Source organism: Spodoptera frugiperda, chromosome 27 (genome assembly GCF_023101765.2).
Source record: "Spodoptera frugiperda isolate SF20-4 chromosome 27, AGI-APGP_CSIRO_Sfru_2.0, whole genome shotgun sequence".
Taxonomy (NCBI): Eukaryota; Metazoa; Arthropoda; class Insecta; order Lepidoptera; family Noctuidae; genus Spodoptera; species Spodoptera frugiperda.
This window is the reverse complement of record NC_064238.1, coordinates 12,939,028-13,083,206: the sequence shown is the minus strand read 5'-3', so window position 1 is coordinate 13,083,206 and position 144,179 is coordinate 12,939,028. Positions and strand designations below refer to the sequence as shown.

The window sequence follows — 144,179 nt, the reverse complement described above, 5'->3', positions numbered from 1 at the left end:
ACACGACCACATCGGAATCAAATAACCGGAATCGATACCATCTCGATAACGTTTCATACATCTATAAAATACCAATTTAATTCCTGGCTGCTAACCAAATCTTCGACTAAACTCTTGTAAAGAAAATGCACATACGAGTATGAGTAAAAATATGATTCGTTCTTAAAGGGCTTATATTTTTTACCCGACTGCGCCAGAAGGAGGGTTATGTTTTTCGAGTGTATAGTATGTATGTATGTATGTATGTATGTATGTATGTATGTATGTATGTATGTATGTATGTATAATTGTTTGGCACGCTCTGCAGCCTAAACGGCTTGATGGATTTTGACTTGAGAGGTGTCGTTAGATTCGTATTTACTGTGGGAGTGACACTAGATATATCAAAATGAAAAAATAATAAAACTAAAAATAAATAAATAAAAAAAAGTAATTTAAAAAACTAAAAAACCCGACTGCGTTTCTATATAATATTAAAATGAAAAAACCCTATCATCGTAAAATTTAAGCAGTCGGGACCCATTCTAGAAACCCAGCCGTATGTGCCCTCACAAAGTCTTTATATTTAGAATGGGTCCCGACTGCTTAAAGATGAATTTGACGGACGCCACGTTGACATGTGCCAGTACTCAGTACATAATAAGTATAATGTTATGTTAATATCGAATTCAAATCGTCTTATTTGAATTATTTTTATAAGCAAAGATTATGGAAAGTATATTCTGTTAAAAGTTTAAAACAAAAATGAATTTGATGTATATTGATTGGATCAAGCTCCAAGCTTCACTGACGGACAGACAGGCAAACTATTATTTCACAAAAGTAGGTACTTGTTTACGGTTTAAATAGAATAAATTATATGACTTTGTTTTTAATTATTACAACACTGTAAATAGTGGTATTGTTTACTGTTAGTAGTGCTTGGTTACTTACAGCACACACTATAATATTAAAAAATACAATTCGGTAGATCTACATATGTATAACACAGATGTACTTTTCTATCTAACTATACAACTGCATTACTTGAACCGAACAATTGTATTCAACGCCAGTATTTGGCAAAGTTCAAAGTCTTTGTTGAGTTTTTCTATTAAAAGAACAACTCGGGAAGACTGAGAGTTTGTGCACTGTTGTTATTGATTAAAACAAAACACTATCTGTTTGCTATACAAACTAAAACAATGTTAAAGTTCTAACTAGAGATTTGGCACCGATAGAGGATAGTCGTGGTTGGTAGACGAAGAATGAAATGAAACGACATTCAAACCTTCAAGAAAAGAGTATATTCCTTTTTAAAACCGTCAACGCGCCTGTGACTCCTCTGGTGTCATGCGTGTATCCATGGGCGGCGCTGATCGCTTATCATCAGGTGTCCCCTATTCCACAAAAATACATTAAGAATGCTTGCTCAGTCAGTTCGTTTCTCGATATTTAATACTTTAAATGGTGGAACCGAGGTAGAATGCCTTCAATTCTATATTACTAGGGGTCTAAAACAATGCTACTTTTCTTGATACGCAGGAAGAATCTTTAAAAATACCCAGAAACAAAAAAGACAATCAAAGAAATGCATTATTCTTATTCCATCTTCTAGAAAGTTCAAGATAATTATTTCTGTTATTAAAACTATAAGAGAAACGGAAGAAAAATGATCCGAAACTTTACAACGAACGGGTATTAAGTTTCTAAGAATAATTTAAAAAAATTAAACTTGTTCAAAAAGAGATGTAACGTAAGAAATGTAAATTAGAGTAGGTTCCGAAGAAAAACAACATCGTTATGCATTAATGGGACTGTTCCGGGGTTTAGGACCATACTACACAGTTTGAGATAGGCTATAACATATTCACGTCTTTTACCATTTCAATTGAATCCTTTACTTTGAAGAATTTTATTTTCCCCTTTTGAATATTTCGTTTCATATTAGAATATGTTCGTTTAGTTCTTTATTATAATTCTAGAACTCAATTAGGCAGACAAGTTTAATGTAATTATATACAATTTTTATTCCATCAGTTAAATATGATAACATGGGTCAAAATTTAAAATTATTTCTTGATTTTGTTATTTAAATCTGCATTTCATGATCGATATAGTCAGCAGTAATAAATAAATAATAATAAACGTTCTATATTTTCTCAAGTTACTTTACAATTTCAAATTTTTATTGTGCTACAATTATGAGACTGGTGTCTGTTAAGGGTCAAAATTTTTTGGTCGGCACTGCTTGGTATAGCATAGTTTGTAGTGTAATGTGTTCCCATTGCACCTCGCGCACATAAGGAACATCGCAAGTTTAGACATTAAGATAAGACAAATTGTTCGCTTCTTATTACAAATGGATTCTTAATGCGCCAGATATGTTTGCGATCCCTGACTTATTAGGAACATTAAATCATCACCAGTGTTCTTTTGGACATAGGCCACCTCAATGACTTACAGATCGACCGGTTGGAGGCAACTAAGCATTAAATAAATAGTATGTACTGCTAATACTATTTTAGAAAAGCATTTATTACATCGTAACTTTAACGACTAATATTATGTGAAGGCACACATAATATTAGTCGTTAAAGTTCTTGGTTTATGGTGAAGTCAAGTTCATGAACAAAGTCAAGTCAAATTCAAAGTCAAATCATTTATTCCAATTAAACTATAAATATGTACTTTTGAAATATGTCCAGAGTTAGTCAATAAGATGGCATTGATAAAATAACAAGTTAGAGTTTTTTTAAATGTATCGTATGTGCGTTTAAAAACATACAAGCTCACATACACATTAACTTAAGTATATTTACATATAAGCATATGAGTGAAAATACAGAAACGTTTGTTCTGTTATAATTACAACGAGTGCTGCATTAAAGCATTAAACAACAACTACAATAGGTACCAAATATCGTATAACACGATGAAAATTCACGAAAACATAAAGTAAAATGGTGAAGTCATATCAATAAATCTTGTAAGCAGCATACAATAATATTAAAAGGTAGAGCTGAAGCAAGAATTATATGTAACGGAAGCCATGGGCAAAGTTCCAAACTGAAGCTTACTCACCGAGCCGCCGGCTATGTACAGACGACTACACATGAAGCTATACATAACCAGTATAAACTGACTGTCGAATGCACGGAAAGATCGTACAAAGCGAGGTCATGATAAACTGGTTTTGTATAGCTCGGTTGTGTAGCTCTGTGTACTTATGTTATGTACATGAGAATTATGTTTTATCTGCTAAATTATAAGGTTTATAATCGTTGTTAATTATTCTTTGTAGGTAGATAAGGCCGCAAGCTTGTGTGTTAGACTTTATACGATGGTTGGGTTTGTGTTTTTTATTTTTTCTTGTCGTATTATTATTTTTTGTACTAAATATGAAGTGCTTGATAAAAGGCTTTGGATTAAAGTCCCAAACTCATTTTTTATACATTGTAGAACAGTTAAACTAATAGTTCATTGTTATTATTGGCGGATCATGATGTAGTACGTACTTAATCAGATTAAAACGAATGTTACAATACTGCTATGTAAAAAACAATTACATAGTTTCTTAAATATTTCCATGTGAATAATTTTCTCAAATGGTATCGATATTATTTCTCTTCAATTATTTCCTTTGATAGAAACATAATTACCAATTTGTATCGTCGATAACTCAGAAGGGGAGATAGTTCCACTTGAGAGTACAGTCACGTGCGATAGATTGCGCGGTGCACCGCATTTGTTGAATCACTGATTTTTGATATCGACTGTACTAACCCTCGCTTACTGACAATCTTATCTCAGAGCATTCTCTGAATGAAAATCTTCTTGTCATCAAAATATACTACAAAAAGTCGGTGGAAGAAATTTTTAATATTCACTTTGTACTACAAAAATTTGTATCTGTCAGATCATATTCATTCTTCACAGAAAACCAACATTAATCTTCTTTATACCTTTAAAATTTCAGGATTCAATGGTAGCACAGCCGACAGAAGCACTAACAATTCTTGTATAGTGCCGTATAAATATTTAGAAAAACCGAAACGAGTTCGCGCCTTACTACGAGCTGAACTCGAACACTGGAACACTCGACTGCTCGAAAGTGATTAGGGCAGGAGCCAACTGTGTATCCTGCCAACCATCTGATATATGGAATGGGACTAACTTCAAAAACTATTGCAATCCTTGCACTGAATTATGGGATAATTTCTGTTACAATTAGTAGCGAGTCTGCTGATATTAATTTTTGATTTTGTTTGCTACGATGCTACGGCGCTACGACGCTACGGTTGGCTACGAAATTGCTACGCCGAATTTGTAGGCAAGAGATTTCCACTTTTATGAGTTTTATTTCTTTATGTTTCTAATATAAATAAAAATAATCCAAAACAAAAAGAATAATCATTCAAACATAGCAACACGACACAACAATTTACATTAAACTCAAAAACAAATCCAAACAATAGTTTTTACAATCAATCCTGTGTTCAATGTTCATACCTGGCTGTTTACTTGTCCCGACAGCGCAACTTGCCCCGCGATCCATTAGTAACGTGTTTGTAAGAGCATTCTGACTAAAAGCATTAAGGAGTCGGCTGTGACGGCCGCCGTTGAAAACACAATTGTTTATTCAAAATGCTCGGCTGTCTTCAACTTCACTTGACTCTAGAACATAATGCTGAGGTAGTTTGAAATGTGTGATTGTTGTTTTTACGCTGACCTTGTTTGCTATTTGTTTGTTTGTTTAAAGTGCGAATGTGACATAATTGTTTTAGAGTTATGTAACTTTTTGAGGGTTTTCATGACTTAGGATTTTACTATTGTCTGTTTTCAGTAGTTGCGTTTTATAAACATCATTATAGATCTAAGTTGCAGATAATTATGATTCGAAGTAGATTGGTAACAGGGATGATGACGGGGTATGAAAATAATTCGTCGATCAGGTAATGTGTCTTATAAGAAAACAATACTTAGCTAAAACGAATCAAAGTTTAGGAGTGGCAAATACGTCATTTCGACGTTTAAATAAATATACCTAAAAGTGACATCACGCGATATTTTAAATCGATATATCTTCGAAAAAAATGTGTCTAATATTTTAAAATAATCTACCAGAAGGAGTTAGTTAATTAATTAGTTAGTTATCTACCCTACTATAAAACTATAAAATATTTACTGGTAATGGCGTTTCGATGAAATTGAATCTCTAGTGTTTAATGTAGCAGGCGAGTGGTACTAGTATCCAGTAAAGTGGCCAATGCTCACACTACCCACACTCTGCGTTATTGCAGTGTGCGTTGGTTTGCCATCATTTTATTGTTCCTTCGATAAGTAATAACGAATAGACTCAGCTGTGTACATGCATCTGAACTAATATTGCTGGTTTGTTACGTTTCTTTTTTTTTCTTATAGTTGTTTTGAATCTTTGGGATTCTCAACAAAGAAACAAAAGTAACTAATTTATGACATTAAGTAACTAATGATGACACTTGACTTAAGGTCCTATGTCCCCTAGAAGGGGCAGAGAGCGTCCACAGAAGTCGTTCATTTCAATCGGTCTTGACCTTCACGCTTCATCTCGCACCACGTCATCCCGATACCGACCGCTTCCACCACCACCGCAGGTCGTCAGAGTTGCCGAAGACGACCACGCTCCCTTTTCCCCTGGGGATTTTGATGACACACATATTAATAAAATGTTTCAAATGATCGTTATTCAAGAGATACCGAGAAATGTCTAAAGTTTATAGGTACTTTCAGAGTTATAACATTTGATGGAAGAGGATGTTCAAGAAAACAAATTAATTAATTTACATATTTATTAAAACAGTTAAATTGTTATACACTCAAAAGACAAGATGTTTTAATTCGTTGAAAGACAAACGTGATGCTAATCTCTCTATTAGGTAATTTGTATTAGGTACTGTCGACCAAATGTGTTGATGTACAGGTAAGATAGATAAATTTCTTTCTACGTAAATTGGTGCAAGAAATACTCCTGTTGTATTTCGAATTTAATTCACAGATTGAAAAACAAAACTGATTTAAAATTTTATTACCACAATAATTAATCAAAATGAATCTTCATGTATTTGTATATCTGTAAATAAATGTTCATTATTGAAATGAAACGTATACATGACGAAATAAATTGTAATACACGATATGACGAAATGAAAAACGTAATAATTTCATCTCTTGCACAAAAAGAGGCTCCATTAATGAATACACACACATGTTTGCTTGAACATCAATTGTTAAACAAAAAGTGACTTATTAATGGTCACATATTTTTGCCTAAGTATAGAATAGTTTTGTCGATAGTACATGCCAACAAGATGTAACTCTTTCTCGTTAGGAAGTGGTATGAGTGTGCAGATGGCACGTGTGTTCATTCGCTCAAAATGCTAATTTCCATGGCCACATTTGTACCATTAATGACATTTTCGTTTAATTCGACGTCGCTTTGAAAAGCAAATGAGGTTGGTGTACCATGTGCTTGATAAGACGTAGGCAAACGTTTGGTACAATTAAGAATAATGGTTTTTGGAAAATATTTGCTGAGTTTTGTGTTTTGAGATTTTAAAGGGTTGATTAAAGTAATATTGTTTTAAAACAAAATATCTATGAATATCTGATATTCACCGACAAGGTGACGACGACACATGTAGTCTTTGGATGTAGGCCACTTCCAACTGGCTGATTAGTTATTTGGGAATGTCTACGTTCAGCGGTGGACGTCTTCTAGATGATACGATGATGATTCATGCTGACACACTTCAAATAACTTATTATACTACAATAAGTCTCTGAAATATTGCGTTATTTACAAATAATGACTACCCAAAAAGGCTAGAATAATCTCCTAACTCGATTACTATCGAAATTCCCCTAATAACGAGAGCTTCGATCATGTAACTTTAATGTACTAATCAATCATTTCTGTCATAATTATTATATTGTATTAAGTTAATAACTGGAACTAGTTTTCAACGTTATTTGATGGCTGCTAACATTACCTAGATAATGGATTAGTCGAATTATTTAGTTTTAGTTTTCATTGTGTACAGTCATGTGCAAAATGATGAATAGGTTTAAATTTTCAAATTGCTTTTCAATACAATTATTGTTGTTGTTTTGAATTATGCTATGTAAAAAGCGACCTTATTTTATTGATTTTAAAGTTTTTAGTTGAGTGTTTGTGTTGAATTACATGCCATGCCAACTGTACTAGGGAATTTTTAATACGCAGAAAATTACTTCTAACATACTTTAACGGAGTAAAGGATGCATTTAGTAGAGAAAATCAGAGTGTGGGACCGCATGAAAAAATTAATAGTAATAGTAGTCCTTAATATAACAAATATTATAATATTGGTCCTTGACCAGAAAATTGTTGCGAACCCCTGCTATAATTTATGACATATAGGTAATAGGTAATCAATCACTTTCAGAGCTACTACCTCAAACATATAGTAATAGCCAATTTAAATCTCTTTTACATATATTATCCCAGATTAAACACAATCAGACATGATATTCAGTCTTATTTTAAGGTTAATTTTATTTCTAGACTATCCAGTGTGTACTGGTCATTGTCTAGGGGCAGGATGGCGTACTTTTCAGGCTAATTTTAAGTTCAAACTAACCTATTTAGCCTCTCAGCGGACTGGCTGGAATTAGGACGCAGACAGACCAACCTGGGGAATAGTTTTAGTTCGGCGTAAAATGATTTTATTTTCTACAGACAATTTATTTTCTACACCCTTAGTACGAGTTTGCTTAACGTTGTAATGAGAGCTCGTTCGGCGCTCTGATTGGCCGGCGCGAATGAACCAACCAATCAGAGTGCCGAAAGCATTCTCGTTTCGATCTTGATAAACGCAAAACAAACTCGTACTAAGCCCTCTGGTATGGAGCGAAAAGAAAAGTAGTTGCTAGTTAATATTTTGTTAGTAGTGACAGTAATTGAATATAAAAAAGTGAGTATTTTTTATATTATTTGTTTCTTTATATTTCGTATTTTCATAAACTGAACTTAAAATGCTTTTTACTATTTTGTGTGAAATTAATTTATCTTCAGCAATGAGTTGTATATATTGTTAATAAGAAAGAAAATATTATATGCGGTTAACGAAATATGATTTTCATTATCAGTATTTCTAAAGAAAATATATTTAGTTGTATTGAGTGATATATTGAATTTATCTTGATATGTTATGATATCTTGAAAGATCTTAAGAAATCTAATCCATACTATACATACAAATATTATGAATGGGAAAGTATGTTTGTTTGTCTTTTCTTCAAGTCACAACGGAGCGAGTTTATGACACGATTTTTTGTGTAGAGTTAGTTGTGGTATTAGAGAGTAATATAGGCTACTTCTTGTCTCTTTCTAACCCCCAGCTTTCCAAAAATGTAGCATGGAACATTCCGCAATTTTCAAGATAGAAAGCTAAATATTGGTATGTGAACTATTTGTGAATAACAAAAAAACCGTGAATCTTTTTTTTGAAAACCTGCCTTTATAAAAGTATGTGGAAATCCGCGGACGGATAGCTAGTACTATAATAACTTAGCAGCCTTTCATGACGATGTAAGAACTTAAACTTAAGTCAATAAGTGGAGTAAAGTTTTTTTTTTGAGGTGGAAAATCATCCAATGACTTCTCCCGCCCTGGGCGAGGTGAGCTAAGCACTTAAGAGCAGATAATATAATAAAAATTAACAAAAGGTTTCTTCATAAAAATATACATATATATAAAGCCAACATGTACGTTTGTCTTATATCCGCATTCACATATATACGTTCTGGCTTTACATATTAACGCTAAACCTAATAACGGGTCAGCAGAAATAAAAATGCGCCAGCGTTTTCGTGATTAGGTTCGCTTCCCGCTAATTCCGTGGGGAATGCCGCGGGCTATGAATACAAATAAAAGAGTACATTCAGTTCCTGGTATAAGGCACCTACTCACTGGGTTTGGAGTGGAACGAGGAATTTGGTAAAGTGGTTCGAAGAACTAATACATACGAGAGGAACACTTTTTAATTGACTTAGTGTTTGATATGATGAAAACCTTCGGGTGAAAATATTCTGAAGATATAAAATCTAAATATAATGAAGTTAAATTAAATAAATCGGATCATACGATATAAAAATATAAATGACCTGCGGCATAATTCACGTATGCGTAACTGCTGATAACGAAACCATGAGTTCAATTTTATTAGCTTATTACCCCCCCTTCCGAATCTTCTCAAACCCCGATTCCCCATCTACTACTCACCTCCAAAAGGTCGGCAACGCACTTATAACGTCTCTATTCCGGATGTCCATGGGTGGCAGCGATTGTTTACCATCAGGTGACTCATCTGGTCATTTGCCACATATTCCATAAAAATAGGAATAAGTGAATTCATGGTAACGTTATCAGGAGTTATGTTGCACTTAGATAACTGAAACTATTAACTGATGTATCAAAGTGCTAACCATGTAAACTATTCCATCAACGTACATTTTACGATCATTTCACCAGTGCTGTGTAACAATCAGTTTATGGACAGTATGCTGACACTCTTTAGTTGTGATCCAGTGAATATCCATCTTAAGTTTACGATACTAATTCCACGCTCATGACCTGTAGCCATTTTCAACTCTTTTGTAGTGTCAATAAAGTTGCACTAGATTGAGAAGTTTAATAACAAACGTATGAAAGTTTATTACTTTATTACGCAATAGTTGTGTGTGATTGGGATTGGAAGGTTTTCTTTAATTGGTGATTGTGATTGGGTAGATTATTATTTTATAACGGCAATTACTCAGTAGATCAGATTGTTGGTTGGTCCGATTGGTTGTAAGTGCACTTTTTAATCCCGAAGGAACATGTACTCGTTAAGAATTGTGTATTTATACTTGAGCTTTATAATTAGATTATAGACACTAGACAGATACAAATCTAGAACCAATGCCGTTATGGAGAAATTATCGAGAAATTCAATTAATAGTCTTACCCGAAATTGAACCATCTAATCATCTGTTGCACTTGCAACTACTTGATCCACAATAATCAAAGCCAATATTAGAAAATTCTACTAATATTGAAGATAGAAAATGTCTCCAATGTAAACGCGACCTACGTAGCAAAGTTTTAAAATAGATAATCAAATATCAGAAGTAAGTTGTACCGGGACCGGGTCGGAGTGCCGTCTTCACCTGCAACTGTCAACTCACTTTAGTTTTTACATAAATTGTAACGTTGCTATAAGGTTCAATATTGCATGTTTTGATGTTGATTTAGTTATTACATTTACTTATTACATAATTATAACTGTAATTTGAAATGAAACAATTATCATTCATCACCTTACTATTGATAAATATGTATATACATTAAATATTTGTGTGGAAAATTCGTTTTTGTAGCTAAGGCCCTTATCACACTAATATTATATCTAAATGTGAATGTTTGTTTGTTTAGAATCGCGCTGACTCCACTGAATGGATTTTGATAAAATTTGGCATACAGACAGGGTATGGCGGGTGAGCTTACTTGGATGATAGGATACTTTTTCGCACGGGAACCCGGGTGAAGCCGCTGGAAGAAGTTAGTTTATCATATTTTTATACGTTATGTTACATAATATACCTACTATTTCCCTTTGTAAATGAAAAAGTAAGATTAATAAACAGACAAGGCATATTCATTGAAGTAAGAAACGATCTTAAAATCCATACTTACAAATCAATGATCAAGATACGATTTATTCCACACACGACAAACTTCCTGTAACCACACAGTCTCTGTGCAACATATTTATTACAATCAAAGTTAGATAAATCGGTTCGTGTCCCAGGAACAGAGGCTCTGTTAATATTTTATCAGATTGGACAACCATTCACTCGCCCTTAGTCTAATGAACGACCTCTCAATGGAATCATGCCTTGAAAATTTAATAATCACCGCGAGCGTTTCGTGTTTTTTTTTTTTGGAAAAAGACAGGAATTGTGTCGGTTCGGTTAGTAATTTGGTAAAATGCTTTTGTGGACGATGTTATTAGAGGGCGGAGTTGCATGGGATGTCTTCATTATTCATTTACTGATATTTTTATGTAAGCGGTAAGCGAGCAGACGTATCACTTGATGGTAAGCAATCGCCGCCGCCCATGGACACTTGAAACACCAAAGGCGTTACAAGTGCGTTGCCGGCTTTTTGGGGGTTAGGAATTTAAGGGTTATTGTTCGGGAATCGGGGATTGGGAAGATTGGGAAGGGGGGAATTGGGCCTCCGGTAACCTCACTCACACAACGAAACACAACGCAAGCGTTGTTTCACGTCGGTTTTCTGTGTATTGTATGTATGGTTTTATTTTTTTAAACGTTGCCCCACAGTTGTTTTTTCTCGTAAGTCATGGGTATGTTATGAAAATACAAGTTCACATACACATCACACCCAGACCCGAAAACAAAAATTTGTGGATCACACAGAGTTGCACCGTTCGGGAATCGAACCCAACTACACACAACACTTTGCACGGCTATCGGTTGTCCAGCCACCGCACCAACCGCACGCAGTCAATGTTACATCTACGTCAATTAAAAAGTTGTTGTGATGTTATGCTGTATTAGTACTTATTTAATTACCTAACCTCTCTAAGGTCACTATAGGTAGTCCAAATATATAAAACGTTGTTAAAGATATTGCAGAAATTGTTGACAATCTGTTAAATAAACAACTTTAATAGATATAGGTATTTTCATGAGCTGAATATAGATTGCGTACAAAGTGATTAAATACATTATATGTCGTTCACGAACATACGATCATGCACAAAAATTATTATCCAATTTATTAAAAAAATTACAACGTTATAAAAAAAAACGGTAAAAATTAACAGCAAATTAAATTTCGGTGTTACAATTTAGCGTAACATTATTACTTAAAAATGTGTTCGCATAAAATGAGTTTATTACACTCTGCTTTATAGTAAAAACAAGCTTGAATTATATTACTGGTTCGCACTTGACCTTTTTTCATTTCGACCCATAAAATAAAATGAACTTTGAAATATTAATAGTAGGTGGTACCCGCGGGACGGATGAAGTATCTTTTACTGCGCACGATTGTATGTGCCGAGTGTTTTATTGTTTAAACTGTATGTTTTTCTGTTACTTTTTCATATGTGTGAAGTTGTTATTTTGTCAACATTATTTGGTGTTTATCCAATTCCAGTTTTTTGTACCTAAAACATGGTAGTTATTCCTTTGGCTATGTTTATTTTCCTAAACGCATGATGATCATGTAAAGTCAAGTCATGCACTGTGTATAAAATCAGATCATGTAGTAATGATTAAAAAATTAAAGTAGAATAGTATATGAAAGCATTTGAGCTGAATCGGATGTAATTCCTACTAATATTATAAACGCGAAAGTTTGTGAGTATGGATGTTTGTTACTCTTTCACGTCAAACGGTTGAAGGGATCGAGATGAAATTTAGAATAGAGGTAGATGCTGATCTGGAATATTACATAGGCTACTTACTGCTTATAAAAACACGGGCGAATAATAAAGCCTAGTAGACTTAAAAAAAAGCCTGCAAATAATTTAACTGACAAATAATGCTTTTCTAATGAGGAACTTCTAAAAATCAAGCTCAATCTAATAAGTAAAACCTCACTACATTCCGTCCACAGCATGTAATAAACGTTCCATATAAAAGCACCCGTCGACTGCTGCGTCGGGGATCCGGCGGCCAATTCGTATGAATTGTGCGCTCTCGCTTAACGATTGTTGCGAACACAACCGGTCCGGTTGTACGGTTTGTGCCCGGTTAGCGCAGGACTGATAAGACACGTTCTCCGGTTAATTTGTCCGTGTACACGAACCGGTACAACATTTTTAATGTCCAGTTTTAATGTACGTTTCTGGACGGTTTGCGTGCCGTTTCAATTGTTTTTAGTTGTTGTTTGTTTAGGCTAGTTCTTTTGATTCCGTTTTTTGGTGTTTGGCTTTGTGATTAGCGAAGAATCTTATTCTTTTTATGGTTTCTTTTAATTACACGATTGGTATATTCAATAGCTTTTAATGTATTCTTTATAGTGGATTTAACTAAACTAAAAATGTATATGTTGCTTAATTTACGGGTTATGTTTGGTAATATTACTTTACGCTAGTTAAACAAAACAGCATTTTAATGAAATGATTTTCATATTCAGACATTATTTTAATATTTTAAGAAATATTTGCTGTATAATTTGCAAACATAATATGTTTACCGTGCTCTCGTAAATTAAATGGACCATAAAAATTAATTTAAATATGCATATGCATATAACTGAGCATGTTTACACTCAAAATGTAACCACATTTAATTATTATTAAAACAATGCATATGTTTGCCCGCGAAGCACTTGCGTGATTAAAACATTGCATCACGGGTGCGTGAGCACACGCGCAAATATGTGCATTAAAATTATCTACGCGGGTTTTAAATTATAAAATATCTGAGCTTCATTATATTTTCTTTAGTCAGTTTCGTGCCGATTTTGTAAACGATTTTTGAATTGGGTAAATTTAATATGTAATGCAGAAAGCAGGCAATGCAAGCTTGATCTTAACACAAAACTTAAGCAATATAGTCCAATAGTATATCCTTTGTACTTTTTTATTATATAAGCTGGTAAACGACCTGACGCAATGATGGTAAGCAATCGTCGCCGCCCGTGGACACTCGAAACACCAAAAGCGTTACGAAACCTTTACGAAGTTGGGAATTGAGATTGGGAAGATTGGGAAGACGGGTAATAATTGACATGGTTCCCCCACACTTAAATTTTTAATGTTGAATAAATTTGTAATGTGTCTGATGATGCAATATTATTAAAAAATTAAAAGTAATAATCATAACTTGATGTCGATAAGTAATAAAGAAGAGTTGTGTTCATTAAACCTTCATAAGTAGATACTCCATTTCCTTTAAAACGACACCCCCAACAACATTGAAAATAAAAACCGATATCTAAAACCGCATAACACCAAAATCTTTGTTTGGGTCACAAACAAAATCCGTAATCAAGGGTCCTTGCATTATCTAAGCGACGCAGGCGATAATAATTTTGTTTAATAGCCCTTTGAATGTGCTTAACGATCAAATTGGCTTGAGGGTGTAACTTCACACCTGGAGGTACAAACCGCTGGCTCAGTGTGTGTCTAATGTACACATGATTATGAAGTGTTATTGTGTGGGTGACTGTACATGGTGTTTGAACTTAAGTGTTATAATTACTTGTGTGTTTTCGTATGGTTTATTTACTTTGTCTTTGGTTATTATTAGAAATATGCAGCTTTACAGTTTCATGAAGATTTCTTCTATTTGCCCCTCTATCTTTTTTATTTTCCCCTTATAGATGTTATAATGTACTCTCCCTTATTTCTTATTACCACTCCTTTCATCATCCATCTTTATAATAATTTATTTCTCCCCTCTCTTATGAGTATCAACCCTTCTTATTACGTGTCCGTGTATCAATGGTATAACTTCATAAATATTAAGGGTATATTTCTGTGCATTTCGCTAAAAATATTATACCACAAGTGAAACTCACAAGAACTTATAACACAAGTAGTGAAAAGTGGGTGTACATTGCACAGTGGTATTACGTGATGCAATGTGCACCTCTGCCTACCTCTTCGGGGATAAAAGGCGTGACGTTGCATATTCACTAAAAAAGTTTTGTGCAGTTTTATTTATAAACATGTTCGATTATTTTCAAGATTTATATCGTATCATTCTAATTCTGAATGAAATTGTTTATGCTATTTTATCGATTCATAAATATAGTATGAATAGTATTTAAAACCACTTTCTTCAAAACATCCACGCCCACTCTTCCTTCGCCCTTGACACATTAAACAAGCATTTAATAAATCGTGTGATCACCTCTACCATTGAATGTTATCAAGCGTTTATAAAATAAGCACCAAATATATCCACATTGTGTGTCAGGAGGCGCGCCATCATTGTCATTTGTCACCGCGTCCATATATCATGCGGATGATATGAAAATATCGGCTGTCACGCGACCCACTGGTACCACTGTTCTCTCGAGCTCTGAAATGATTGGTTTTCGATAGTTGTGGATTAAATTAGGTGTTTGTATATTGTGTGGGTGTTATTTTTGTGTGACATAAGCTATTATTATTTTTCATAAGTTTTTAAACTTACCTGGTCACTAACACTAACATTAGAACTTAACCATGTTTATTTATGTCTATGAGTTGCCGATATTTCGGCACTGTTGCAAGCGCCATGATCACGGATGAACTGGAGTATATGCGGGTGAACCGCATCCCGTCTTAAGTTCTAATGTTATTATTGTTTCAGTTTAACAAAATTGTATATTTATTTTCTTTAAGTCCCACACAGATTTTCTCCTGTGTCGTGGGTGCGTTTACAAACATAAAAGTTCACATGCACATGACACCCAGACCCGAACCCAAATTGAAAGAAATCACCCAAAAATTTGAATTGGCTTCATATCTCCAGAGGTTAGGTGTCTAACGCGCCTAAATCGATCACTATTGTATAATATGACTAAAGAACAAGCATGTTTTTGCCGAGTATTTGGTGGTTGCAAGGTGGTCACATCGATTTTAATAAACAGACCACTAAACTCGGCCGTGGACTGTGCTAATGAATTTCTCTGCGGTAACTGTGCTGTGCATAAATTAGCTTGTATAAATGCTTGTGTGTAAATAAAAACGTTTCACAGTAAACCGATGTGAAACAGCTCTTGCTGAAAATGTACCGAAAAACCGGTAATGCACTTGTGTACCCTTTTTTTTGAGGGGACAAAATCATCCAATGACTTCTCCTGCCTTGGGCGAAGCGAGAGGGAGTGTCAGACTCTTACTGATTAAAAACCACCCCGTTCCTACTCTTGCTTTTCGAGCCGAAGCCCCGGTAACCCCACTATGTAGTCCGCAGCTCCGGATACTTCTGGCCTTTGATATTGCAATTATCCGTTGGCAGCGGTGATTGCTTACTAGCAGATGATGTGTTTCCTTCGTATATGGGTATTTCATAAAATGCCTTAAATTTTCAGCAATAGATATTCAATAACCTTCCTCGATAATAGGAATGTCTAAGTATATCTTTATCAATTTCATTCCTGGAACAAATTAATTAAAGTTTAGTGAATTAGAGCAGTGAAGCTTATCTATATTAATTAGTAATTATAGATTTAGAGTACACGTGCTAACAAAACCGTCGTTCCAGGAATAAATTGTACCTAATTAATTTGATCAATATAATTTATACATTATAAAACGTGTATTACTTACAAAAACTTATTATTTACAAATCCATAAATTACAAATCGTAATGACTACGATACCAACTTATAAAAAGTTATAATAACAAAAAAAAGTTTGCTAACGACTTAAAAAGTATAAAAGTCATTAACACAATCAAGAGCCAATCAATTAAAGATTTCCACTCGATTTATTCGATTCGATTATTAACGATTTCATCAAATTATCGAATCAATTTCCCTGTAGCGAATGATTGATGTCTAAGCGATAGTTAAAGAACACAATTCTCGATATTGATCACTGGCCGTTCTGTTCGCATTGATGAAATCTTCGTATGATAGATTTGAGTTTACGTTCAGCTACGAATCTTAGAGTATGTGATTGGATGTGACATAAAACAGGTGACGTTAGATAGGAATTTGTAGTACTTTTTAAACTTTTTTATACCGTAGGTGTGAGCAATTAAAGACTATAATTTTATGAGTGATGGACATGTATGAAAATACTGATAACTGTTGATGAAGCGAAAGAGGTATGTAAGAGTCGTAGCAATTGGCGGTCCACTGTCTCTTCCTATCCACATGAGAGACAAGCGTGAGGTTATGTATGTATGTAATTTAATATTATACAATGGCTTCTCCACCTTGAGTGAAGCGAGAGGCAGTGTCAGACTCTTACTGACTGAAACCATCCCATTCCTTCTGCAATAACAGAAAACAATGGTAACTTCATCAGTTTTAGAAGAACTATTAGAAGATTAACAATTTCTCTTTTCTCATTTTGTATCTTCGTAGCTCTTTGTTAGAGCGTTGAGCGAACAATGATTTGGTTTTATTAAGGCGACATCTGTTTCCCGCAGCGCTAAACCGACGCGGAATTAATAGCTACGTACCGATTTTATTGCCTGCATTCAAATGTTTACAATGTTATTGTACCATCTCTCCGATATTAGAGGTTTCATTGCAAATACTACGGTAATCAAATATGGATCGTGTTTGCGGATTATGTTGGCTTTATCATGTTATGCTGCCTTGGACGAATCTGTTTAAAACTTTAACCTCCGTACGCAGAGTTATTTAATGGTTAATTAATGCAGTCCTTAGCAATTGTTTTCAATAAAAAAATCGTTACTAAGGAAAAGATTAAGTAATCATTAAATGTCGCTGAGTGCGGCAGTAAGTGCATTAGTAAAGTATTTGTATGCTAGAACGTTTAAAAAACTCTGACAGTTCGAGTAATTTAAATTAAAACTATTTCACAGGAGGGTATCGTTTGTAGAATATTTTTATGAATAAAAAATCTTGAGTAGTTGAGTAGTAAAAAAAAACTATTAACTTGGACATTGCAATTACGAATTATGATAATATGCTCTGAGAGTAAAATACTAAAAAAAATCCCAAACCTAAGTTTAAAATTCCCCGTTTATCCTCTCAACCATTTTAGTGATGAGTGGAGTCATAGGCACGTCTTCGTTCCCCGAGCTAATCCCGCGAACTGTTGGTACTGTGCGTTTTACCGCCTATCGGGTTTCCACCCCATAAACGGCCCGCGGGACGCATTGATTGCCGCCTCAGATTTTCTTCAATTTGCATTTTATAATTAAAGAATTAGATGTCAGTTGGCCGAGTCACGCTTTACTGGGAAATGAGCTAAGATGAGAACAGTAGACTTCTCTTTAAAATTTCTTCTCCCCATCTGGATTAATGGGTGAATAAGTCTAGTTTAATGGGCTAGAAACTCGTTAAAACTAGTAAATATAGTGTACTCATACTCCTTTACACTTAGTAGCTAATGTAATATAATTTACATCCATACTCTTTAAATAAAGGTATTTGAATTTGACGTAATTGTGTAAGATATTTTTAAATTACCATCATAAAGTCAACGTTTATATTTAAATCTTAAACTTACATTACATTATCAATTTACTAAGTAACACTAAGCAAAACTCTCCACGAGTCACTGTTAAGTTTGACGACATAATCTAGCTTCGCTCCGCTCCGTTCATCTCTCGCTCATTTCGTCTTACCGCCTGACGCAGTGTCGTGGGTCGAAGACAGTTTATTTGTATTGCGCGTCGACTTTTACATTTTAATGGCGCGTTTACAAAGGCGCTTTAGTTCAGTACTAAACGATGATTTGGGCCTCGAAATGTACAGTTTATTTTTAAATGTTTATACATAGCTAGCGTTAAATTAGAATGGTTTTTGAATATTTAGAATTAAGTAACCCATTATAATTTGGGTTTAGAATGAAAAGGGTTTTATTTAAAATGAATTAATTTAAACTAAAATAAAGAAAGATAAATAATATAAAAAAATATCTCCTTTAGGCGTCGAAGTACTCGTCCGCATCACTGTCACTGGTGAAAAATATGTTTAGTTAAAATGTAAAAACAAATATTGGGATTGGATCATATAAGTAAGTAGATAGACGACTTCTTTTCCCCCACTAAACTGACAATCCACATCTTCAAAAGCACGGCATGTCATATAATATTTATGGCCATACAATCCAATTCATATAAAATGTTTTATTTAAAACAAAATGCATATGAATAGTTCGGAGGGCTCGAGGGAAGCGTTTCCTCCGCCTAATGTTAAGATATAGCGGTCCTCTTTTAATATTTTATCTTACATTTCATAGCAAATGTCGTGATAAATTCTCTTAACTTGAATTATGTAATAGGGATATATTTATTATCTGTTACTCGAACTGTGACGTGCCTTTTGTTAGGATGATATTTTTAGGCGATTTTAAAAGTTCAACTGTACTAAATATAGTTAGCTTATTTTATCAAATCGTTTCAGGTTTCATTTTAATACTTTCTTATTTTATAAAGACTGCGTAGACTGTAGATGATTCTTCTCAGATAAATTAGTTAATGTTAAATGACACTTATATCACTTTTGGGATTCTTTAAAAAATATGAAACTATAATTTTATGATAACTTTCGTGAGACTCATATTCATGAGTAGCATTCCGCGACACATGACGCGGTGACTGTCGCGCTGTTACTGGCGACTTGAGTTTCATGAATATGAGCCTCTAGCATGGCTTAAAACTAGTCGAGTTCCTCGTCAAGCAGTTACGTGCGTAAGCCGATAACATAGTAATTAATTCGAAGCTACATATTTTTATTATTAAAATGCGTTTGAAGCATGTGACAAGCACCGGGCCTATAATAATATTAGCACTTGTGATCATATCGATTCTTGTCGCAATATCTTATATCATACACATTAACTTACCAACTTATTTTTTCTGTAAGCATTCAATAGCCACTAAATTATTATAGTTTCATCTAAAAAAACGGAAATTGCATCAATAAAGAAAAAATAACAGCACAGGATGTGATCGGGCTTCCGTTCCAAAACGACGAGCAAGGAGTAGTAAGTAAATGGAGTGTGCGTGTCGTTATAATAAAAAAGATCGATTTAAAGTATTTTGAAGTAGTTATTTTTATATTCCAAAATAGATTAGCTAGTGCTTCAAGAGTTCAAGTTACCAGGGTTTTTGTAACATTGATTATTGATATGATTAAACAGATATAATTAAAAGGGTCAGAAAGGGTCAAAAGATAGAATTTGAAGTACTTCTACTAGTTTATAAATTGCTTTATAATGTTATTGTTACCGGAATCATAGTAAAATTGTTCCACAAATCTATAAATAAAAATTTCTTAGAACATATTTAATAACATTTGAACGATCCGCCATAAACTGATTTAGGTAAACCGATTTTCCCGTATTAAAATCCTCCATTTACTATTTCCTCTTTGACTTCATCTATTTTTCCTGTCGACCGTACCGCGCTAAACGTACAGACAGGCGGACAAAACATTTGTATTGTTTTTTACTTTTTTTCTCATCCACCCTCATTCTTGCGTTATTTCCCCAAAGACTTACTGAAACAAATAATGACCTATTCTGCTTATAGAGGAAAAAAGTGGCTGCGAAATGGCAAATTATTGGAGGATTGTACCTGTCTACCACAGACAATAGATGTGTATTACTTTTGTACAACGTTTGCAATAAATAATGAAATTGTTTTTCTACGAGTACATTAACAAACAAACGAACGTTGCTGAAGAATTCCGTCTCGTATGAAAGATGTTCATTTACGAAAAGAAAACTTTTCTTTATAAAAAATCTGTCTTTATCAACGATATAATTTTGATGAAATTGTTACTAATTTGGAAATAAATATGCATATGAAGACAGACTTTCCTTTTACATAGGAGCTAGAACAGTTCGTAAACATTTTTAATCACATTTTTGTCTTCAAAAACACGAAATAAAGCGAGCAACATCAATAAATTATTCATATCTGTAATTACAAAGGGGATCATTTTTAATTCAATAGAAAAATTCATATCATCGCCCCACGCAGCTAATGAGGTGCCAGCAGTAGGGGAAGTTCGGAACACAACCCCATAGATCATAGCTTGCATTAAGGGTGTGATATAGGGGTGCGAAATCTATAGCACTTAACCCCTGTGACATTCCGCGATTTTGAATATAAGGGGGTCTTTTAGAACCCCTAGAGCGTTAAATTTGACGGAGTGTACTAAGGCACCATGTTTATAAAAAGCAGTTAAGTGCATTATCGTCTTTGTGGGGTGGAAGTGGAATTCGTAATGTAATTAAATATTTAAATGACCTATCGCGAATTCTTCATTGTGACGTGGTCGATTAAATTAGTCTTAATCGGTTGAGATAAATGTTATGAGTTATTTGATTGGTCTCAGTTGACTGATGAACTTCATAATGTTGTACGCTAAAGGACCAAAATTAATTTGAAGCAAAGAGAGTTTTAAAATTAAAAGCCACGTACCAACAGTCGTTAACTCCGCCATAGACGGTCCCAAGCCCGGTTGAGAAAGGAGGAGGGTTGGTTGTGAACGGCGTGAGTTCATACCACCCAGGACAATGACAACCGTAAAACACGCCAACGCCGAATAGTAGGCGGCGGTTAATTAACCTACTCAATATCAAAGGCCACGGAAACCTTGGGGACTAAATACCCCCTAAAAAGACCGACGTAGAAGGTAATGGGAACCCACTACGGTTAATCTCCCAAGAGAACTCCATGATAAAAGTCGATGATAGAAATGCTGTTTTGTCGGACGATCCGGCTGACCCCCGGCGCTCACCAATATCCGGGTTGGTGGGTGAGAAATATGCCACCGAAGACTCCTCCATAGTATGTCATCAGGCTAAGGAGGCAGTAAATGCTACTGAAGACAACAAGAGACCAGCGATGCGGTCTAAACATCGGATTGGGACTTGGAATGTGAGAGGACTGCTAAAACCGGGGAAACTCGAAATAGTAGAAAGGGAGATGACAGAACACCAGCTTATTGTACTGGGTCTCTGCGAAACACATATGCAGGGCAAAGGTCACTTCACGACCCAGTGCGGGAATACAATGTTCTTCTCAGGTCATGACACGGAGAGCATCAACGGAGTAGGACTTGTAATACCACGCAAGACATGCAATTTCGTTACTGGCTACAACACCGTCAGCGACAGAATAATGACTATCCGTATAAATTGCACTCCACTTCCTCTAAACATAGTCCAGGTCTATGCACCGACATCCCTGTCATCACAAGAAAACATTGACGTTTTCTATCACGCTCTGCAGACTACGCTAGACGGAATCTCCAAACGCGAAATCACCATCATTCAGGGGGACTGGAATGCGAAGGTAGGCAACACGGAACTTGATGACCACATCCGCCAGACAGTTGGGAAATATGGACTCGGCGCCAGAAATGAAAGGGGCGAAATGTTCCTTGATTTTTGTCTAAATAACAACTTGACAATAACTAACACCTACTTCAAGCACCACAAACGAAGACTCTACACTTGGAAATCCCCTGGCGACCGATACCGGAACCAAATAGACTACATCACAGTCGCAAACCGATGGAAGTCCTCAATTACGAACGCAAGGACGTTTCCGGGAGCAGACTGCGGTTCTGACCACCAACTGCTGGTTGCAGACCTCCAGGTACGCCTAAAATCGTGTCGCCAAAGAGTGAAAGTGGCAAACCGATTGATACCACAAGAGCACGATTACTTTCAGAAGAAGACGGAACCTCAACTGCAAAAACTACTTGCAGAGATCACTGATCTAGATCCAGGTGAACAATGGCGCCATCTCAAATCTGAGGTCCTCTCCACCCTCGACTCCATGGTTAAAAAACCTGAACAAAAGAAGGACTGGATGTCGGATGAGGTTTGGTCAAACATAAGAACCCGTAAAGAACTAAAAAACGGCATAAGAACGGATAACTTTGAAGAAGAATACACTAGACTCTCTGGAGAAATTCAAAGACAATGCAGAAGAGATAAAAACCAACACCTGGAGAATATCTGCATTGAAATCGAACGTCATGCAGAGAAATACCAAACTGCTGATCTCTTCAAAAAAGTTAAACAAATAACACATAAGTTCAAACCGTCATCATGGGTGATTGACGACAAGAATGGAAAGCCCATACATGAAGTAGCAGAAGTAGCCGAAAGATGGCGAGAATATTGTGAAGAGCTCTACCAGGCACAACCAGCTCAGACAGCCGCGCCCGCTGAAGTCGTATCAGAGAAGGAACCAGACATACTCCGCTCAGAAGTGGAAGATGCAATTCGGAAACTAAAAAACAACAAAGCACCTGGACCTGACCTGATCACGACAGAAGCTTTGAAAGGACTAGGGCCAAACGGAGTATCGTGCTTGCACGAAATCTGTAATAAGATATGGCATACTGGACAGTGGCCTGAGGACTGGGTCCATTCTTCAATCCTTCCTCTTCACAAAAAAGGCTCGGTGCGCGACTGCAACAACTATAGGACTATAGCTTTAATATCGCACGCGAGCAAGATTCTCCTCCACATCATCAATGCCAGACTGCGATCTTTCCTCGATTGGCAAATACCTCAAGAGCAAGCAGGCTTTGTTAAAGGACGAGGAACTCGAGAGCAAATTTTAAACATCCGGCTCATCATAGAAAAATGCTACGAGTTTAACATCCCGATCTTCATGTGCTTTGTGGACTACAGAAAGGCATTCGACTGTGTCGACTGGGAAGAACTTTGGAAGGTGCTAGCGGAAACCGGCGTACCCATACACCTCGTTTCGCTGATCCGCAACCTGTATGAGACCGGTTATGGCACGGTCACGATAGGGAATACGACGTCGAGCTGCTTCAAATTCCACAAGGGCGTTCGCCAAGGCTGCGTAATCTCTCCAATCCTCTTCAACATCTACGGGGAATACATCATGCGCAAAACCTTAGAGGATTGGGAAGGTGGCGTTAAAATAAACGGTGTTAAAATATCCAACCTACGGTACGCAGATGACACCACCTTGTTCGCGTCGTCTGAAGCAGAAATGGCGGATCTGCTAAAGCGCCTGGAAACCACCAGTTTGGAAATGGGTCTTGACATAAACAAATCCAAGACCAAACTCATGGTGATAGACCGTTTTGCATCCATCCAGCGCACGAACATCCTGCAAGAATACGAGTCCGTGAACCAATTCCAGTACCTGGGCTCCATGGTAACGAATAAGGGAAACAGCGAGCCGGAGATAAGAAGACGCATTGGCATGGCCAAATCAGCAATGACAGAGCTAAACAAAGTCTGGAGAGACAGAAACATAACAAATCGAACCAAAGTACACCTCGTTCGCACTCTTGTCTTTCCCATTGCCCTCTACGGTGTCGAGACGTGGACAATCAAGGCGGCTGACAGAAAGAGAATCGACGCCTTTGAAATGTGGTGTTGGCGCCGCATGCTGAGAATACCATGGACAGCCCACCGTACAAACGTCTCGATACTAAAACAGCTGAAGCTGGAGAAGACACAGCGTCTGTCTGCGACCTGCCTGCGACGCATAATGCAATACTTTGGCCACGTTGCACGCAGGGATGGTAACAACCTAGAGCGTCTGATAGTAACGGGGAAGGTGGAGGGAAAAAGGCCTAGAGGAAGAAGCCCCAATCGGTGGTCAGACCAAATCTCCAAACAGCTTGAGATGCCTATCAGCGCTGCTCTTCACCAAGCAACGGAACGCAACCGATGGAGGCAGCTGGTCGAAGAAATCAAACGGAGTCACGATCCTCAGCAGTGAGGGAATCGACTACAGAGAGAGACCATCAGTCGGGCCGTGAATTTGTTGCTACTAATAAAAGATAACACTACTTAACAGCACAAAAATATCGTCTAAAGTAAACTTTAAACAAATTAAAAACATGACTTACTAGATACGTCACAAATATCCTAATCAATCCAAGTTACTAAAAAAGATAACACTACTTAACAGCACAAAAATATCGTCTAAAGTAAACTTTAAACAAAATGAAAAGTAACTAACTAGATAAGTCTTACATATCCCAATCAATCCTAGTACAGTTATCAAAACCCCAGTCCTACATAACGCAGTAAAAAAAAAATCGCCGCGAAATACAAACCAGAACCAGGATTGCAAGACATCATCCTCCGCGCACAGATTTCATTCATTAAAACGAACAACAACTTCACTCCGAGCGAGTTCGTTTGGACCGACATGTGGTTCTAAACTTTCTTTAAACGGTTCACGCCGTTTGCATACCTGCATACTTTACTAACGCATTACAAAACACCCTTATCACAGATACATAAGGTCTAAAATTAAGTAAACTACATGTATGTGGTTTTGGTGAGCAGTAAGATGCTCTGAGAGAAGAGTTAGTTGCACCACGCATGCGTACTCCTCACTGCAGCTCCGGCTCCCACGTTGTGTTGACCAGTTGTGACAGTCGATAGCTGACTGCCAGAGGGAACGGCCGCGCGCGACCTTCCCGCGAAATACGTCTTACGTATCGTAATATCGTGTTACATTTTCAGAGTGTACAAATTTTACTTGAAGTGTTTCGAAATAAATTAAAGTAAATGTGTTTCAACGTACGACGTTAAATCATTAAAGGATTTGAAAAGGTAAGTGAGATTATGATAAGATAAGAAAGTAAAGATGAGATAAAAGCTGTATGAATGAGGAAAATTTTGTATAATTAGTTTAAGAGCCTTCACAGATTTCGTTCTTTACAGGCGGAAAATTTTCTTTGGGACCTTGTTTTATGTTTGTTGTGATTTGGCTTCGATTAAAAGATTTCAATTTATCTTCTTGATTGTAAATTTCGTTTTTACGATAAAACGTTTCTTGTTACAAAGAGGAATATTCATGTTACAAACGCTTTGGAAATTTGGTGGATACTCGAAATTCCTGGAAAATATGTCCAGTGAAATTGGGTGGACATTTTGGAATATTTTGTTTATTATTTTGTTAAAAGAACAAAATGTTTGTTAACCTGTTTGATGCATTCTGGGAATTTATAATATTCGACGTTTTTACACCGATCACTTTATTTCAGTTTAAAGTTTTTACAAACAAAGTTTACAAATAATATTAACACAAATTGATGGTCAAGTTAAGTAGCATTTGAATCATGTTACTAGCTTTTCTTCTTATCAAATCATGTTCAAGGGCGAACTATTTACAGTTCAATTGAAACTACGAAAATAAAATAAAAAATGTTTGAACTTGCATTACACCTTCAACATTTTCATGAAGTAACTCACTTGATGTTTATTTTTTACCAACTTCAAAAAAGAAGGACGTACTGTGTTCGTTTTAATAAAGAAAATGGTTTTGTTAATTAATATGATATTTAATATGTAAATACCACACAAGTTAATGTTTTACTATAGAAATACGTTTGTTTGTGTCCAAACATTTTCAAATTATTTTGCAACATGGGATTGAATTTAATTCAATATTATTATTTAATTAATATTGTAAATAGCTTTTAAAAATACTTTGTTAGAATCTCACATAATTATCTAGTAAGCTATATATCGACATATACTAATATTAAGAGGGATTAAATTACCTATATCTAAAAATCCTGATTTTAAATTATACTTATTACAACTGTTCTAATAGTAACAGTACCTTTAAGTAGAATAATTTATTTTATTTACTTATTTATAATTCACGGAGGCTAACAGCTATTAAAAACAGATAAAAATAGCAATGAGCCTAGGTATCGTCCGGCCAATTACAAGTCTCCACGTATATAATTTGTAAAAAAATAATAAATCAATTGCAACGTAGTATAAAATGAAGTTAAGTTATAACAGTTATTCTTGAGTTTAAGTTGAAAATATAGCGTGTGCATATCGAGTCAGCTGTTTGTTACGACTTAAGTAAAACTTAAAGTACCTAATTATGTAAGTTTTCAGTTTATTTTATTACTGAACGTGACTTTTACTTCACTATCGAGTCAGTATTCTTTTGAAAGTTATTGGATTTATTAAATTGGATTCATGTAGGTAAATAATTAAAAAATAAACTAAAATTATGTAACTTAAATATATAGGTATATAAAGTAAATAATAATAAAATTATTTAAAACTTAAAAATACTTAGATATATTATATTTTTAATAAAAGGTTCAAATCATTATTGTACTTAGCAAAGTACATTTTCAGCCATTAAAAATATTTACTTACTCTATTAACCAAGATAAAAATATTTCAAAATTAAATACAACTTTATAAAGTAACTCCATTAGATTAAATTCAACTCTTGGTCCTTCAATCCTAAATAACCGCTATCTAAATGTCCTAGCACATAATATACATATTCAAGGAAAGAGATGATTTACGCAGGACCCGACCAAAACCAATCTGTGAAATCTTCGTAACGATCTTAAGTACTTCTAGGTCTTAGGTCTACGACCTAAATCTGATACTACACGTGCTAACTTCCTAACTTTAGCACTAACTTTAACTTAGAACGTAAATTAATCGTGTTTATATTAGAAACTATTTGTATTGAAACAGATATATAATATTATTATATGTGTACATTGTACATGTTTCTAAAGTTAACAAAAGTTGGTCCTTTCATCCGCAAAAGTCTTCGTTGACGAAAATATCTCGGTACAAAAATAACACTCTCTCTCAGTTACTTAGATATTAAATATTCCTCACTTACTTATTAAAGATAAGTAGGCAAAAATTAAGGAAGAATGTTTAAAGAATGGTGAGCGTAAAAGATTGCGAAATAAGTTAATTACTATTACTCCTCTTGGAGCTCTTTCAAAATTAATGTATTTTTTACTCAAATCTTTATAGACTTGAGCGTAAAAAGAAATCGTTTCGTACAACACTAGATGTTTTCTTTGCAAATAATTAAAATGAATCCGGATTTTTACGAATGCCTAAGGAATAATTAGAATCTTTTATTTAATTATACCGTAGTAGATAGTATTATTAATATCATTTCAAAGCCTAAATAAATATAAATTACAACTAGTTAGTTAATAACAGTTCATTTTTATTTTCCCTTTGAAGTTTACACGGTTTCAGAAAAAAAACTAAATTTAACTTTCTCGAGGAAAATGTTTTTTGATTTATCATTTTAATATTTAATTTATATTTTATTATTCCTTTAACTATAGAGAAATAATATTCACGGAACTGTCTCGTTTTCACGAATATATTGTGGGATGCTTAAATTTAATAGTGTTTGTTTTATCGGTTTAAAGTTATGTCAATTTTCTATGCTTATATTAACTTGCTGATTTGGTTGAAAATTGGTATGTTATTATATAATTACCGCTTTACTTAGAAATATTCTACTCTTAGTTTAAAAATATAACAGTGTTAAAAATTTAAAGTCAGTAAATTTTTAAAAATGTGTCGTAAAAATGCGTCTAAAACATAAAGTTCACACACACATGACACCAAGATCTGAAAAAAAACTTGTAATCCCAAAAAGTATTACTATGATTTTATTGTAACTTTCGTAGACATACTAAATTAATTATTAAAAATTATCGGCTTACTCACGTACTATTTTGAAGGAACTCGACTAGTTTCAAGCCATGCTAAGGCTCATATTCATGAGCAGCATTAAACGACGCGGCGATTGTCGCGCTAAACTATTCGAGGATCGTGCCCATCGCGCCCTAAAATAAAAATAAAATAAAAATAAAATAAAAATAAAATAAAAATAATAAAAATAAAATAAAAATAAAATGGAATCGCGCGCACATATACTGGCGCGCGCGACGATGTTGGCTCGTTAGACTCGTTCGCCGGCGGCTGCGCATGTTAGATTCGATTCTCGGGTCGGCGCAAAAACGGTGCTACATACCGCGCTCACTGTGTCACACTCCAGACCCGAGTATACATTGTAGGTTGACGCAGATTGTAGATCGGCTTCCATGGCAGGTGGTATGCCCAGCCACCGTACTATGTTGAAGTTGGGACGGCGACTTATTTCGATGGTCCTCACGTACTTTCCGCGGTACAAAGTATTTCTCCCTCGCTAGTACGGAGACCTTGTCGAAGCGAAGGAAATGAGCCGTGCCCGCGCTAAAAGCAGTGCTCGGCTACTATAGCCGATGTATAGGTGTCCCTGTTCTTCACACTGCGTAATGTGTTCTTTGAGTCTTAAGTTAGTTTTCATGTTGCGGCGAGTTTCCCCGATGTAAAGCCTGGAAGCCGAGTCTACAATCTGCGTCAACCTAAAATCAAACGCAATGTTGCGGGTCTGGAGTGTGACACAGTGAGCGCGGTATGTAGCACCGTTTTTGCGCCGACCCGAGAATCGAAGTCTAACACCTGCGCAGTATTTTAATATTCGAACGAGTCTAACGAGCCAACATCGTCGCGCGCGCCAGATAGTGCGCGCTATTCCAGACAGAGGGCAGTAAGATGGGCGCGATCCTCGAATCGTTCAGTAGCAGCGCGACAATTTATGTCGTGTGTACAAATGCTGCTCATAATTTCAGGTCTGGGGCTCCCCAGACCTGAAATTATAATTTGTGGGCCGATAACAAATAAGTATTAAAGTATTACTCCATGCGGGAATCGAACCCGCTACAAGTTTGCCCAACCACCGCGCCAACCGTGCAGTCAATCTACGTATGTGTAATTTCTAAACCCCAACTCAAATCCTTAAAATAACGCCACATCTAGGTCTCAAATTAGTTTACCTAAGTTACAAAACTATGTTATTAACATTACATAAGGTTTAGGTCCAACAAATGTGTCCGGTATGTGTTGTTACGGAGGAATTTCATCACAGAGCTGGTTGAGACAAATGTCCGCAGACTATGTTAGTTATTTACAAGATTTAGTGGGACATACGAGTCTAGTATGTGGAGTGGACAATGGGATAATATGATGCGAATTTACACATGTGTGTTGTAGAAAGGAAGGTGCATTCGTGTATGAGAATTGGATAGAGTTATTTTGTTTTGTAATAGTTAAGAACATTATGGCGGTAAGATTTTTAGGGATTATTATGATTGACTGGTTATGATTATGGATTATGATTAATTATTATGTTGTGGTGGCCCGGAGGTTTAAGACGCCTGCTTCTCATGCATGAGGGTGCGGGTTCGAAACCTACCAACTATAACGTCCATTTAACATAAAAAAGGTACCAATGTGACTTTCCGAGTTATTCACATTTTTTAAGATCACACACACACAACATAGTCACGCCGTTTTTTATCCCCGAAGGGGTAGACAGAGACATTAGGGCACGTAATGCCGCTGTACAATTTGCACCCACTTGTCACCATTTACATTATAAGTCCCATGTAATAGGTGGTGAGCCTATTGCCGTAATATACGGGGCACAATTCCAGACTCCGTGCTACATCTGAGAAATTTTCGAAAAACCGAAAAAACCCAGCAACTTCGCCCGACCCGGGAATCGAACCCGAGACCCCTTGCCCGGCAATCGCACTTGCAACCACTCGGCCAACGAGGCAGTCTTATAGTTACACACTGATAATTTCATATTTATTACAATTTAAATAACAGTACATAATTTTTAGGTCCTTGTTCCAGAACTGTCTATTTTAACGAGAAAAATACTGTTGACACGACAAAAGAAACTTCAAATCAAATGATACTAAATATTTGATATCGATTAACTAGTACTTATCGAAGAAAAGGCTGGAAGGCCATTATCTTTGTGCTCATTATAATAAATGTGGGAGTCAAAGTACTCAAAGTAAGTATTTACTTTACCCGAATACTGTTTGGAAAATAAATATGGACTTAAGACCTAGTATTTGACATTTGTCGGACAGATTACTTTAAATGTATTTAATGATCGAACTTATGATAAGAATGCCGTGGTGATCGAGAGGTCGAAGTAATGATTACAGTGAAAAGGGTCTCAGATTATATTCCAATTCTGTTGTCTTCTGAAAAATATTAGTATTGACAAAGAGTCTGGAATAGTTCAGAGTCTTAGGCTGATACCCTACTATACGGAACTAATAACATAAGTAACGTCACGCCTTTTATCCTCGAAGGGGTAGGCAGAGGTGCACATTACGGCACGTAATGCCGCTATACAATATATATCCATTTTTAACCATTAGTTTGTGTCCCATGTAATAGGGGGTGAACCTATTGCCATATACTGGGTAAAATTCCAGACTCTGTGCTACCCCTAAGAAATTTTCGAAAATCCGAGAAAAGCCCAGTAATACTTTGCCCGACCCGAAAACCGAACCCGGGAATTCTTGTCCGGTAGTCACTCTTGTTTACACTCTTGTTTCACAATTTAATACATAGGAGAGCATTTAAACTACCTTAAGGATTCATATAATAACTTTATGTAATGTTACGTTGGATAAAACTCCCCCAAACTATAGTGGAGTCACAACTGTATTTAATAAGCGATACCTATTCATATTCATAGTACAATATCATAAATTGTACTAAAGGACCAGTTAAAGTCGAAGTGGTCCTTAGGTACAGATTTCATTCTAATTATTTTGAGTACTTTACATCGAATTAAACGAAGATATTTTTGCGAATAAAATGACCGAAATCTTTTAGTCACGTTTACTGAAATGAGTGTAACATTATTTCTAATTGTCAGTTTTATCTAGGTCTGGTGCTTAGTAGGGAACGCCTAGGCATTTAGCTCACAATGATTTATTACTAATGCCTACAACACACGATTTGGCACCGAAGATGTCTTTTGCGTATTTTTGTAATAATAACATTCCCTATTTTAATCTTTTTAAGAAATCTTTAGCTAACTTAGCATCCCTAGGTAGTCGTTCGTTTTCACAAAAAAGAAAAGTTAAAGTTCCAACATTATAAATTGAAATTAATGTCTTAAAACTTCTTAGTCGGTTTAAATAATTTTGAATAGTTTGTTAAATATAATATTAATATTTAAAAAAATGTATATTAAGCTTCTTTCGTAAAGTTGTAGTGGCTTAACGCGAGACTGACTTTGACTGAGTTTCATAGAGGTTGCCCAGCTGGACATTTGTATTAGAGACTTTGCTCTGCATTTAGACTGCATAGACTCCTAGCTCCGTTTAAGTGTGATTCGTTTTTTTGGAGTTTTGTTTTTTTGAGGAGGAAAATCGTCCAATGACTTCACCCTCCTTGGGCGAGGCGAGAGGGAATGTCAGACTCTTACTGAAACGGAAAACTACTCCGTTTCTACTCCTGTTTTTCAAGCTGGAGTCCAGGTAGACCGCAGCTCTGATTTTTTCGACACCAGAACCTATTCTCTTCAAACGTTGGTAGGCCAATGGAATAGGTCAATGGTGTCCCGTAAATTAGACGCTTATCATACGATACACGTAATAATTACTACAATGACATGTCGATGTGTGACGTCACGATAGTTTCTGTCTCATTGGCGATTGTACTCTAATGAGCATGTTACTAGGTAGACATTATGTTCGTATTTATAGTAGTTATGTCTAATGTATGTATGTATGTGTATGTATGTACTTGGTGAAGGATACGACTTGTTCTAATTACAGTGTTTTGTATAGAACAGTTATTCCTTAAGATACGAAAACATAATCTTGGATTACGTATCACAAAGTAGGTGGTATTTATTTACGTTATTTTTCGCATAATATCTTTTTCGGGAAGACTGAAACTTTATAAAAAAATGTAATTATATGAATTCTAAAAAAAAATCAACCTTTTTAGAGGGGGAAAATCATCTAATGACTTCTCCCGCTTTGGTTGTGGCGAGAGGGAGTGTCAGACTCTTACTGACTAAAAACCACTTCGTTCCTACTTCTGCCTTGAGCCCCCGTAATCCGTAGAGTCAAAATTATTTAATACCTGCGTATGCTTAAGAATTTGTATAATTCATAGAATTCACTTGATTACACAACTATGTAATTCCATTATTCTGTATTTTGTACAAACCAATACTGCTAAACACCATCACAATTAAACCAATCAAAGCACTCAGCCCGCAATGTAAACTTAAACATAAAAAGAAAAAAAAGACATCAAACGTAGATCCAAAGTAAACGAACGATAGCCAATGAAATGGAAAGTAAAGCCTCTTTTGTTTAAAAAAAAATTAAAAGCTATTAACTGAAGAACAACGATTAGAGTAAGGAGCTCTACTTAATCCTGTATGCGGATGTAGAGCCACGTTCTATTTGATTAACTATTTGCTCTAAGAGAGCTGTTAAAAGGGTGTCGATGGCGTAAATAGAGTTAGTATAAGGTTTAAAGTAAAATAGTTTTAAAAGGAAGGTTTTTATTTAATTTAAGAGTATGTTTAAAAGTATATAGTTTGACACTCAGACACGAAACAACAATTTGTGGATAACACGAAAAGTGACTCCGTTACTCGGAAATCGAACCCATTACACGTTGTGCGGCAGCCGGGGCACCGCACCAACCGTGCAGCCATGTTTGCGAGCTAGGCCCAAAAATTAGTACATTGTTTTTTATTCTGTCTTAAAATCTCAAAAACAAATCAGCAGTAGTTCAAAATTGAACCTGGGAGCACAGACTCAACACTGACACATAACAATATCAAAACTACAAAGATTTTAAACTATCGACTGTAACTTTTAAACTCTTAGCTTACAGGTTCGATTTTCGGATCAGACAAAGCTCGAAGACTCTTTTTTATTGTTATCTGATCGTATAAATCTCGTTTCTTATTATATGAGACTAACAAGTTTTTGAAAAGTTATAGGTTCAGTGCTCGGGTTAGACAAAGCACTAGTGCATCCTGAAAGCTTTATATTCTACTTTGTTCGGATATAAAATGAAATTGGTTAAGTTTTAAGTAAGTCATGTTTCGACACGAATGGGCCGGCAAGACCGGAGTGATACCACGGCCTCATAGAAAACCGACGTGAAACAACGCTAGCGTTGTGTTTCGTTTCGTCGCGGCTGCTCATGAAACTAGCAGAGTTCCTCGTCAAACAGTTACGTGAGTAAGCCGATAACATAATAATTAACGTTCTATTTCATGCTAAACTCATTGAAAATGTCGTTTTCGTTTTTCGAAAAAAGTATTGAGTTTGTCTAGTAGGCGCATAGCCTATTGGGTTACTAATATAATATACTTATCTTATAAAATGTTCTAACATCTGTATAGGGAAAACTGCTATAATGTCGTCGACGCGTTTTTTATGGTTTACCAACAACCGCTTGTCCTGCTCACCCATGGGGATCGATATAAAAGAGAATCATTATGAATCGTAATGTTATTCGCACATAAACGTGCGATCATGAATAACGAATGCTTGTAGGTTTTACAGCGCACTCATTTGTTCGTTTGATTGTTGTTAGGGTTAGTTCATACTGTTTTCTTTGTTTTGTGTGACAACTGCCAACTGTAGCTTTCATTAACTAAATAAACTACTGAATAAAAATGACCAATAACTCTGCTGAAGAACAAAAGCTGAGAATAATAGTTTTATATTTATAGTTTTATATCCCAAAGCCGGCAACGCACTAATAGATCGCCTCTGGTGTTTCAAGTGTCCATGGGCGCCCATTGCTTACCATCAGGTAATACGTCAGCACGACTACCGGCGTGTTTCATAAAAAAATATATATATATTGACCGTTTTATAGTGATCCACATCGATTGGGCTTCCCTGTGTTCCATTGGACTTGATACGTTGCCTTGCTTACCTTGACATACACTACGATTTTCTTCTGTATTGTGTGTGCGTTTACAAACATACAAGTTCACATACACATGACATCCAGACCCAGAATAACAATTTGTGGATCAAACAAAGAGTTGCTCCGTGCAGGAATTGAACCCGCTACATATTGCGCGGCAGCCGGTTGCCCAGCCACCGCGCCAACCGTGCAGTCAATTAAAATAGTTTCGTATCTAGATACCCAAATAATTATTTTAAAAAACAAGTCTAAATATAAGGAATACAAAAGTAACAGTAATTTGACAGTCTCTGCTGCTAACCTAGAATGGTTTTCACAGCGCAACGATTTGTGTCAATAGTCCTTTTTGTATTTTTTGTTGTGGTACTCTGCTATATTTTTTGCTATGAATGTTGGAGCGCATGTCAATTTTATTCGATTGGAAGGAAATATTTGCAAAATCTTTTTGTTTCTTTTTGTGACTCAATAGTTATTATTTAGCTGTTGTATTGTATAACTGGTTGATGAAGAATTAGCAAAATAAAATACCAGATGTTAGATTAGGTATCTACATTCTAGCTCCATATTATTATTCCAATATAATATTTAAATATGGTAATTTTTATAATAACTATGGACAGACATTCTAAAGTAACTAAAAATCACGGTTTACTCCCGAGCATTAATGAAGAAAACCTCTGCTAATTTCGATTCATAAGGGATCAGGGACATCATGAGCAGCTTGCGCAGATACGGCCACGTCGCACAGCCTACTGTTTTCCCCATTAATGTACGTGAGTAAACCGTAATTTTTAGTTAATTTAACTTGGTCATTTATCTAAAAGCCCCACGGAAATAGATAAAACCTACTTAAACTAAACGAACACGGAAACTAACAATTCAATCGGACGAAATACCTCAACAGATGGCTTATCTATCACCGATTACTGGCTAATGAACTACTGAATGTAGTACAATGTACTTTATAAATGTATACGAAATAATGTACACTATACATAATAGATATCGGCTATATAAATTGAATATTGACTAGATGTAATTTTCCATCACTATTGTGAGGTACTCATAATTATGTTAACCTTTTCTTGTTATTACAATGATGGTTCATCTGATTCTGATTGTTAATATGTGTAATCGGGGAGAAATAATAATATTCTTGGCATGCCTGTATTAATTGGCGTGTGTATATTATTATATTATCGTATACTAGCTGGCCTGGTAAACTTCGCAACCCCGCAAACAATTTTTTCTCACCTTTTTAACCTTCACTGGACTTCCACAAATAATTCAAGACCAAAATTTGCCAAATCGGTCCAACTGATCTCGAGTTTTGGCAAGACTAACTATTTTTATATACAATGTGATAGGTGGGACTTCTAACCCGTTAAGGCTGACTACTACATCTAATTTTATCGACAAAAAAGTAATATGGGGGTTTGAAACCCCAATTGAAAATATTGAAAAATAGCGATTTTTTCGGTAAAGATTATTCAGAAATTATTTTTTTTCTCACCAAAACATTATCAAACATATGAAAAAAGTAATGAATTAGTTAGCCAAGGTTATTAGCTACCGTTTGTCGTTTTTTTCTACGACGCATACAGCCTTTGATATCACATAAAGTAAGAAAAATATTAAAATAGCCATAATTTTAAGGGGGACTTCGACTCCCGACTTTTGTCCATAAAATTAGATGTAGTACTCAGCCTTAACGGGTTAGAAGTCCGAACCCTATCACATTGTATAGAGACTAGCAGACCCGGCAAAGTTCGTACTGCTTCAAACATTTTGTTCTAACCTTTTAAACCTTTCCTGGATCTCCACAAATAATTCAAGACCAAAATTAGCTAAATCGGTCTAGGGCTATCCAAGCATATTAGAAACTTCTTCGTCAACCTAGCATCAACAACAACACCAACAAATCGATTCCATGAAAAATACAAAATTCTAACACAGCATATATTTAATCCCAATTACACGGTCCCAGCTAAAAATATGTATTGTCCCGACCCTTACAAATTCACGTAATTTGAAAAGGGGTTGTAAAACAAACAAAAGCGCGCCACTAGTATTACATCACACCTCGAGCGTTTATCAAAGCGAGGCCGCAACGAATTTCAATTGTAATCAAATATGGCGGCTAGCTAGCTCTGGGTAAACGAGATAAAACGGTGTAAACGTGGGCTTTGACAAGCTTGCGGCTTCCTTGCGTGTTCCATGGGATATTCACACTTGCGGCTTATATACTCAAAGTTTATTATTAGATGGATTGAAGGAAAGGAGGTATAGTTTTGTTTATCTTGATTTAATTTAAAATTATGCTGATTATAATAAGGGTTACTTTAACACACGTGTGACGTTGTTAATCCTATTATATAGAGGAACAACTATCTTTCAGCAGACACAATTCAGATTATGGTTTAAGAAGTGAGTAAGACCTATCATTTATCTCACCGGGTGCGGGTGTCGAACCAAAAGCCACGTGCTTGCGGTCGTTGCATAGCATCAGAAGGTGTGCGGTCTGTACTTATTGTGATACTATACCAGTATCACAAATTGCATTAGACTAACAATGACTCATTTTACAAAATAGGCTCTTTCTTCAAATATTGTAACAATATGAACTGTGGACTATACGATGGGGCCTTTCACTTTGTGTATCACAATAAAGTAGAGAAGTAAACACTACGTACTAGAGTATCACAATAAGTACAGAAAGTAAACCATTGCTTACATTAACCACGATATGATACACATAATTCCCATCAAACTACATCAAGCAAAAGTAAAAAGCTTTACCATTCAATATTTTAACAAAACACAAAGTGAAAGGCCCGTCGTATCGTCCACAAGTCTACAACAGGTCATATTGTTACATTATTTGAAGAAAGAGCCTATTTTGTGGAACGAGCCATTGTTAGTCTAATGCAACTTATTATGGGCTGAACAATCTATAGGTATTCCATTAGAGGGTTACAAACACACCCATTACGGGTTAAAAGGGTTACCTGAGGGTTTTTCTTTTATGAAGTCTCGCTAGTTTTGTTTGTAACAGTTTAGCTGGGGATGGTTCGGTGTTCATGTTTATCTTGACTAATTCTGACATGCGATTTTACCTTTGTACTTTGTTTGTGAGTTTGGAAACATTTTGATAGCCTTAAGTAAATTGGTATTTTTGATAATATGGTGCAAGGACTGCACTATTATACTACATTACTAATTGCGCTAAGGATCCTAAAGAATTCTTCACTTAAATGTAAAGTTGTATTGTATGTCGTATCACACCAACAAAGAAATAATTCGAAACACTAAAAACATCCCTTAAAACTTTACTACCAACTTCTAACCAGGTAATTGCTGACTAACATTAACTTATTTATTTATAAGCAACCTGTTTAACATAATTAAGTGATTCTTCTTCAAACACAATGCTACTGCTTTACATACTAAACGAGGTTCGCGAATATTTTTAAAGGGATCTTTACATCGTCTTCACCGGACCCTTAAAACGTATTATCTCTTTAGTGCGACCGACGACCGTCTCGGCATTTATTCATGGGGCTGTGTTGCGGTTGAGGGCTAATTTATGACTTGATCTTACCTTCCGACCTTAGGGCGGGGTCACAATGTCGGCTATGGATATGTTTTTTTTATATATTAACGATGATCGGATAAGTGTTTCCTTTGAACTTGTTTTAAGCTGGAAATTCGGTGATCGGAAAGACAAAATATTAATCGGAGATTACCCTTTTTTATTGTGTTAGGTTTTTTCTTCCTTTTGTTAATTTTGAATTAACCGTTCAAAAAGTAAAGTCAAAGTCATCTTTCTTTAAAAAAATCATAAATAAAAATATCTATTTTTATTACCTACACAATTAATAACTTGCCACATAAATACATGTCATGTAGTTTCATAATAGATTTCTCAGTCGTCATAATTTTCACACGAAAATATATCTATTTCAGAAACTTATTCTGCGAGCTGCTAATAAATTGCCACGTAATCGTTGAAACAAAGCAACAGTTAGATTTATGAAGTAACACTTTGATCATTGAAATTAAAACGACGATTATGGATCATTCAAGTTTGTTAACTAGAGATTATTATGAAGTATTACATGACCTCCAGACAGGTAGGGGTGAAAAGTATTATAGTGATTACCCGTCTAGATATTTTGTGTTATGAACGTTTTCATTTAAAATGGCGGAATAACTGCCAGCTAATATTGTACGGCTGCCAGAAACTTTGGAACTAATTTCTTTATTTAGTTTTTGATTGTCGAAAGGTATAGGGTGGTGTTTTATTACGATCTATTTTTGTGTTCAAGGTCGTTGGTTTAAATTTGATTGAGACGGTATTATTGGACGGTTTACTTGAAAATTTTCAAGGAATATGCTTATTAATAGTTTCGAGTCGTAGAGAGACTCTTCATCGTGAGCAGCGAGTAGCTTTGCCTAGAAACTAATAGAGCTTATCTCCATTAATGTACGTGAGTAAACCGTGATTTTTAGTTAATTTTGTGTTTCTCACGCTATCGTTTCCATTTCTATACAGATAAATAAAAATATCACCATCCAAAGCTATGACGAGCCTTTAAAAAATACACAATACTATAGGAAGTATGTCTACACGAGTGCACATCAAGGTATACAAATCCAGTTTATCATGATCTCGCTTCGTAAGATCTTTTCGCACATTCAACGGTCAGTTTACACTGGTTTTATAGCTTGATGTGTATTAGATACATTTGATATTCCGTATGTTAGTGGCGGCGGTCGGGCCCAGATTTTATCGAGTGGCGCCCCCTACCACCTCACTTATGAATGATTGATTCATACAACGTTTATGAGTGTGTGTGTGTGTGAAATTACTTATGTGTGTGATCGTTTAGATTGATTTTGTTGGGTGTGTTGAACTGTAAGGTGATAAATATGTATAAAGGAGAGATAGTTTGTTCAAATGTGTGTTAAGCCAAAGTTTTTTATGCCATGACGGTGGCAAAAAAGCGTACACTTCACCTGATGCTAAATGATCACCGATCCTTAAAAAACTTATTTACTCCCTTCTTGAAGAATCCTATATTGAAGTTTTCTGGGAAAACCTCGTCAGGGAGTTCTCTCAGAGGGTCCGCGGGAAGAGATTCCTCTGGAACCAAGACCATTTGGACTTCAATGTGTGAGCGTGAACACCCTGTTGATTGGCAAGCGGTGTGGTGATATAATAAAGTAAGAAAGACGGAAGCATAGAACAATATTTGGCAGGCTTGGAAAAGTAATAAAAAGTTTTTAAAGTTTCGAAATAATCAATTACGAAATTTAGATTTTCATTCAGTATTTGTTAAAACCGTAGATTGAATAATATAATTGGTCAAGTAACATATAATATGTATACTCAGCTTGAAATACATCTGCTTACGTCTTAGAGCGATACAGATATAACTTTATGTCTAGAACAAAACTGATTCACTATTCTTAATATAAAATATGGCGCAATATACTATGACAACAACATTTCAACTCATTATAAAGTTGCAACAGTACATTATGGCTCTGCCACACAAACATATTCAAGTCGTGCTTCCTTAATATAAATCCCATTAACTTATGGCAACGCACTGCGACTGCAGTCGTGTGAAATCATTTTGTTACTACTGAATACATACATACACCCATACATCAACAGTATATACGTGTCTTATATGAAACGCTTTGAGCATTAATCAATACGCTTGCTCAATACGGGTTGGCGATTTAGAACGTCTAATTAGAAATTACAAGTCCAAGTTTCCTCACGATTTTATACTTCACCGTATTTCAGTGGTGTCTAAATAATTGTAGAAAAAACATATATAATTCGGAAAAGTCACATTACTTAGTACTTACTTGCCAAGTCTTAGGCCTTAGGTCTTAACCCTCCGGGCTACCACGACATCACGATACCACTAAATACGCTGCGTTAACGCCATTTCGATGTGGTGTGGCTCTTACATTCAGTTGATTAAATACATAATGTATTTTTTGGTTTCGTCTTAATGAGGGAGTAGGTGGCGATTGATTGGCAGGCCACTGTTTACGAGTCCTGCATTCAATTAGGTTCTAGGTCATGTTCTTTATTTTTCTAGCGTTTCAGGACATTATTGGTTTTGTAAGTCCGTTTAGGATGGAGATTTCGTATTGGATACTTAGATTAGATAGATAATTTTTTTTTGGTATAAAAAATAGTGAAATGTTTAACAGTGATTTAAAAAAATACTAATAGAGAAGTAACGTACTGTCCATGGGGCCACCCCATCAGTTCCCACGGCAAACTTTTAATCGATTCATTGGATTTTTAGTTTTAAGCATTTCCTTGAAGACAAGTTAAAATTACTGTTGCCGATCGATACGATCAAACACGATAAGATTCAGTCTTATTTACCAACCCATTTTACACCAGAAAAATCTCAACCAACTTAAATATAACCCACAAACAATTTACAGAAGTTGAATATAAAACACATAAATCGAAATGGAAACACATTAATAGAAACACATAATTTAACTTTATGTCAGCAAAATGGTTCACATTTCCACATTACTCCAGTTCGCGACAAAACAACTATTTATTCAGAATCAACGACATATCACATGCACAGCGACTTTCAAAGTACATATTGTTAATTCATAAAAATACTACACTCCAATACCAACCTACACGTGCTTCACATAAAGCTCAAAATCACCCATCAAACATCACCTATTAGGTCCGAAAAGGGAAAGAAAGCGCGAATAACAACATTGTTATCGCTAATAAGTCATCGTTAGCTATAAACGGCGTTCTTTTGACCCAACATTAATGGGTAGGAAGTGGAAAATATACCGTTTTACCGCATTAATAGAGTCTATTGTTGTTTGACCTAATTTCTACGGAGAAATAAGGCTATCTGTGGTATAAGGAAGAATTCTTGATAATTCTGGTTAATTCCATTACGGTCGTTTGTTTGTGAAGATGTGTTCCCTTCGGTATTTCATGTTTTGAATATCCATATTTTTTCCTCTTGGTCTCTTGGTACTTACAATCTTTTTTTCCGCATATATATTTTTTGGTATTAAGAAAAGAAAAACAAGAATTGTATATAAAACTAACAAACAAAAATGATTATATTGTCTTGCGAAAACGATAATCAAGCTTGGTTCGGGTATAAAGTGATATTTACATGTAAGTTCAGTAAGCTTATTTGAGCCTAGTTGTAGTGCCAAGCAACAATTTTAGGTGGGTTTTTACGCCCTAATATTTTTTTATGTTATAAGCCGGTAAACGAGCAGACGGATCACCTGATGGTAAGCAATCGCCACCGCCCATGGACACTCGAAACACGTGGGTAACCGGCCTTTTGGAGATTAGAAATTTAAGGGTTGATGAAGAATCGGGGATTGGGAGGGGAGGTGTTAATTTGGCTTCCGGTAACCTCGCTTACATAACGAAACACAAGCGTTGTTTCACGCCCATTTTCTGTGCGGCGGTTTCGGTATCACTCCGGTTGAGCCGGTTGTGCCGAAGCATGGCTCTCCCACACTTAAATATAATGAATTATTTATTGGACAAATAAAAAAAAAGACTACACCAACTCATTTCTCCTTAAAAACAACCATGACTACTTACTTTAAGTAAAAAAATATTGAATGCCTCCCTGTACCTACATTTCCTGCAGAATATGACAAATGGTAAAATACATCATTTGTCAAACGCGATGGTTGTCATAAAACTTTGACATAAATATATCTTCGGAAGGTGGACTTCGTTGAACGTATTTGCCGCCGAGCATTATAAATACATCGCATTTATAAATCGTTTTAGAATGGCACTGAAATAAATATTTTTCTTGGTATTGCGGTTAGAAGATTTATTAATAATTCAAAATTAGGTATAAAAATAGAATTTCGTTTGACATGTAATTTTATTTTATTAAACGACTTCAAAAAGTGCTTCTGATTTATAAAGTAAATAATATGTAAGTGTACACACATACGTACAATTACATACATACAATTTTATATAATGTTTCTTAACAATTAAAAATCTTTGTTTAATTCCATCTTTCAAATCAGAGTCGCTGAAAGAATTGCTTAAAGCCACAGATACCTAGATTACATTGGAATTAGGAATTAAATCAATTCTTAAAGTTTACGAAACAACTGATCGTATTTGTGTATTGTCTAGTGAGTGTCCAGTGGAGCCGGAACAACATTCTGCCAGGCATTTTTATTTTCTATATAATCTGACAGCTTATAACATGCCTGTTTATACAAGTAAATTTTTTATAAAGTTATTTTACAACCCTTAAAGAAAAATAAAGTAATTTCTATAGTTTAATATAATAAAATACGACTTTTATTTTATAACTTGTAACCCAGTGTCGAGTCGCTGAGTGTACGCCGGCAGTATATCTGGGTCAGTGCCACTTTCATGACATGTTCATATATTATTTGCTTTTAAGAATTTACTTCACATTTTCAACGTTTAAAAACACATTAGTTTAAATTTTTATTGACTATCGATGTTATTGATAACAATAATTGTGTTCAACTTCAATCAAATAAAGTGTTATTGATGTACTGCATATGTATATATAGGTAGGTAGGTAGGTAGGTAGGTAGGTAGGTAGGTAGGTACCTATATATATATCTATAGACATTCTAGTCATTAGCCTACAAATGATCATGTTGTTAGGACAAGTGTTATGAACGAAATCTAACATTTATTTTTCTTGGAAGGAAAAGCACTTAAATACTCATTTATCTACCTTTTATGATATGATAATGAATATTTTTACGCCTCCAATGACAAAAAACGTAAGTCACAATACAAAAAGGGAACATTAATTTCTATCTAGTTCAACTTCAAGGGCAAAGCAATTATTTCCACAATTTTTCACAAAAAAAAAGAACGACGACTGAAGACCTATTCAGTATTTAGCGCAAAGGAAACTTACACACGATCATTCAAAACTTGAACAGTTGTCAAAGTTTTGTATAACAACATGTATTTTTCAATTCAGCGAAGTCCCTAATGCGAATCTCATAAGAGCGGCACAAATGTAACTGACGCGGCGAAAAAATGTATTTTACATTGCGCTGCTCGACTGTAATTCATATCGAAACGATCGTGTTGGCGTTCGCCTGACAGATATACAGATATACAGATATGCTTGTGTTTATATTTTGTTCTTGTTAACTAACGCAGTATTTATGCTTGGCTTGTTTTTCCACGAATAGGAGGGTTTATGTCCCTTTTTTAGTAATGTGGTTAGTTCCATGTGCGCGCTTTCCTATCCTAGTAATGAGATTTTGAGATTGAAAAATATGTGTACGGTTTTTCGAGGCTAGATTGAATTTTGTATCTTATGTAGTTAGATTTAAGTCATGATAAACCATTAACTTTGATAAAATAAGGCTCGACATGTGTTATTTCTTCAAAACACGATCTTATTCCACAAGTGAGAGAGTTTCAATTCAATAATATTACTCAAGGTCAAGCGACTAAAGAGTCTTACAGAAGTTACATCAATACCCAACTTATTACATTAACGAGGTTCCAGTAATAACTTATAAAGCGTCACCCAAAACACGTACTAAGAAGGGCATTACACTAATTTGGAAAGCGTGTTACAAGAACACCAAGTTTGGTGGCAATTTGAAAGTCTGGACCCATTTCTTACATCGTAGAATCCTTAGCTCTAATTAAATGAAGGCTTGTTTTTCTCAACAAGTTTTGTCAAGCGGGTTTGATAGTCTGTAACCCGCCTAAGAGGGCTGAGAGTTGTAAAACTTTGCGAAACAAAGGCCCGCGATCATTTGTCATGTTTTTGTTCAAGAGACTTAAATTAGATGCTTCGTAATGAAAAGGGTATTTTTGTGTAATAGTACTAAATAATTTGGGGTTAATGTAGTCACAGCTTTTTATACTGAACAACTTCGTAATTAATTATATAGAAGGTTTATTAAAAGTTGGCTATAAATTCGCAGACTCATTGGCTGGCCACTGGCTATCAGGCAGCTTCGTGCTTTATAATTAAATGAGAAGATTAATTGATTTTTTTATTCGCTCCAACATTTTACAGACTAAAACAATTAAACTTTTAATTTAGTACGACATTGAGTATTAGAAATTACTTTTATTATGTAAACAAAGTTTTACATAATTTAGTTTTTAAATTTGCGTAGCGTTACTACGAGCTAAGGGCTACGAGCTACGCGCTACGAGAATACCGTAGGTGTCTGATGAGTAATTAAAAAATGTATTAGAGCTTTTATGTATACAAACTTAATTAAATAAATATAAATAAGATATTTCTATAGAAATCTACAAAGTAAGTTACACATTGAACTCAAAATACGATCACTTTGCGACCATAAAAAGGCGTATTGAAATCTTTGAAACAAACCAAAGAAATGCTTATTACTTTCACATGGCCTAAATCGATGGAGTTTAGTTACAAGAAAAATTCCGAGTAAATGTAAAAGGCTCGTCAAATATAGCTCAATCAACTTTGTACTGTGATGTAAATGTTTCTCTTTGATGTTTCGCTTTGAATTAATGAGTCTTTCGTACAATATTTATTATGAACGTTTATGTATGGGAACACAGGGTGTTACACTGAGCGTTTTGTGTGCCAATGTGCGAAGGTCTTTTAACGACTTTGTAAATGTAACATGTTTAAGTGCTTTTTTATTTGAAAGAATAAACTCAAATATTATTTATTTCTTTAACGCAATTTTGTAGCAAAATAAAATACTTTTAATACAAAAACGGGTGAGGTAATAACACACTCATAATATTTGATGACTATATTACTAGCCCTACATAATAATCCACCATTAGCTGCAACATTTGATTTCATATTACGTTATGACCAGACGTCATTGTGACTCTATCATTCATTTTATCAGTCATTATGCTGATTATAGTCCAAGAGGCCACAACTATATAGTCAGCGTACCATTTGTCTGACGTGTCATACTAACGAGTTAGAACATGCTCGCTTGCATGTGGGCTGTCACATAACGGAATGCGGGTCATTATCGGACATACATTATGTTTTTATGCAGTGTCAGACTAGGCCTATTTAGCGTTAGAACAAATGTAGTGCCTATGCATTAATTTATGGCAGAAATGTTTCATGGGACAGTTGTGCAGTGTAAGGGAAAAGCGGTAGCGGATATCATATGAAATGCTTTTTAGAGTCAAAGAGTTATGTGACTAGCTAATGTATACTTTTATCCAAACTACAATATCAGTTTGAAGATTGTTTATTAATGTGATGTTTTTTATTATGTTTCAGGTAATAACAACCGTAGCTATACAGTTTTGTAAGTATATTTTTCAATAATAAACCTTTTTCAGCAAGTTAAATATAGTTACAGGGAAATTGTTGTGACATACGCAATTAGTTCGAAGTACGGGACTTTATTACATTGATAGAAAAGTTAGTTTTCCTCCTAAATCTTTAACTGAAAAACTAATCCCTTTTAACTTAGACCATACCTAAAATAATCACAAAATAACAATGTTACTTTAATAATTACGTGCGCATTGCAGTTATTCCAACTGCTGTGCTGTTATTTGGTTTCTAAATAAAGACCATTTAGAAAATACTAGGTATCTATTATGAAATATTTATCATACATTATGAGGGGTTATGAAAATCAATATGATTATATTTCGTCCTTTAGTAATACGAAGAATCCTATCCTTAAGCTTAGTCACAATGGAATGGATAATTATTCAAAATTAGTAACATAAATAAATAATTGTCAATAGTTCTTCGAAAAAAAGAATACCGGTAGCCCAAAATTACCCCCTTCCTAATCTACCCAACCCTTAAATTCCTAACCTCCAAAAGGCTGGCAATGCTTGTGACGCTTCTGGTGTTTCGGTGTCCATGGGCGGCGGCGATTGCTTTCCATCAGGTGATCCGTCTGTCTCGTTTCGAAAGAAATGCATTTATAATATTTGGTGCAATGTGGCTACAATATACGAAATATTATATACAGTATTATATCGTCAAATCCGAAATAAATTATAAACACTAAAATATCAAGGAGAGTAAACAAGAAACATCTTGAAAACATTTTAATATTGACCTACAAACAAACGTTGTTTTCATAGAAATTCAACACAAATCTGGCTTATAACCTATTTTCTTGTTCCACTATTGAATTCTATTCAATTTCATTTAAAGCAGATACCTAACAATATTACAAATTCTAAAACGATAAAATTTGATACCGGACGACTGTAATTTTGCTGGAAATTGTATGTTTCTTAGTGATAAAACTATCTAAATTTTTACTTCTGAACTAAGAATATTTGAATTTAAACTAACTCAAAACATGATCATTGATCAGTCGAAAGACGTCCACTGTCGAAAAAAGGCCTACTATTAGTCTGCAACGTAGAACGAAAAGCCACCACCTGCATCCACTGGCTCCCCGCGACTTTGACGTTACGTCTTTTGGTCCGCGGCCGCCACGATCGATCAAAAAAAACAAAAGTATCAAATAACTTGGGCTCATAACATAATTTTAATTTCAATAAAATTCCACGTTTGGCCGCTACTTTTCCACCATCTTCATAAAAGTAACATTTTATATTATCAACCACACTTGAGTTGTAAAAAACAAAGTAACAATACGAAAGCATGTCATCGCCACCCCTAACCACAGGCTGTTCACTACAAACGTATAAAATAAAATTGAGCTCTTACTGGTCAGTCAATAACTCCAATCAATATTAAAAACCATTTTAAAGCCATTATAGAGACTGATTCACGATTGCGTGTAGATATCGCTTTTGTATGAATAAATAAGCGATTCGCGGTAAGGCTGCTTGCACACGTGCGGGCAGGACATAAAGCTTGGACGTGCTCGGTAATTGTACCAAATGATCGCGTGCGGACCGCCGACTCATGTTTGAGTCCGATTGGCTTATAATAAGATTATGCCTGATGTTATAATAAAAGTTAATGTTACATGATAATAAGTATAATATTGCTGTTCCTATATTGAATTCGTGTTAATTGTTTGTATTAACTGTAATTATTTTCATGGTTGGTAGGGGTAGGAATGGAAATGGTCATAAATGAATAGTTACATGTGTACCTGGAATAATAATAACGCAGCAATAAGTATAAACTCGCCTTTAGTGTCACGAACGTTATTCATTAAAATTGTTATTTTACAATTCGATTGCTACACTCAAACATTATCCCTATGATAAAAAATTCTCCATAATAGCACTTTACTTTTGCCCAGATAGAAATACCCTTTTATAGAACCTTCACACTTCATAGAAATCCCGTATAAAATAAATAAAAGTCTGTTGTACTCATGTTCCATTTTATTAGACAGGCAGCGTTTTAAATATTGGTATTTTATTTCCAGCTACTGAAAGGTTTTAACAAAGTTTGTTGGGGAAAATGGAACATTTATTATTAACGATGACTATTCTTGTAACCAGAAAGTACTTGTGGCCCAGAAACCTAGATAGACGAGCACTTTCCTTTATGCTATTTGTTTGATCAAGAAAAAAACGTAAAAGACATTAGGTTAAAATGGGTACTCCTAAAATATTCACTTTACCAGTTTTAGTGAATTAGGGTCCAACCGTAGAATCTTAGCAATACCGGTTACACTAAGTTACAGTTTGGTAGGTAATGTAATTGTTTTAGTTTAGAAGCCATTCGTAAAAAATCTTTGTAGCCGAAGGTATGTGCTATTTCATTGTGACCTGCTACGCCGTAGTCCGTGTGCTACGTCGTAGCCTAAGTGCTACGCCGTAGAGATTAAGTACCTGGAAAAGAAAAAAGTACACAAAGCGTCTCTTTAAAGCAAGAAAGACACACTAGACGCAGAGGTTTGGTGGAAAACTTTATCTCAAGGCTGCTTACACCTCACGAACTTGACGAAACTATTTTAATTAAATTACCCCAAACTTCATCGTATTTAAGGTCTATTTACACGGAGGTGGTTACCCCTGCTGCTATTCGAAAGGTATGCGCTTAACTTTCCCCTCAGTTGACAGTTGTGACGTATGAAATAGCTCTAAGTATAAATATTTCCGAAGCAAAACATTATTGGGACATACTTAGGATTGTTGAACGCTACACATTCTTGCCTTAAATATTTGATGGCTAAATCAGTGGGTATTTTTACTAAAGGAGTCATTAAATAGTTTGTGAATTCCTTTCCATAGAATTTTTATGTAGATATTTTTTCTTTTATGAAGCAATAAAATAATCAATCAAATAAAGTTTTGAGAAAAACTTTATTTTTTTCTATTACTATTTATTGGTATTAAGTTCTTATTATTCAAACAAGGTTAATCACAAAAATAGAGTTCGATTGATTTTATATTTATAGATTTTTCTTCAAGGGCATTATCGTGATGATTGATTGTTTCAAGTTTAGAAATATCATTCGATTAGTTCGTGGTGAACGGCAACAGGTCAGATTCTTACAACAAATTAGGTACTCACGACATTCTTGAAGTAAGGCTTCATCATTTGGATTTTTCATTATATTACTTAACCTAAATCAAAAGTATATCTTTTATCTCCACGAAACTATATAGACGTCCCTCAGCTAAAACATAATATGTAGATCGTGTCAATACGCTACCTCCCTACACTTGAAGCAGATATCCTATTTCATTATGTAGATCGAAAAAGACCCCAAAAATCTTCAAATGGGATCCATTCAAAAACTGTTTAGCCGGTAATAGACGGGCGCTCATAGGCCATAATCCGGGGTAACTCATTAATACGTTCATAGCGAACAAATAGCGTGTTTACCGTACATTTCTTCATGTCTCAACTACGTTACATTCCGTGCCCCGGATTACTCAATTAAGGGCCACTCTATTGTTTACGAATGAACAAAAGTTTTACGAATATAGGTTCATGGACATGAGCGGTTTGCTGGCGGTCTAGTGTGGTGACTGCGGACCGCAATTTTATATCGATATGTTTAATTGTGTTGTGATTAAATGGCTTGTACCCTTGAAGTTTTTGTACTTTACGTTACGTTCCGAGCTCGAAACTGTATCTAACTAATATGGACAAAATAATAATTACTTTTTTATGGTACAAAATATATTAAAACAGAAAGAAAGGAGTGTATATCATAATCAGGTTATACTGTGTTTCTTTGAGTGTTCCACAAATAAATAACAGCAAAGATTATCATAAAGTTTCGTAATACAATCCATGTTAATACGATTACGAAAAGGGTTGATTGCCAAATCTATTTAGGTACCACATTGTATCGTTTCCAAGGGTTCGGATAAAACATGAAATTAAATTTACGTTATTTGAACAAAATCGTGGAAAGTTTTAAAGTAATAGACTCCAATTTATTGTAAATTTTTCTCATCAGTATTTGAATTCGTTTGAGAATTTCTTGCGTTATTTGAAAAATAAAATGAGATAAAAAATGGCATAGTTACCTTTATACAAAGTAAAAGTAATTTAGGTTTTATGTAACTTAGCTAGTTTTTATATATTTTGTTTCTAAACTAAATTCTGATTGACACCGAGTCTAGCGTGACTGTCATGAAAATACATTCCCATTTTATGTTTAATACGATATTTTTCAGTAGACTTTGTAGCTATGAAGATAGTTGATCGATTTGTAAACGCGACAAAATTTCAAGGTCGTTCATTCTACGACGGCATCAAATATATCAAAGAGCGATTATAACGTATCCTAGATATTCCTTGTTGTTACTTTATATAATTAAATTTGATCTGGTCCTAGGTGTGTCCCGTGTATTTACACGGGTACAGTCTTTACCTGTCAAGTGTAACACACGCTAGTACATCCCCTATGGGTATAAAAAATAGAACAAACAAGTGAGCATCACCCCTACCGCTCAGCAATCACGCGTTCGACGTCTATCGTTGGATCGTCGACAATGTTTGCTAGTCGATTACCAGACCCGCCTTACGTCAACACACATTCAATATGTCCTCTCATACGTTTAATGGAAGTAGATTTACCGACAAATTTCGTTAGAATTGATATATGTTTGAGTGAATTTATGGTGGTCAAAGGGTTCAGGAAAGGTATTTTGTATTTAATTGCAATGCTTATCAAGCATACATCCTTTGATCGAATCGTATTATCAGTTAGCTTTTAGAAATGTGTTTTAGGATTTCGTGTTGTTTTGGAATAGGATTCTGGATAATTAAATTTATAATATTATAGTCGGTATGGCATTTGGAATGTACCTGTGGAATTTAATCGATTAAACGATGAAGATATGCTGATTAATATTCAGTGTATGGTTATGATTCCAACTCAATATTACAAAAAATATAATTGACGAGGAGCAGCAGTGTGTAAGCAGAAGCCTTTCTATTTATGTATTCCTTCGGGAACGTCAAATGTCTTCCGTGCCTTTAAAATTCTGCTTATATCAAAACAGCAACAGACCAGACACATTATGTATTCTGGCAGCAAAACACGTGTAAGCCAAATGTAAACTCGATCAGATTACGGAAAGAGAGAATGCTCGCGTAAAGTTAGTTAGGTAATTGTTGGTAATAATAGTAGTCGAACTTGATATGAAGGAAATTGTTTCCCTAACTTAGTTTGGTGTTCCAGATAGAGCGATGGAAGTGTTCACTTCTAATCCATTGATTGTTGTTCTAGACCACGTTTTATGTAACTTTCCTTCCAAAAAAGGCTGGTATAAAAATAATTTGAATAAAAATTAAATCAAGATTTTAAAGTTGAGTGAAAATATCTTAGAAAAATAATTAATAAAGAATCTTAAAAAACGTACCGGCTGCGCTGCCGCTAAACAATTTTGTAAGCCTTATCATTCATTAAAAAGGCGCGACGGAGCAATAAGGCTCCGATGCGGCAAACAATCTCTGAATATAATCGCCACTTAATTCACGGCGAAGTAATTTATAGAAAAATAACATTAGCAATTCAGATTACTCTCTATCGGGTGACTTTATTAACTGTCAAACTGGGAAAAGTGAGGGGCCAAAACAAATTGACTTTGTGAAGGTCGCCACTTGATCGCGAAACTCGATTCATCTGATCACGTTCAAGGTACATTTCTTTGCAGGCTGCGATAGGCTACCGGGTTTTATTAGATGCTAACAATTTGAAGGTATAATGTAGATTGAAGTGCAATTAACAAAACATTATTAGTGTAAGAATGTAAATGGTGCTCGGTTGTTAATTCTTAGTCTTAAACATAGTACAGAAAGTGGACCAAAATACCTAGAGTCAAGTTTCAACGACACTTTAACACAATATTATGCTATGTTTCTAACTAAGCTGTGCTTGTTTCATTACTCACACAACATAAAGCTACATAGCGAGCACTAACCACGAACATTCCTAAAGTGTTACAAAGATAATTCCGCCACATAATACATATTTGAAGTTTTTATGTCCCGTCTCGTATCTTGCTTGCGTGTTAATAAACGAGTATCACAGCTAATTGGAAGTCCTCGGATAATGGCTGCTGGGAGATTGCGGATGGTATGTGGTCGTAAATTAGAGGGGAGAGGGGGGAGTACATGCGAACATTAGGCCCTCTGTTAGGGATAACCGGCAATTTCGGGTGGACTTTTTACTGGCTTGCGAGTAGAGATAAATGTGTCGTGTTGATTGGTCGAGTGAATCGATTGATACAGTTTTTGTTACGTGTTCGAGATAATTATTGAAGCCGGATGTTTGTGGGATTTCATTAAGAGTCTGTTGTTTTGGTTGCTGTTTATGTTTAGTGCTACAGATATAATTGTGTTATATTTTTCGTTAATGTAGTTAGTTTTGTCCCATTTCAACAAGTAAGGAAACACACAAATAAGAGAAAATCTAGTCTTTTTTATTGTGTTTCCAATTACTGACTGTAGTTAGGACGAAAGCCGAGCTTAAAACGTTTTAAACAAAGTATTTCAGATATTCGCCAGTAAAGCTCGAGCGTTTTAGAAAATCTTTTAGAAAGTCTATAAATTTGGGTAAAAATGCAATAATAACCGGACAGAGGCCGAACAATCCGTGTTATCCGATACAAATTCAGAGAAACCTTCCAGCCTGATTGTTTGAAACGAAACACTTCGTTTAATAAATTGAAATCTACGCCATTTTTGTTTGGCAATTCAATTTCGTTTGTCTTTTGTCTCTTTTTTAGTGCAAAACTCGCTCTATTCGGAAGAATAGGTTTTTATAAATTTGAAATATCATGAATACTATAGTTTGGAATTGAATACATTGATACCCGATACCGTAGATTCTACGTGTATCAGAAAGGAAATATTTTATTTTTTAAGTTTCATTATCATTTAAAAAGCAAACTACAGTACTCAGAGTCATTTAATGGTTACGTAATCCAGCCCTTTAGCAATTGTTTTCGGAATAAAATCGTTACTAATAAATAATAATAATAAATAATAAATAATCCTTTATTTCATTATTTCACAAAATAATTTACATGAAACAGCCACAAATAAGTATTAATCAATAATTATGCTAGTGCACTAGGAATAACTTAATAAGTAACTTACCAATATTTAGGAACTATAGGAAAATTTACTTTTTAACCTAGACTTATGTATAATTAGCGACTTGCCCGAGCTAGGTTTATAAAAACCTGTGTTTCGGGTCATCACTTACAAGACTATCAATTTAGGTGCATGTGTACAGAAATAGAATAACAACTTACAAACTAATCTTACATTCATACTAAAACTTCCAATAGTTTTTCTGTGTCTGCGTAATCAAGATTTAGTAGATACTCTGATAACAATGTACTACATTTATAATAATTTACACTATATATATTTAGTATCTTGTTGACCTTGTTGTACAAAAATGGTCCTAAAAATACGTAAAATCTATGTGCAAATGCATGTCTTGTCTGTGGTTCAAAGCAAACCAAATCTTTCCTCCTCCTGGTTTGGGATACTGGGTCGAAAGGAAGCTCAGAGTGCTGATAAAGTATGGTTTGCAATATAAATAGTTGGCGCACTGTTAGTATTTTACATGCAGTGTATAGTTGGTGTGTGGGAAACCTAAAAGGGCGGAAGGTAGCAACCTTTAGAATTGCTCTTTGAGCGCGTTCCAGAGGAAGCAAGATAGACTTTGCAGTTCCACCCCATGATGTAATACAGTAGGTGAGAACAGACTGACACAGAGCCAAATAAACCTGTTTAATTAACTTATAGTCGGCTATGTGGCGTAGGTTCTTAAAAATGTACATTAATTTACGCACTCTTTTGCATAGTAACTCGATGTGTTTACGGAAATTTAGATTCGTGTCAATCGTAACACCTAGATATTTTATGTGGTCAGCTTTAACTAAAGTGGGACAAGTACAAGCAATATTAGCAGAATTGCAATTATGTGCAAATATATCTAGGTTAGTAAGCGGTGGATTAGATAATTTAAGTAGTAAGATTAAATCGTTTAAGGAGTAACCATTAAATTTCTCTGAGTGCGGCGGTTAGTTCCTTAAACTTAGGGTATAGAGCAACCGAAAGGAGAAATTACAAGCGGGTGATAACGTGTAAACGCTTCACTAGACATATGACAGATTACATTCAGCTGAGGCGGCTAGTAAACGGTTTCTTCTAAAGATAGGTGTCGTGATAAAGTATCAATGCAGTTACTAAATAAGTTATTTTGGAAATAATGCGTAGGTTTCAATATTTCAAAGATCTTTATCTTTGAATAAGGATTTTTGAAGGAGAAATAATAAACATTAACATAAAAAAACTTTGTCTCACACTAGGATTTTACTTTGTATCGTAGGTTCATACACACAATTTCACATACACATGACACCGAAACAACGATTTGCTACAAAACAACGATTTTCAAACAAACACACAAAGAGTTGCACCGTGCGAAAATTGACCCGCTACCAGTTGCAAGGCAGCCTATTGCCCAGCCACCGCACTAACCGTGCTACTTTGTTTTCTTGTCTATAAAATTTGTAACAGAAAATATCTATAATTTTATGCTTCAGCTGAGAATTGATTTGCAAATCCATGCTTGACAGTCACTCGCGTCTGGATAAACAATGCTATCTCATAATGTAATGTTTTGTATATTAATCGCAATATGATTTCTATGGTAATACAAACTGATCAAAATGTGTCTAGTCCCTAATAGCTTTACTGATTACTACTCAAAACCAATCGAAGTAAAAACAAGAAAAAAACATGATTACTTCATAAGAAAATATGATTTTCTGTCTAAACTACGACGGTCCAAAGTTTGCGTAATATAATTCAAAATAATTACTTCGTATCGTCACGCCTTTTATCCCCGAAAGGGTAGGCAGAGGTGCACATTACGGCACTTAATGCTACTTGTGTTATAAGTCATATATAATAACCGGTGAATTTATTGCCATATGACTCCGTGCTACTACTGAAAACTTTTCGAAAAACCGAAAAAAACCCAGTAATACTTTGCTTGACCTGGGAATCGAACACGAGACCCCTTGCTCGGCAGTCGCACTTGCGACCACTCGACCAATGAGGCAATCAAAATAATTACTTGTCGCGATAAATGTGTACTTTCTTTTTACTGCCAATAAAACTTTTGTAATTAATATCTAATCAAACATTTTTATTTATTGAAGTCTTTAAATGGCCGACGATTATTATTAAGTCTGTAATTAGAGGGTTGGGAGTTCATTAAAAAGTATTTATGTAAAAAGTTATTGCAAATTGTACCTAATTGTTTAGCTTAAGTGACCAAACAAAAATAACCTTTTTTTAATAGGACGCTCTTTTCATGTTTGAATACATAATATGTTATCTTATTGCTTTATTTTTGAAAAGAGTAAAGAGGTTCTTACTTATTCCTCTCCATTCGAAAATACACTTTGGAACAAACACCCCGCTTGACTCACAGACAGACTAAAGGACAAATCGAATTGACGTTTTAAAATTGCCTAATTAGGGATTAATTGAAATAAATGCTTTGAAATTGACTTAAATTTGTCGTACTTATGTACAGGTAGGTGGGAAATATAAATGTCATTAAACTGATAATGTTCACAAGTTAAAGAAATAGAAGGTAGGATAGAGAAGTAGACTGTCGGCACTTAAATCGATTACTTGTTCAAGTGACACTTGCAACACTAGACATTTGATACAATCGTACTATCTATACACGTCTATTGATATATTACTGCCTCGGACTAGTAGGTGACAAAGTAATCGGCGAGTAAAGAAGACTATTTTTAGAGGCCGTAATAGGAGGCAAAAATAATTTATCTAAATTAACTAAAACTCACGGTTTACTCACGTAGATTTAATAGAGAATAGCTCTAGCGCTACTAGTTTTGAGTTACAGAGGGACTTTTCATCATGAGCAGCGTGCGTAGACGCGTCGATGTCACATAGCCTATTGATTTTTAATTAATTTAGTATGTCTCACGATAGTTATTATAAAACTAAGAGGTAAAAATAGTTTAAAGCACAATGCATACAAATTTTGTGTTCTCACAGAGCAAATTTCCAAATATCTCTTACTAAGCAGTCACGGTATGTTCATTTTACCAACAAGGCTGTCAATGCAAAATACATACTTTACGATAAAAATAAATGCAACACATAATACATCTTCTATGCCTACCCTTTGACTAAAAGCTATTGACATAATTATATTATATTATATATCTATATATAGACTCACACACATACAAACATGAAATCATCGATATTTGAGACACCAATATGTGGATTCAATTTTGTTAATTGGAAAGGTAACATTAGTATTTCATGGGAACCAGCTATTAATTAATGAAAACGTGTAATCTTATATAACTTGCTGCGGTTTGATATTGGGAAATATATACTATATATCTATGTTTATATATAGCTGTACTATTATTAACTTTGAAAATAATAGTGCGACGCGGTGTATTACAGTTTTGAAACTGTTATGTGAGTTTTTATGTGACAATTTGTTTTTTATATCAATCATAGTCTTTAGTAATGATTTTCAGGAATATAATTGTTTGATAACGCTTTTCTTTTATTTTGTTAAAAGTACAGACTAAAAATAAAATAATTGGAACAAAGTTTTCTTTTGATTTCATTATACTTTATTTCATTATACTTATTTCAATAATTGAAAATACAATTATCGGTTTGAATATCTAGACTAGAAGATTCCCTTAGTAAAGTCAGCTTAAATACTAACAAGACAGTGTGAATCTTGAAATATAACGTGAAATGTTAACAAACCAAAAACTACAAGATTTTTGAACTACACAAATAATACATACATCTAACACAAAAAGGGAACAAAAACACACGAGTATTCCTATCCCATGTATCGAGTTTGCAAATCTAAAATAGGGAAAAAGTGCCACAAAGCACAAGTGTCGCACATGGTCAAGTTTTATTAAGATATCCAGTCCGACAATATATCATGCTTGGACAAAATGCAATTGTAGTCGCTGACTGTTTTTGTCGACCCTACGCGGACCGTCATATTGTCCGTACGGCTAGCAAAACAGATTACCAAAAGTTTCTCTTTTATTTCGGATTTCATGCAGCTTGCTGTGACATTCATGTTATTGTTGAATTTTGGAAAATAATGTTGGTGTTTGATTTACTTCGAAAGAGGAGTTTGATTTAATATCTATAACGAAAACTGTTTTTGTTATAAATAGTACCTATTTATAACAAAAACAAAGATATCATTACCATTCGAGAACATGTTAAAATGTAGGAGCAACGTTTCAGAGTTAGAAGTTGTAATAACAACCGTTGTATCATATTTAAAAAGTATACGTTTCGAGTCATGTCAGAGGCCTTTAACCATGAGCAGTATTACCAGTTGTCGTGCAAACATTAATTATTATTATAATGTAAAAATATTACTGCATTTCGATATTTAGATGACTACATGGATAAGTCAGATACGTTTATGGGAACCGGTGTTAAGATATCCAATGTCCCTGATATATCATTGAGGATAATTCGAGCACTCATAGCGACAATGTTTTTGTCGACCCCTCGCCGGCGACAGGTTATTACTGTCCTTACCAATATGTACGGTTTTTCTTATCTTTTAGGGCGAGTATATTTTTTAAGAACACACTTATCTATTTTAGAAGGATTTATAAATGATTTTTGTATAGGTTCCAGACCATGTCAACTGTATTTCTACCAAGTCTCTGCCAAACGTGGAGATCATGGTACACCCTCTTATTCAGCGGGGATAATCAGTGGCCAGTTCAACAGCGAACTGTTACGTTAGGCTGATAATGATCCCGTGCGTACGGCGCCCCTCATAGAGCCCTCAGACCACCACATATGGGGCCCAGTACTGTAGGGCTGATGCCTGACCCGGAGCTGCAGACTACCTAGCGTTTAACCGGGGCTCCAGCTAGGAAAGCGGCGGTAGAAATGGGTGGTTTTTAGACAATACGAGTCTGACACTTCCTTTTAAAAAAGGCTGATATGGATGAAGCAAATATATCATAGTTGACACATACTCGTAAAATAGTTTGATATATACGCTGTAGTCCTTTACTAGTCCTGCGGTCCATCAAGCGGGTATTACACAATAATAAATTTAAATGAAGTTCATAACTCCAAAAGTCACATATAACAGTCGGTGAGTCGATACTATAAACTTTCTGAAGCCATTCGGTCTCCATTCACGTTCGGAACGAATATTTTATGTGACTGGGTGAATGTGGCGTTCATTCGGTCACACTAAAATGGAACATTTAGTTCATAATTTCGTGGAAACTTCTGGAAGTTTCATAAATTTTGAATTGTTCAAACTATTGCCGATGAATGTATTGCGTACGTGTTATGCTGTGTGAGAATTGTGCAGTGATTTTTGGGTAAAAAAGGATATTACATCTATCGAAACTATGTGTTAGTCAGTCCTTACTTTGTCTGCCGGTAGGAAACTGTTAAATGCAAATCGTCTGCAACACCCGTCAACATGCAACGTCACCCCTCTTATCCTCGAAGGGGTAGGCAGAGGTGCACATTACGACACGTAATGCCACTGTATAATGTACACCCACTTTTCACTATTTGTGTTATAAGTCTAATGTAATAGGCGGTGAGCCTATCCTATCAACAGTTGCTCCGATAAGAGAAATATAATTTTCTTTCAATACCATCATACAAGATAATAGTAAAATATGGGAAGAGAGGATCTCTTTCGTAGATTTTTGTGGAAAAGTTTTTAGTAATTTCGACTTTTATATTTTACCTTCAGTTGAATAAAAAATGTAAGTTTACTCATGGTATTTATCCATTGAGACAGTAAATATTTTACATCTGGAAAATTTTGGAAAATTCCAGCTGGTAGGTCTAGTTAGAGAGTTACAATTACAGTGTAACTAACACCTGTAATTACAATGGACTGTAGTTACTGTTGACGTATGTAGTAATTTTATAGTGATACGAAGATAACACCTTTTAGGAACGTTTTAAAATGATGACAAACAAACAAATTATAATACAAAATAAGGGAAATTTCACACATGTTTTTGTTTAGATCTGACAACTCGTGACTGAATTCATGACCTAAACTGAAGACTGACGTGGCGCTCTAAGGGTTAACTAAATAATAAAAGTTGATTATTTATATTATTGTCCTCTTTGCCACAAACATGTACGTTAAGTATCTATGTAATCATGGAAGCCAAACAAGTTAAGTATTCTTATATTAAAAGAACCTAGATATCATGCTATTAAAGTACTCAAAATTCTAACCACATTTTGATTTGAAATTTAAGCCGCCTAAAAAAATCCGAGACCATTTTCCGAGTAGACATTATTTAATCGGATCCCACGCTATAAAGTCGGTGGTAACGGTCGTCGGAAGGGTCCACTATCATCGCTTTACGCGTGTCGATAAACGCGAGTGGTGTCGGTAACTGTACCTTGTACACATCACACCACACATAACCAGTTTATCGTGGTCTTGCTTTGTATGATCATCCCACATATTCCACGGTCAGTTTATACTGGTTTGTATAGCTTGATCTGAGTATGTGTGTGCCCTGTGCTACGGACGGATGGTACGGTCGCTTCCTGAGGGGATGCGGTTACGAGGCCATGTTTGTTTTTTTTTTAATATTTTTTTGGATGTTATGTTTTAGGTGGTGATCTGATGTTGTCGAGGTATTTTTAATTTTGAATTTAGAGGTTGAGTTGGTGTGGTGAATTAGTTAAGAGAGTTTTTTTGCGGGAAATCATCCAATGACTTCAACTTTAGCCTTGGGTAAGGCGAGAAGCAGTGTCGACTCTTACAGACTAAAAATCCCTACTCCTGGTTTTCGAGCCCCGCGGTAACCTGCTAGGCAGTCCGCAGTGTAGCTTGTTTATTTAATTTCTAATGATCTGTTGGTATGTTTATGTTTATTTCTTTTGATCTGTACTTGGAACTCATAAATTTATTCAATTAGGCTTGATTTGGTTTTGTTACCAAGTGAAAGTTATTTATCAGTAAATGATTTGATGATGATATTTACAAATTGATCATAGAACTTTCTCATAAAATCACAATTTGTACTAATATGTGGTGTATCAGGACCTAAGTACTGATCTAGTAGTATTAACACTTCTATGTATGTATGTACATTGTGCAATAAATTAACAAATATTCTGAAACAACGAATAATAAAAAATAAACTTAAACCAAATCATAATTCCCTCTATTCAATTCCAGCAATGACTTTGTAATAAGCTAACGATTAAATCCTTTGTGGCATTTAACAGAGTATCTTACCATTCAACCCTAGAAGGCCACTTAAATACGATTACACTGCAAAACGATGACGTCACAGTACATGAAACACGCACGCGATAACAAGGAACCGTACTCTCAAGTATTTTATTCACACTTTACGAAAAAATCTTGAATTTTAGTGTAAATGTTTCGAGTACTTTATTCTTTACCTTGTAAAAAGTAAAAAGATAATAGTGTGTAGGTATTCCATTGTGACTGTTGAGTTTTATAACTTTTATATCATTTGTATTGTTATAGTAGTCGTAATAAGATTGTTCAGGTTGGATTTCTTTATTGAATAGGGTAGATAAATAATTTTTATTTTAATGTACGTCTTGTAGTATATTTAAAAATATCAGAAATGTATTCGAATTCGATGATATATTGAATTGAAATATCGCGTGACGTGTCACTTCTAGGTACTCCTAAACTTTGATTCGTCTTATCTTAGTATCTTATATGAGAAAATGAAAAAATACGTGTCTATATTTCTTTATTACTTAACTGACAGACTAAATAGTTTTTACTTTTGCTACCCCATAATCATCGCTATTGTGATCTGACTTCTTTGCTACGCCATGGTTCTATTATTTATGTTTTAACTTCTGTTTTACATTATTTCATTAATAATACCATTTATTAGAATAAGCATAATATATTTGGCCAAAACCCAACCCACTCCAACCATCTTGTTAGCATACCACACAACTTTAACTCAAAACATTACAAAACAAAATACAAAATCACAAAAGGAAATAATGCACCGAATGGTAACAATGTAAACTGTTACGTCATTCTGTTCATTCAGACACAAGTTGGGTTCAGAACTAACCACCATTAGGGAGGGACACGCGTATATTAGGGGCTTTTAAAACCGTTCGCGGGGCGGTAATTTGCGACTAAACGTCGATCGCGAGATTACTGGCGCCACTTGACTCGCCCGCTTTATGGAGTGCGTGTGAACGAGCCACTTTCTTTTCCTATTTTATCGCGACATTTGTTTATTTGAGATTTCTCTGAATTCGTCTTTTGATGGTTTTGTTGTAGCTTTTGGAGGTGAGAGTGTTATTTTAAATTGTTTAATAATTGATTTGATTAGTAGCTAAATGAAAACTGATACATTTTCTTTACACGATTTTCTTTCTTCACTTAAATCGAATGCATAAATGATAAATGCTATTTATTTTTGCAAAAATAGGTTACAATGTAATTTTGTTACACGTCAATCTCTTAAATAATTAGACGACGTCGGCATTTTCTATCGGACTACTCTGAGAAAAAATGTCGAAACAAACTCAGAGTTTGAAAGATATTGAAAAAATGTTACCAAACGCAAGAATATTCTAGTACCAACGGGTTTATCGAATTAGAGTAAAACAAAACCCATTTACAATCATAAAACAAACCATTTTACAATAAGTAAAAACGAGAAAATTAACAAACCACACACACACACACATAGCCGTTTACTTATTTATTAACTTATCTACATAAACCAATAAAAACCGATGACGGCACACAAAAAGGCTCTCATTATTATTCTAAAGCTTTGCAGGAAGTAATCAGACGAAAATGTAATTGTCATCGCGAATAACATCTGCTGAATGTAATTTATTCGTTGGTTGCTCCGAGATGCTGCTGCGAACTGTACTCGTATTATGAAAGCTGATTTATATCGTTACCGTGATTTACACGTGAGTAGTACTCGAAATTGTGACTTCAAATTTTATTTCAAATAGATTTTGCCTGCCACCTCGTCCACGTGGAATATAAAAAGTACCCAGTGTTGGGCCCAGGATTTATTAATGCAATAGGGGCAAACGGGCAGGCCCGTCACCTGATGGTAAGCGATTAGCGCTGCCCATAGACACTCGTAATACAAGAGGAGTCGTTGCTTGCCTTTTGGGCGTTATGAATTTAAGGTTTGTTGGGGAATCGGGGATTGGGAAGATGAAAGAAGGTGGGTAATTAGGCCTGTGGTAACCTCACTCACACAACGTATGTGTTTTTTCATGACAGTTTTCTGTGAGGCCGTAGTATCACTCCGGTCGAGCCGGCCCATTCGTGTCGAAGCATGGCTCTCCCACACTTAAATATGTGTTGTGATAAGTCTGTAGTTTTTCTCATAGTACTGGTATCTCACATCGGTAGCGAGACAAATTGTAACAGTAATGAGTAATTGGATTAGAGATGCGGACTCAGCAGACATTGTTTTGTTTTGCCTCACACTTTGTTTTATTATGCAGAATATTTTTGTTCTGTTTAGTTGATTGGTTTATTGTGTGGTTACTTATATTGTAGTGTCTTGTTTTATTAGTTAAGTTAATTTTATCCTATTAATATTATGAATGAGAAAGTTTGTATGTTTGTTACTCCTTCAAAACAGTTATCGAGATGATATTTGGAACAGGGGTAGATTTCGTTCTGGAATTTATAGGCCACTTTCTATTTCACGGGAAGGTGGCCGAAGCCGTTGGCAGAAGCTAGTTAAGTCGACAGTTAAAAACAGAAATAATTTCCAGGTTTAGGTCTTATTCACTACCGTAAGTGCGTTCACAAAGTATTGTTTCGAACGGAAATCGAAACCTCAAAACCTTACACAATAGTCCATAATCCCACCACTGCTATAATAGCGCAGTCAGGTTCGATTTAATGATCAGAAACTGTAATTTAATAACACCACATTAATTAGAGGCGCTGCAGTATGAACATAATTGATTTCCATTGTCGTACATTCGTGAAATGATCATCATTTCGGCAGAGAACTTATGACTGACGCTATTGTACTTCGTGTATGGAAACGCACAATAGCGTCACTACGAGTATACACCACATAAGCTCCAGTACATTGTTCTGTATTTCAGGAACTCATAAAGTCTTTTCATAGCAATCGTTCTTTGATATTACTGAGAACTTTTGCAATTACACCGTTTGAGAACACGCCGATGTCACTGTACTGAACAGTGAGCATGGTTTTACCGCACACTGTAATTATTTTCAAAGTTCTATTTGAATAATGTAACCTATTATTTTATAGACATTTTGTTTCAAGGCTTGAGTTGAGTAGGAGGTACGTATTTGTTTTCTGGTTAGAATTTAGTGACTGTTTCGGATATATTGGGATTTAAGTAAGAAGTTTATGCACCCTGCATACCAATTTTAGATACAGGCTTGTTCAATAATTAAAATAAATGCTTTTGACTTTTATTATAACACACTTTTATATTTCAAACACCAAAATCTCCATCAGTAAGCACCCAGTTTAGGTAACCCAAAAATTTTTACATAACCTAACATTCATGACGGTAGAGCACAGCTGGCCGAGCCTTTAGCATTTATGCGCGCGACGTGAGCTCTATAAAGATGGCGCCTAAATTAAATTCATAAACATATAGCGGGGCGAGCGGTGGCACTCGATACCAGGGCCCCAGAGAATGGGACTGGTTTGAAAACAACCTCACTAATTGCACTTTGTATTAATTTCTGAATGGAATTTTTTGAGCTCCATACATATGTGTGGATCGCTTTGTAAATGGATGGCGTGACGTGAATTGAGACGGGACGTCGGGGACCCAAAAATGTTTATTGGTTCATTTTGTCCTACAGTACTGTTGGGAATACTATCTACAAATTTTTCAGTTATGTCGTGTTTTCGTTGATGACAATGTGTTTTATTTGTGCAGGAACAGGAAGCGGTCGGTTATTGTTGATTTTTTTCATTATTTGCCTTTGTGAACGAAATTTTTTTGTTATATGAATATTTTATGCATTTATATAAGCCGGGACCTCAAAGTAGACCTCGTCATAGATATAATTAAAAAGAACGCCGAAGCTCACGAACGAAGACTTCACCATCATGTGAACATCGAGGCTATCCAGCTCCTCGACAACACGGATATAGTGAGAAGGCTAAAAAGGACAAAACCTTTTGAGTTAACATAGTGAAGTGCTAGTGTAATGTAGTGAGTGCTACCCGCAAAGAACACAAGAACAAAGTGTCTTCCCCTTAATAGAGACAATAAGAAAAGTGTTAATGGACACATTCTTAGGCATACTCTCCTAGCAAATTAAGTCAAAATTGAATTACTCATTAGCATTTAAGCTAGATTGTAATTTTTTTATGATGTCACCGTATGAGGAAACATTATATAAAAAAAATGTAAGCCCGTAAATGAGAATGGTATGGAATACGGACCACCTGATGGTAAATAATCGCCGCCCAAGGACACCCGAAACACCAGAGGCTTTACACTAAAAATAGACTTAAATTTATCTTGAAATAGACCTTCAGAAATAAAATACTTAAGAGCGATACGTGTACGAAAATGGTTCACTTGTCAATACGACACCGCTTTCAACACAAAAGCAAATTCCACTTATCACGTAACGAAAACCACATTTCACTAAATTCGACCGAATAAATAAACACATTTAGAGAAAAAAGTTTGTCTATTGTACCTGCGTACTTCAGTAAAAAGGTTTCACTTTACTTCGTTAGGAAACAAAGCGAAGTCATAGGGTTTCTGAGACGGAACCCCTGAAATGAACAATTAGGGGAAAATAATAATAAATTATAAAAAAGTCGAGAATTCTTTCACGAGTATAAGGATTCAGTTTCGGGTTACTTCTGATGGTCTTGCTAAGGTTTTCGGAAAACGACCTATTTATTATTTATTAGGGCAAATATACGTATAACTAGCTCACTACTCTTATCTGTACTCAGAGTCATTTTACCTCTCGTATGCCGTATATAAGACAACAATAGAAAACCACATTGTGTCTCGTATGCATCCGTGTTCTAGCACACGAAGGGTTAATAGTTACATAGTCCTTGGCAATGGTCCTTAGCAAAATCGTTAGTAAGAAATCCACTTTAAGTATTTACCATTAAAAGTCTCAGAGTGCGGCAGTTAGTCCGATTTTCTATATTTAAAACATAAACATATTCGAACTATACCTACGACAATTTTGCTCAGCACTCTTACTTTTAATCACTCAACTAAAAGGCTGTCATTAATAAAATCTACTAATTACAACGTTGCCGGTCTTATATAAATATTGAGTAAACTATATACTATAAGTAAGTATATAAAAAGTTACGTAAAAGTACGATAATTACCGACTGGCCGTCGCGTCGGTTTGTATCAAGTCAGCAATTTATAAGGGACCTAGTTCTAGCTTTGGCAGACAATTTTTGATGTAGGTTATATTAGACAAACTTAAGCCCCTACTCCCGAAGGCTTTACACGTTTTATTACTTTCCAATTTTCCGTGTATTCATAAAATTTTGGAACTGCTATGATAAATTAATCAAGATGGGAACATTTTTAGAATTTTATAGGTCTCCTTGTAAGTTAGTGATTTGGTGTATTTATGCAAAGCTCATTCTCAGGGAAAATGTATTGTTTGCTTTCGATTTAACGTCAACAGCCTTAAGTGGCTATTGCTGACTGAAGGCCTCTTTGCACCAGACGAAGGTTGAGCATTAATCACCGAAGATTGAAGGTTGGCGATTTATAACTTATTTAAAGTTGTAAGCTCAGGTGTCCTCACGATGTTTTCCTTCACCCTTTGTCAATGGTGTCTAAATAATCTTAGAAAGTACATATAACTCGGAAAAAGCCACAATGGTACTTGCTGTTGGTAGGTTTCGAAGCCGGTTCTTATGCATGAGAAGGAGGCGTCTTAAACCTCTGGGCCACTACGATATTTGCCTTTGATTAAACGACGCGATTGATACATAAACCTACCTGTGCGTTGATGCCCATGAAAGGACTGGGCATTAATGTGTAAGGCTTTTTAATAATACTACAAAATTATTAAACGATGGACAAAATGTCTAAGTTGCGTCTTTTGTCTTTTAAGTTTTCATTAACTTTTATCACTGGGTTCTAGATCTTAGTTATCACTCATGAACTTAGAAATAAACTGTTAAAAGTATAAGTATATTTAATACACGAACTTTTAACTTTGAGAAAGTTATTTTAAGTAGTTACGATGTACAGACCCAATTTTTATTATAATTTAGTATCTACTAAAGGTATGGAGTTCAAATATGCAAATGTAATGTATTTTCTGACCTTTGCGTCTGAGGGGCTGGAAATTTACCTGAACTTTATAGCCATAAATTATTGGAATTTACTACTTGTATTTGGTATGCTTTCACTAGTGCCTAGTACCCACAAATTTGGGCTTATGCCTGTAGATTACATACCTACTAAATAATTAAAATATTTAATTCATATACATAACAATTTACGTTCTTGAAAGTATAAAAAAAGGATTTGAATTCAATATGTATTTCTATTGGTGGTAAGATCAGCTGTGACTGTATGTCATAATATTATTTGAAGCTACATAAGATAAAGATAAAGATAAAGTTTTTTTTTATTTGCATTAACATGAGTGATATTACCTATACATAAGAATTACCTACATACAATGGTGTTAAGATAGATACATGAGCTACATGTTATGCCGTCTAGACGTACAAATATTTCTAATTTAGGTAGGTAATGAAATTATATAAACTTAACAAAGCAAAACTTAGGGAAGATACAGACAATGTATTCACAGATTAAGAAGTTCTTTAAAACCTTCTAGATTACAAGGGCTCACTAATAAATTCTTAATCCCCTGAGGCTTAACAACACACAGCATCCTTTAATCTATCTACTTCCAAAATCATAATAAGAATCGTTATAATTTCACTTTGTACTTTCATATAACAGTTATGAAATAATAGAGCTAGGTATACATAGTACGTAGTAGGTAGCCGGCCCAATATTGCGTTCTGCCACGACATTTTGATATTATTTTCAAAATCCCTTTGATATCTAACCTTTAATGTTCTTTAATATCTCTTTGTTCGGTATCCTTGAGGTGTCGAGAGTGAAGGAATCTTCTTATTATTATTATGGTCAGGTTTTTTGATAAGTTTTAATATGTTTTAGAGTTATTGGATTCATGATAATCTACTATTTTATCTATATCGCTCTCTGCAGTTACTTGTAGCTTATACCTACATTTGTTGCAAAAACCTACTGACGTATGTGTGGGAGAGCCATGCTTCGGCACGGCTACCACGGTTTCACAGAAAACCGTCGTGAAAAGACCCTTGCTTTGTGTTTCGTTGTGTGAGTGAGGTTAATGGAGGCCCAATTACCCCCCTTCCCAATCTTCCTAATCGCCGATTCCGCAACTTGCAAAAAGCCGGTAACGCACTTGTTAAGCGTCTGGTGTTTCGGGTGTCCATGGGTGACGGTGATTACTTACCATCAGAAATTGCTCATCATAAAAAAAATCCACAAACAGGAAAAGAAACATATCTTGTCAAAATTACTGAGCGAAACATCCAACATTCTTCATCACTCTTGTAATAAAATTGTTGAGTATTTCATAAGAAACGTTGCCAATTTACGTAATTTTTCTCTTCGTATTTGATAAAATTATGAGTTCGCTTCATCAAGCGGCTTGTGAGGCGGTGTTCATTAATTTTATGAGCCTAATAAACATGCTAAAGTACACTAAAGACCATAAATTTAGTTCAAGCTGCCTGTGAATTAGCTGGGCGTCATTATTAAAGCGTAATGTGAACGGGCCAGGTGATATGTGCGGTACGTTGACTAGAGGTGTTGCATTCTTTATTGGGCAATCAAGTTCTAAGTGTTATTTTATTTGAATTTTTTTTTATTTTGGATTTATTCACTTTTAGCATGTGATTTGAAAGTGTGTGTAACTTAATGATATTGTTTCCTAGGTTAATTATGTCTACGGACTTACCGTATACCTTAGCGGGTTACCGGAGCTCCGGGTTTAAAAGCAGAAGTAATAGGAACGGGATGGTTTTTAGTCAGTAAGAGTCTGACACTCTCTCTCGCCTCGCCAAGGTCTTTAACCGAAGGCCTCACTCACCTTATAAAAAGGCTAATTAGGTATATCTCATTGTAAGTTTAAGCATTGTCTTGATGTTTTGTTTTGGCACGTATTGAACTCGTTTCATTATTCTAAAAATGCGCCCAGTATTTAGTAGTTAACTACGTATTCCAGCTTATTATGATGAAGACTAAAGGGAAACTCCCACTTTGTGATATTCCAAGTTTTATGTTATGTAAGTTAGAAGTTATCGCTTATACTGTTGAGAGGAAAGTTCATAAAAGTGTTTGTGTGGTCAGCTGCAAGCTGCAGGCTATATCGGATAGAATTTATTGGTGATCCGATACGAAAATGTAGTAGAAAATATTCTAGTAAAGAGCAGTTCACTAACGCAATCATTATGTGTCAGTAACGTAACACGGCACTTAGTAGTCAGTATTTTTCAAAGCGTTTTATTTGGTACTTTATATACTATGTACCTGCATATATGCATTGAATTGAAGGTCTGTTATAATCGTAGTATCAAACCATAAGCATGATTCAGTTTATATAATAGCTTTAGGGTTTTTTTTCACCTGATACGTACTATGCTACGTTGCTGTGGATACGTTTGGTTTCCACCAACCATATTCATTGGTACATATAGCTTAGCACTGGTGGAAACGTGAAAGATGCGTGCGATGCGAATATGCAATGTATCAATAGTAAGGAAGCCTCCTTACTATCGATACATCGCATACTCAAGCTGCGCATCTTCCTCAAACAGCTACATAGCTTAGTATCAGTGGAAACGGTCACATAGTTTCACAGCTTAGGTATTACATCTTCGTAGCATAGCTACATAGCAGATTTCTAGTAGAAAAGTACCCTTAGTAACATTATCAATAAGAGAGATATAAAACAAAAAAATATTCCAAAAACGCTGTGACAAAAATGAAAAGCAAACATTAAACAGTGAATGTATCCTTAATACTATGAAAACACGACACAGCGATATCCTTTGGAACTCGAAATATTTATATTTAGTGTTATCCGAATTTTGCGGACGGATTTTTTTCCCTTTAATATCTTATATTTTGGGCACGTACCGCTTTCTGAGTAGGCCAGACGAAAATTCATAAGTCGGCAATATTGCGGGGCTATATTGAAAAATAGTTATTTAGATTACTCTTGGAATCATGCGAACAGACGGATGGTATTTGAAGGCTTTATTCGTGATGAGATTTCTATAACATCGACGGTAGTTTTAATAAAAGCGGTGCGCGATTCGGATTCCTGCGCCGAAATTAAATTACGATGATCTCACCACACTTCGTGGTTTAATTCTTTAACGAGTTTTCGTGTTTTATGTCATTTTGTTTATGTTTTTACTTATCTACAATATCTCAAAATGTAGCACATGATTTGAATTTATTTATCTATTGCTTACTACATTACAAAGTTAAGAATATTATTATTAAATTCACCTGTGTTTACTCTTCAAATCTTTAAAAAAATATCTCGGAATTTTGTCTGCGAGTATAAATAAATGTATCTCAAAATTCTACTCTGGCTGCTATAATTGGCTAAATCGACCTGAAAAATTGAATTCATCACATTTGGTTAATTCTATACTAAAAACTTTTGTTCGATAAACAAAATAATGTTAACTTTCTTATTTTAACGTATTATATTATTCCAGCATTTTCATATTTTTATACCACGTTATATAAACTTTTCAACTTCTCCGTACTTTGGCACGTGCCGAGTATCAAATGAAGGATGTTTGAGGCTTTTTCATTAGTAAATAATGAACTTTGTATGGTTTCGTTCTAACTTTATAAGGCTAATAACATAAAAAGAAAACAGCATTATCTCTAGTTAGTATCTATCTTAATAATATTATATGAATACCTAAATATGTATATGACCTAAATTAACGAAGAATATTTATTTATATAAAATTGATTTTGAAATATTGGAAATAGGGCAAACGAGCAGATAGACGATCAGCGCCGTCCATGAATACCCGCAACGCCAGAGGAGTCACAGGTTCATTGCCGGCTTTTTAAAAAGAAATACGCTCCTTTCTTCATGGTTTGAAGGTCGTAACGGTTCGGAAATACTGCCGACCCAATATGTAATATTTATATAAAATGGATTATTAAAAACCATTCTGGTTCCTATCTGCTATCACAATTAAATATGTAGTAGCTACCAACAATAACAATAAATCATAATATGCCACAAAACAACATACGTGGTAAAAACATTTCAGTTCAAATGTCACACTTAATTACTCGTATTGTTATAACTCAGTATACAAATTAAATAAAAAAACATAATATTGTGTAACATGACTGACAAATCTCCACACTTTTATGTTAGCTGCCGTTTTTATTTAAAAAACTGTTCTCACGGAAAGAATTTTAATAAATTAATACATAATTAGAATTAGTTTTAATTATAAATATTTCAGGACGGCTATTGCATGATCCTTTCATTTATAAAAATGGGTAAATAGTTCTGGTATTTTTATATTTATAATACGAATATTTAGAGTAAAATGCGTAGAATGAGGTCGAATATGCACGAAATATGGTTATTGGAATATCTGGCGGCGGTCAGTTATACTGGCATTTACTGAATCTCGACCGGCCGTAGATTACCACATAGTTTTTGAATTTGGAAAAAGAAACAGAAAAATTGGAATATAATTTGAGACATTTGAATAACGTCACGTCTTTTATCACCGAAAGGGTAGGCAGTGGTGCACATTACGGCACGTAATGCCGCTGTACATTGTACACAAACGTTTCACCATTTATGTTATAAGTCCCATGTAATAGGAGAGCTATTGCCATATATTGAGTCATTTGAAATATGCATATGTAATTTTTATGAGAACATAACTTATTCCTTATGATATATTATCCGTGACGATCTCTAAACAGTTAGTATTCATGTTTTTATTAAAACCTTTATAATTATAGATAATTCAGCACTAACAAACACCATCCCTTTGTCCACAGAACCCATCAAATGTGCAGATGTAGAAATGTAACAATAAAAGCAAGAATAACACCAAAAATGAAGCGGCGATCGTTAACCACGGTACGTGAGGAGTCACCACAGAAGGCATACGTGAGTGACGTCACGATATACGTCATGGTCACCACTACAGCAGTCCTCAGTTACATGAACAGCCTCAATGGGGACTTTGTCCATGATGATATACCAGCTATTGTGACGAATGGAGATGTGATAGGAACGAATTCGCTGAAGCAACTGTTTCTGGATGACTATTGGGGGATGCCGATGGCTGATGTGAATAGCCATAAGTCTTATAGGCCGCTTACTACGCTGTCTTTTAGGTGAGTTATTTTTTTTATGTTTTTGGTAGAATAAGTGCAGTTTTTCTAAAAAATATCTATTTTTTTAGATATATAGGAAAAGAAGGGATATTGGAAGTATTTTCTTTGAATTGTATTTATCGTGTAAAAATGGCTTGACTCTTTTAAAGCAAAAACAATTTTATAGTACTCAACTTGTCTTGTGAATCTCTTAGATCTCGTGATTATAAATACTAATATAATGAATGAAATAAAAGTTATAAAAGAATCTTTCAGCAGTAAAAAGACTTAGGACTTGTTTCACAATATCTGAATAGCCTTTATGTATCAGATAACTTTGAATTGAGAATAGAACCACCAATGTGTCCACCAATGTATTTATGCATAAGCTTTTTAAAGAAAATAAATAAAGTAATTAGTATGCACTATCTGTCACATAAGTTTATCAGGCACTTAAATGAAGGTAGTGAAACAGACGCTGAGTACATTTCTCACCGTAAATAGAAGCATTTATACGTACCTTAGTATCTATTTACTTAGGCATTGAGATCCAATAACCGAGTAGCATTTCACGTCTAAACCATTGAAGCAGTCTAGACTGTCACTGACGCTGCGGATGTAATGAGGTCAGGCAATTGTATTGACACAGTTGCCACCATATTGGCCCATATTGGCCTTATATTGGCCCATATTGGCCTTATATTGGCCCATATTGGCCTTACATTGGCCCATATTGGCTCAAAGACAAACGCGGCTCGGTATTGGGTCCCTGCGACCGCGTTAGCAATGCACATCGCAATAATTTAGTAAAATTGGCTTTGGAAACGTTATCCGCGACGCTGAGACGTTGTGCGTTTGTTTTACGTATTGATTCTGTGTGTCTTTGTAGGTTTCTTTATAAATGTGTTTAATATTTATTAGATACTGGTGATCATCTGGCATCAAATTAGTTCGCTATTACTTGAGACTATAAAATTACTATAAGTCATTTTATTTTAAGCTGTAGCAGAGTTTGGGAGTAATTACGGGTCGGCAAAGCACATGTAATGCCCCAAGTCTTGCAAGCGTTCATAGGTCACGGTAACCACTTACCGGTAGGCCGTGTGCTTTCATGCTATGGTCGTGGTATAAAATAAAAGATCCAATATGTCTATTAATGTAAAAACGTTAAGATTTTTAAGCAGGTATTTTTTATATTATATGTTCATAATTCATAATCATCTTTGCTCATAATTCATTTTAACTAATCTCTTAACTATAAAATTCTATGAACCAAAGCAATCACTTAGATCATACATAAATATTTTCTGTTTGACAAAAGTAAATAGGATCAATAACTAAGAAGATACCGGAAAAATGAAATGAGAAGAGTTCTTCGAAAGCATTTGGCATAACAACAAATTGTTTACTCGAGCAAATATCTTTAAAAAGTTTCTGATGATGTTCTAGAAAACAATACAGCACTTTTGGTTTGCGTAACATGAATTTATTACTTCATATTTGTGTCTGTGCCGAGCCAAGCCACTGGCAGTTGATATCCAGAAACTGTATGGCCGGTCTATTGCCACTATTGCCAGCAATACATAGCGTGTTGCAAAAGTATCGTAGAGGCGTGCCAACTTGCAATTATGCGTGTCGTTTCGTTTCAAAGTTGTTGTTAAAGTTTTGATAGTTCAATTTGGGTTTTTTTTCTGTGTTTCTTTTTTGTTGGTGGGTTTTTTTAAAGCTATAGGTACTGCAGTTTTAGGACTTACACAGAAAACTACAACAGATGTAATTTTATCTATACGGAAGCACCGATTCAGGTTATATAGATTTGAGATTTATTATTTTCAGTGATAGTACAAAGTCTGGAACCACCCGGTGTATGGCTATAGACTCACTTCCTATTACCTGAAACTCATAACATAAGTATTGTAAAGTGGGTGTTACATGTCATTGCATAGCTAGACATATACATATAAATGATAAATGATATTTATTTTTGCAAATAGGTTGCAATGTAATTCTTTTACACGTCAATATCTTAAATAACTAGATGAGGTACGATAACTAGAATATACTTACACCTCTGCTGTTCCCCTTGGAGATTAAAAGGCATACACGTAACGTAACACGTTTACGTTACGCTTTCATAACATAATTGGTTACTCACAGTCCCAAACAAACTACAAAAAAACAAAATAGTTTTTTAAATGAACCACACCTCATAAATTGTCACATAATTTTACTTACATTAGTTGCCGCGATAAGGTCGCCACCGAACAAAGCGGGAGATACCTCAACCCCATTTATACAATGTGTGAAAAAACGGTGAATATCATAAATTAGCATTTTGGTAAAGTGCGAGCGCCGTCCAAGATAACACCATGCCTTTGTGCCACGTGCTATCGTAATTTATTAGTGCATAGCAGTTGGGGGAGGGTGATAGTCACGCATATGATTTTGGTTATGAGTAGGGAAAATATAGAAATATTTTTTCCACAATAAAGCCAAAATCATTCCTAGTAGAATCAAGTTATTTGTGAATAATAAAAACGTCAAAAATTGAAACTTAAATAAGATTCATTAATCAACCTTGTTTACCTTTTTTCTAGTAATGATTATCGATAGATTTTTTTCTTGTTTTTAAACATTTTCCTTCCTTATTGGTAATTACTTTTTAACCATCATAGACACGAAAATATTGACAACAAGAAGATGGCAACTAAAAAAAAAAACAAAATGACAAGCATAATTTGTGAACTGTCAAACATGTTTCGAATTTCGAAATCAGGAAATTGAAAAATGAGCGGGAAAATGTGACAGAAAAATTAATGTCGTTACATTTCCTTGTTTATGTTGTTTGATGAGCATTCCTTTATTTTTTCTATGTTTAATGAACAAAAATATGTTTTATCTAAAGTGAATATTCATGTATTTCTAAATAAGTTTTTTGCTGCAGTGGTTTAGTTTGTTATTGTTGTTTTGTTTATACTCACAGAATAAAACCCACCTTTATTTTTGCGCCGTAGTTACAACAAAACTACACCGACTTTACAGAGTTAGGTAACATTGTGACCTGTTTCATAAAAAACTAAGAAATAAAAGAGTTGAGCACACATTTTCACCGCATGACAAAGAACAAAATATTTTAGCAAAACTTAAACTACCACAAAACAAACACAAAACGTATAACTTTGCTAAGACTATGAAAACAAACACGAAAGCGGCCGAAATCGGATTACACGGGGCGCTTTTCAGCAAAAACCAATAGCAGGGACCAACTAGTGCTGCCCGTAATAAAGCCCCGGGACCGGGACGGGAAACGCGGAATTAAAGGAGTCGGAGCTCGGGACGACACGCCACGGGGTTTTTGGGCGCAGTTTTTATAGTTTATGCAAGCTAGTTGGTTGGGTTTCTTGAGGCAGTTTAGCTTTGTCTTATGTTAATTTTCATTTATTGCGACAATGTAGTAGTGTATCCGTGTCTTATGCGGATTTAAGAACTTTATAGGAGTTATAATTAGACAACAATTACTTGAATTAAACCAATTTACTCATAGAACACACTTTTAACACTGATTTACTAACACAGTTGAATAAGAAAAATGGTTCCGGAAAATCGCAAAAAACTCGTCTACCCCGGGAATACAGGACATGTGACATCACTACTTTTGAACGAACACCCAAGGGGCAGACGTATAGAGGTCGTGTAATCTTATTTTTTATAGAAACGTGAACATTTCCTTACATCTGATAGTGTGAATGTCGGGCTGTGTGATAGAACTTTATCACTGTTTTTATTGATAATAGCGTGTGAAGGGTACACACTCTTATTGTTGTTTATTTCCACAAACGAGAAATTGGAATTTTTATCTATAAGAAAGAGAATTTTCTTCAAACGAGGTTTGTGAAATATTCTGCAAGTTATGGCAAGGAGTTATGCAATGAACGCTGCGTTTGGCAGATGGATGGTTCCCCGCAGTTCTGTTATGTTAGATATTTGCATTGGACAAGGAGATGCCTTGGTTTCAATTTACTAAATGAGGTTAGTGAGGTATTTAGTTTCTGGTTAAGTAATACAATAAATGATAAATGATAAATGATAAATGATATTTATTTCTGTAAATAGGTCATAAAATAACACTTTTACACGTCAATATTTCAAATAGCTAGATGAGGCCGGCATTTCCTATCTGACTACTCTGAGAAGAAATGCCGAAACAAACTCAGAGGTCACAGTCTCTTTTAAAGTCCAGACAATGAAATAGAGGATAATGTGAGAGAACCGTGCAAGTTGGTTCTGTAGTGGTCTTTAGAGGAAAGAACCACAACAGTATGAGCGGACCTGTTCAGATGGCCGTACGCATGTGTCAGTTTACAATCAGCTCAGCTAACGGCTGTTGCTGAATGATCCGACGAACAATACCAACCAAAAGAACATTTGGGTAGGTCTCGTAAATGCTCACACTGTCAGAATATAATTAACTAAAAGTGAAATAACTAAGCAAACTCTCACACGGTCCTCAGACTAACAATTTTAAAAATAATATGATAAAAATAAAAATAAAAAATATCGAATGATATTAATGTATATCATGTCAAATTGTATAAAAATGTAACTTGTGTTACAAACATGTCAACATGACCTGTGTGGACATTATAACGGCTCACTCCCAAGCCTGACTATCATCTAAGTAGTCTTTAATTTTATAAAAAGCTTTACTATACAGTTTTTCTTTAATAACATTTTTAAATTTATTCAGGCTCAAACTTTGAATATCGCTGGGAATTTTATTGTAAAAGCGTATACATTGACATCTGAACGAACCACTTATTTTCTTAAGTCTAGTAGTGGGAACTATATATTTGTTTTTACTTCTAGTGTTTATATTATGTATATCACAATACTTTTTGAATAAATTAATGTTTTTGTGAGCATACACTACATTTTCATAAATGTATTGAGAGGGAACAGTCAATATATTAATTTCTTTAAATAGTTCCCTAAGAGAGTGCCTCGGACTAAGATTATAAATAGATCGAATGGCTCTTTTCTGCAGCACAAAGACAGACTGAATGTCAGCAGCATTTCCCCACAGGAGAATACCATATGACATGATACTATGAAAATAACTAAAGTATACTAATCGCGCTGTATTTACATCGGTCAAATTTCTAATTTTTTTAACGGCATATGCTGCAGAGCTGAGCCTTTTCGATAACTTATCTACGTGTGGAGCCCACTGTAGCTTAGCGTCCAGGGTTATACCTAAAAAGACAGTTGAATCTACAGGGTCCAACTCCTCGCCCTTGATTAGCACGCTGGTTTTCACATGTCTAACATTTGGTGTTGTGAATCTAATGCATTTAGTTTTTGATTCATTCAGTAACAAATTATTGGCACCAAACCAGCGAACTATTTTTGAGAGAGCACTATTTACATGATCACTGACTAATTGTCCACGTTTGAGTTTAAACAATAAAGATGTATCATCAGCAAACAGTACTATCCCATGGTTATCCTTCACAAGGTAAGGTAAATCATTAATATAAATAAGAAAGAGAAACGGGCCGAGAATTGACCCCTGCGGAACACCCATCCTAACAATAGACCCGGAGGAAACTTTTCCGTTAATGTCGACTCTCTGAATCCTATTACTCAAGTATGAGTTAAGAAGATCCAGAGAGCTGCCCCGTATTCCATAATGGGATAGCTTCCTGATCAGTGTTTCATGAGGGACACAATCGAACGCCTTGGATAAGTCACAAAAAATACCCAATGCGTCGGCCGAGTCCTCCCATGCATCATAAATGTGATTAAGAAGTTCAACACCGGCATCAGTTGTTGAACGACCCCTTGTAAAACCAAACTGATTTCCATGTAATAATTTATTTCTATTAAAGAATCTTTGCAACTGATGTAGAATAATTTTTTCAAAAATTTTACTGAATGTAGGTAGTACTGAAATAGGTCTAAAGTTAGTGGGGTCAGAAGTACTACCCGATTTAAATAACGGAGTTATTTTACTATTCTTCATGAGATCAGGAAACACACCACGATCGACACAGTTATTAAAGATTAGAGCTAATACGGGTGCTACAATATCTATTACAGAGCCGGTAATGTACACAGAATTACCCCACAGATCTGCAGTCTTTTTCTTGTTCAAGGTATGGAACGTTTTGACTATATCTGTATAATCTATGTGTTCGAAAGAGAAGCCTAAATTGCAAGCTGCAACATTTTCTTTTAGTAAAGATTCTGCAACTGTGGGAGATGAGTTCAAAGACTTAGTAGTGGAAACAGGAACGTCCGAAAAGAAGTTTTCAAATGCAGCTGCGACGTCTGCATCCGATTTAATTACATTATTATCAATTATAAGACTAAATTCACTACTCTTCTCTTTAGACCTCCCTGTTTCACTGTTAATAATACTCCAGGTCGCTTTAATTACATTGTCACTGTTTTTTATTTTAGAGCTCAAGTATAACGATTTTGCAATTGAGCAAACTTTTTTAAATAATTTAGAATATTTCTTTACATATTCACTAAATTCAGTTGTATTAATATATGTCCTCTCGTTATAAAGCTCATATAGGCGTTTCCTACTCTTATAGATACCAGTAGTTGCCCATTGATTGAAAGACGCATTGCCATGAGCTGGTATGGTTTTAGGTGTGAAGGTGGACTTAAACTCGGTATGGTAAATGTTAAAAAATTCATCACACAAGTTATTAGAATTTTTATTCCTTAATAATAAAGGTATTTTGTCAGTGAGTTTAGATTTGAAAGTTTCAATGCGTCTTTCAGTCTTTGGGTTAACAATAATATGTGGTTTCGACACTTTATTTACTTTATTTGTTATTGAAATTAATTGTCCACAATGATCTGAATCAAGCAATGATATAATTTGTTTATTAGTTGGTACAATATCAGTATAAATATTATCTAGGCAAGTGGCACTAGTAGGAGTTATCCTAGTGGGCTCCAGAAACAGGTTCGTGAGGTTAAATGAGGCAAATAAACTTACAATTTTTGTACTTAAACTAGAATTTTCTAACAAATTTACATTAAAATCGCCACAAGTAATAATGAATTTATTTGAACTACTGAGTTTATTTAACACTTCATCTAATACTGTTTCAAAACAGTCATACAAACCAGTAGGTGGTCTATACACACTTAAAACAATAAACCGCTCTAATTCCACACAGGCTATTTCAACAGTACGTTCAACAGAGTAACTAACTATATCCTTGCGTTCTCTAAATTTAAGTTTATTATTTAGTAAAATTAGTGAACCACCATGTATAGCGTTCTCCCTGCTGAACGAGCTACCAATCTGATGATTACCAAAATTGAACATTAGCTGATGTGATTTCAGCCAATGCTCAGTAATACACAAAATGTCAACATTATTACAGTTTAAAAATAATTCTATTTCTAATTCTTTACTCATAAATCCTTGAATATTTTGGTGTACCAGATTGATATTACTGTTAAATATGCAAGAGGATGTCTCCATTGTCTTGCGTTTTAATTTAAATAATTACAGATATCAACATTTAATGTTACATTATTAAAGTCAATACTAGAAGGTTGCTCAATAGGAGCAACCTGTTTAGCCAAGTTCTTGGCTGTTATTTTAATAAAATATGATAGCGACACTGCTATTCGTCTTAAATAATAACGAGAAAGATAGTACCTATCTTTCGTCATATATACATTTTTACCAACGTAATTGTTGGTATCAATAATATTAATATTAATATTTGAATTATTGCATAACTGATACATTGCAATATTAAGTTTATATCTAAGGTTGTTTTCTTCCTGTGGCAAGCTATTACTGTAAGGCAATGTAAACAAAATTATCTGTTTTAGTTTAAGTTCTGTAAGTGAACTATGAAATTTAAGTAAACTATTTTTATTTAAACTACCTCTATTTCCACAAATAATAATGAGGGTAGAATCTTTGTTAAAATTGTAATTAATAATTTTCTCAGAAATTTTAGTAAAAGTACAGCCGGGCATACAGTGATTTATTATTGTTTGTCCTGGGTAACTATTTGTCAATAAAGAACCTAAGTTCTTTCCAATCTCATCACTGAAGATTACAACACTGTTATTACAACTATTATTACTGTTACATTGGGTAGGAAACACTAAACTGGCACCATGAGGCAAGGTGGTATCACACGTTGGCACAGTACAAGCAGGCAGCACATTACTAGAATCACATTTTTCACATGGGTTTTCCTGTGACTGTGACCGCACTAACTCATCCATAGCCAACATGTATAAAGTGTTTAATACTAGATGTCTGGCTACCTACCTTTCTAGTTATGTCTATTTATCGGTGGGCATGTTTAAAAATATCTGCTAAAAAAATTAATAACGTCAGCCTCAGATACTCTGCAACATCTTCATTTCACAAACTTCCCTCAGCCAATAAATAACGCGGATCCACGACGCCATTTTCAAAACCTGACGAATTTACTTCATAACTTTAACGAAATAAACGCTCCATAAAGACTTTTTTCCGAGCTAACAAGACGAAACTCGATTTATTTATTACTAACAGGAGCTTTGATAAATAGCAACTTGGGGTGTGTGCCAACCGCGGCAACCGACCGAATTAAAGAGACCACGCTCGGCAGCGGTGCCCGAATAAATTGGTGTGTATTAATCTTTGTCACCTAATACTCCATAAAGTTCCGAGTGATGAATTAGCTTGCACCTGACAGTCTCTGGCGAACGCACTGTGATGATGATATTATCGTAAACTGAGATTACAATTTGAATAATTGGACCGTTTTTGATTTGATTGCTGTGAGGTGAGGGTTGAGTGGGGTCTTCGTCCCGGGGTCAAGATACTTATGAATATAATATTTTAACCCTTTCCGGGACGTTGACTTAAGTAGTTTATTATTTTGTCTATTAGTTTATTTACCATGCTGTTTGAATAGTTTACTCAACTCAAAGTACCTAAAATAATTGTTTTTAACTTCTTTGTAACGGATTCTGAGATAAAACAAGACAGACTAAACTTTTCTAATATATCTTTTACGTGAATTATAGTCACTAAAAAAACTTTAGTTTCATCAAACATATGACTATAAACGCTACTATTCCTACAAATAGAGGACTCGGTTATTGTTAATGGTAATGATAATGATGCCTATTTAGCTAGAATACGCCCCACTAGTCACGGTCATCACAATACAGTTCATTGCTTCCTACATCATGTTAATTCCTTCAACCTTGGAAGTTCAAGGTCGCCAACTTGTACTAGAAATTAAGCTTAGCGAAATAGACTTATGAATGTACGATGTTCACACGATCGTAAAACAAGATTATGTTTTGAATTATTTGAGTGACAACTTGTTGTGAAGATTTTGATGAGGGTTGTCAGCTGATTAAAGATTAACGAGACAAAAAGGGGAAATAAATTGTTCAAGGTCATTGTTACTGAAAGTTCAGTGACGGACGTGTTTTGTTCAGTGTATTTTGTTCTAGGTTTTTAGCCGTCTCGTTTGTTCTATCGTATAGTTATTTGAGCCTACTAATAATAAGCCTATTAGGTATAAAAAATTGCAGTCTTAGATTCAATGAATGAAGAAATTATTTACTTTTGAAATCTTAAACTTAAGTAAATCTTTATTACTTTTAATATTTTTAAGTTGTAAATATTTTAGTCATAGTTATTTTGTAAATTAGATCCAAGCATATCTAATACCAGTGGGTTTTGTAGATATGTATATAATTCTCTTTAAAAAAAAGATCATTATTTTTCTTTTTTATTCGAGTAGTAATCTCTCAAAGCATTTAATATACAGTTCTAAAATTAATCTTACGAAACGTATATCAAGCTGCGTATGCAAGCAATTTGGTTCAAACCACACGCGTATCACACGCGGTAACGTGCATTTCGGGCTTGGGCTTGTGTTATTGGTCGTCGTCTGAACACGCGATTTGCTGCTCTATGTGATGCCCGGAACGGAGAATGAGTGTTGGGGTCGGATTAGGGTTTATGGTGAACATACACAGTATAGTTGTAACTATCACAGTTGTAGTAGTGTGAATTGTTGTTATGTTGTTTAAAATCAGTAATAATATTATTGTGATGTATAATTTACCTAAGTATAACATAGGTGTATAAGAAGTTTCCCAAAGACAGTATAATATTGTCGTATCGTCACGCCTTTTTATTTCCGAAGGGGTTAGTAGAGGCAAATTACAGCAGACAATGCAACTGTGCAAGGTACACCCACTTTTCACTATTTGTGTTATAAGTCCCATGTAATAGGGGGTGAGCCTATTGCTCTACACTGGGTACAATTCCAGACTCCGTGCTACTACTGAAAAAAATTCAAAATACCGAAGAAAGTCCAGTAATTGTACATCTACACTAATAATAAACTAAATCGTGTTCACATCTACTCGTGCGTAGATTAATCAAAATATTTCCCACTCTAGAATAAGCCCCACATGTGTACACACGTAACTAACTTCATCTTACAAGTTAGTTAAAGTTTCACTGAGCGAGTAAGTTGTGTGTTTTTCTTCTACACTCAGATCATCCGCACAACCAATATTTTGACTCGTAATCAGAATTTATCTGATCCGGAAAGTATGAGGGTGTACCGAGGAAACTTTCTATTAGTTTCGTCTGATCATTTTTCTTTACTTCTTAAGATAAATATAAGATATTCTCGTGTTAAATGTTACTTTGTGTTAATGCATCTGTTTAATTTTGCTTAATAACTAGTGTCAATTTATTCTTTAAACAGAAAATAATATTTTAATTTAAAATTTAAAAAATATCTCTTATTTAATTTACGAAAGTAAGACATGTCTTAAAAAACTTTTTTTTATGCCACAATTAAAAGTACACCCACTTTTCACTATTTGTGTTATAATCAAACCCGAGACTTGACAGGCATATTTTTTTATATTGCAATGAATATCATGTTCACATACTACGTTCAAATGAACTGGAAAATCTCTTTACCGAAAATCTATTTTCTAAAATTCCTTCATTTAGCCTGATGTTGGCATGCTGAGCTCCATTTCCATGTAATTACGTTCCATTGGCGGTGGACACCGGATTGATCCCAGTTGTTAGCACCACATGAGCTTGAAAACGATATTTCGTTTACATTGATTGATGGTAATTGGCGTTTGGTGACTTATCTAGCTCAAATGTTGCTGTGATTTGTGGGTGTATGTTATAGGAGACTAGAAACTATTCAACTCAATAGTTTTTTTTAAATATGATGGAAATTGTACACCTATATTTCAACACAAAAGAATGGATGGATTGGATAGTATATTTTTTTATGTATAGAAGTTTATTTTATGTGAAGTTACTTTGTCGCATTAGACTTACCATCTGTAATGACAAATTTAATATGTGAAATAAATAAATAAAACTATGATATAATTTTAAAGTTTTGTTTATATAAACGAAAAAATTCTCAGCATGTATTTCGGGCGCTTAATAAAAGGATATACTGAAAAATTCTTTTCAGTTTTGATACCAAATTTTTGTTCTTTTATTGCAGAAAACTGTCAAGTGCATTTATAAGCTATAAATAACAATAACAGTGAAATAATAAAGAAAGTCAACTAAATAAAGTGTTACGGGACAGTTCAGCACTCAACTGAGGAATTAAGAGGAATGGAATAATCCATTACCTCCATTTATTCCAACTTTTTATACTCCTGGATGAGACAGCCTGTCGCAGACTCAAGCTACGGCTTTTTATTGGAGATATCATTTATTGTTTAATGACTATAAAAATAACTTGAGTATAAAATCCTCATGTCAAATTGTATTGAAGATACTGGAGCATTTTACTTTATTTACGCTTAAAATATTACTAGTTCTTTCTGCTCCAAAACTATCCCTATTAAGTTTTTCTCGTTCAACGTTATTACAAAACGAGGTTTATGATTGAACACATTTTTTGAGTAGTGTTGTACAAAGTTTATGCCAAAAATGATACCTAACACAAATATTATTTACATTTTCTTCACAAGATAAAAGCATTTCATTTTAGGACGGTAGCAAGCTCTAAATTAAGATAACCTGACCTCACTTTCCTAGACTTAGCCTTCACCAAGAGGTCAAGTTAAACTGGAAAATCATATTGTTTTCCACGGTACAATATTTTCCCAGTGAAAAACAACAACTTGTTGATGAGTGTCAAACAACTTGTGTTGCGTACCCAAAAATAAGGCAAACATTACGTCCGCAGTACTTTCACAAATATTGACAATCTCTCGTATGGAGTCCTTTTATGATGATGACATTCAAGTTTAAGTGATAGAGGGCGCTGGGACACGGACATAACGTGGACTTTCCTAGAAATGTTTAGACGGGACACGCGTGGGTGAATGAGGACTGATTTGCGAATAAAATGTCTTTATATTTGTATATCTTGGACAGTTGTTTGAGTGTAAATGTGTATGTTAATATTTTATTTTGATTTTTTGTCTCAATGGAAAGATAAATGACTCTACAAGAGGATATTACTTGCTCCTTAACACGACAGAGATTTAATAAAACAAGACAATGAGTTTACTTTCTTCATACATACATCTTCATACGTGAGTCTAACTACTCGTATAACCAAAGGTTCCATCAAAACAAAAACAAAAACCTACGCACATTTCTTTCTCCGCAGCATCCCAAACATTTATGACAATACAAAATACTTACATACACTCGTACGACCACAATCTGAACACAATAATGAAAACATTCAGCCATACAGCCATAAGAATTTCACTGACGTAGCCACAATACAGGCGTTCTTTGGCGAATATATTTTTATTTAGTTCTGTCCCCTCTGCGTCGCTCGGGGTAGCAATAAAAATATTATATACCTAAGTGCTCTGCGGTCGATGCGTGGCCCAAGCTGTGAGAACCAGCGAGTACTTTATTCAATTTATTTCTTAACTTTTTAATGGAACGTTTTACTGAGTTATGTTAGTTAGGAATGGATTTTATTTAGTGTAAGTGATTTTGTAATATTTTAAAGTGTCCCACTACATAATTATTGGGAAGGCTGCCTTCTTGATTAAATGGTCGTCAGATGACTGACAGCTACATATGTGATTGTTTATCGACCAACCAATAGAGATAAAAATAATTATTATCCAATTTTATTATTTGTCACAGTAACAGAAGAGTAATATCATGTTTGAAAAAAAACAGAGCATTTTCAAACTACTTTAGAACATCGCACTATACAATAACCCTATCTTGTGTGCTATGAATAAATCTTGAAACAAAATTAATACAAGGACTTTTGAATTAGATACAAACATTTCTCAGAGCGCTGGAATCTCATAACTTGTACCGCTATGAATGAAACATAGCCGGTGTACTCATCCTTTATGCCAGGTACGAGTTCGTAGTTTGTGGTTTTCCTAGAGTTTCATTACGCTATAGTTTATCCGGTGTTTAATAAGATATAGCGATATGTAATACTATAATTGCTCGACTGCACTCGATTACGTTGAGAATTAATTAGTAGCTACTCTGTTGCTCGGCTTCGCATCAAATGTGGTGGAGTAATAAGAAGCCAAACGATTAAATATTAAGTTTGTAATGTTTTCCTTTGAGGGGTTTTAGGTGAAGTGTAGGATGTGGTTTAGTTATAATTATTTTGAAACTATCTTCAGATGTTTGAGAGATTTGTTGAGTACATAATAGCTTTTGGTAGGTAAGTTTTATTGGTGGTTTTTTATGTAATCCGATATACGAGCAGACGTGTAACCTGATGGTCAGCAATCGCCGTCGTCCATGGACACCTGAAATTCCAAAGGCGTAACAAGTCCGTTGCGGACCCTTTCGAGGTTAGGAATTTAAGGGTTGTTGGGGAATCGGGGATTGGGAAGATAGGAAGGGGGGTAATTGGTCGTGACCTCTAAGTTGGACCTCTAAGATTAAACTAAGTATAACTGTATTTTTTCTGCGAATGGATATAGAAATTGAATTGAACTGGCACTAAAGTGAAGTAGCTAGTACTTCGTTTAGAGTGTTTTTTTTGAGGGGGAAAATCATCTTGTCTTTCCCGCCTTTCGAGGCGAATGGATATAATTTGGACTAAAAACCACCCCGTTGACCTACTCCTGCTAACCCGGTGCCCCGGTAACCCGCTAGGTAGTCCTTAGCTCCGGTTCTTTTAGAGTTACGTAAAGAGTTGAACTAAATCACTGGCTATGTTAAATGTACTTAGTCTTTGTAGATATCTAATTAAAAGGCTACCAATCATACCCAATTTATAATTCATAGGTACACGTCTCGCTATAAATTACAAAATATTTTGGAAATACATTTTAAAATTTACCTTTTGATTTATGAGACGTATTAAGGTTAGATTTAGAAATGGATGCTTAGTCTTTAAAATTTGGTTTTTTATTTTACAATTAATGATCTAAATTATTAGTTTTGAAGATAAATTAAGTATTTTTATAAGTTATTTGGATATTTTTTAATGCGTATCAAGGCTATGAGTTATTATGCTATCGAAGCATTAGTGTGCTTTTCCACCAGAGATGTGCTATGCTACGTTGCTGTGGATGTGTTTGGTGTTCACCAATTGTATTCATTTGTACACACACACATAGCTTAGCACTGGTGGATACTGGGTCAGCTAAGCTATGTCTTTTATATGGATGGATGGATGCTATGAATGCATGTTATGGATGTGTGTAATGGGTGCGTGCTATGGATGTGTGCTATGATGGACGGCTTTCCTACTATCGATACATCGTTGACTCGAGCTAAAATCGCATTTTCCTCGCACAGTTACTGTGCGCCGGCTGCATCTTCATAGCACATCTAACGAAGCACCCGCAGTTTTTAGGAAATCCATTAAATATTACTTTATTTAATTTTCTGACCTATACATACAAATCATTCACGAAAACAAACAATCACACACCTTTAAGTTTTACTGACACCAAAAAGCTGCCTTTTCTATCTGCTTATAAATGTCTCGAGTAAAATCACATTTACGTACGCAAGTCTAGACTAGACTTTCACAGAACCTGAACTTTTATAATATAACGCAAAGAGGAGAGATTTCGCTTCGAGAATCGTATGTAGCATGTTCGCTCTCGCTATCATAATATTTCTTAGGTCGTAGGTAAGTTGGTACTCGAATTTATCTTCTTGTTTTATGTCTGGAGGTATAGACGGACTTTTTGACAAATTTTCCAAAGCTTAGAAGAAATGTAAGGCTTTGTGAAGGGTTCAGATAGTGAGGGAACAGAGACTGAATCTATGTTTGCATACACTTGTGCACTATAATATCTCCTGCGTAGTGGGCTAGTCTAGTAAGACAGACTGGCCACAGTAATCGAAATCAATCGGGTGACTTTATTTATTATTTATTTAGTCGAGCAAATATTTTTTATCTTAAATTTTATATTTGTGTAGAAAAAGTAATGACATCAATCGGAAACTACAAGTAAGATTCATTATACTTATTCGAAATTCCTATATTCAATTTAAAGCCCATGTTAACTTGAGACATGTATGATTTTAAACTTCGTCTAGAAATTTTATTTTAATTTTTAACTCAGTCTGCACAGCAATTTTCCAATTTAATCCACATAAATTAAAAATTCTCGTTAACCACCCAGAACGCTTACATCAATTTCGTATGTTTGTTAACAGAATGTCAGATAAGCAGTTAATACTTGGATAATAACGGGAATTAGTGGCTTATCAGCATAATATATAAATATACCATGGTCGGGAACGAAGTCGTCGTGGTCGCATGCCGGTGCGCAATTACGCGAACTGAGCTCCCTCGGAATTTTTGGTAAATACTAAGATGTCCTGATTTACTGGAAGGGTTACTGTGTAATATTGCTTGTTTATACTTGAGACAGATAGTATTGATGTTTGTTTATTGCGATGAACTCTATCGACTATTTTTTGTATGGTACCAAACTGTAACCAATGACAAAAATACATTTTTCAAAGTAGTTCTATAAGTATTAAGCTCATATTGGGTGAAGACTAATTTATTATTTACTTAAAAGTAAAATCACATTACAATTAAAAGATTCAAGTATGGTAGAATACATAGCATCTCTGTTATTGCCTCCTAATACTAAAACTAATGATGAAGTGTACGTCCAGATAATCCACTTACACAACGATAACGACAAACTTACAAATACGATGTTACGATTGTAACACAAAACATAAAACACCAAAACAAAAAATATTCAAATTCATTCCCAAAAAAATCTCATCCAGTAACTTTACGTTCGCAACAATAAGATTTATGTTTTCTACACAGTTAGGTTCCACATGGTACGGCCTACCACAGCCGCGTAATTACAAAATTTACAACACTACCTCGTACCGGGGACTTCAGTGTAATTGTTCGCATTCATGACTAAATGCTAAATATCGGCCGTGAACCGACTGCTTTTGTTACGTTTCGCAGCCAAATTTAGCAAATGTACCATCAGTACGTTTAGGTTTTGGTGTCAAAATGTGTTTGGAAAATAGGAAATTAGGTTTTGCTAATTAGGAGTGAGGTTTGTTACTTCGTTTTTGTGAATATGACTAAAACATGTTTGTTGATGCGTTTCCTTTTAGGTTTTTTTAAACCTTCCCGTCATTAGGATTTTCTCCTGTATCGTGGGTGCGTTTCCAAATCTGTGAATCACACAAAGAGTTATTCTTGCGGGAATTGAACCCGCTACACGTTCTACGGCAGCCAGTTGCCCAGCCATCCAGGTGCCGTAGTTTAGTGCCTTGGTAATAAAAATAAAAATGTCATCGAGAACTAAAAATTACTATCATTATTGAACGAGCCATCTTACCTAATATATTTTTAAGTACCATAAAGTTATTTTTTATAAGACGCGTACACATTTTTATGAAGCCAAAAATGCGTACCTACTCTCGAAAATTTCTTACAAAACTTAACTTTCCTTGCTTAAAATTAAAACAATATATTTCAATTAACCGGCTTACAAGAAACACTTCTTAAATAATTAAAAGTTACAAACTAAATACAAAGGTATGATTTTATCAGTAGCTCGTAAATCATGGGAATATTTGTATGATTAAACAAACATGTTGTTGGGGAGAAGTGGCATGAAAGGGACGTTTAAAAGAAAAACAATTTCAAGACTACTCTACTATACTCGCGTATGATGTTAGATATGAAAGAACTTGCATTAAGGTCACCTCGTAATCAGAATAGTATCATCATAATTATCTCCGAAGGGGTAGGCAGAGAAGCAAGCTACGGCACGTAATGCCACAGTACAATTTACACCCACTTTTTATCATTTTTGTTATATTAGTCCCATGTAATAGTGGATGAGCCAATTGCCATATACCGGGCACATTTCCAAACTCCATGCAAGTAGCGAGTAGTAGCACGTAGTATTCGTAGTAACTAAAAAAAAAAAAAAAAAGATTAACAGAAAAAACCTAGTAATACTTTGCCGATCCGGGAATCAAACCCGAGACCCTTTGCTCGGCAATCGTACTTGCGACTAATCGACCAACGAGGCATTTTTTATTTTAGTGACTATTTAAATTGCCCCTTTCAATACGTGTAATTTTACCGTGGGAAGGGATGGAAAATTAATGCGTTTAACATGAAGTTAATTAGTTAACTTACAAAGGGAGAATAATTATTCTGTCAAGGTCAACGTTCAGGTAAATATTATAAGTTCTAACTTTAGCCAAGTTAAGTAATATTTCTTGTTTATATTTAATTTCGAGTATCTTTGTCGCTTTGTTAATCTTTGGCGAAGCTGTTTGAAATTTGATACTAGTGGGTGTGTTCATTTCTTTATTGTGTACTTGTTATAGTGGCAATAGGCTAATAATGTAATAATTGGCTTATTACACGTTATTTTTTTTGGTACCGTATTGGTTTAGTGTATCTCAGTTGATCATGACATTGAGTTATGGGATTCTAATAAAAAAAAAAACAGAATCTGTACTAGAATCAAATCTTAAGTCAAATTATTACTGAATTAGTCAAATTAGAAATCAAATATTGTTATCGTTTAGGTATTATAAACAACTAACAACAATAAAAAAAAAACAATATTTCAAAGCGAATGTCACTTGACCGACATATTTCTTTCAGCCAGCGTTAATGAGAGTTCGTTTTAACCAGTTAAGGGCACTACAGTTGTCATTATTTTAATGAACACCCCCTACCCCCTCTACTCTACACCCCTTCCCCTCTATCACAGTAATGACGATGTCAAATATTCATGATGAACTAGTCGTGTATGGTTGATTATTTTGTATTGTAAATGCAGCTGATTTTTTTATTGTTTGTTTGTTGATAGGAGGAAAAAAGATAATATCTAGAGAGCACGTTGAATTTTACTCGTATAATATGAATACGTCCTTGTTATCACATAAATACAATTAGGTTTGTAATACTAGCATTTTCCAGAGGCTTAAAAAGCATCATGTGTGTTATTCCAGACCATAATCTACCCCTGTTCTAAATTTCATGCCGATCCCTTCAGCCATTTTGATATAATTGAGTACCAAACATACACAGAAACTAACAAACATTCGCATTTATAATTTAGGTATGTAATATTCGTTTTTATTAGTCCGTATGTATCTTCAAAATCTGACAACAGTTTTAATCAAGAATATGGCATCGCACTTATTTTTCTATTCTTTAATGACAAGCGAGTCTCCAGAATTGTAAACTGTGCTCCCAGTATCGAGTGGTGACAGCAGATTTATAAACCGTCGAACTTTAAAGTGGGTTGTGATGGACAGATGTCAGTCATTCCATGTATGTGTAAATAACTGACGTATCGTCGAATCCTGTTGACTTTTAGTGACAACCTTGAAACTGATAAAAAACTGCATGTTAAAAACTGTAATTACTCCTTAATGATTATGATCTGTAGGACGTTGCGAGGAGAATCTGACTGTCCAGAGATTGTAAGTCGGGTAGTGCGGTTGTCGGTACCGAGGCTGCTTACACACAAACTTCGGCCGCGTCAGCATCCCTTATTGGCGGTCCCGGAAGCGCGTAGCAGTGGCACATGCTAATTCTCCGCACGGTCCGGTACTCACCATGCTCAATTCTCTCCTGACCTCAGCACCGGAGTGTGATTTGTTTGCAATGAGTATGGATAGATGTGATGTCGTGAATGTTTAAGATTTTGTGAGAGGATGGATGTTAGGTACATAAAAGAATAATATTATGTATTTTGTAGCAGATTTGTTTATTTTTTGTGTCTTATGTATGTCAGTTCTATGTTTCAATTACTATTTAGGTGTATTTTTTTTATTTTCGACCTTGTATCTTAACGTTAACTATTCTATTGGCTGTATAACGTATTGGCGTAAGCTGTAATGTTAAATGATGTAAATAAATAAATAAATGTTACAATGGGTATAAAAATATTGCTACGAAGTTAATATGTATATTGTTATCACGGTTGCTAGGCAACCGGCTACGTAGTAACTGCAACTGCAATGTGTTTCGGGTTCAATTCCCGCACGGAGCAACTATTTATGTGATTCACATATTGTTGTTTTGGGTGTGGGAGTGATGTGTATGTGTACTTGTATGTTTGTAAACGCACCCACGACACAGGAGAAAATACAAGTGGAGCAATGTTTTATTTAAAAAAAAATCTTAGTATGTCAGTTCATGAGTCAGTAATAATTACTTAGATTTTCGACCTTGTCCTTGACACTGGCACCAGTAATGACTGTGTCTAATATTCATGATGACAATAACTAGAGTTTTAAGGTATAAATTGTAGTCGATTATTATTTTCTAGCGTTTTATGCTGTGTAAGCTAATTGACTGTTGTTTTGATAGTAATATTTTATTTCTTCCAACGGGATTCGATGCCATTTTTGTAGCCTGGCTGTTATCAGTTAGTCCTGGCTATTATCATCAGTCAGTTACTTTAATCCTTCGGGGATAAACAGTCGTAGACTGTTATATTAAATAAATAATAATTATTAGGTAAACAGACAATTACTCCTGCAAGAAAAAATATTTTTCCTTTTTGAATATTCAATTCACCACAGAGAATATAAGACTAGGCACTAGTTATGTCACACCAGTCCTTTGTGGAGCGTCAATAGCTCAAAGGCTTGTTGACCAGCGCTCAAGTGGTCGTAACTTCAATTCCTATCCCGGCCAACTATTGTTAGGAAGCCACTTCCATTTTAAGTATGTCTCTTGTGGAGTTCATAGCAGAGTGCAATGGAAAATAATGTATTCTCTACCATTATAGTTGTGCATGGTTTGTGTGTTAATTTGTTAGTATTGATATGGGTTGGTTCCTAAGTGGAGTAATTTTTACTGAAGTTTTTTACGTAGGATTGCCTATTGTTAGTGGTTGCAAATGAGACTGTGCACAACAGGTTTCGAGTTGGTTAAGTGCATATCCCTCAGTAGGGTAAAATATTAGTAGGTGTTTTCTCTGAGTGTGATGTTGCACCTGTTAGATGGCAATAGACTCACCCTCTATAACACTGGATTCATAAGAAAGTGAGCGTGACAATATTCATATTCCAATATTTTAGCTTTTGCTTTTTGGCTTTTTATCCTCGGAGGGGTAGGCAAAGGTGCACATTACGACACGTAATGCCACTGTACAATGCACATCCACTTTACACCATTTCTGTGATAAGTCCCATGAAATAGGGGGTGAGCCTATTGCCACAATTCCAGATTCCGTGTTACTACTAAGAAATTTTCAAAAAAAGCCCAGTAATTTTTTGCCCAACCCGGGACTCGAACCCGAGACGGTAGGCAGTAGAAAATAATCTAGTGCTTATAAACCCACCTAGCCCTGTAAAGTGATGATAATGAGTTAGAATATTAAAACAAGCCAGGTGTGAACGCTCTACAAATCTTCATTTAGCTCTTATTCAAACTTTAATTTCTAAATAAATGAATAAAACTTAAACAATTTGACAAAGGGACTATTTGTAAATGTATTTGAAACAAGCTCCTAGGTAAACAATCGCAATATATTTACATCAAACAAACAGACGAATAGTAAATTAACATATGTACTGAACGACCTTCGCATCTACCTCTAGTAATGTCTAGACGTTTATCTAAATAACCTATTATGTAAAGTGACCGCTACATGAACCTTTAAGGTGTTCAAACATGTTTTTGATTGAAGGATTTTGCAATAAATTTTAGTTTTTAACTGTCTAATTCTGGTCTGATACGGAGCTGCGGACTACCTAGCGGGTTTACCGAGGCTCCGGTTTGAAACGCAGGAGTAGGAACGGGGTGGTTTTTAGTCAGTAAGAGTCTGGTACGGTACTTGTATTCTGGTCTTTTCCCAATGAACCCGAAACAATAATTTGTGGATCACACAATGTGTTGCTTCGTGCTGGAACCAAACCCGCTACACGTTGCGCGGCATTCCGTTGCGTCACCGCGCCAACCGTGCAGCCGAAAAACTTTGTAGGAAAGATTGTTGCCTAGTCAATCAAATTAATAAAGTTATATGGCTTACTGATTGCATGATTTTTAGAACATTTTTATATTGAAATACTAAAAATATATTCAAATAATTCTATAATAGAAAAGCTCTGAAACGTATTAGTTCTTATATGGTTATTTCACGACATTTGGCAGGCAGCCACTGCAGTACAAATATTAGGACTCCGTGTATGACATGCTTCCAATTTGGAAAGCTATGGAACCATTTATACGAGTTATGCAATCAGAATTATAGAAATTAGGACTTTGAGCTGAATATCCGAACTGCTTTTTGAGGTTCAGGTAATTTTGTTTTAGATTTTTTTAAACGCCGTAAACGAGTAAACGGATCACCTGATGGTAAGCAATCGCCCAGCCGCCCATGAAAACTTTTTAAGGATGCTTTCTGATAAACGGTGAAGGAATCCATTCGTGAGGAAACCTGAGCTTAAAATTTCTAAGTTTGAAATCGCCAACCCGCATTAAACAAGCGTGGTGGCTAATGCTTAGACCTTCTTCGTGTGAGAAGTGGCCTTTGGTCAGCAGTGATCCATTTAGGGGCTTTTGATGTGTAACGTGAAAACAGTTGAACTTACTGCTCATGATTATACTATAAGCCTATTTTCGATACTTACGAAGATAGATACATACAAAGTTATATCTGTGTATATATACGAGTATAGGTATACACAGATATTTACACAATACAACCCAGTGTTAACAACTGGTAGGGTCGTCGGACGTAATTACACAATAGTCAAGCGTACAAATTAGCGGAATTTGTTGGCGAATCGTTGTATTACATTACGTCAATGATTGCATCGCATGCACAAAGTAATGTGTGCGGAAATATTAGCCAATCGACCGTTACACACACACACGCTACACAGGCTAAACTGTTGATTTTGTCTAAATTCTGTACTTTGTTTGTTTAGCCGTATTAACTATAAAGTGGCTGAAATCGTTAAACAGATACTTACGTATCAGTGGGATAGATTAGCAGTAGACATCTAAGTATGTAGCATAATGGTTGAAAGTCAAAAGTGAAAGTCATAGCATTTATTTCTGCATCGTACGCATCACACGCAACGGATTTTAGTTTGTCTTGTATAGAAACTCATACAACTGCGTCCATTGATCCGCATCGTACACACCGCATCATCAGCTGTGGCGCTTACTTAATAAAATTAGGCCTTTTGAAACGTCAATTTGAATTGTTAAACAGTCTGTCCGTCAGTAAAGCTAAGTAAAAATATATTAGATTCGTTACAAGACATATGAAGCCAACCAAAAAATATGTTCTCCTAAGAAAACATATAGTTTTTTTCAATCATCCCTTTAGATAACATCACCCACCGAAGTAGGAATTTATACAATTACGAGAAAAAATGGCTTCAATAAGTCTCAACCTAAATATTATGAAAGATTAGTCTTCCCACGTACAATCAGTGTACCTAGACAAATTAAATACATAAATAAGAATCTTTGAATAACTGATTCTATTTACGATTTCATTAATATTTTTTATCCTAAAATAGTTTTAACTACCACGCATAGTACTTACAGAGAAAAGCTGACTGCTAGAAAAGGCGTAGTTTAATTTTAGTTACCTACACTACCTAACTGATGTTTACCAATTTAAATCCAAATACCGCCGAAAAAGAAAACAAACTGGTACGAAAGATAGTTAGTAATAGTATAAAAAGATAATAACCGAGAAAAATGAATCTGAACTTTTCCATGACGAAGAAATTTAAAAGTTGATGGGTTTGGGGGAGGCCTGTGTCCAACAATCGACGTGCTACGTCTTATATGATAATGATGACGAAGATGATCGAATTGGTTCTTTATAATAATTTCCTTTCAAAGTTCAAAGGACATCTATTTATCATTTAAGTACATAGTTACGTCGTATCGTTGTCGTGTCGTCGTCGTATCGTCGTGGCTTCTCTCTTTCTTTTCACGCATTATATTAATGGTAGGACTCACGCAAACAATCTTTTTATAATATTAAGGTTTAAGACATAAGCGATTAGCGGATCTTGGGTTTAGTATATAAATTTCTTGGTTGGTCTTGGACTATTATTCTTGATGTCTCTTATCAACTTTGATTACAACAGAATAATCTAGTACTAAATTCTTCTTTACCGTCGTACTGAAAATTATATTTCTAACCTTTTAATTTTTTGTTGTTTCAGGTATGTACACCATCACACATATTGGCTAAAATTATCACTAGAATCATGTAAGTAGAGTATATAATTACTTTTAAGAACGTAGATTCGTAGTATTCCTAGATTTTTCAATATTTTCTTTTATAATCTCGTTCGTAACATTTAGTTTATACCTTGTACCATCCCCTGTAAATAGTCTAAGGTTTTTACCGTGTCTCAACGTTGTGCCATTCGGTGACTGCCACAGAAATATGTTTGTAAATTCAACCGTGTTTGACTTGATAATACTAGCGACGAAACCTAAATATTAAAGCATCAAATTTTAATTTATATTTAATGACTTTATTTTGTTGTTAAGGAAAAGTTTTGCGAAGGTAGATGAAGAATGATTTATAAATAATAATGGTTATGATTAAGCTAAGGGTGCTTTTCCTACGCATGCTACGTTGCTGTGGATGTGTTTGACTTCAGATAAGCTATGTTTTTTTTTATATGGAAAGAGACGTGCTATGGATGCGTGCTATGAATGTGTGCTATGGATGGCTTCCCTACTATCGATACATCGCATACTCGAACTGCTCATCTTCTTCGCACAGCTTCTTCGCGGTGGCGCATCTTATTCGCACAACTACATAGCTTAGTATCGGTGGGAACGATCACATAGTTTCACAGCTTAGCTATTACATCTTCGTAGCATAGCTACGTTGGGATACCGTACGTGTTTATTGCTGAGTTGGGGCTTGTTTTACTTAGTTTTGGAGTGAGTAACTTTTATTTTGATATTTTTCTTCCTTTTTACCCAACTATATGTCTATCAGCATATTAAATAACATAGTTTGTATAAATAAAATATGGTTTGGCTGTCCTCGCAAAATAACCATAATTTACATAATCCTATTAAATATGAAATTCCAAACCATATTGTTCGCAGAACAATGTAGTATTTACAAATATGGAATAGTTGAAACCCACATATTTTCATTTTCTATATAATTGCTACAATACAATACAAAATGCAATCTGTAAATTACATACACATACCTACGTTGGGTATGACGTTTTAAAATGAAATGTATGTATTATGTATTTAACGTTCATACAAAACATTGACGAAAATTTCGATCGTTCGGATTCCATTGAATGCTGTGAATTTCCCATTAATTCCTGAAACCCTATTGAGGCAGCATTGGAAACTGTATATTGTACAATGCCAATATAGTTATGCGATATTAATATGTTATTGTTTCGGGAAAATGACGTTCCAACAATAATATTGGGTGTATTACTGGTATCCTTTTGTTAATGGATTCCTAAAATATATTGTTTTTTAATAAATATTTAACAATGAGTTATGTACGTTTTACCGTATGGTGACGACCGAGTAAAAGATATTTGTCACCACTTCTATTCTTCACGCGGGTGTCGGCTGTCATAAGAGCCGATCAAAGGACTACACATTTGACAAAGATCGAGCCTTGATGGTATGTCGCAATGGTCTGGAGGTTTAAGAAGCTCGCTTCGCATGAGAAATGAGAATGCAGCCTCATCCATGCAAGCCTAATTATAAGTTCTCCGTGCGAAAAGAAGCCATTGCTCAGTAATGGCCCCGTATAGGCTGTTGATGTGATATATGAGCCTTTATGAATACCTAAAACAGTTTTCTCTTGGTATTCAGAGACTAAAACTCTTGAATCATATCACATTTGTACATATTTTCCAGATAAGAACTACGCTATCTAACCATTTTGTTCATTAGTAAAAAAATCGTCAAAGTTAATTAAAGTAAATTCCACAGTTAATACATCAACCCAACTGTGAATACTAAATCGAAGTACATAATTACACTTACCCAACTGCGTGGAACGAGCACTTGCATTAACGCATCACGCCCTGGGGACTAAAATCGACTAGAAAATTAATTTCACGCTTGAATATTTGCTAATTCGATGTCTGTTGTACCTCCTGTACTGGAGAAACTAGTTTAGTATTTGTGATTAGCGGTTTCGGTTGGATAGTTGACAATGGTAATTAACAGTGGTTACATGTAAAGTACAATTTTGATATAATGAGGTCATTTGACATACCAATAAAAATATAATTTAATATATTTTTTAAACTTTGCCCCACACTCGGCTTTCCTCCTGTGTTGTAGGTGTGTTTAAGAAATCCCCGCCCCTCTCCATATTCCATCTGGTGGTCCCACAGCGGTCCCACTCAGTAAAAATATTGCCAATTGTCCATATTTTAATACCACTTTAATGCCATAACAAGGTTATAGCACGACAACTTATCTACACCTTTTTACTTTTAATATCATTTGCAGGACTGATTTTTATGTCACAGTGCACAATTATTTATGGCATCTCTTCTTTATACTTGCTTCATATTTCTCACTATCTTATTCAAAAACTTATGAAAAATTATTGTCAAACTATGTAGTAACTTTGTTCCCAGACATTAGTAATTTGGTAATGGCTGTAAAAATATAATTCATTTGCAATTTAACATTAACTTTCATCGTTAGAGTTAAAGTTTACAGTAATATATTTAATTGTGACAAATGACTTGTCTTTGTATTGTTGATTTATTAGTTTTTTTTTTCGTTCGTTGTGACGATGTTACAGTTCAAGGTTTTTGTTAATGATAGATACTTCATAATTGTGTATACATACGTGTATTACATAATGTTTGTTGAATTGATTGTTAGACGTTGGAATAGAATATATGTAGTGTTAATAAGGCTAGAAAGTATCAATTTGGTCTTCGTTTGAATACTAATTAGTGTTTGTGTATAATATGATACGAATAAAGCTCTTTAACAAGTCGTGGTATAACACGCCCACGTTTCATGCAAGAGGGTGTGGGTTCAAACCTACCAACGGCAAAGTACTAATGTAACTTTTCCCGAGTTACATGTATTTTCTAAGATTATTTAGACAGTACTGACAAACGGTGAAGAAAAATATAGTGAGGAAACCTGGGCTTATAATTTGTGAGTAGTAATTTTTAATTTCTAATTATAAGTTTGAAATCGACAATCTGCGTTGAGCAAGTGTGGTTAATACTTAAACCTTCTCCATGTGAGAAGAGACTTTTGGCCAGCAATGGCCACTTATAGGCTGTTGATAAGAAAGCTACTAAAATCTATGTACTTAAGAATTAAACTTAAACTTAAAAAATGCCTTCATTTTATTTATAGTAATGATCAAAACATGCATCTATTTTACATCCAAAATACTTACCTATTACTTACTTCTATCCTTGGGGAAAACCACATGACAGGTGACCGAGGAGTGTCATTTTCATTCCATTTGTCATACATTTTAGGTTATTGAGTCAGTTATACATATGAAACTGTCATTTACCTTGCAATAAAGTATAATGCATCATACTATAATAAATTATGTTACTGTCATACGAGTAGGATACAGTGTGACTATTTATCGTGTCGCAGGGCTGCAGGAAGAAATCCCAAAAGGGATATGCAGTATCTATGTACTTTTGTTTTGTTATATTTTTTCCTGTGTGTTGTATGTTGTACACATAAATAGACACAAAAGATAAAGTACATTTTGGTTAAATTAGATGTCATCAGATAATCTATTAAGGTGTTTAGAAACCTTCTAATTGATAAGTTATAAAACAAAACATTTGTCTTTTTTCATAATTATGAGCATGACCATTATAATATTAAACAAAAAACCAACCAAAAAGTGATATACGAACATCAAACTTAAAAAAAAATGAGACAAGTAACCAATATTTATATATCTATGGACATAAAACCAATATTTTTTTATTGCACAATAAAATAAGGTCGTTTATTTATGTAATAGCATTCCATAGCAAGTGACACAGTGCCAACTAGTGCCGTCTTGTAACTATTACGATACTTTACTGTTGTGTAGCACGCAACGCAAACTTAGTACTGCGTTTCCAACAACAAATTCTTACACAAAACGCAATGTAATTTAAATATGTCGTTTATTTTCGTGTTCGGGACTGAATTTGATTTTGTTATAGGATTTTGGTTATTTGTTTTTGTTGGTACGTAGTATTTAGTATTTATTTATGGTAGTTGTTTGTAACTGTATAATGTTTTGAAGAGGTTATAGTGTATTATGAAAAAAATTTTGCTTTAGGATTAGAATAGAATAACCCAATAATTTTGTGAAATATGTTTCAAATGGATGAAAGAGAAGAATGAAAGAAAAACATTTACTTTTTTTATTGAAGTATGTGCTAAACTAGACACAACTTGTACCTCGCAACTATCCCAAGTATAACACGTACACATATTACGGCGTAGTACGCAAATACGACGCATACTTACGATTATGTAAATACGCCGCACAAACTAACTGAGAGTAGGGATGTGCTTTAGTTTAAATACGCCGCGCACTTGTCTAAGTCAATATAAGATTTTCTTAATTAATTTGTTTTGCTTAGTAGCAATTTTTCTTGAGCTAAGTTTCTTCAGTCGTAAGACATTTTCTGATCGAAAGTTTCCCTTACCGCAAGACTTGCCCCTAAATTGTTTCACTGTCCTTTTTTTAATAGGGGAAACCATCCAATGACTTCTCCTGCCTTGGGCGAGGCAAAAGGGAGCGGCAAACTCTCACTGACTAAAAACCACCTCGTTCCCACTCCCGCTTTTCTAGTCGGAGCCAGGCAGTCCACAGCTCTTTCGAAAAGATGGATTAGGTATCATCTACAATCATTAACAAAGGTGACAAACCTCCTAAAGCGTGGCAGCAGTATGCACAATACCCATCTCCGATGATTGGAATACTAGGTTTCTAAATGAGACTTGTTAAATTTGGTTTCTGCTAAAACCAGACTACTCCCGCCTTGTGAGCAGTAATTGGATGACTTTTCCCTCCCAAAAAAAAAACGATATAAAATGTCTGACGCTATATCATCTTTTAATTTCTTAATGCAGCAGTTCTTTGTACAGCCTCTTGTAAATAAACTGAAATACCATCCCTCACCCCCCTTTATCTCCAAAACCAACTTCCCGTTCTTAATCACTACGCTCCCTAATAAACCTTATGCAATCAGACACAAGACAAACAAAACACAACACGAATCAACACCGAAGGTAATCTCAAATGCAAATAGACTTAAAACTCAGTACAACTTCAAACAAACAGTTGGCAGCTCTATCAATAAATAAAACCCGTCACCAATTATTGATACAACCAGATTTCATCCCTTTCATACCCTCCAGCGAAACGCCTTTAATACTGGGGGGGATGAAACAATACGCCATTGTTAGACAACCCACTTTTCAACTTTATCTCATACGAAGAAGTGATAGTATTGTTTGTAGGAATCGATTCGATTGTGTATGAACACCTGATCGGTACGGCTGTTGGTTCGTTTTTGTTAGCACGGAGCTTATTCTGGAGTGCATGTGTAGCAAATGCCAATGATATGTAATTAAAGCTGAAAAGTTAATTTGTATGTATTTGTCTTAAAGACGGACATATAGCGACTAGATTGGCGATATATTAAAGAAGGGTCAAATTAAAAGTACCTTTAACCGACGAGCATGCATGAAAAGACTGATGACTGTTGATGAAGCAAAAGAGGTGTCTAAGAATCGTAGCAATTGGCGTTCCATTGTCTTTTCTTACCCCCATGGGAGACAGGCGTGAGGTTACGTATGTATGTATGTATATATGTTGTCTTAATCTCTAATTTGAAAGTTGGATGCGAAGCACTCTAAATCTTGAACACACTAAGACCATTGTACCACCTCAAACCCTCCTATGAAGTGTCAACATAACATATTCAGGTAAAACATAATACGTTCCAAACAAAAGACAGTCATAATTCTGAATATTATTAACCACAGCTCACCAAAAAGGACCGTGCCGGATATGCCAAGGGATTTAAGCAACTATCTTCAAGTAAAATATTAGGAAATTAAGACGTTAATCGTTTGATAAGAGAGCAGTTACTTTATCGTCAGTAAGTTACTGTTATTCAGTTAATTGTTAAGTTGGTAATGCCAGGGTTTTAAAGGATACGCTGATATGAAAACGTCTAGTATTTATGTGTTTCATAAATTATGCGAGACTGTTATTAGTGCGTTAATTTACAATGCTTGGCTTAGATAAGTAATTATTTAGGTGCTTTGGAGATACGCTTACATTTATAGTATGAAGGAAATATGTTAGAGATACTTTGAATAAATATGATGGGAAGTTTTTTTTTTTACATTTGATGCGTCGACGTTTGGCCGCTATATCGCCTGATGGTAAGTGATGATGCGGCCTACGATGGAGCTCGTCTGCCCATAAGCAACCTATTCACTCGGGCTTTGAAGACACCCAGGTTATACCCATCAGGAAACACAGACTCCGGCAAAGAATTCCACTTCCTAGCAGTTCGCACAAGGAAGCTTGAAGCGAAGCGCTTCGTGCGAGTGTGTTATTGTTAAACAAATTGTATACTCTGTTTACCAATTACGGGATTACAATAAATCAAATCAAATTGTAATGTTTATGTGTAGAACTTAGATATAAATAGCTGTACACAGAAATTTAAAAGAGTTCGATATGTCTAGCTGTTAGCGGCATACAAATATATAAACAGGAAACTTACTAAAGTCAATCACGTCAAAACAGCTGAGTGAATCGGTATGAAATTTGGAACAGAGGTAGATTATATTCTGAAATGACACATAGGCTTATTTTTATCTCACATAACGTAAGCCACTGATAGAAGCTATAGTGTTACATACAAACGTGTATGTTACTAAACCATTACCGCCTGCAAGGTCTCATATTAATCACATAGCTGCACTAGTTCAAACAGTTGTAACGCGTCTAATCAAGACGCGATTGCAATTCCTGCAGCGACCCATTGCAACAGACGGGTTGTTAGTGACTTTTACTTATTGCACTCCCGTTCCAGTGTTGGGACTTGGCCCCGGACAATTTGTCGGTCGATCGACTTCCACAGCAAAGATTGCCTTTTAAAAGATGAGTCTGATTGTGGAATCGCTTAAATTTTCGTGTTTGGAGCAATGTGCTTATGAAGTTTAGCTAAGAGGATATTGGTTTTTAAGTTTTTTTGGGTATGAGTGACTTTGATAAGTGTTGAGTGACTTATTAATCCACAAGTACAGTTAAGTTCGTCAGTGTTTTTTCCTCGACTTGGGAATCCAACTTGAGACAACCTGAAATCAGCAACTCTTTGTGTGATACACAAATTGTTGTTCCTGGTGTCACGTGTATGTATGTATTGGATGTTAATTATCAACTCATTCACGACTCAGAGGAAAATCCTAATGTGAGTTAATATACAACGTTAATAAAAGAAAAAAGTTACTTTAATGTAAAGGCAATTAATCTCTTTTCAAGTAAATTCTAATTCCAAGTAATTTTAACATCGTTGGGCTCAATAGGCAACAGTTCCATCGTTTTAGTACTATTTGCAGCTCAGTTCCTTGAGTACAGGCACTCTGCACAGACTCGAGCATTCCTTATGTACATAGTTACATAGTTAAACCATTCAGACGTATAGTGAACTTAAATTCATCAGTATTTGCTATTGTAATGGATTGTTGAAGATGGGAGATTGATGGTTACTGTACTCGGCGATAATCGTGTAAATATTGTTTTATTTATTTCAATTGCTCATAAAATCTGCTTTTGTAGATCTACTTAAAGTAAAAATATTGCATAAGGAATGTACTGTTAGTTGGAAATTGCGTGTAACTTCAATTGCATGTACAATTAATACAACATTAATTAGCCTTTTGTGAAGTACAAGTTTCTCATATACAAGTAAATGATGTATGTTTCTATTTTGATAAATCAGTACCGTATCCTTTATGCACTCCATCAACGTGCGTGCCAAAAACCATTTCACGAAAACAAGACATAAAAAAGTAGAAATAATTCCACGTCCAAATAGTCGTCAATCAATGACGTAAAGTGCCATAATATGAAATGAAATAGTAAAACGTTTACAGAAAAGAAATTTCGTGAAAAAAATGACGGGATGGTTATAAACGATGCGGTGCGTGACTCCGTGGGAATCGTGATGGCAACGCGACCTGTCGTAATGGGGATGAGTAAGTGACGCTGTTTATTTTTTTAAAGCAGGTTACACAGGGTGGTTTATTTTTTTGATAGGTCGTCTTTTTAGTGTGATAGAGGAGTGAGTAATGTGGTTTCAGTATGTTTTGAGGCTTGAAGTAAATGATGTCAATTCGTGTTTGTTTATGTATTACTGCTACATGCCAGTAATAGTAGAACGTCTAGTTATGTATGTACGTTAAGAATCTTACGTTATTCGTAAGTATATAAACTTACCACGAGACGTCGCGAATTGATAATTTTTTGAAAATGTGGCCGTAAAACAGTACAATTTATCATTTTTCTTTTTCATTATCAGTATAAGTTTATAATTTTCCTAGGAAAATTATGAGGAATTAGGAAAATTACAGTCTAACAATATTTGAAGAAAATGAACACAATGTTGAAAAATAGAAATGATTATAAAAAATAATAACGAAAATATTACGACAACATCATATACCTAAAACGAAATTCCAGTAAAAGGTTTAAAAACGTTTTAGTTTTAGTTCTAAGCTAAAAATAGGCGTAGGCATTACAAAAACTAGGATTTTCGTTCTAAACAAATTTTGTTGGCAGAATCCGTCCATTAGGCAGAACAAACAAAATAGTCTTTTTTTTGATGATAGGGCTTGAATACTCTTTTGGTTCAACAGTTGCCAGACGTGTGTTTAAAACTTATGTATGTCTATAATAGTGTAGTTTAGATTGCCCTTATTATTTGTGAAACATTTGATTGGATGTATATGACTACTAAGACTTGGCCCTTGTATACAATCATATCTTCTAATATACTTACGTTGAGGTAAACATTTTGAAAAACATCTCTAACTATTTTAATTAACTACAATCACACTATTGTGATCCAAACAAATGTTTGTCCGTCAATGACGGTAAAATTACTGACCGGTTTTGCTGTTTGGTACACAGAGTATAAGCTTACTTGGGTGATAGGATACTTTATATCCCATAAAAATACAGGTGAAGCCGCATGCAGAAGCTAGTAACCTAAATAATTATATCATCAACCCTTAGCAACTAAATAGCAGCAGCGCAGTATTAAAATGCAATGAAATTTCCGTACACTCGATTGTCTTTCAAAGGCATCACCATCACAAAGAGTTTCCAACTCTCCAAGGAATTTAAAATATGTATAGTGAAAAATTGATGCATCCGTTCTCCTGATAATATATAATGCATCCAGGAAATGTAGTCACTCCGTATTATGCATAGAATGTTAAACAGAATCCATTGATGTTTTATTAGCTGCCAGCCTTTTTAAATTAAAATGTCTTTGAGCGCGCACTCGACTATAGATGCAATTTTCTTTTACGAAGCTGATATAGTTTAGCTTACCAGCTAGAACTGAGCTCTATAAACATAAACTACCGCTTTTTATAGAGTAATATATTGTATTAAATGTGATTAATTGCTGCCAAAATCATCAAAACCAGTGTGGGAGAACCATGCTTTAGCACAAATGGGCCGGCTCGACCGGTGTGATACCACGACCTCATGAAAAACCGACGTGATTGCCCAACAACCCTTAAATTCCTAACCCCCAAAGGCCGGCAACGCACTTGTAACGCCTCTGGTGTTTCAAATGTTCATGGGCGGCGCCGATTGCTTACCATCAGGTGATACGTCTGGTCGGTTACCGTGTTCGTGTTCCATATAAAAAAATCTATCAAAGTCTAAAAAGATTAAGGTAAGAGTAAAGTTTTTCTATCGTCGCCTCATCGATTACAACCATCACCTTTATTCGTCGAAACCACGCTAGAGAACGTACCATTCAATATCTTTCATAACCCAATACTGTAAGCAATACACTCATACACACAATTCACCTCACGCCGAAAAAAAAAGTACTCAAACGCCCCATTTACGCCAAATGCTACCTCAGCGCAACGGCGGCCATTTTTCATCCGATTTCGTGCGAACACGATCGAACATGAACGTTAGGCAATATGTTCCGTATGTCATACAAATAAAACAAGTCGGGTGATAAACTACAGTCATTTTCGTTCGTGAAGAGGTGTACATTCGTCATGAAGCCTTAGCTCACTTTTCATTCGGATCCCTTATCGTGGAGAACTGTGTAAGTGACTCACGTGAGCTCCACTAAATCTGTAGGTAAAGACGCGGGAACGAGTTGTCGTTGAATTCGAAGTAGGTAGGGGTTGGTGTAATGATGTGACGTGGCCTAGGGTAAGAGTACGGCCTGTCCTCGATAGCTATTTTGTTACACTAGGGGAATTTTTATAAACTCCACTGGATTTGTGGCTTAGATTCGACCCCTAGTGTATGGTGACGGATATATAGCTGGTATAAAATAGCAATAAGTAAATCATTAATTATTGATAAGCAATGAAAGGTAACTAAGAAGTGTATGCGAAAAAACACTCCTTGTTGCCACACCTAAATGTAACAAAACTAATTTTAAATTCGCAAGCCATGTAAAACTGTTGTTTTCTTGAAATTCTCATTCAAAGTATTACAGTACAATTATAAAATCAGGAATACTACGTAGGAAGGCGAAACAAAGCGTCCTACGAAACACAATGGCTACAATAAAATCCCAGAATTCAAACGTTTCTACAAAATATTTGAAGCATTATTTAAGTGGGATTTACTCGTTAGCTAAACTACTATAATGTCTATTGTTCAAACGGTAGTTTCGTACAATTTCGCGGTACATTTGTGGTGGCGAAACTGTACGGGGAACTGCGCTCCCTAGCGGCCAAAGTGTGGACTACTCTGTAGGGAATTCGGACTTGTTTATCGTTAGTATTATGTGCTGTAATGTTCTCGTGTTGCAAGTTTTTGGTAGTTTAAAATGTTATATTCCGGTCTTGTTATCTATTCGCACCGAACTATAAGCTGCTGTTAGTTTGTTCGCATCTTATTCAGAAGTTAAAGCACGAAACTCTGTAGCTACGGTTCACTGTTTAATCTTATGTTTTTGGCATGAAGTTGTTCTGTTATAATTTTATAAATATTGTTTTTATAAGGAATGTTAAAGAGCTATGCGGATGTGTGTAGAAACATGAATGTGGGAAATAAAATGGTTTGCGCCAGACACGCGGTTGTGGTTAACCAGACGACTACGAAATTGGTCCAACCGGACCAATCAAAAACCAATACTGGTTAGTAAACCAGTGATTCGTGGTCAAAATTGTATGTATAGGATAATGAATAATATCATTATTTTAATTTAATTGATGATTGATAGATTTAACTTGTATGTCAATTACTGTAAACCTAATTTTATGGCAGATTTTTTAAATTAAATTTGGAAATAAATAAAGCAATATAAAATGGGTGTAGCCACTACTGTCAATAATTACAACCGCTTCGGACAACCATCAAATAATTATCGTCTACATTGAACCATCATTCAACTGAATTATTCACATTAACCATTTAAAGGCGGTAATGTATGATTGCATTAAACCGCACTCCATTTAATAAATGCACGTTTTTGAAGAGCTCTTCTATCGGTAATGAAGTGACATAATTGATTCATTTACCTACTAGTAAACACTTCTGGCTTAAATAACCAAAAAAGATACGAATTTACGCCAGTTCCAGAGAAAAATTGGAAAATATGCCTAAATCCTGAGGAACTTATGCTAAATTTATTTTCGGATGTCCATGGGCAGCGGTGATTGCTTACTATCAGGTGATCCGTCAGCTTGTTTACCGGCTTATAACATTAAAAAGAATTAACATGAAAACTGTATATGCATTAAATGTAGCTTACATACAATTTTCGACCTTCAGAACTGTTTAAGTTCCTCATCGGGAGTGACAAAGTTCGAGTAAACTAACTTCAGCACGTTAATAGGAATTTGTCAGTCCTGTGTCAAAACATTTCCGCATGTAAGTGTCTTGTCACACTCCATATTAGTTCACATAAGTTTAACAACATTGCTTTCCTACATTTTATAGATAAGGAGGTAAATGAGCAGACGGATCACCTGATGGTAAACGATCAGTGTCATCCATTTTTAGGGGCTTGCCATCCAGTCTTCTGTAACATCAAAATATTGTTTTAAACGTTGCCCCAGACAAGGGTTTTTTTCCTGTATCGTGGGTGCATTTGTAAACATACAAGTTCACATACATAATATATGACACACAGACCAGAAAACAATTTTTTTGAATCATATAAACAGTAGCTCCGTGTGAAAATCGAACCCGTCCAGCCACCGCACTAACCGTGCAGTCAAATTAGTTACAAATCATGTCCGTTTCGCTGTTTAATTTTCTGTCTATAATAATATGTTTCCTTATATGCAAGTAACCTGGACAAACAGAAAACAAGGGGAAATATTTAAAAATCAATAACAACGCGTGTTGCATGAGACTAATAACATACAAATGTCGACAAATGGCTTTGCTATACACATTTCCTTAGCTTCCAGGAAAAATGCCTCGATAATTTGTGTTTACGTATGTTCTTTGGCATATCATAACGTAACATAATGTCTTTGTTTCTAAGAAGTTGAAGACATATTAAAAGTAAGCAACTACGTCTATTTTATTATTTAGTTATTAGTTCCAAGAATCGTCTATTGCCATTCACTATAAAGAATCTGCTTATATATTATGTATGTTAAAAATAAAACATTCCCCGAACCAAAAATTAAACTTGCTTGCGATGACAGTAATGATATTTATCACAACATCACACATCAACAGCCTGTAAGTGGCCAGTGCTAACCTGGTCAGCCAGCCTTGCCAGAATTTGGTCAGAAGCCTTTGCCACTTCTCGCACGGAGAATATTTAAGCGTAATCATAAAGCTTTCTCTATGCGGGTTGTTTGCTTTTTTATGGAATAGGGGCAAATGAGGAGGCGGTTCACCTGATGGTAAGTGGTCAGCGCCGCTTGTAGACACCCGCAATACCAACGGTACGTTACCAGCCTTTAAAAAGGAATACGCTCTTTTCTTAAAGGTTTGAAGGTCGTATCGGTTCGGAAATACAGCCGACATAAACATAAAACTTTAAACCAAAATCTCTTCACATACTGACACAAATCACGACAAAATATCATCAAAAATCTTTACGAATTTACTGAAGTTATTTTCAAAAATTCAAACGTATAGTAATAAAATATTCCACAGCGCTTCGCCGGTTTCGCACCGCACAAGATAGGGGATGTTTTACGGCGCCGCTCGGTGTCGGGGCGAAATTTAGAGCTATTTCAGACGGGTTGAGTGCATACCGCGTATTGTATGTAATAATTTACGGATCGCTTTGTCACTGTGACTGCATTCTATGTGTGGTGATGCGCTTAGACTAGTAATTGACGTGGTAACTCATGAAATGTTAAAACAAAATGTACTTATTAGGGAAGGCAAAGCATGCAATCATTGATATTACCAATTGCTTCAGATTTGTTAAAAGAAATCAATCAATTGTTTGCAAATTCATTTTATGTACGACTTCAGTTTTGTAGTCTTACCTCCGTACTCAGAGTCATTTAATGTTCCCATAACCCAGTCCTCAACAATTGTTTTCAGAACGAAATCGTAAATAAGGATTAGTTTAAGTAATTATTAAACGTCTCTGAGTACGGTAGTTAGCTCGATTACTGGTCAAGTTTAGTGTTATTGGGTTATAGTCACAATTGGTTTAATATTGCGACCGTAGATAAATAGTTTCTTAAATACGACCAATTTTCTTAACTATATACTACCTCGTTGGTCGAGCCTGGAATTGCATGTGCGAATAGGCTCACCGCATTAGATGGGATAAAACAGTGAAATGTGGGTGTACATTATACACTGACTTTACGTGTCGTAATGTGCACCTCTGCCTACCCCATCGGGGATAAAAGGCGTGACGTTGCGCAAACAAAACGGGCAGTTATATTATTATTTACACAAATTTTTTTCCAAAACAATCTCCCATAGGAACTTACAACAGCCTACAAACCTAACATTTAATTACAAAGAAATAAAACGCCTAAACAAATTTGCTCAGGCGTCGTCTGAAGCGGCGGTTACCGAGACTTTGAACTGTTTAACTAATTCAATAGCGGGGCTTTTATTAGCATAGTGTATTGGCATTTGTGTTGGAAGTTTGATTCAAACTTTGTCTAAGTAAACTAGGGCTCAGCGTGTTCGAGTTTTATTTGGCATCAGCTTTAACAGTACCTTGCCACGGTGTAAATGAGGGGGGGGATAGTTTGGGCCACGTGGATGGATTGAGTAGTTATCTGAGCGTGGCGTACACAAATACGTAGTTGTTGTGGCTGTTATTGATCTTGGAGACAGTCTGTTTATTAGTATAGTCAAGATACATAACAATTACTAGTTGTTCATGTAACTGTTTTATATGGAAAGATGCGAGCTGTGGTTACGTGCTATGGATGGCTTCCCTACTATCGATACATCGTATACTCGAGCTGCGCATCTTCCTCGCACAGCTACTTTGCGGCGTATCCTCGTAGCACAGCTACATAGCTGAGTATCAGCGGAAACGTTTACACAGTTTCAAAACTTAGCTACGCGGCACTTCTCTGGTGGAAAATCACCTCTAAACTTACTGTGAAATTATTATTCCATTGAAAACAAATAACTGAAAAGGTTGTCAATCAAAATATAATAATATATTATTGAAACTATTACTAACATATTATAAATCTGTCAGCAAATAAATGTTGAAGTGGTGCTTGTGAATGACAAACTAATTAGCTTTAAATCATAATATTGCAGAGTTTATAAACACAACTAATTAATTTTCAAACATTTATTAGTTGTACATTGTACAATAACGTATCTACAAAGGTTCATTATGATGTTTGCTGAATATATTTTGGTATCATGACTGTCCAATCGATGTTCATTAGCTATTTATTGTGCATGATGTGGTGAACGGAAATTAGAAAACTAAGCTTCACTAATAATTTAACGTATCTCTAAACATGTTATTTTCTGGCTTCCTCTGGTTTAGTTATTTATTAATATGTAAAATGATTAGTTATTATGTTATCGGCTTACTCACGTAACTGTTTGTTTTGATTTACTGTACAGTAGCAGTAGCAGTACAATCGCTGTGTCACGTATAGCGGAATGCTTCATGAATATGAGCCTCTAGCATGGCTTGAAACTAGTCGAGTTCCTCGTTAATAATAATTAATTAATAGTATTTCTCACGAAAGTAAAATTAGGTTTGTTAGACTATGTTTTATTCAGGTAAGAAGAGTATTTCCATGGTATATTTTTTGTCAATAGAGATAGCTTCGAGACTAGTTAGTGATACAAAGTGACTTTTTAAAACTGAAACACCTCAAATCACATTACAATTTAAACGTATGTTTAAAGTACAATGTAATAACATCCATTATGTGCAATGAATTTTCTATTGTAGTCCAAAATAGTTCGAAATGTAATTGTCAAAACAAAATAGAGGAAGAGGATTCATTTTGACATAGTGAATAATGTGGAAAGAGCATACACACATACATACATACAAAATAATGTGAACTGAAAGCTATTTGTCATTTTCGCTTAAGTAAGTTAGTAAAATGAAATGAGGTTTTATTTGAGAGCAATGTATCATTGTATTTAAACTGCAGTTGTATTTGTATACTCAGTTTTATTTAGTGAGTATTTTGAATCATAAAATGTTGGGTTACTATTCTGTAATATGATATTGGTATTGTAACTTCAGTCAGATCACTAGCTGGGTAATTGATGTTGTATTGTATGCATGTTAAATACTAGAATCTGAATCAATAGAAATACGAGTAGGAACGAAATAAAAGTTATTCCAATAAATGTTAGGTATAAACACGAGTCAAAAAACTAACAAAACAAATTCTGTTAACTTCTATGACCGTATTCAGATAAAATACCAAAAAAGAGAACGCTACAAAAATATCCTCTAGACTATTAACAATAACAGACAAACAACAAATAAAATATTTTCGCTCTCGAACTATTGATACGTTTCGGGCCACGAGCCATTGTTTCAACTAAACTACAGTTATGACAAACGACGTCAATAATAAAAAAATGAACGAAAACGTTAAACCGAACAATTGCAATAATAACCGGCGGAGAACGGCACAATCATCGGCCGAATGTCGGACCGGCCGCGACCTCCGGGATCGTGATTGGGCCATAAGAACGTAGAACTAAGGAATAAGGCTAGTGTAATTTTCATTGTTCGCTCATCTCTAGGTATAAGCCCTCAAATGTCGTGGTGGCTTAAAAGCCCGCTTCTCATGCACAAGGGTGTGTCAAGAACTAACGTGTCCTTGTACAAATTATATGTATTTTCTTAGATTATTTTTAGACGAGATAGCCGCCAAACGTCGACCCATCAATATAAAAAAAAAAAACAGACACCACTGACAAAACGGTGAAGGAAAATATTGTTAGGAAAATTGGGCTTATAATTTCTAATTATAGGTTTTAAATCGCTTAACCCCATTCAGGAAGCGTGAGAATTAATGCTCAAACCTTCTCCGTGTGTGAGTACCTTTGCTCAGCAGTGACCCATTTATAGGCTGGTGATGAAGATGAAGTAAGCCCTCAACTGTTCCTAAACATCTTTCCTTGAGAATCTAAAACTGGACAGGGTCATCTAAGTATCAGGGTTTGAAAAAATCTCCATGTTTGACAAGAGGCTTGGAGATTGCAATTTAAAAGGCTAAGTTTAGCAGAGTCAAGTGTCCTTTAATCAACTTGCTATAAGAAACGGTAACAAAATTGCAGTCTAGTCTTTGATGATGTTAAGAAAATTGCTTTTCTTATTTATGCTTTCAAAAATGTAAGGTGAGTTAAAACTGAATGATTATTGCAATTACCGGTACTTAAAGCAAGAAGAAATTAATGCCATTAATTGTAAAACTTTGCCTTCTCAAATTTTAAGTAAACAATGTAATTTAACAGCCACAATCGTTTTTGGGACACGGCCATCAATCTTTATTTACAAAAACCATTCTCAAGGTCACCAGTCCTGTGGTAAAACAGGGAAGTTAGGACCAAACCCGACACTAATGACTAACGACATTGAACAGTAAACACATGTTATTAAGGTTCTTTTTGCGCTGGTAACTATTTATGCTGGCATTCTTTTGTTTTAAGGATAGGAAATGTGAATTTCTTGGCGATCGACTAGCTTTGAGTTTGATTGCTAAATGGGAAGTGTAGGTTTTGATTTCAAAGATAGAAAAAGTAGAAGAGAAAAAGGGCTCACAGACGTGAAACAATGCTTGCGTTGTGTTTCGTTGTATGCGTGAAGTTCTTTTTTTATGAAACTCGCCGGTAATCGAGCAGACGTATCACCTGATGGTAAGCAATCGGCGCCGCCCATGCAAACTCGAAGCATCAGAGGCGCTACAAGTGCGTTGCCGGCTTTGTGTGAGTTAGGAATTTAAGTTACCGGAGACGCAACAAAACAGACAACAGCAACGCACATGTTACGCCTTTGGTGTTTCGGGTATCTTTTATCATTTATCATGGGCGGCGGCGATTGCTTACCATCAACCGTAATCCGTCTGCTAGTTTGCCGGCTTATAACATAAAATAAAATAAGTAAATACTAAGTGGGAAGTCAATAAGTACACTCGTTAAAATACAAGAATCTCCGATAGAATGCAGTAACGAGTATAACAAGACCGCACAACAAGCAGCCGCTCTCATCCCGCGAGGCTGCAACCAAGCGGCGCTGCATTCGGGTCGGATAGTAAAAATAATAATTTTATGAGCACACAATGTAAGAGTTTTGTTACTTACAGAAATAGAATACTGAAAATTTAATTAAAATAATAATGTAGGATTTGAAGAAAGACATATAAAAATTGTAGTTTCATTGTAATTGGGGCGTAATAAATAGAAAAAAATAACCATCGTTGAAAAATTAAGAAACCGAATGGTCATTAGTCGATCCTTGTACTAAAAACTATAGTACAGTAAGGCAAAATAATTAAAAACTTGGTTAACATGAATTTTTAATTTTAATTGTACTATCTTAAACTGTCTAACATAAAGTATTTAACAAAATTCCCAAACCTAACCCAAGCTAACAATTAGGAGCTATTAGGTATGAATGCAGGTTTGGCGCGGTGGTTATGCAACCGGTTACCGCGAAACGTGTAGCGGGATCGATTCCTTCATGGAACAACTCTTTGTGTGATCCACAAACTGTTAAAAAACAAACTGAGAAAATCCTAGTGTCGGGCAATGTTTATATTTAAAAAATAAGGAGTTAACCCATGAAAACCTACCAACAAACAAATAATAACACAAGAATCTCAGATTCAACAGAATCTCAGTACCTACCATAGTGTAAAATCTTTGTTCTTTTTAATAAGCGCTGCTAGTAATGTCGCCGTTGTACGCGTAATTACGCGTGCTCTGCACCGCGGCGCTGCCTGCTGTGTACTTACTGGATAATGACTCTGTCTTATGTACTTGTACTTTACGGTTTGTTGGTGCTATAGACAATGTTTATTGAAGGAAGGAATTTAGATACATGCTAGTTTTTTTTTACATACATACATGTAGTTAATGCTGACCATGCAACATAGTGTCCAATATTTTGTTTTTTGAACTGCAGTGGAATAGTAGTTTACGTATTTATGTAAGCCTGGCTTTGCTATTGGTATTGGTAGAAGTGAACCTATTACGTTGCATAGTATCTTAAAAACATTGATACCTAACAAATGTTACGTGTAGAATATTTTATTATATACTGAATAACATATTATAATAGTATTGTTACAATATTCATCAATTTTCTATAACAATACATCCAAGATAAAAGTACAGTCAATACACCTTGTTATTTCACCATACCAAGCACAAAGCCTAGATATTTATTACCTACTCCTTAAACATAATATCAAAAGAACACAATACATCATCTGCGACACATGAAACATCTCAGAAATACGGCATCAAATCGTTTGGCAACGTGACGCAACAAACAGGTTGATCAATACACTTTACTCAGCGAAATCACTAAAAAAAGTACATTAAATAAAAAATATACTATCTTCGTGAAAGACGCGATCTTTTCTGTCACTCGGGCCTGTAGTGACACGTGAAATCAAAGCTCGTTTATCAACCGAACTGCCGTGCTTGGGGAAAAAACATGGCTTGACATGTTGATGAGGCAGGTGACTCAGTAATACCAGTTCGGTGGTTTATTTTGGGTGTAGTGAGGTGAAAACTTCCCGGAGCTGCGGACTGCCTAACGGGTTACCGGGGCTCCGGCTCGATAGTAGGAGTAGGACCAGGGTGGTTTTTAGTCAGTGAGAGACTGACACTCCCTCTCACCGCATCCAAGATAGAAGAAGGCATATAATGATTTTCCATCTGCGCAAAAAGCCAGGTGAAAACTTAAAGGTAATTTTGATAACTCATTGATTCTCAGTAGAGTTAATTATTGGTGTTATTTAATATCAATTAACTTAATCAGATTGGTTGACAAAATACAATAAAGCTATCACAAATTTTAATCCCTTTAACACTTTTTCATTACTGCTGAGCAGAGGTTTCTCCTCAATTGACAAAACAAATACATCTTAGTATTATTTTTACAATAACATTTTACAAAAGTTCAGATAAATTAAACAAGTCTCATCACACTTGTCATAGCGACATAACATTATTTATTTAATTCTTTCTAAAGTCTAAAAGACTATTTAAATACCCGAATTGAACCTTCTGCTAATGACCTGTTTAGTACCGCAGCGGTTCGGTGGTTACATTTGTTGAGTCCGCCTTGCTTACTTTGAGCGTTTGAAAAATTGTTTTGTCAGTAAATAAATGTTTGTTTACGTTTTCACTGGGTTTCTGTGCGCAGTGTCAGCGGTTCACGCCCCGGCGCTTACAATGGGGTTTATTATGATAATATAACATGTTATTGGGTACTTTTCGTCTTGGTAACTTTTGATATATTATGCTTTTTCAGGCTCTTGCATCTTGAGGGTGAAATGGATTGAGTTTTTTTGGACATATTGTGGGTTTTGTATTTAAGTATTGTTTGAATGATTACTATGTTTATTGATTAAGCCCTTTTACCAACGACTAATTGATTTGCCTGTTCATATTTTTGTGAAAAAACACAAACAGTTTACATTAAAAATATCGTCCTTTGATTCGAAACAATCAACTCTAAACTATCAACAGTCATAACGAAAAAAAGTATGCATCCACAAGCCCTAAATACAGCGCTACTAGACTCCCACAGTTAAAAACACAAGTCTATTCATTATAAAGAATACTATTGAGTCATCAACTTCACCCGGCCGTTGGAACGACGTCTTTGATAAATGAAACTGTCCGACAAGTGACAGTTGTTGAGAAGCAGATAGTAGTCGTAGTACCACGACTTATATTGACTTTAATCCTTTTATTGAAGGAATAAAACAATATTGTTTTACTAATACTTGTTACTAGACAACTAGACAAGTTTCTTTGATTAAAACTTGTAGCTTTAGTTTATTGTAGTTATTTGTTGTTGTTGAGGTTATTTTTTTATGACGTGAGATGGGGTGTAGTTTTGTTTTCGTATTGATCTGTTGTACCAACATCAGGCCAATTTTGAACCTGATGATTTATGCAATAGAGTTGAATATCTATAAAAATATTGTCCGTTTAGGGTATCCAGTAAGTCTCGGGTATCACATGGACCAAGTAAAGGCATTTTTTGAATTTCAAACTCTTGCGAATAAGTTTTTTGTAATAAGCCGATAAACGATCAGAATGATCACCTGAGTAAAGCACATGATAAGCAATCGCCGCCGACCACATACACCCGAAATACCTGAACCTCATTTATACAACGCATGCGTTGTTTCACATCGGTGTTCTGTGAGGCCATGGTATCACACCGGTTGAGCCGGTCCATTCGTGCCTAAGCATGGCTCTCCTACACTTAGAATTAGAATTATTTAGAGAAATTCTAAATAAATGTACAAATATTTGCAAACAAATTAATAATTTAGTTCTATGTTTGTATAAACTAACACACCTACGCATAACAAAGTCACACACACCCGATCAATTAATATATTAACACATTCAGCACAACAATAATTATCGTGGCATCAACAAACGTCGTTTATTATGGACTACACCGGTTGTTGTATGGTTGAATAAATAAATAAACTGATACTGCATCACAATGCGAGCTGAATCATTGATGGCACATATCAACAACTGTGTCGTCAACTTTATTTAAATTATTATTCTTTAATTATGCAATATGTTTTGTGTTGGTAATAAAATATGGGATGGGTTTATATATCTGAGAATTGAAGCTGATTTGTAATATTTTTATTTTGCTAAACGAAACAGTTGAATATTTTATGAGGGGGGAAAATCATCCAATGTGTTCTCCCGACTGAGATGAGATAAGAGGGAGAGTCAGACTCCCACTGACTAAAAACCAACCCATTCCTTCTGCTTTTCGACTCGGAGTTCCGGTAACCCTCTAGGACCTAGAGGGTTACCGGAACTCGTTACCTAGAGTCTAGGTAGTCCACAGCTCCGGGTAAATAATTGGTCCTAAGAGACAATTAATTTAGTGTTAGACAATTCTGTTAGTGGTAAGATATCACTTAGTATTAAATTGTTGGTTAACCTAAAATTAGCGACTGTATAAGTCCAAAACTGACATGTATTTACTGTACTTAATATCCTTTATACAGAAGCTGTTGGTAAACCTTTAATAAATAAATTAAAAGACAACTACATATGTACGAGTAAAGCTATGACTAAGAAGTGCATCGTTGAAGTAAAAATTTCATAACACTGAACTATAAAAAGTACACAGACGCATTCTAATACGCATATTTGTTACAAAGTTACATTGTAACATGTTAATCCAACATACAAATACACTCGTAAATAAAATATTTGACTTCACACACATACATGAAAACATCTTAAATTTCCATCAAATCTTATAAATTTACAAACATAGGTACGAGAATCTCAAAACCGATGAGTTTTAGTATTCAATTTGGTCTAACATCGCTTGTTACCATCGATGTATCGCGCACAGAAATTTAATTGAAAAAGCAATCAGCGATGACAACCGGCCGAGCGGAGGTCGGTGCGTAAACTCTAGACTTTATCGATTTTATTGATACTACAGTATTCTACTTTCCATTGTTATCTTACTGTTGGAATTTAAAGTTACTTTGTTGTGGATATTTCTACTTACAGGCTTTGTGTTCAACAACAAACGGGATTATCTAGATTGGTTAAGGATTTTAGATGGAAATGAAAGAAAGAAAGTGTAGAAAATAAGAATTTTAATGTACTACTTATTTTCTACTAGTTACTGGTAATGATTACTATCACGCACTTATGTCTGGACCTTGCAGGATAGTAGAGGATATGATCTAATATCGAATTACACCAAGCTCATTAATGAAAAAAAAAACTCGATATATCTATGAATGACTGCATGGTTGGCGCGGTGGCTGAGAGACCGATTGCCGCACAAAGTATTTAATTGTCACGCAACAACTCTTTGTATGATCCATAAATTGTTGTTCTGAAACGATAATATAATTTATTAAAAAGCTCCACATTCAAATAAGCTATACACGAAATAGACAGCATAATGTACATGAAACAAACAAACAAACATGCAAGTAATATCCAAACAGTTTCGATGATCATCCTACCCCGCCCACCCATCAGTTTCGCGTCCGAAGACATGAACGCCGTACTTCAGCTACTTTATAAGACGGGTCTAGGCTTACAGTAGTCGTAAACATGGCCGCTGTCTTACCCGCTGGTGGAAGCGAAACTGTGAGATATTCTGCAATAATATGTTTTTCGGGAAACTGAAAGAGGCGTTGATGCCACTTAAACATAATGTTTTTCTTCCTTAATGTGACAGTTTGAGTTATAGAAGGGGTGTTTCACTTTTAAGGGAACTATAGCGTTCTATGTTTAGTGATGCATTTGAGGTAATGATTGCATCGACTCTGAAACACTATCTGTATCTAAAGCTATTTTGAATACATAAAGTATAACATTAGTGTTATAGTCGTTCTGTACAGGTTTTTTGCAATTACCATTTGTCTTAGATCTGTACATTCTAACATCATACACACATTAACAGCCTATAACTTTGGTGAACTGCTGACCTCCTGCTTCCTCTCTAAGTAAATCGGTCTCTCTATTTCAAAAGTGTTTAAAGTTCAACTCAAGGATATTATTTAAATCCCTAGAACATTAAAGTTAACACTATACATTCCTCTGTCATATGAATGTCGTATAAATAAAGAACTCACGTGTGTCTTGACAATCTTGAATCCCTAGGGCACAAACAAAACTTCTAGCTTTATGCAAAAGTGAGCCATGAAGAGTTGAAGTTATCACTGTCTAGTAAACTTCCACGTAGTTCATATTTTAGATTAGTTGTTCTTCTTTCCTTAGATTTTTAGAAATCTCTACTGTTTAATGACACCCTTTGTTTAATGACACCACGTGTTTAATTATTTCATCACGAACCAATATACTGTACTATTCAAGTCCCAAACATCATTCCGCTAGCCATACAATAGAGTATGCTATAATCGTATCTCATTAAACTAATAAAACTAAGCTAAAACCCCCACAAAAATAGAACACAACAATACAAAATCAATGCATACAAAAGGAGAACAACGTTTTTCAATTTATTCCTCGCAACAAAAATCTTCCATCAGCTAAAAGAGACGTTACGAAACCTTTCCAAATGTTAAATATTGCTAAACTCGTAAAAATTCTCCGCCTTCCCCATTATAATTGTCAAGTCCCAATCTATCGCGGCTCGCTATTGAGTATTGAGGGCCGAGTTCGAGTGGCCGGGCGTTTTATTGTTGGCAATATTCAGCCGACTTGTGGATGCGACTGTCAGCTATATCTTCGTAGTGAACGTTCAAATGGTAGACATTGACGATTGAGGAGGGTTGCTGGGAATTCGTTGAGTTTTATGGTCGAGAATGATTATCCGTATACATTAAACCTAGAATAAGTTAGTAACGTATCGTCACGTCTTTTGGTTAGGCAGGGGTGCACGTAATGCCACTGTACAATGTACACCCACTTTTAACTATTTGTGTTTTAAGTCCCATGTAATAGCCTATTGCCATATACTGGGCACAATTTCAGACATCGTGCTACTATAAAAAAAAATCGAAAAACCGAAAAAGGCCTGTAATATTTTGCCCATGCCTTTCCTAGCAGTCGTACTTTCGACCAATCGACTAACCAGGCATTTACTCGTAGTTAGTGTTTTAATTTATTCTTGTATTGTCTTAATTGCGACGAGCTGTTACTTCCAGTTTTGCAGGTAATGGTTGTAAGCGATATTAATAAATTTTCTAATGATTCTTAAAAGTGAGAATATAGGTACATTTAACTATTTGGTATTACTTCGTAATACACACATATAATGATACTTTATCGTGAACCCATTATTATGTAAATCAAAAGCATCGAACTCCAAAAACAGACAAAATAATAACATCATGATTACACATGAATGTGTAAGTTGCACATCATTTCCGTCGAAATTGTAATATTCCGTGCCGCTAAATGTTTTATAATGACACTGGCATTTAAACTGTTTTGTTTATACCTCTTTGTGGCGGACATGTTGTACACTACTCGTAGAGATGTGTAATGGTATGGTGTTGCGTGGTCCACCAAAACAGTTATGGTAGAATTACATTTATATCTGATTTCACCGATATGTGGTCCTCTCTCCCTCTCGGGTTCGATTTTCGGATTGGGCAAAGTATTATTGGACTTTTTTCGGTTTTTCGAAAAGTAGTAACATGGAGTTTGTAGTCACATGGAGTCTGGAATTATGCTCAGTATATGGCAATACATTCAATATCGTGCCGTAATGTGCATCTCTGCCTTTTTGGGGATAAAAAGCGTGACGTTGCATTCACTACATATTTTGAAGATAATAATGGCCAATTTCACACCTAAACTATTTCTTAAATAAGATTCACTTATCGTAAAAGAGCACCTAAATTAGCCTCTTATCTATATGGTTAGGTATCACTTATAGGTTGGTGAAAACCAAAATGTCACAAATATTAGTTAAAGAGTAACTTAAAATTGGAGAATTTGGGTGAAAAAGAGGCATTAATGTATTGTCATTTGCAGTTATTAGGTGATGTTTGATTTTTACTCGTAATTAATTAATTGCTCGCTTTGTTTGCAATTGATGTAATTAAAATCAGAACGTTACATCATCGGCCTGCTGTGTAAGCGAAATTGATTATTTGTTTGTTTGCCCCTGATATTACTGCTGTCAATAGCACAGCTAGTAAAACGATTTCAAATATTGGAGAATAAACTTTAGGCAAAGTTTATGAACCCTCGCTTTGTCTGCGGTGTTTACTAACCGAAATCATTTCTGTGGAATGAAATTATAAATTTACTTTCGAAGTTCTTTGATTATATTCAGTCTCAGTGTGATAAGGCCAAAGTAAGCCTCTGTATATTAAACAGAACAAAATTACGATATAAAAACTACGGACGTGACGGGAACAGGCAATTAATTGGACGTAAAAAGGGACATCGTGTGACGTCACAGAAAAACGGCTGCAACCCCCGAAGCCTGCGTGAGTTGTGGTTATGTGTTCCGTGTTTGTTCGGATTATTGCACTGTTATTTGAAGGAACTGAGAACAGTTTATGTGAATCTGAAAAACACCAGACATGAGTTTAACCATTCGTAAGCAAATCTTAATAAATACTGTACTTTTCTGTTATTCTGCAGTTGTAATTGTCGTTAGTATTCTCGAATTATGTTAGAATTAACTTAGCATAATTTTAGCCTAAAACCAATGTCAAGAATACACTAACAAGTCCAAAATACGTATAAAAATAATGACAGTCACTTTTCACTACACATGGATCACTTTTCACTATATCCGAGTCAAACATAAAGAAAGAAAACAACACATGTTTGTCCAGATATCCAATTCTGAATTGTTAATAAATCCAAACGCATACAGCTCGCTAAAATGTAATAGAAACTGGAGATCACGTATCAAAAAACGAGGACCACCTATCGGACCGGAGTCCCGGACCTGGATGATAGCAGTACCTATTAAAAAGCAATCAAGGGTCGCTTCGTTACCCTTTTTTTTTTTTTTTTTTTTTTTTTGAGGGGGAAAATCATCCAATGACTTCTCCCGCCTTGGGTGAGGCGGGAGGGAGTGTCAGACTCTTACTGACTAAAAACCACCCCGTTCCTTCTCCTGCTTTGAGCCGGAGCCCCGGTAACCTTTTACGTTGTCCGCAGCTCCGGATCAGGCATCAGCCCAACTGGGCCCCATCTGTGGTGGTCTGGCTCTTTGAGGCGCGCGCGGAACGCGACGCGCCGTACGCACGGGTCTGGTTGTGGTCGGGCGGCGAGCTACCCTTACTCGCCGTCCGCAGACCCGCACGTTTCGTTACCCTAACCTTCCTGTTGGTACCTAGGATGGATACCTTTCTATTAGCCGCTTTTAAATTGCTAGAATATTGCTCTTCTTTTTTTGTTTTTATTGTGTTTTAGATGTAGGTGCCCGTTTTTATGGCGTTATCGTGCCAGCACGTTTTCATTGAATTTGTTCCTGATGCCTCCTAATAGGATGATGACTGGGTACGAAAAATTTGTTTCTGTGTAATCTGCTAAATATTGCCAGGCACTTACGAAATAGAGACCCGGTAAATAAAAGAAAATAATACTTAGGTATAATAAAATATTATTATGATGATATTTCGATTGATTATATCACTGTTTTTTGCTTTAAAAATACGTGTCTATGTCCGTATCTATGTAATAGAAAAATAAGCGTATTACGTTTTACATACATAGAAATAGGATAACTAAACTCCAAACCAAATCTGAAACCGAAACAGAAAATCTCTGTAACTTCTTACGCAGGAATTTTAGCAGAGATTCAACCAATTTCCATCCACATACACATTCATATATAAGATTTTAACTTACAAACTGAGATCACACGACTTAAAGTAATTTTGGCGCAACGCAGTACAACGTTCGTAAATTTTGAACGAACCAACTTAATTGCTTGGCACAATGAAAGAGTGAGCTAGCTCGGTGTCAGCGAATAGGAAATATTAATACCTCGAGCATCACGCAAGCCTTTGCCGTCTATTAAACTTTCAAGAACTTGAATGCTGTTGAATTGTGGTGATTTGGAGAATTGTTAGGGGTTTTGTAGTGATTTTTTAGATCGAAGTTTGTAACTTATTTAAATGATAACGTTACCCGTTTTGCTTATTTACATAATTATTACTTATTTCAAATCGTGACCAATACCTTACTTTATAAAAATGTCACTACAAAAATCAAACAATCAAAGTCGGTAATATCTAGTGTGACTATTAGCTTGTCCTAAAGAATTGTTTCTTAAGAAAAAGAGAGAGCAAGAAACTTCATAGTCATTTAAACTTATTTTTTTATCATTTCACTTTACGACTTTGTAACATTAATATCACAATAATCCATTACCATTTTTCTACAATACCTGAGTAAAATCAACAATATTTAAAAGTCAAACGTTCGTAGTTCGTAGGAAATATGAATGATTTATTTGAGAAGAACAAAATTAGGTATTCTGAATTATAATCTTAAAATTATATAAGGTAAAAAATAAACAAGTATAAGCTTTTAAACCTATTCTACAAAGGTGAACTGTATCTAAAAAATAGCTCGTTTATCTTCCATAGACGTGTTGGTATAGCAGAAAGGTATATTTCCCCCATTTTATAAGGGCCGCACGTCTCAGAGTAAATTGTAGGGAAAAAGGTTCCGCCACGTAGTTTACTTACGGCGAATTATGGACGTGCATAAGTAACGTACCGTTGTACTGGTATTGAGCTCACTTCCGGGAAGTGGGGGAGGAAACTTAATTATGTATGTGTATATGTGTCACTCACTGCGTTGTACTATAATGCAGTGATATGAGTACGGTAGCTATAGAGAAGTAGAACTTGACGAGTTTTTGCTAACTCCTGCTACAACTGACTTCAGAGTTTTTGAATAAAAATGTAAGTTATGTTTATACCAGTAGGTCAGACTATGATTCGATTTATTTTTTGTGGTGTCCGATAAACGAGCAGACGGATCACCTGATGGTAAGCACACTACCGCCCATGGACACCCGAGACATTCAGAGGCGTTACAGGTGCGTTGCCGTTGTTTTGGGGGTTAGCAGTACTTAAGGTATGTTAGGGAATCGGGATTGGTTATGTATCGGGAATTGCTCGCCGTTAACCTCATTCAACATAATGAAATACAACGACAAAGCGTTATCGTGCAAGTGGTTTACTCCAGTTGAGCCGGCCCAATCGTGCCGAAGCATAGTTCTCCCACACTTAAAAATCCTGCAATAATTTATTTTGATATTTTATTTGTAAAATTAGCAATGAGTTTCTAAATGGCATGTAATATGCCATTACAACACATTTCATACTTCAGTGTTCCCAAATCTAATTTATCTCTCTCAAAAAACCATTTACTAAATATCGATTCAACATTTAAGTATACAATAACACACAAAACCAATATAATAACACAGACGCAATAAAAATTCCTCGGTTATTGCTTACATCAACAAAATATACCGACACGTCCTAAGTATAAGTAAGTAACTGAAAAAGTTAAATTATTACAGGAGAGCGAATTGTAATATTGCAAACAATGTATAAATTCGTCATATCTTTGTCAATAATTAAGGATTTATGGTTTGAAATGATTAGGTAACTGTAATTTATAAATTAAGTAATTTCAGTTTATGTTTACAAGGAAATAAATTTGTTTGTAAAGGTTTATGGTTTATGTTTTATAGACGACATAGATAATTTTACTCCGGTTTTAGAATGTAAAAAATACTCTAACTGCCACTATCCACACTTTTTCAAGGAATATTTATGAATATTTTACGCGATTCCAGGAATAAGTTTAAGTGCTAGATACATTTTAGCAATTAAAATTGAATCTAGTGTATAAATGTGTAACTACGTAGGCGCGCGCACACTTATGCACCGGGAATGGCTAAAATTCCATAATAATTATCATTAGGACTTACCTTGTCCATAGGTGACGAATAAATTTCATTTTATGGTGACATGGTGAGATTCTGTCGCCTTTTAATTGCATTTTGCTTTAACGGTATACTAAGAATTTATAGCGTTCACTGTATTAATAAAATATAACGCACCGCTCGCGCGTGCCGCTACTGTTACCGCGAAGAACTAAGCGAGCGGCAGATGCCCGCATTTCCGCGTCTCGATCCCCCCGCGTACTACTATTTAACTAGGAACTTACATATTTGTACGTTGTATTTATTTCCTAGCTAATTCAGATAAATACTTATGCGCTTGAAAAAAAACCATGTTCGGCTGTTACAATTTTTTTGATATTTTTTTATTGGATAGATACAGGTACGTTGAAGCTAAAAATGCAATAAAAATTCCTCGGTTATTGCTTACATCAACAAAATATACGCTCGCGATAGGAATCTTTATGTCACCAGTTGCGTTACGTAATTGTTCCACATTACGATTACTCCATAATCTGTGGCAGTAAAAGTTGATTGTATCGTATCGTACCTTTGAAATAACATCAGTTTTCAGGAAACTCAGATATGGTCTCAGGTTTGATTCCAGGCAAAGTATTTATTGAGTTTTATTTTTCACTATTTCGAAAAAATGTTTGAGGTCTCAGGTTCATTTCGTAGGTTGGGCAAAGTGTTAATGAGTTTTTTTGTGTAATCGTTTCATCACACTAGGATTTCTCCTGTATTGTGGGTGCGTTTACACATGACACCCATAACTGGAATAACAATTTGTGCATTACAAAAAGAGTTGCTTAGGAATCAAAACCACACGAACCACCGCGCCAACCGTACAGTCAAATTTTTTTCGACTATTTGACAAATTTTCAGTAGTAGCACAAAGTCCGGAATTGTAATCAGCGTTCGTTGTACGATCCAGGAATTGAACCTGATACCTCAATGCTCGGTAATCGCACTTGCAACTACTCGATCATCGAGATAGTCCGTGGTAATAAAAGTTGATTGTATCGCATCGTGATGGCAATAAAAATATCATTCCTATCAGTTGGATAAACATGGAGTCGCTTTTTTCCAAGACGTATCAGTTTCATATCCCTGTACCCAAAAATGGATGGATATAAAAAATTGGTCAGCTCTCGTTGCTTTCTTTTTGTAGGAAATTGGATGAGTTGATGTTTTTCATTGATTGGCTTCGCTACGGAGTTTTGTGTACAAAACCTGGTCGTATTGTTGACGAAAAAGTACGTGAATGTCCAAAATTGAAAACAGATGTTAGATATGTTAGTTTTTTGTCATAATGTGTTTCTGGTTTTGTTTTTCTAATTTGTTTTATTATTCAATCATATGATTTAACTAAAAATCACGGTTTCGAGTCACAGAGGGGTTCTTCATCATAAACAGCGTAAGTAGACGCGACGTCATCGCGCAGCCTACAGTGTAGTAAGCTGTGATTTTCGAGTAATATAGTATGTCTCACGATAGTTATTACAATCATATGGAATTCAGCTATCACCTACCTAGCATATTGTGATGATTTATAAAATCAACACAATAGTACCAATGCTGTTTAAAAAGAAAATCCATTTACTTCTGTAACTTTTTTCTAAATCGCCATCATTAACCTTTTTTTCCATTTCACCATCAAAACGGTTCGGTTCTTCATTCACCCTTTTATAAAGGTCCCACAATTGATTCCCAGGCTTTCGTCAACTAAGGCAAAGTTAAAGTTAAATTAACGAGTTGAGAATAGCCGCGGCTTTTAGAACAAACAAACAAGGGCCATTAATCATAAAACTAAGACCCGTGGGTTCTGCACACTTAATTATTGAATAGAATTCTAAACAAGTTTCCTTCTAATAGCTGGCTTTAGTTTTATTTGGGACATTTTGTTGGTTTTGCTGAATTGTTGTTTTGTTTTAATAGACGACTCATTGATCTGTAGGTACCTACAATAGATAGTATATATAATAATGTTCTTTATGAAATGGTACTTAGAGCACATAGACCGCTCGAGCAGTTACCTAGTGACTCACATACATGGACCGTTTTTGCAGTTAGAATCAACAGCTTGAAGCTGCTAGTGATAACTGTTCAAAAAGTTCGTGTATGGACGTACGTAGAAATCTATCACGTTTACTATGCTGTCGCAGTTTGAAGCAGTGGATTCTGATTGCTTCTAGCAGTCCGTGTTTGGCGGCACTTATTTTACTCTTTAACATATTTGCTCGTAGTCATTTAATGATTGTTTAACACAGTTATAAGCAATTGTTCGGAAACAAAAGTCAATAGAAAGAATAGTTTAAGTATCTTTTTGTTCTATACTTTTTCAAAACCTTAACCATAAATAAATATCGTCAGAGTGTAGTATTACATGGTTAACAAATAGATATACAAAATATACATTTGTTGACTACATTATGACACATGTTATCATCATACTGACATCTGCAGTGAACCAACTGTTGCACATAGCATGAGTATGTCAATAAATGTGGCAACTAATATCATTGTGTTTGTAATAATGATTGTTTTATTTATTTAGTTATGATTAAGTACGTATTTCGACACATATGTTACAATACTGAGTTACTATGTTGGTAAACAAAAGAGTATAATAAGTATAGGGGAATGGTAAAATGTCTAACTTAAGCCATGTTTAGCAGTGGACGTCTTGTGGCTGAAATGGTGACAATGAATTATTGGGTTGTTTTTAATCAAGCTCGAATCAATAAAGTTTCATTATTATTAATTCTTGTGCCTTGGACTAATTATACATTTGTGGATTTTTGAAATAAATCAATTTTTCCTTTGTTACAGATTAAACCACGCCCTAGCAGGACTGAGGCCGTGGTGGTGGCACGCATGCAACGTTGCACTACACGCTGCGTGTTGCGCGTTAGTTGCGCGAGCTTGCGTCACTATCGCGCGACTGCAGCGTCCATTCGCTGCACTCGCTGCACTGTTGTTTGCAGTGCATCCTGTACATACTGAGGCGGTGAGTACATATTTTATTTTCTTATTTAAGTAACTGTATATTAAGCTGTATACAAAACAAAGACAGATCTTATATACAATAACGTAATTGCGTATTTTGTTATATTTAGGTATTAGTTGGTATTAACCTATTTATAATGAGACACTGTCAATGAAAGAAGTATTGTAAATACATAAGCAGAGTATTGTTGGAGGCACATCTTCTTATGCTTTTTTCTAAAGACTCTTCTAAGAAAATGATAATAAAACCAGCTACCTTGATATAAAAAGTTGCCAAGACGTCCATTCTTATTAGAAGTCTACACAATGAAAAAAAAACGGCTAACAACGTCGAGCTACCTATAATTAACTTCTAAATCCGGTCATAAACAAATTTAGCAGTTTCATGAAAATTACAAAGGTCAACGACTTGGATCTTTAGTAAAAGGTAAATGTCAATGCTGAAAAAAGAAAATAAAACAAGGTTATATAGGGATAGTACGGGGACTTATTTATATCTCTTACAATCGGGTCGGGATAGACAACTATTTTTATTATACTCCAAACAATCTAATTGATTTCAATAGTATTTATTTTTAGTTGTAATTTTCTAAAATAGAGTTGTTTGAAAAGGATAGTCGTAGATGACCAGTTTTAATTTCAATTTCAGTCTTACGTTCGTTAAGAAAATAAATGTTTTATACCTAGAAATGGCGTATTTGCTCGTCTCATTCGTAAACTTTGATTCGTTTTATCTAAGCTATGACACATGTAATTATCATACAGACATCTGCAGTAACCTGTTGATTGTCTGATGGTTCACGGAATGATTTACCTACATCTAGACTAATAAATAAAATTTTAGTGTCTGTTTGTCACATTGAAATAACCATTTTTTACTACATGCATATGAAAATATATACACCCAATTCACATTTTTACAAGTTTTGTTTATTTGTCTGTTTATTCTAGTTACTCTCTGAAATGGCTGGACTGATTTTGACCAGAATTTTATTGTTGATGTACTAATGAATAAATTAGGCTACTTTATTTTAGAAAAATTAAATCTCAAATTCTGTCGGAAGTCATTTTTCAAAGCGGTCGACGTTGCGGGCAACTAGTTATACATATACCTAATTGTGTGAATATAAATACAAGTTGTATAATTATGTTTATGATAACTATTGTCTTATTTATGTGTATAGTTAAAATATGTTTATATTGTCGGCAGGTAGCTGGAGTAGTAGGCAGAGCCGATGTATTAGCTTGTATATTTTTTCTATCGTCACTTCTCGTTTATCACAGGTGAGTAAATACTCAGTTTCTTAATCTTTTACTGACTTTCTCCTGAAATACACATGACCAGACCAGCCAAACGCATCCACAGCAACGTAGCATAGCACATCTCTGGTGGAAATGCACCCATAGAGGTGGTGAAAACGGCCATCAATGTAGTGGTTTTTAGCATCTAATTCATAAATTGTAAGGCAGTAAGGAATTCTTAGACCTCTTCCCTCTTTATACTTTCAATGTGCATTAAACATCGTTTATTCACAAAGGGAACTCTATTCTTACGAACATATAACGCAAAGTAGATTATGAATAAAAACTCTTATTCAAAGTTACTTTGTTCCATTTAATTTTATTTTATTTACAATGCAATTTAAACCATTAAATATGCATTACCATTCCATTTTTGCCACATTAAAATTGTAATAAAAATAAAAAGAGTATTCACATTAAGCACACAGATTCTCGAATATTCTTTCTGTAGACGATTTATTTCGCAAATACTTTTCGTATGTATTTCAATTGAACGTTTCGTATATTTTGTGACAAGCAAAGCCTCTTAAGTTTTTTTAGAAAACGAGTACCATTCGCTTAATCCCATGGTAATAGTGAAGTACGTGTAATACTCTCACAAGTGGTATAGCTATGAAATAAGAGCTTTACATCGAACGATTGACGAGCTCCCTTTACCAAAACTCATTTTATATCTTTCCATTTACAAACCTTTTTTATAGAGATATTGTTTTTACGATAGAGGGATTAATGTTCGATATATTTCCACATGGTCTATTAAAACCAGCTGATGTAGATACGCTATTAACTTAATTCTCTATCAGCATCCAAATTGAAACATAAGAGAAAATATAATCAACCTCCTCATTTCCGCTACACTCCCTTCAAAGCCCTATCCTAATAAATATACCATATAAAACATTGTCCATCTCTTTTAGGCCTCCGAGCAACAAGAAGTGTGTTTGGCTCAGCGTCGTGCTCGGAGCTCTCAGTATGCTGGCCAAAGAAACTGGCATCATGATATTTATACTCAATCTAGCCTTCGACTTTTATAGATGTTGGCCGTTTGTTAAAAGGTATTGTAATAGATTTTAATCTTTTATGAAATTCTTTACCTTGATGGACTTGAGTTTATGTTTTGGAAAATCTGTTTTATCTTGACGATGTCTTCCATTGAAAGGGGCGAATATAAATTGACGTTGTTTATGTTCGTTTGAGAAAAAGGTTATAATAACAACGGGCTTAATTTGTAAAAGCATCAAGTTGATGTAGACAGTTCTAGATAAAAACGTAATTAGTCGAGTTGGGGCAACAGAAAATATAAAAACGTAATGCTAATTGGACCTAGTTTCAAACAATTTTTTTGTTCTACAAAGTATGCATCAGTTAGAACTGGGTGCCCCACAATATTCCAACGAGGTTCGTAATGAACCCGCGACCTTCTAGTTCATACTACTTGTCGGACACTTGTAGCTTTTATTTGCTTCTCATTTGTTGGAGAGCTCGCCGAGATTTTTACTCAGTAACTACTATAGCATTATGAGAGATGAACAAATATTACAATAGACGATCCGTGTTATTAAAGAAAGTGTTAGTGATAACAAATCTACCTCTCTTATAAATCGATTATTACATAAACTTGTCAGATGAATCATTTCCAAAACATTCTCTTTCCACTTACATTACAAAAAATTACGTAATTTTATTTTATCTGAACTATGCTCCCACTAAACAAAACTTTCATTTCAGATCAATATGTTCCTTAAAAATCGAGAAGAAATGTACAGGCCTATCACTAAGGACTATAAAAGTGGTAGTTTCTTTAGCCTTGTTAGTCTGTTTGAGGCTGGCTCTATTACAAGGGACGTGGCCCTCATTCTCACCGCAAGACAATCCAGCTGCCTTTCACCCCAGTTTTTTTGTCAGGTAAGTATTTAGATATAGCTAATCTGCGTTTGACTAAAGGTGGTAGAAGTATATTATTATGATGAATCCTAAGAAAGGAGAGTTTGTGATGATGTAGACTAGAGGAGAATGGATCAAGACATATATTGCTAAACACAACTACTAACGGTGAAGGTAAACATCGTGAGGAAACCTGAGCTTATAATTTCTTATTATAATATGTTTGAAATCGCTACCCCGCATTGAGGAAGCGTGATGATGATTAATGTTTAAACCTTTTTCATGGGAAAAGAAGCCTTTGGTCTGCAGTGGCCAATAATAGGTAGTTGATGTGATGTGAGATGATTGTTATACCTTTTATCTAAATAAGGAATTAATGATATTTTATAAAGTTTCTGACACATCTTGTTCTAAATCTATTTAAAAGTAATTACATTTAATTTAGTAGGATCTTCATTTATATTTATAGTCAAACAATAAGGTATATATTTGAGTGAAGATAATTAAAGATATAATTTAATTTGTTTGAGAGCGTGAAATTGACAATTGTTTTGTATAATTAATTTTGTGTTATTATAGTGGCCTTAAATATAAAATTGACTACAACATTATTTATTTTTCTTTCAAAAAAGAGTAATTGTATGAATATCAATTAAGTAAAATAATACTCGTTAACGTTTTTGGTGATAAAGTAAGTCTTAACTTAGGTGATTACATGGTATTGGAGAAGGAACACAACACCACAATGTAATAATCCTTCCATATCGGTTTCGGCAACGGTAACCTCACTCTCAATGTATTAAAAGTTTTCTCTACCAACCCCTTCGGGGATAAAATGAGTGACGTTGCATATATACTTTTTAAAACCTCATTAAAACCTCTTTTAGATTGATGACGTTCTGCTACCTAGCAGCATTCAACTGGTGGTTGCTCCTGTGTCCGTGGACCCTCAGCCACGACTGGCAGATGGGATCAGTACCACTGATCACCAGTGGGTGGGATCCCAGGAACTTGCTCACTTGTGCTGCCTTTGGGGCACTGCTGGTGCTGTGCTATCGGTTTATTGCCGATTTAGAGGTGAGTTTTATTTGTAGTTGATTGAATAATGACTTATAAATTCTTTCAAGTAATGTTTTAATGTAGCATAGATCAGAAACATATTAAAATGAGTTCCAAGAATTAGCAATGTATTAATACTGATCTTGATATTTTGATTGATTAGTTTATTGTACATTGTTAAGCTTGAACTAAAACTAGATAGTTATATTCTACTATCAATGATGTTTTCAATATCATAACATAAACATGTTATGATATTGAAAACACAAACTTAGTAAATAAAAAGGTCGTCTTTAATTATTTTTATTAACACAAAAGCAATTTAATTTTCCATCATAATATAAAATGATAACTAAAAATCACGGTTTACTCTCGTATATTAATGGAGAAAAGTTCTACTAGTATCGAGTCACAAAGGGACACTTTATCATCAGCGTAATATACATGAGTAAAGCGTGATTTTTAGTTAATTTAGTATGTCCTACGGTAGTGATTATAAAAAGATGTTACCTACTTTGTAATTTTTTGTGTGGACAGGTACAGAAGCACACGCCAGCGGTGATCGGCGTCCTCCTAATGGTCCTACCCTTTGTGCCTGCAAGCAATTTACTTGTAACAGTGGGATTTGTAATTGCCGAGAGAGTGCTTTATATACCGAGGTAAAATATTTTAATATTCTACTCCAGCAATATCACTGTTTGATTAGTTTTGTTCCACTTTTAGTTTCGAGTTTACAATGAAATTGTTTCCATGTTTGTGAATCAATAAAACTCGCTTTATACATGTTCGTAATGGCATATACTGAAACTAATACGAGTATTTGCGTAATAAAATAAAATAGAGGTAATTTCGTAAAAATGTTTCGTTTTAAATACTCATTGGGTTTTTGATATCATGTTATGGAATATCCAATTATGGAATAAACAAACAATTTGCGTTGATTGCTAACTTCACAAATATTTTACCAATTCATATGATTATTGTGTTGTTTGAAAATGGAATACTATTTAATTTAATTTAATGTGATTGACGTTGATGAATTACGATTTTATCTAGTATTCACTGCATTTTTTAAAAGAGTTATGATATTATTTTCATGCAGATCTACTATGATTAACGGAATAAATAAATCTCCCGATCAATTTCGATAATAGTAACCAGTCTGTCTTATTAGACTAGCCCATTATACATAAGATTTTATAGTGCATAATAAGTGTACGCGTAAACACGTACAGGTGCACTCTACGATCCCTCATTATTTGAACCAAATGGGACGGCAGACCGACACAATCGGATAAATGTCAGACTCAGGACCAACGTCTTAACGTGCTTTCCGGATGAACTACCCCCACTACTACTCCGGGCTAATAATGGGCTAATAATGTTGATTTGGTCACCCAAGTCAAACTAACGTTATCATGTATCTAACCAAACTGCGATCTCAAACTGCCTACCAAGTGTGAAGGCGATGGCAAAGCCCTCTAATGTAAAGGACTCCCATAATCTAGCAGTGGACTGCCTCAGTTGATAATGATGTGTCTAACTAGACCCTTCTTTTCAGTGTCGGCAGTGTCATAATAACAGCGTATGGAGTACAACTGATGTGGTGTTCCAAGCCTGGCACGAAGGTGTACCTGGCGATTGGACTGGCGGTCCTCGCAGCCAGTGGAGTCGCCAGGACACATCGGAGGAATGCTGAGTGGAGGGATCGAGCTACTTTGTTAAGGTAGGTTGGACTGATGTTGAACAAAAGATTATGTTTATGATAAGAAACTGATTGTCATTAATGGCATACGTACTTGTAACTTGTCTGGTTTTGCGAGTGACCGGATAGGAGCATCGCTTGGTAAAGTGTGATCATCCCCGTATATTTGGCCCTTATGCCATAAAAAAACGATTCATTCGGAAATTTTCTGAGTAACTTAAATTAAAGAGGAGGAATTAGGCGAATTGGTTTAGATTATATTCGTGATATGCACTTATTTTATTTTATCAACTGCCTACCTATCCTATGTTCATCTATCATTTCCATACCTACATACAAAAATAAACCTTATGTAGCCAGACTTAACGACTAACAAATGACAGTAATGAACTTTATACCAAATCCAAATTCAAACACCCTTTTGCCCTTAGACCAGTATCATTATAATAATTTGACCTTAGCAGATGCTCTAGACATCAATAACAGTTTAGTATTATCGTTAGTTATTTATCTATGACATTCCAAGTTTCCATTGATGTTTTGAAACCGAAATACTATATAATATCTATATGTATATATAGTATAGTACTTTCAGTTTGTTCTAGTTTTGAGTTACAAAACTATGTATTTGATTGCTGGCAAATTGTTTTGAAAACTTTATGATGATTTGATAGTTCTGTTACTAATTTTAGTGTTAATTAGACTTTGTTGTTATTTGGCTGAAGTTGTCAATGGTCTAGACTCTATTGTGCTATAAATATAGATTTAAATATTACTCTACTGCGTCTTTGGTCAAGTGGTCGCAAGTGCGACTACCGGGCAAGGAGTCTGGGTTGCTTACTGTGCCTTTTGCGCTTTTCGAAAATTTCTCAGTAATGGCACACAATTTGGAATTGTGGCCGGTATATGGTAATAAGCTTACCCCTTAGTACATGGGACTTGTTAAACAAAAAGTAGGTTAAACAAAAAGTATTCTATAGCGACCTTTCGTGCCGTAATATGCACCTCTGCCTCCGATATACCTATAATTTTTATGGTAATAATCTCAATAGTAGGTACTTCGAACAACAATTCAGGAATTGAAGCAGCCATATTCGATTAATGAGACTTTCAACAGACGTGTTGTCAAATAGATACATTTTCTTCTTTCTTCCTAATTCCTTTCATTTCCTTAATCAATCAATTGCAATAATGAGACTATTAAAAGTATTTATTGAAAACCTTTCGATAAAAATAAGCAAATCTTATAGTCTATTATATGCTACAAAAACAACATATTCTTCTTGAAATCCTCGTTTACGTGAAAAAATTCTTTGTAGATTTTCCTATGGCGATATGCCTAAAGGTCAAAGGCCTTCGTAATGTAATTACCTACTTAGGCTTGGATTATAATAATTATTTTTGTAGTACAATACCTTTACATGGTACTCTGTACCAATAATAATATTATTTTGGACAGTTACTATGTTATTACTTACAAATAACGGTATGAAAAAATAATAAATCAAATACAATTATGTTACGGAGTTTTATTACGATTTCTGACTATAGAAACATAGCCAGCGTATCTAATGTGCCTACCACACGTGCATGCCTGACCACAGTTTTAATTGCACATGCTTGTCGCATGAAAAGACTGAACACGGATGTGTCTACCACACGGCACAGTTAAGTACGCGCAAGCCACATTCTTGTCGACATGGTCAGCGTGGAAACAATGTTTCCCAATGAAGAACTATTTCTTCTGCTATTATTTTTCAAGTGTTTGCTTGTGGAAAAAAAGAAAATACAAAAGTCAAAGTGTAAACGATCAAAGTGGACAAAAAAATGGCTGTTGAATAGAAAAATTCATTCACATATACATCTACTCAAGGATTTAAGAGATGAGCCAAGCGATTGGCGGAATTAATTATTATTATTATTCATTTTTAACGACCGTGCGCGTACAGTTACTCCACTCGACTAAACTGAGAGCGGCTTGAACACTGAACTACCAACCACACGCGCAGACAAGTTTGTACAAGTATAGCTTGCGCATGCCCGAATTTCAAGCAAGTTTAAAAACCATCAAGCCAAGCTTTGGAGTTTGCGCATGCTACCGTTTTACCAACTACACGCACAGTGTTCAGTGTACAAGCTGGCATGCGCAAGTAAAACTGCGGTCAAGCATGCACGTGTGGTAGACGCATAAGTGTGGGCCACAAATGGGCCGGTTCGATCAGAGTGAAAACCGACGTGAAACAACGCTTTCGTTGTGAACGAGGTTGGGAACCGTTGGGAACCGGAGCCCCAATTACCTCCTCTTCCAAATCTTCCCAATCCTCCGATTCCCTAACAACCATAAAATTCCTAATCCCCAAAAGGCCGTTACGCACTTGTAACGCCTCTGGTGTTTCGGGTGTCCATGGGCGGCGGCAGTTGCTTATCATCAGGTGATCTGTCTGCTCGTTTACCGGCTTATACCATAAAAAACCTATACCCACTATTTTTGCCATTTTAATAATACATTTTAACCTGAAGTTTGTATCATAAATAATAAACTAAATAAATATTCAAATAATAACAATAGTAAACTTGTCCATAGACTGTAATATTTCAACTTAAATTAAAATATGATTTATAACTTATTCAAGGGCAAACTTTAATATTTAGTTAAACAAGTTTCTGAATTTCAAGGTTTCATAGGTTGATTGTGCAAACAGGTATATAAAAAAATTGCTAAAATAATAATAAACTTTCCTGCAATGAAAATAAAATCCAAACTTCAACAATCATCCTCCCCTTAGTCATGCATAAACAAATTGCAAAATTAATTTAAAATCCTATTGGTACCATAATATAATAAGTAATACTATAAGCTTCATTTTTACCTCATACCGAGTCCAACCCCAACGAACTCCCCCCAAACCAAACTGAATGCGTTTGATATCATCCCGAGAAACTCAGATCTCTTTCAAGATGGCAACTTCATAAAATACGCCGTAATGAAATATTGGTTATATTAAATTCTGTTGCCGGTTTACGAGTCTATTCAATTTTCTATAGAAGCAGTTTTAGAACTTGTTTATGGTAGAACGAATGTGTTCGGGCTCCGTAGCTTGAAGAGGTTTATTTAATACAAATACCAATGGAACGTTATGAGTATAAGATGGGTTTATGTTTATCTTTTACGGTAATGTTTACTACTAGAGTATTTGTTCATGTTTTGTTATAGACTTGGGTCAAATAGAGGTATTATAATGAATGCGGGGGAATTGCACAACTTGTTTCCCTCTAATCTTTTCCATCATCGAACCACAAGACAATCGGCGAAGCGTCTCCATAGTAGATATCCCACCCACTCGCATGAAGCGCTTCGCTTTAAGCTTCCTTGTGTGAACTGCTAAGGAGTGGCATTTTTGCCGGAGTCAGTGTTTTTTGATGGGTGGGGCGTCTTCAAGGCCCGAATGAATAGGTTGCTTATGGGTAGACGTGCTTCATCGTAGGCCGCATCATCGCTTATCACCAGGCATGTACGCTTGTTAGTCACGGTAGAACATCATCTCGTCGTTTTTGATGATCTAGTTTGCCTTTAAAGTCTTAACTTCTATTAAAGCAAAACTCCTCTCTCTTTATTAAAACTACAACGATCAAGAGTGTTAGTTTTCTCATTCACTCGCTACGATAATACTACACAGAAGTATCTTCATACTGTAAACCGAAGCTGTTTTAAATAGTTTCTATTCGAATACTTGTGTGAAGTGAGGTGCGCGTTTCACCAACTTCATAGGGTAGCCAGTCGTTATCAGACAAAGTTTTCGGCCCCGAAAACTGAATGCATTCCGAGTGCAAGATAAACTTCTATAACGACTCCTTCAAAGCCGAACGCTTTAGTACTGGCTTTTGTTCAAATTGATCCCATAGATTCAAAGGTAAATTCCAAGTTAACCTATAAAGTCCTTGTAGATTCTGAATAGAGACTCGACTCTAGAGAATGTTCCAGAATTCTTTATTAATGTACACAGATTTAAAATTGAGATCTTGTAATGTTTATTCAATCTCTTATCTAGCCGAAACAGGTCATCTCTGTTGGGATTTGTATTCAGTCGACTGCTTCAGCCAATTATCTCTGTCTTGTGTTTCGGTTATGTAAACAATTTATATTGAGATTTCAACGTTTTTTAAAGTTCCATAATAAATCAGTACAATTTCGTTCTCCAACAGCCCCAACTCTGCACCATAATTATCAAAACAAACACAATTTTGTGGCAGAAATCGTTTTACCTAAACACTAATAACTTTCACAAGGAAACGCCTCGAAATTTTCATTTCCAAAAACATTAAAGAGAAATGTATTAAACATGACATAAAATGGTAACCACGATTTACAAGTCTTGCAATATTCGCTGTACGGTCGCCGCATTCGGGCGTAAATTACCTCTAAATGTGTTTTGTTTGTTACAGGGCGGATTTAGTGACTTTGCCGCAGAACGCTAAACTGCACTACAACTTGGCGAACTTTCTACGCGAGACAGAACAACAAGACAGCGCCATCAAACATTACAAAGAAGCTTTGAGGTAACAAAGCCGTTTGCCTTAACGCGAACTATTGTAGGTCGAGTTCAGAAAGTTTATTAAGCTATTCGTCATGTATGCGAGATATTTAACCCGAGAGTTGAGCTTGATGCAAAGCTAACTTTGAGTAACGCAAATTTTGGTTGAAATAATACAAGTATTTTGGGTTGGAGCGTAGTTACTAGTTACTGCTCGGATAGGTACAGTTAGCACGTACAATGCAATACACAGACCACATCGTATCTCAAGCGCGTAGTTTCGATTGTGTTCCGAATGTACAGTCTAATGAATGTTGGCCTCTTACAACTGTTAGAGCGCAATCAAATTGCGTGCCAATCGCCTTAGATTGCCTCGAAGTAGCTTTACCATGTGATAGGTGCCCAGGAATTGTGGAGAGCTAAAGACGGAGCCTGATACAATTGAATGAACATTGTATTCGTGCTGATACGTCGCAAACGAACATCGAATACTGTAGCTGTACAAGTGCAGTGGTACAACTATGGCACTATACGTCTTTTGTGTGTTAAATATTTGTACTGTACGACATTTTTTGTAAACAAAAGTCTTAGTTTTAGGTATGATAAATTAGTCAAAATTACTCATGGACAAAGTAAAAGCGTAATATACGTATTTATAACTTCATTTAAAATAGTCTTCTCTCGGGTTCTTAACATATTCATTGTTTCAGATTATGGCCAAGTTACGCGAGTGCTCACAACAACATAGGCACTTTGGTGTCGGGTATGGATAACGCTGAACATCATTTCTTACAAGCGATAAAGTTTAATAAGTACCACGTGAATGCACACTACAACCTCGGCAAGCTTTATAAGTAAGTAAGTCGTGTTAATAAACACACACACATTTATAATTCTGTAAAGACTTGAGTTGTCACTATAAAGTATTGAATAGAGACTGGTAAGAGCTTGCTTTGGAAACTTTTGGTTAACTGTAAGAGTCTTTTGGAAGTATCAATATTATGAATTAAAGAATATTACATTAGTTTCACTTTTAAAGCATCCTCCACTAAGCGTCAGACACCAGTGACCGACGATGTGGCGGTTACTGTGTTACGGCTTACAGCAAATTATTACGTAGTTATTTGCATTTATCTTGAATATTATCAAAAAATTATGACATAATTTAAAGCGACATAAATGAAGTAACACTAGTGTATATTTTAACAAACGCATCACTTCGACAATGACCTTATACTCAATCTAATAGAAATAACATCTTGTAGGAAAAGTGGCAGAATGCAGCAAGCAGTAACAATGTTAGAAAAATGCATATGGCTGCAGCCAAGATTCGTGCAGGCCCACGTGGAACTGCTATCTTTGAAGACAGAGAATGAGAAGCAAAAGATTCTGATGAGACTGGTCGACCTGGAACCGAGTAACTGGGAACATTATGTACTGTATGGTGATTGGTTGAGAAGTAGAGGTAAGTTTATTAGTATAGTAGGTGATAATGTTAGAGCCATCAGACCCAGGACCATGCGGCCAAGTAGGGATGATGCTTGATCCGGAGCTGCGGATAACCTAGCGGGTTTACCGGGGCTCCGGCTGTTGCAGGAGTATGAACGGAGTAGTTTTTAGTCAGTAAGAGTCGAAAGACCATGCAGAAGTCATGTAATTATTTTCCCCTTAAAAAAGTGAGAAGAGATTATCTCGGTATACGGTGAAGAGATTAGACAATATTGATTGATGACTAATCTCGAAGTATCGTGAATAATAAGTGTTCAATTATTGAAACAAAAGACAATGATTCCACGCGAACTATAGGTTAAATTATAAATAGGTTAGGTATATGATACGCGATCTTTTTGTTTTTATGTACAACGTTTCAGGTGTTTTTTAATATGAAGCTAGCTCAGGTGTCACTCTCAAAGTTATGTAATTGTTTAAAAATATTTCATATATTCTAATACCTTTTTAGATTACTTTTTAGATGTTAAAACTTTACACTTTTTGAGTTAAAGTTTAATAATAAATTACACAAATAACATGATCACGCCAATAGCTTTCTAAACTAAAGCCATTTGCAAAGATTTTTAAATATATATTTTTTACGTCAATCACAACGTTCCATTTTTGTTATTGAGATTTAAACGTAACGAACTTTGCAGGGTTGCCAGCGCCAGCTGCAAAATACTACCTAGAAGCAACAAGACTGAGTTTTAGGTACCGAGGGGCTGAGAGGAACGTCAGAGCAGACCTGATCACCTTCAGGTATACTGCGCTGATGTACCGGTCACTGGGACAGAAGTCTAGAACACTGCAGCTACTAACAAGGTTGGTATAGAAAGAGAAAATAAGCTATTGTTTAAAATGTTAGCTTAGTAGGATTTTCTTGTGAGTTGTGTGTGGGTTTATAAACATTCAATTTCACGTACACATCACATCTAATCCCAAAATATCAATATTTGAATCAATCAGAAAAATTAACGGAAATGGTTTATGACAAAATGCCCGAAATTATTTTATGTCCTTAAGCCATAGTTATTTGTAAGTCTAATATACTGATTTATAATATTATGACATAACAACAATAGAAATACATGCATTGAAAGTAAAATATCTGAAAAGCGCCAGAGCGGTCACATTAACACGCCCGTTTTGGAGATTGACCCTGATACTAAACCTGCGTAAGTAATGTATTTATTTTATGAATTTGTAATAGATGGCACACGTGGAGACGAGGTTGGCCGAGTGCAGCAGCAGCACACATGTACTTAAGAGACTGGCGACTCAAAATGGAGTTGGAGGGTCGAGCACAATTATATTCTAAGGCTGTCAGTCCTACTGTAAGTCACATTGTATTTTGTATTTTATTTTAACGGGTATTGAATTCAATTTAACAGCATCGGAATATAGTGTAGGTACTCGTACATTATACATATCAGTTTCAATGTTTTGTTTCATCAAGATAAAGATAAAGATAATGTTTATTTGCATCAAGTTAATTTGAAGTCGTCGTCTTTTAGTTTAAAAACTAACTCGTCCATTACATAAACTTAAAACTTGCTTACTGACGATATATTTGCTTCTCAATTATCAAACGCAATCTGGAGTTAAAATTATTATTTTGTCCGTCGATTAGCTGAACAAATGCTGCAGTGCACAGGAATTCCAATAATAGTACTAGGTTAGATAGCGAATACAGTTTACGATAAGACGTTTGCAGTGTACCTCTACATTGTTGATCTGGGTACAAGTGATACAGTAAACTATGTCGCTCCCAATGAAGCTGTTAAATCAACAGACGACCTCCTAGACTCGATAGTACACGACACAGGTGTCTATTGTCTAAGATACTGTTATTGTACTAGCGGAGTGGAGACACCCGAAATGTCTATCAGGAATAGTCGGGAAACCGTTTGTAAGAAAAGATTAGGATAAAATACCGAGATTAGAATTCTATGAAGTTTTAGGAATAAACCACTCGAAGAGCCTAAATATTTTGCAATAGGGCAAATGTTTTAATGGCATGTGTTTAAGAATTTTAATATGTATTTCTTCCACAGAAATCAACAAAATGCTTCGACCACACACAACTAGCGGTCGGTTCGAAAGAAGAACGAATACCACAAAAAGAAGAAAAAAATAAAACTGTGGACACAAAAAGTGCTATCAAAATCTCAAGTGATAAAAAAGACAGTGACAATAGATCGTGTGGGACCAAAAAACGTAACTTATCTGTTTCGTCACAAATAAAGACAACACACAATAAATCTGAGATCGGATTAAAAGACAAAAAGTGTACTTTGCATAGGAAAGATAAGAAAAAGAATAATGGTGTTATACCAAACATAGGTGCGCCGTTAGCTGAACACATACTTATGAAGACATATTAATTTTAAAGGCTTTTACACCATTTAAGACAAGCAATCCAGACTGGTTGATTTTATAACAAGATGTTAAAATATTGTGTTTAAAATGTTTCAAAGTAACAAATGTTGTAACTGTTGATTCCCGTAAAGATCTGATTGAAATGAAAACAACAAAAACTTTGACTTTTTACCTGAAAGTTTTGCTTGCTTGTCGACAAGTTACCTCAAGTGATTTAAGTGACAAAACTGTGAGTGAAGCCAGTTCACGATATTATGTCCATAAATTTTGGAGTGTGATATTTTAAGCGTGAATGTTTCTTTTGGCGTAGAAAACGCTTGGCAGATTTTTTTAACAAAAGGTTAGTTCTAGATACGCCGACAATATCGCAAAATGTAGTTAAGATGAGAAACTTCGAGTTTGGAAAGTTCTGGACTGTAATGGAGTTTCCAAATTCGTTGTGTTTAGATAGAAAACTAATTTAAAACGATGTTTAGTGATAATAATAAGAGAAACAATCTATTTTTGTCAGAATGTGTGGAGGGTGATTTATATGAAAATGCACAAAATTTTTACGCTAGCATTAGTCATTTGTATGGTTATGATAATGTTTGGTTTAAAGGTATTATTTTATTGTACCCTATTGAAATTGATAAAATGTTTTGGAAAAATGATTAGGATGATGATTTTTGTACATTATTTATTTGATTTAATCCTACTATTGTTGATATAAAGGCTAAGGATTGTGCCACAGCTAGTAAAGAGAATGCGCTTGGCCTTACTGGTCGGAATTGTACCGCGAACGATGGTTGAACAATAAGTTATTATTGACTCCGTTCAATATTCACAGACAACATAGCGGTTATTTATTGTGTTGTTGATGGCAATGTAGTGAAAATGTTCTTGAACATAATACCAGATGTTCTCTTCTGAGTTGCAAACCACAATCAACTAATTATAATTGTATATTTTTCTGTAAGCATAAATATAATCCTCACTTTTACGAGTATATTGTACTCATATACTTTCAAACTACTAACTAACTATGCGTAAGTGTTTTAAGTGTGCATCCAAAAGGCCGGAAACGCACTTTTAAACAAGGCCTCTGGTGATTCAGGTGTCCGAGGGCAAGGGCGGCGATTGCTTACCATTAGGTGGACTATCTGCTCGTTTACCGGCTTTTGCATTTAGTATTTCAAACGCATTATAACTTTTGTGTTTTTTTTAATCTTCCAATTAATTAAAACTAAATACTTTCACTACAAATGTACAATCAAATTAAAATTCTACACTGACGAAATAAAACAGATTTTTTATCAACATTTTTGTTGATCCTTACAAAACTTTAGCACATGTTTAGAATAATACGTGAACAAGTAAATATAATGATTGCTGTCAACAACAGAATAATAGAAGGCGATCCCAATATAAAACTAAGATGTAAATAATATGTATAAGTATAGACTTTGGCACGTGACAATGCTTTGAATGTACTGAGAATAAACAATTTGAATGATATTTTTATGTGGTTTTATTTGTTGCACTTATTGACACTATATTCTTTGAAAACCAATTATACCAGTTATCTGAAAACTCCTAAAAAGTGAAGTCTAGTGTAAAAACCATTTTAGACTCTTTTTCACTTCTGAGAATTCTAAAATGGCCTAAACTGATAGCACTAGGCAGAGTCATTCCTTGTTGAGGGTTTGATTCCCGAATTAATATATCACATCGTCAACATCAAAAGCCTATAAGTGGCCACTGCTGACCAAAGGCCTCTTCTCGCATAGAGAGCCTTTTGAGCGTTAATCACCAAGGGGTTCGATCCCCGAATTAACAAATAACTGGAATATCACATCATCAACATCAACAGCCTATAAGTGGCCACTGCTGACCAAAGGCCCCTTCTCACATGGAGAAGGTTTTGAGCATTAATCACCACGCTTGCTCAATGCGGGTATATACGTATGTATAACTCAGAAAAGGTCACGTTGGTAGTTTTCAAACCCTTATACATGAGTAGTGGACGTTTAAGACCTCCGGATCCTCATGACTGGAATATATGTCAAGAATCTTCTACTTAGGAAAGCTTTCAGCAAAATACATGTGTATTCAACATCTCCAAAAATAGATAAGGTTTAAGACAAAACCAGTGTATTTATCTCAGCACCATCTCCCAATGTTTCTCTCACAGGTGTTCCACTAACACCCTCGAACAATACTGCTAATCCTTCAGATTCAATCACACTACAATAGAACCGCGGTTGGCAACAAGTGGCGCTCTATACTTAGGTGGAAAATTAAACTTTATGTCTGTGGTTTAGGGCTGGATTTACGATGTGGGGGAAGACGCGGTTTTATGCAATCGTTGAAGGTACTTGAAGGCTTTTATTGGAATAGCTTGATGTAATCGTTAGTATATTTTGTAGATTACACTTACTATTAGGAAACCAGGCTTCGAAATCAAAGTCAAAGTTATTTCGACTAAAACATAAACAGGTTGGAAATATCAATAAATAAAGAAAAGTCTTTCATTCTGTTCGTCAGTGAAGCTAGGTATTTCATATTATTATTATCTAATCGCAAAATATAATTGTGGTTTCCGTCTCTACCTTATTAGCACAGGTAGATAGAAAGTGTTAATTTTACAACACACCTTTTATCCCCGAAGGGGTAGGTAGAGGTGCACATAACGGTACGTAA

The 144,179-nt window shown here is 35.1% G+C and overlaps 1 protein-coding gene across 1 annotated transcript; it reads left to right on the top strand.

Annotated features, from left to right (window-relative positions):
- Positions 1–25,101: 25,101 nt before the first annotated feature.
- LOC118263691 (protein O-mannosyl-transferase TMTC1) lies at positions 25,102–142,994 on the top strand. The gene is made up of 15 exons (XM_050705568.1): positions 25,102–25,292; positions 70,988–71,329; positions 126,966–127,143; positions 128,353–128,426; positions 129,362–129,499; positions 130,173–130,349; positions 131,216–131,405; positions 131,925–132,046; positions 132,949–133,113; positions 137,536–137,649; positions 138,335–138,478; positions 138,890–139,089; positions 139,775–139,940; positions 140,329–140,452; positions 141,173–142,994. The coding sequence occupies exons 2-15, from the start codon at positions 70,998–71,000 to the stop codon at positions 141,500–141,502; spliced, it is 2,454 nt and encodes an 817-aa protein (XP_050561525.1). The 5' UTR covers positions 25,102–25,292; positions 70,988–70,997; the 3' UTR covers positions 141,503–142,994.
- The last annotated feature ends 1,185 nt before the right edge of the window (positions 142,995–144,179 follow it).

Excerpts from the sequence above, each read along its gene's own strand:
- LOC118263691 (XM_050705568.1), top strand. The coding sequence starts at position 70,998 with ATGTGCAGATGTAGAAATGTAACAATAAAAGCAAGAATAACACCAAAA. Across the intron at positions 130,350-131,215 it reads CACCCCAGTTTTTTTGTCAG|ATTGATGACGTTCTGCTACC; the intron begins GTAAGTATTTAG and ends AACCTCTTTTAG. Across the intron at positions 133,114-137,535 it reads GATCGAGCTACTTTGTTAAG|GGCGGATTTAGTGACTTTGC; the intron begins GTAGGTTGGACT and ends TGTTTGTTACAG.